Source organism: Salvelinus alpinus, chromosome 1, assembly GCF_045679555.1.
Source record: "Salvelinus alpinus chromosome 1, SLU_Salpinus.1, whole genome shotgun sequence".
Classification (NCBI taxonomy): domain Eukaryota; kingdom Metazoa; phylum Chordata; class Actinopteri; order Salmoniformes; family Salmonidae; genus Salvelinus; species Salvelinus alpinus.
The window spans coordinates 92,005,855-92,121,479 of NC_092086.1; the positions used below are offsets into that span (position 1 = coordinate 92,005,855).

A 115,625-nucleotide genomic window follows, 5' to 3' on the forward strand; every position below is an offset into this window, starting at 1 on the left:
ACGAGCGTCATGCGCACATTTTGCATTTTGAAATGGCCCTAATTACCCATATATGGTCAAAATCATCCCTTTTAAGCCTATGGGGAATATACAAGGCCGTATCATGAAATACAATGGTGCAACCAAAAAAAGCTATGAAAAAAACACTTTTCCAAGACTGAAATAGAGGTGCTAGTGTCAGATTGATTACAACCAAAAGGTTTTATTTGACTTGCTCAGTTGTGGTTTTACCAGTAAAAATTAAAACATGGCTACAAAGAGAGGACAATTCAAGTTGCTTTAGCAATGGCAAATATAATTCAAATGAGTAGGCAACATTCACCAATAAGCCATCCATCCTCAACAGCTCCCTCCTGTAGGCGTATAGGCCCACATTGCTGTTCTGCGGACGAACGAGTCATGAGTTTCACCTGGCAACCTTGTCACCACATTCAGTAGCGCTTTTTCACGCATTACATAATCACCTGCACATTAAGAGTGGAAGCCTTTTCTGTTAACATAGCCTAGTTGAACTCGTTTTGGAATGGTGCTTTTATGGCGACGTGGGGGCTGTTTTTTTTCTTTGGGAACCCATTGATGGCAAAGAAACCCCTCTTAACCTGTTGTGCGATGGTGTATGGTAATTGTATGTTTCAGCTTGTTTTTCTGATGATTGAATCCAAAACATTGTCTCATTGAAGGATGTGAAATGCCGGACGGCAAGCTCCCGCTGAAAAGTTCCCATACCCGAGGGTAGATAGCACTTTGATGTGCACCCGAATGGTATGTGTTTGCCTTTCAAAAGTAGGTCTTAAATCCTCGCAAAGATCCCATAACATTGGTTTTGGGAAATGATATCTGTTGAGCCAATATGTACTTTCTGCAAAAATTCCCACCTGTCTCAAACTCACTCTAAGCAAAATGCAGCTTGTTCCAAATCTTCCAACAGTGCAAGATCAGCCATCTCTCAATAGATTTCCCATTATCTCAGTCTTTTATAGTATTTGGTTTCACAATGGTTTCACTTTCACACTTGCCTCAAACTTAACAAGTTACTGCACTTTTATATTTGTTATTATTGTGACAAATGCACTGTGGTCGTCAAATGATGTATAGCCTGTCAATATATGTTGCATGAATTCACAATGAAAATAAAAATGTATTTCGTCATTACTTTCACAAATTTTCAGGATATATTTTCTCCATTCTACTCTTTGCAAGCAGTTCCCTTATTCAACCACTTGGCGCTGTGTGTATGCATGGTCATGGCTGTGCGATTTACGTACACAAGCATACGTTTATTGATATATCTCACACTTTGATCCCACGCATTGTTTACACATACATTTGTGCCTACGCATGATTGATGAGGCCCCAGGTTTTCCTCTAGGATTTTGCCTGTGCTTACCTCCATTCCGTTTATTTCTTTGTCCTGGAAAACTCCCCAGTCCTTAACGATTACAAACATACCCATAACATGATGCAGCCACCACTATGCTTTAAATTATAGAGTAGTACTCAGTAATGTATTGGATTTGTACCAAACATAACACTTTGAATTCAGGACAAAAAGTTAATTGCAGTATTACTTTAGTGCGTTGTTGCAAACAGGATGCATGTTTTGGAATATTTTTTATTCTGAACAGGCTTCCTTCTTTTCACTCTGTCATTTAGGTTAGTATTGTGGAGTAACTACAATGTTGTTGATCCATCCTCAGGATAAAACTATCACAGCCATTAAACTCGGTTTTAATTTCACCTTTGGCCTCATCCTCTCCGGCAACTGAGTTAGGAAGGACGCCTGTATCTTTGTAGTGACGGGGTGCCCTTTGCAAGGCATTGGAAAACCTCCCTGGTCTTTGTGGTTGAATCTATGTTTGAAATTCACTGCTCGACTGAAGGACCTTACAATTATCTGTATGTGTGAGGTACAGAGTTGAGGTAGTCTTTCAAAAATCATGTTAAACTCTATTATTGCACACAGAGTGAATTCATGCAACTTGTGTGACTTGTTACAATTCACTGTGCAGAAATCGCTCCACATTTTCCTTATTGCAAAAATTGTAGTTTGCTTAATTTCAGTTTGTGACAAGACAAGCAAATATAGTGTAGAGCAGGGTTCCCCAACTGGCGGCCCACGGGATGAATTTGGTCCGCGGTTGGTTTTATTTGGCCCCCCAAGTTTCCTGAGCAAAAATAATAATATATATTAAAAAAAATACATTTTCATTGTTGGATATAAAAGACTGTAAAAACACCAGGAAATCAGCTCCAAGGGAATTTCATTTAAGAAATCTATTCTCAAGTATTCTCACACATCGTATACAAATGTAAGCAAGGTTTGAAATTATTATGTTTCAGTCAAACATTATATATGTTTGGACTTTTTGCGGTTAATTTGCAGTCTACAAATGATTACTAATTATCTTCCGGCCCCCCGACCATCCGTTCAGGAAAAAATCGTCCCGCGGCTGAATCTAGTTTATGATCCCTAGTGTAGAGAATCATTGTACCATCTAAACCACTGTGAAATATGTTTTACATGACCAGAAATATTGTATTTTCAGCTGTTTGAAGCTGGTGTACAAAATGGAAAGTAAAAGACGCAAAAACAAAACTTAAGAACTGGAAGCATAGAAATAGCGCACATAGAACATATCTACTACCGCTTCTTAGACTTGCTTTCAATGAGAATAGCAGATCTATAACACACATTTCTATGATTTTAGGTCAGTCTCCCAAAAGGTTACATTATTGCAGCTTTAAGCAAATGTTTACTTCTGAACTCATTTAGGCTTGCCATAACAAAGGGGTTGATTCCTTATTGACTCTTAAGACATTCAAGCCTTTCATGCTTAATTAATTTGTAAACATTTCAAAAAACATAATTCCACTTTGACATTATGGGGTATTGTGTGTAGGCCAGTGACAAATAAAAATGAAATCCATTTCCAATTCAGGCTTTAACACAACAACATTTGGAAAAAGTCAAGGAGTGTGAATACTTTCTGAATGGGCACTGTAAGGTTGTATTGCGTGACTGTTGAAGATTATTATTATTTTTTTTATAATAATAATAATTTCCCCTTTATTTGACAAGGTAGGCCAGTTGAGAACAAGTTCTCATTTACAACTGAGACCTGGCCAAGATAAAGCAAAGCAGCGTGACACAAACAACACAGAGTTACACATGAGATAAACAAACGTACAGTCAATAACACAATAGAAAAATCTATATACAGTGTGTGCAAATGTAGTAAGATTAGGCAGGTAAGGCAATAAATAGGCCATACTGGTGAAAGAATTACAATTATACACTGGAGTGATAGATGTGCAGCAGATGAATGTGTAAGTAGAGATCATGGGGTGCAAAGAAGCAAAAAAACAAAACAATATGGGGATGAGGTAGTTGGGTGGGCTATTTACAGATGGGCTGTGTACAGGTGCAATGATCAGTAAGCTGCTCTGACAGCTGATGCTTAAAGTTAGTGAGGGAGATATAAGACTCCTGCTTCAATGATTCTTGCAATTCGTTCCAGTCATTGGCAGCAGAGAACTGGAAGGAAAGGCAGCCGAAGGAGCAGTTGGCTTTGGGGATGACCAGTGAAATATACCTGCTGGTGCGCGTGCTATGGGTGGGTGCTGCTGTCACGATCGTCTATAGGAGAGAGAGATGACCAAGGCGCAGCGTGTGCAAAATACATCTTCAAAATGAAACACGAAAACGAACACTATACACAAAACAAACCAAAACAACAAACGACCGTGAAGCTAAATGACGTAAGTGCATGGACAAGCAACAAACGTTCAACATAGACAATTACCCACAAACACATGATGCCCATGGCTGCCTTAAATATGGCTCCCAATTAGAGACAATAAACCACAGCTGTCTCTAATTGAGAACCAATCCAGGCAGCCATCGACATACAAACACCTAGAGAAGACATTCCCCATTAAACCTACAAAACCCCTAGACAACCCAAAACACATACTTCCCCATGTCACACCCTGACCTAACTAAAATAATAATGAAAACAAAGATAACTAAGGCCAGGGTGTGACAGCTGCTGTGGTGACCAGTGAGCTGAGATAAGGCGGGGCTTTACCTAGCAAAGACTTATAGATGACCTGGAGCCAGTGGGTTTGGCGACGTAAATGAAGCGAGGGCCAGTCAACGAGAGCATACAGGTCGCAGTGTTGTGTAGTATATGGGGCTTTGGTGAGAAAACGGGTGGCACTGTGATAGACTACATCCAATTTGCTGAGTAGAGTGTTGGAGGCTATTTTGTAAATAACATCGCCGAAGTCAAGGATCGGTAGGATAGTCAGTTTTACGAGGGTATGTTTGGCAGCATGAGTGAAGGAGGCTTTGTTGCGAAATAGGAAGCCGATTCTCGATTTAATTTTGGATTGGAGATGATTAATGTGAGTCTGGAGAGTTTACAGTCTAACCAGACACCTAGGTATTTGTAGTTGTCCACATATTCTCAGTCAGAACCATCCAGAGTAGTGATGTTAGACGGGTGGGCGGGTGCGGCCAGCGATCGGTTGAAGAGCATGTATTTACTTTTACTTGCATTTAAGAGCAGTTGGAGGCCACGGAAGGAGTGTTGTATGACATTGAAGCTCGTCTGGAGGTTAGTTAACACTGTGTCCAAAGAAGGGCCAGAAGTATATGGAGGCCAGAATGGTGTCGTCTGCATAGAGGTGGATCAGAGAATCACCAGCAGCAACAGCGACATCATTGATGTATACAGAGAAAAGGGTTGGCCCGAGAATTGCCAGAGGTACGGACAACATGCCCTCCGATTTGACACACTGAACTCTCTGAGAATTAGTTGGTGAACCATGCGAGGCAGTCATTTGAGAAACCAAGGCTGTTGAGTCTGCCGATAAGAATGCGGTGATTGACTGAGTCGAAAGCCTTGGCCAGGTCGATGAAGACGGCTGCACATTACTGTCTTTTATCGATGGAGGTTATGATATCGTTTAGGACCTTGAGCATGGCTGAGGTGCACCCATGACCAGCTCAGAAACCAGATTGCATAGCAGAGAAGGTACAGTGGGATTCGAAATGGTCGGTGATCTGTTTGTTAACTTGGCTTTCGATGACTTTTAGAAAGGCAGGGTAGGATAGATATAGGTCTGTAACAGTTTGGGTCTAGAGTGTCTCCCCCTTTGAAGAGGGGGATGACTGCGGCAGCTTTCCAATCTTTAGGCATCTCAGACGATGAGAGGTTGAACAGGCTAGTAATAGGGGTTGCAACAATTGCGGTGGATAATTTTAGAAAGAGAGGGTCCAGATTGTCTAGCCCAGCTGATTTATAGTTTTCTAGATTTTGCAGCTCATTCAGAACATCAGCTATCTGGATTTGGGTGAAGGAGAAATGGGGGAGGCTTGGGCAAGTTGCTGTGGGGGGTGCAGAGCTGTTGACCAGGGTAGGGATAGCCAGATGGAAAGCATGGCCAGCTGTAGAAAAATGCTTATTGAGATTCTCGATTATCGGTGGTGACAATGTTTCCTAGCCTCAGAGCAGTGGGCAGCTGGGAGGAGGTGCTCTTATTCTCCATGGACTTTACAGTGTCCCAGAACTTTTTGGAGTTTGTGCTACAGGATGCAAATTTCTGTTTGAAAAAGCTAGCCTTTGCTTTCCTAACTGCCTGTGTATATTCGTTCCTAACTTCCCTGAAAAGTTGCATATCGCAGGGGCTATTTGATGCTAATGCCGTACGCCACAGGATGTTTTTGTGATGGTCAAGGGCAGTCAGGTCTGGAATGAACCAAGGGCTATATCTGTTCTTAGTTCTACATTTTTTGAATGGGGCATGCTTATTTAAGATGGTGAGAAAAGCACTTTTAAAGAATCACCAGGCATCTTTTACTGACTGAATGAGGTCAATATCCTTCCAGGATACCCGGGCCAGGTCGATTAGAAAGGCCTGCTCGCTGAAGTGTTTTAGGGGAGCGTTTGACAGTGATGAGGGGTGGTCGTTTGACCGCGGCTCCATTACGGACGCAGGCAATGAGGCAGTGATCGCTGAGATCCTGGTTGAAGACAGCAAAGGTGTATTTAGAGGGCAGGTTGGTCAGGATGATATCTATGAGGGTGCCCGTGTTTATGGATTTAGGGTTGTACCTGGTAGGTTCCTTCATCATTTGTGTGAGATTGAGGGCATCTAGCTTAGATTATAGGATGGCCGGGGTGTTAAGCATATCCCAGTTTACATCACCTAATAGTACAAACTCTGAAGATAAAAGGGGGGCAATTAATTCACATATGGTGTCCAGGGCACAGCTGGGGGCTGAGGGGGGTCTATAATAACAATGAGAGACTTATTTCTGGAAAGGTGGATTTTTAAAAGTAGAAGCTCGAACTGTTTGTGCACAGACCTGGATAGCATGACAGAACTCTGCAGTAGATTGCAACTCCACCCCCTTTGGCAGTTTATCTTGGCGGAAAATGTTATACTTGGGGATGGAAATTTCAGGATTTTTGGTGGCCTTCCTAAACCAGGATTCACACAAGATGGAGCAGTATGTTTGTGAGCCTGCCTTATAATAACACAGACTGACACTGAATTCTGGCCAGAGTTAAGTTAACACAGAGTGGGTTTGTGTTTGCAGGCAGTGATATACAACAGAATTAACTGCCGGGTGGTGGCGATGGACCTCAGGGCCCATGGTGAGTGGCTAACTCTCCCTCATGAGAACACACATTCCTTCTGGTTACCTCATATTCATGGTCTCAATAGTATTATTATTTATTTTTTAACAATTTTCTTTCCCACAAAGGTGACACCAAAGTAAAGAATTCTGACGATCTCTCAGCGGAAACCATGGCCAAGTAAGTTGTCAGGAATGTTTTCTCTGTCATCATTCAGAGATGAGTGTTAAACAGGGTGTGTGATGGGGAAGGTATTGTGTTGTTGAGATTAGAGGTCGACCAATTATGATTTTTCAACGAAGATACCGATTATTGGAGGACCAAAAAAAGCCGATACCGATTAATCGGCCGATTTAAATAAAAAAAATATATATATAATAATAATTTAAAAATATATATTTTTAAATTTGTAATAATGACAATTACAACAATACTGAATGAACACTTATTTTAACTTAATATAATACATCAATAAAATCATTGTAGCCTCAAATAAATAATGAAACATGTTCAATATGGTTTAAATAATGCAAAAACAAAGTGTTGGAGAAGAAAGTAAAAGTGCAATATGTGCCATGTAAAAAAGCTAACCTTTAAGTTCCTTGCTCAGAACATGAGAACATATGAAAGCTGGTGGTTCCTTTTAACATGTCTTCAATATTCCCAGGTAAGAAGTTTTAGGTTGTAGTTATTATAGGACTATTTCTCTCTCTACGATTTGTATTTCATATACCTTTGACTATTGGATGTTCTTATAGGTATTTCAGTATTGCCAGTGTAACAGTATAGCTTCCGTCCCTCTCCTCGCCCCTACCTGGGCTCGAACCAGGAACACATCAACAACAGCCACCCTCGAAGCAGCGTTACCCATGCAGAGCATGGGGAACAACTACTCCAAGTCTCAGAGCGAGTGACGTTTGAAACGCTATTAGCGCGCACCCCGTTAACTAGCTAGGCATTTCACATCGGTTACACCAGCCTAATCTCGAGAGTTGATAGGCTTGAACAGCTCAATGCTTGAAGCATTGCGAAGAGCTGCTGGCAAAACGCACGAAAGTGCTGTTTGAATGAATGCTTACGAGCCTGCTGGTGCCTACCATCGCTCAGTCAGACTGCTCTATCAAATCATAGACTTAATTATAACATAATAACACACAGAAATACGAGCCTTTGGTCATTAAAATGGTCGAATCTGGAAACTATAATTTCGAAAACAAAACGTTTATTCTTTCAGTGAAATACGGAACCGTTCCGTATTTTATCTAACGAAAGGCGTCCCTAAGTCTAAATATTGCTGTTACATTGTACAACCTTCAATGTTATGTCATAATTATGTACAATTCTGGCAAATTAATTACGGCCTTTGTTAGGAATAAATGGACTTCACACAGTTCGCAATGAGCCAGGCGGCCTGAACTGCTGCATATACCCTGACTGCTTGCACGGAACGCAAGAGAAATTACACAATTTCTCTAGTTATAAGAAATTCATGTTAGTAGCAGGCAATATTAACTAAATATGCAGGTTTAAAAATATATACTTGTGTATTGATTTTAAAGAAAGGCATTGATGTTTATGGTTAGGTACATTGGTGTAACGACAGTGCTTTTTTCACAAATGCGCTTGTTAAATCATCACCCGTTTGTCGAAGTAGGCTGTGATTCAATGAGAAATGAACAGGCACCGCATCGATTATATGCAACGCAGGACACGCTAGATAAACTAGTAATATCATCAACCATGTGTAGTTAACTAGTGATTATGTTAAGATTGATTGTTTTTTATAAGATAAGTTTAATGCTAGCTGGCAACTTACCTTGGCTTCTTGCTGCCCTCGCGTAACAGGTAGTCAGCCTGCCACGCAGGCTCCTCGTGGAGTGCAATGTAAGGCAGGTGGTTAGAGCGTTGGACTAGTAACCGGAAGGTTGCAAAAACGAATCCCCGAGCTGACAAGGTAAAAATCTGTCGTTCTACCCCTTAACAAGGCAGTTAACCCACCGTTCCTAGGCCGTCATTGAAAATAAGAATGTGTTCTTAACTGACTTGCCTAGTTAAATAAAGGTGTAAAAAAAAAAAAAACGGCAAATCGGTGTCCAAAAATACAGATTTCCGATTGTTATGAAAACTTGAAATCGGCCCTAATTAATCGGCCATTCCGATTAATCGGTCGACCTCTAGTTGAGATGGGAGGGAACCGGACAGGACCTGAGGCAGTGGTGGAGGATTACTGTAAGGGGGTGGAGAGAACCTGTTGGAGATTGAGGAGAACTGAGTCAGATGAGCTATCGGCTGCTGCTGTCTCCCATTGAGACACTGATCTGCTGTTTGATGCAAGGAGAGAAAGCAGGCTTGCTGCAACCCCCAGAATAGTCTTGTTTACATTAACAAAGTGCCAGTGGGAAGAAACTGACATCTCTTTCTATATTGTCTATCTTCTGTTGGGTGTGATTGTTTGAGGAGCTGGATTAGGCTGGTTTGTATGGGTGAGATTGTTCTAGCAGTTGATTTATGCTGGTTTTGTCTTATCTCTCCACCAGGGACATTGGCAAAGTGGTAGAAGCACTCTATGGCGAAAACCCACCTCCGATCATGATGATTGGACACAGCATGGGTGGAGCTATAGCAGTTCATACCGCTGCAGCAAACCACGTGCCGTCTTTACTTGGCCTGTGTGTGATTGATGTCGTTGAAGGTGATTATGGTATTTGTGTTTGTCTCATGATCGGGACTTGTCATTTGATGATCAAACAAGCAGCAGTTGAGGAGCTGACAGAAGATTAATTGATGTATTGTTTTAAACTAGGATGTGACACACTGTGTCATTAATTCATTGATTGAGTGATTATTTCATAACATTTCCACGATTGTATTTTTTCAGGCACAGCAATGGATGCCTTAAACAGTATGCAGAATTTCCTCAGGAGTCGACCAAAGACCTTTAAGTCTGTGGAGAATGCCATTGAGTGGAGGTGAGATGCTGTCCGTACACACAAGTGTAAAAATACTCAGCAAATGCTTTACTAATAGAGCATATTCCAAGTCATGTGTTCTGATCTTGTCCCTCCCCCATCAGTGTGAAGAGTGGACAGATCCGAAACGTTGAGTCAGCCCGGGTGTCCATGGGAGGCCAGGTGAAAAAGTACGTCTGGACCTGAAGAAAATGGGCTCAGAGGACAAATACCTTTTAAATTGATCAACTTCAAGATGTTACTTTTCAGGACCTGTAACTAAACACAAGTTTTGACCACCTCCATAGATGTGAGGAACACCTCAACAGTCCAGGCGTCTCCAAGAGCATCAGTGACGGCATCATTGAAGAGGAAGAGGAGGAAGAAGAGGAAGGAGAATCCAACCACAAAAGAAAGAAGGAGGATGACCAAGAGGTTAGGGATGGGATGATTGGGGGGGAAATGTAATGTTTATTTTTTTACAATATATTTTATACCTATGTATTCGGGTGTGTTTGTATGCGTGGGTCTTCTTAGGCATTAGTAGTTGGTGTATACATCTGGGTGCATATGTCACCTTGGGGGAGGGTGTATGTCATTTCCCACCTTTACACAGTCTGTTGTAGTGTGTACATGAAGAGTAAATTTAAGGTTAACTGTCTCTTGGCTTTCTTCAGGTGAAGAAGGAGACCCTTTATACCTGGCAGATTGATCTGTCAAAGACAGAGAAGTACTGGGAGGGCTGGTTCAGTGGCCTGTCTGCCCTATTCCTTTCCTGTCCTGTGCCAAAACTGCTCCTGCTCGCTGGTGAGTCCCTCGATTCAGTACATTTTAATCCACATGATTTTTACACTTGTGTGTTTTCAATATAATTCAAATACATTTGTCTTTGACATTGGACTACAGCACACAATGTTGAGTATAACATTTTTACCTTTACAGGTGTGGACAGGCTTGACAAAGATCTCACAATTGGACAGATGCAAGGTGAGGACGGCCTCAGATTAATGTTTGTTATGTTGGTTGTTGTTGACAATTGTGGTTCTGATGGTGACTGTGACAATCCACTTAACATATTCCCCCACTCCCTGTGATTTTACTGTAACATCTTCTAAATCCAATGGAATCATGTTGCACATAAAGATTCGTGTTGCAATTGTGTTCAGGGAAGTTCCAGATGCAGGTGCTCCCTCAGTGTGGCCATGCTGTCCATGAGGATGCCCCTGAAAAAGTGAGTGGGTTTTAAACTTCTGGGTATGAGGCTGAACAACTGCTTGTTAAATGTGTCGTTGTTTCCCATTTTGTTGCGATAGTAGTTTCAGGCCAATTTGTAAGTAATATTGCACACAAAATACTATTCTCAATGTCTGGGAACTAAACCGACATTGCTCTTGTTTCCCCAGGTAGCAGACGCTTTGGCCTCGTTCATGGTCCGTCACAAGTTCACTGAATTTAAGGAGGGTTTCCTGTGGTAAGACTAATTTAACACGAATAGAAACACATTGTTTATTACCTTTAAGTTTGCTTCTCCAGTAATCATTGTAAAATCTCATTGTGAAGACCTACATAAGCATGTATCGCTTATCTGCACTGTTAAATGTTAAAACGACATTATTTGTGGACTAGCGGTTAGTGCTGCCGCCTATAAGCACACATGCTTACCGGTGTTGGCGAGGGTTCGAATCTGGCTCACTGCCCTTGTGACTCACTGTCTGTCTATCTTTCCCACTGTCTCTTCTCAGCCTAATAAAATAGAACACCCCCCCCTTAAAAATATACACTTAGTGTACAAAACATTAGGAACACTGTCCTAATATTGAGTTCCTTTTGCCCTCAGAACAGCCTCAATTTGTCGGGGCATAGACTACAAGGTGTCAAGCATTCCACAGGGATGCTGGCCCATGTTGAGTCATTTGACATTTTTACATTTTTGTAATTTAGAGTGGTTTACTGTTAGTGCATTCATCTTGAGATAGCTAGGTGGGACAACTACGTCATAGTAAGTACATCATCAGTAAAGTAGCTATCAGCAAAGTCAGCTAATAAGGGGAAGGGGGAAAAAAGTAAAGTGTGAGTGTTAGTTCACGAAAGGCATTTTTTAATTTTCTTTTTTGTGGGGGTCAGGGTGAGGGGGGGTGCGAGCAGGTGAGGAAGGGGTGCGAGCGGGTGCTGTGGGATGATTTAAGATACTCTTTGAAGAGGTAGGGTTTCAGATGTTTTCGGAAGATGGGCAGGGACTCTGCTGTCCTAGGTTCAGGGGCGTGCTAGGACAGAGAAGAGCTTGGCCTGGGCTGAGTGGGAGCTGCCCTCTCGTAGGGATGGGAAGGCCAAGAGACCAGAGGTGGCAGAATGGAGTGCTCGGGTTGAGATGTAGGGTTTGAGCAAAGCCTGAAGGTAGGGCGGGGCAGTTCCTCTTGCTATTCCGTAGGTAAGCGCCATGGTCTTGTAGTGGATGCAAGCTTCGACTGGAAGCCAGTGTAGTGTGTGGAAGAGCGGGATGAAATTAAAGAACTTGGGAAGGTTGAACAACAGGTGGGCTGCTGCATTCTGGATAAGTTTCAGGGGTTTGATGGCACAAGCGGGGAGCCCAGCCAACAGCAAGTTGCAGTAGTCCAGACGAGACATGACAAGTGCCTGGATTAGGGCCTCTGCCGCTTCCTGTGTGAGGTAGGGTTGTACTCTACGGATGATGTAGAGCATGAACCTGCAGGAGCGAGTCACTGCTTTGATGTTTGCATAGAACGACAGGGTGTTGTCCAGGGTCACACCAAGGTTCTTTGCACTCTGGGGAGGGAGACACTGGAGTTGTCAACCGTGATGGATAGGTCTTTGAGCGGGCAGGCCTTCCCTGGGAGGAAGATCAGCTCCGTCTTGTCGTGGTTGAGCTTGAGGTGGTGGGCTGACATCCAAGCTGAGATATCTGCCAGGCACGCAGAGATGCGTGTCGCTACCTGGGTGTCAGAAGGGGGAAGGAGAAAAGTAGGTGAGTGTCATCTACATAGCAATGATAGAGACCATGTGAGGATATGACAGAGCCGAGTGACTTGGTGTATAGCGTGAAGAGGAGAGGGCTTAGAACCGAGCCCCGGGGTACACCAGTTGTGAGTACGTACTGCAGTCACAGATCCTCTCTACATCATCTGGTAGGAGCGGCCTACCATGTAGGATACAGTCCAAGAGTGTGCAGAGCCTCAGCTGTGAGAGGGTGGACTCCAATGTTTCCCACAGTTGTGTCAAGTCGGCTGGATGTCATTTGGTGGTGGACCATTCTTGATACACACAGGAAACTGTTCAGCGTGGAAAAACCCAGCAGCGTTGCAGTTATTGACACACTCAAACCGGTGCGCCTGGCACCTACTACCATACCCTTTTCAAAGGCAATTAAATATTTTGTCTTGCCCATTCACCCTCTGAATGGTACACATTCACAACCCATGTCACAACGCTTAAAAATACTTATTTAACCTGTCTCCTCCCCTTCATCTACACTGTTTAAGTGGATTTAACAGGTGGCATCAGTAAGGGATCATAGCTTTCACCTGGATTCACCTGATCAGTCTGTCATGGAAAGAGCCAGTGTTCCTAATGTTTTGAACACTCAGTGTATGTGTATATATATTTTTAAATGAACATAAATTATGGACATCATACAATAATAAGGTTTTGTAACAATTGCTGCCACCAATATTCGTAGTTACTGTATAAGGTCTGTTCTGACACAAGTAATAGTTTTGTATGTCAAAATGGGATGCTAACTGGTACAGGAAAACCAAAAAGCGTTTGTTTGTGTTTGTTTTTTACATGTTTTTTTTTATTGTAACAGCTAATGGGACCCAAATAAACTACATAGACAAGTGCCCGTTTTTCCCTGGACCCATCCAGCAGTCATGGAGGAGTTGCCTGGAGCCTCATGAACACCATCTTCTGTCAATTACTCCCAACTACGATAAAATAATGTTCATGAGCACTATATAACACTATACAAAATTCTCAGCACTTAAATTGGTAAAAAATATAATTTAAATGTATTATTATTATTATTACTACTACTATTACTTTGACACTTATGGTTTTGCCTTTTTTTCTTTTCTTTGAAAGCAGGGATTTTGTTTCACCCATCCCACTCAATTTTTCCCCCCTTTTTTTCTGTGATGCCTTGCCTGTTTCTTGTTACATTTTGGCTAACTGCATCTTGTTGTGCTATGTGTTTAATGTTGTTGGATTTTAAGAATGATGAATAAAAATGGAAATGGAAAAGGAATATTTCTCCCGATTTTAATTTCTGTTCTGTTGTATGTCTGGTATATGCACTATTTATTTCCACGATAAACACAGCCACCCATTATGGAGTATTTTGCAAGTGTACAAAACGGGGTCTCCCCATTGTCTTAAAACCAAGCGGGCAGGTTCATCGGCTTGAAGGAACAACGCTTTCTTCAATTGTACCATCACAGCAGGCTTGACTTTTCTAGTCCTGCAAGTTAAGTAGTGTAGGAACAGGTTGTACAGCACCATCTCTCAGCCCATATTTGATGGGGCTCAAACGTCTTAGCAGGATAATGAGGAAGTTGACATACTGCAGGTCAGCAAAGAGAGCAGTACTGCCTGCACTGGCCAGTGCTCTTTCTAAAGGTGCATACAGTACAGGAAAGAGAGGGACAGGCCAGGTCTTGTGGGCCTTACTGGCTTTAGTTTTGTCAAAAGAGGCAGACCTGGCTGCTATAATGGTGATGTACAGTACCAGTCAAAAGTTTGGACATAAAAAAGTTTATTTTTCTACATTTTAGAATAATAGTGAAGACATCAAACTATGAAATAAAACACAGGAATCATGTAGTAACCAAAAAAGTGTTAAACAAATCAAAATATTTTATATTTCAGATTATTCAAAATAGCCACCCTTTGCCTTGATGACAGGTTTGCACACTCTTGGCAACAGCTTCATGAGGAATGCTTTTCCAACAGTCTTGAAGGAGTTCCCACATATTCTGAGCACTTGTTGGCTGATTTTCCTTCACTCTGTGGTCCAACTCATTCCAAACCATCTCAATTGGGTTTAGGTCAGGTGATTGTGGAGGCCAGGTCATCTGATGCAGCACTCCATCACTCTCCTTGGTCAAATAGCCCTTACACAGCAAGTCTGTTATTATTATTGATGTCCTTTAGTATGGGTTTCTTTGCAGCAATGTGAACATGAAGGCCTGATTCACACAGTCTCCTCTGAACAGTTGATGTTGAGATGTGTCTGTTACTTGACCTCTGTGAAGCATTTATTTGGGCTGTAATCTGAGGTGCAGTTAACTCTGTTGAACTTATCCTCTGCAGCAGAGGTAACTCTGGGTCTTCCTTTCCTGTGGCGGTCCTTATGAGAGCCAGTTTCGTCATAGCGTTTGATGGTTTTTGCGACTGCACTTGAAGAAACTTTAAAAGTTGTTGGAATTTTCTGTATTGACTGACCTTCATGTCTTAAGGTAATGATGGACTGTCATTTTTCTTTGCTTATTTGAGCTGTTCTTGCCATAATATGGACTTGGTCTTTTACCAAATAGGGCTATCTTCTGTATGCCACCCCTACCTTGTCGCAACACAACTGATTGGCTCAAACGCATTAAGAAGGAAAAAAAAATTAACTTTTAACAAGGCAAACCTGTTAATTGAAATGCATTCCAGGTGACAACCAGCTCATGAAGCTGGTTGAGAGAATGCAAAGAATGTGCAAAGCTGTCATCAAGGCAAAGGGTGGCTACTTTGAAGAATCTCAAATATAAAATATATTTTGATTTGTTTTATACTTTTTACTTCATCATTCCATATGTGTTATTTCATAGTTTTGATGTCTTCACTATTATTCTACAATGTAGAAAATAGTACAAAAATAAAGAAAAATGCAGGAATGAGTAGGTGTGTCCAAACTTTTGACTGGTACTGTATGTGTAAATGATGAGAGACCGCTTCAAAGCAAAAAGTTTTGAACCCTGAAACACTTGCATCTGCCACAACGCAATTAATAACTTCTGCTGTGTGCAAAATATTGGGGTAACAAAAAAAAAGGGTTAAAGGGTTCAGGTTACGATTAATGGAAGGGTTAGCTAACATGCTAAGTGCACTGAACAAAAATATAAATGCAACATGCAACAATTTCAAAGATTTAACTGAGTTACAGTTCATATAAGGAAATCACTCAATTTAAATAAATTCATTAGGCTATGGATTTCACATGACTGGGAATACGAATATACATCTGTCGGTCACAGATACCTTTAAAAAAAGGGCAGTGGATCAGAAAACCAGTCAATAACTGGTGTGACGACCATTTGCCTCATGCAGCGCAACATCTCCTTCGCATAGATTTGATTGTGGCCTGTGGAATGTTGTCCCGCTCTTCAATGGCTGTGTGAAGTTGCTGGATATTGGCAGGAACTAGAACACGCTGTCGTACATGTCGAACCAGAGCATCCCAAACATGCACAATGGCTGACATGTCTGATGATTATGCAGGCCATGGAAGAACTGGGACATTTTCAGCTTGAGGGAATTGTATACAGATCCTTGCAATATGTGGCTGTGCATTATCATGCTGAAATATCAGGTGATGGCGGCAGATGAATGGCATGACAATGGCCCTCAGGATCTCTGCATTCAAATTGCCATCGATAAAATACAATTGTGCTGGTTGTCCGTAGCTTATGCCTGCCCATACAATAGCCCCACCATCATCATGGGACACTCTGTTCACAAACTTGACATCAGCAAACCGCTCGCCCACACAACGCCATACAAACTGTCTGCCATCTACCCCTTACAGTTGAAACTGGGATTCATCTGTGAACAGCACACTTCTCCAGCATGACAGTGCCCATCGAAGGTGAGCATTTGCCCACTGAATTCAGTTATGATGCCAAACTGCAGTCAGGTCAAGACTCTGGTGAGGATGACGAGCACGCAGATTAACTTCCCTGAGACGGTTTCCGACAGTTTGTGCAGAATTTCTTCGATTGTGCAAATACACAGTTTCGTCAGCTGTCCGAGTGGCTGGTCTCAGACGATCCCACAGGGGAAGAAGCCGGATGTGGAGGTCCTGGGTTGGCGTGGTTGCACGTGGTCTGCGGTTGTGAGGCCAGTTAGACGTACTGCCAAATTCTCTAAAATTACTTTGGAGGTGGCTTATGGTAGGCAAATGAACATTCAATTCTCTGGCAACAGCTCTGGTGGACCTTCCTGCAGTCAGCATGCCAATTGCAGGCTCCCTCAAAACTTGAGACATCTATTTTTGTTTTTGGGCTCATCTAACTTGAGACATCTATCTATTGTGTGACAAAACTGCACAGTTTAGAGTGGCCGTTTATTGTCCCCAGCACAAGGTCACTTTAATAATGTCACTTTAATAATGTTTACATATCTTACATACTCATCTCATATGTATATACTGTATTTTATACCATCTATTGCATCTTGCCTATGCGGCTCGGTCATCGCTCATCCATATATTTATATGTACATATTCTTATTAGAGGTCGACCGATTAATCGGAATGGCCGATTAAATAGGGCCGATTTCAAGTTTTCATAACAATCGGAAATCGGTAATTTTGGACGCCGATTTTGCCAATATTTTTTATTAGTTTAATTTTTTTACACCTTTATTTAACTAGGCAAGTCAGTTAAGAACACATTCTTATTTTCAATGACGGCCTAGGACCGGGGGGTAAACTGCCATGTTCATGGGCAGAACGACAGATTTTTACCTTGTCAGCTCAGGGATTCAATCTTGCAACCTTACGGTTAACTAGTCCAACGCTCTAACCACCTGCCTCACAAGGAGCCCGCCTGTTACACGAATGCAGTAAGAAGCCAAGGTAAGTTGCTAGCTAGCATTAAACTTATCTTATAAAAAACAATCAATCAATCAATCATAATCACTAGTTATAACTACACATGGTTGATGATATTACTAGTTTATCTAGCGTGTCCTGTGTTGTATATAATCGATGCAGTGCGCATTCGCGAAAAAGGACTGTCGTTGCTCCAACGTGTACCTAACCATAAACATCAATGCCTTTCTTAAAATCAATACACAGAAGTATATATTTTTAAACCTGCATATTTAGCTAAAAGAAATACAGGTTAGCAGGCAATATTAACCAGATGAAATTGTGTCCCTTCTCTTCTCATTGCACGCAGTCGGGGTATATGCAACAGTTTGGGCCGCCTGGCTCATTGCAAACTAATTTGCCAGAATGTTACGTAATTATGACATAACATTGAAGGTTGTGCAATGTAACAGGAATATTTAGACTGATGGATACCACCCGTTAGATAAAATACGGAACGGTTCCGTATTTCACTGAAAGAATAAATGTTTTGTTTTCGAGATGATAGTTTCCGGATTCGACCATATTAATGACCCAAGGCTCGTATTTCTGTGTGTTATTATGTTATAATTAAGTCTATGATTTGATAGAGCAGTCTGACTGAGCGATGGTGGGCACCAGCAGGCTCGTTAGCATTCATTCAAACAGCACTTTCGTGCGTTTTGCCAGCAGCTCTGCTGTTTATGAATTCAAGCCTATCAACTCCCAAGATTAGGCTGGTGTAACCGATGTGAAATGGCTAGCTAGTTAGCGGGGTGTGCGCTAATAGCGTTTCAAACATCACTCGCTCTGAGACTTGGAGTAGTTGTTCCCCTTGCTCTGCATGGGTAACGCTGCTTCGAGGGTGGCTGTTGTCGATATGTTCCTGGTTCAAGCCCAGGTAGCGGCGAGGAGAGGGATGGAAGCTATACTGTTACACTGGCAATACTAAAGTGCCTATAAGAACATCCAATAGTCAAAGGTGTATGAAATACAAATCGTAGAGAGAGAAATAGTCCTATAATTCCTATAATAACTACAACCTAAAACTTCTTACCTGGGATTATTGAAGACTCATGTTAAAAGGAACCACCAGCTTTCATATGTTCTCATGTTCTGAGCAAGGAACTTACTTTCTTCTCCAACACTATGTTTTTGCATTATTTAAACCAAATTGAACATGTTTCATTATTTATTTGAGGCTAAATTGATTTTATTGATGTATTATATTAAGTTAAAATAAGTGTTCATTCAGTATTGTTGTAATTGTCATTATTACAAATAAATAAAAAAAATCTGCCAATTTATCGGTATCGGCTTTTTTGGGTCCTCCAATAATCGGTATTGGTATCGGCGTTGAAAAATCATAATCGGTCGACCTCTAATTCTTATCCCATCCCTTTAGATTTGTGTGTATTAGGTAGTTGTTGTGAAATGTCAGATTACTTATTAGATATTGCTGCACTGTCGGAACTAGAAGCACAAGCATTTCGCTACACTTGCATTAACATCTGCTAACCATGTGAATGTGACCAATAAAATTTGAATTTGAAGGTACACCTGCGTAATGATCATGCTGTTTAATCATCTTCTTGATATGCCACACCTGTTAAATGGATGGATTGTCATGGCAAAGGAGAAATGTTCACTAACAGGGATGTAAACAAATTTGTGCGCAACTTTTTAGAGAAAAAGCTTTTTGTGCATATGGAACATTTCTGTGTTCTTTTATTTCAGCTCATGAAACATGGGACCAACACTTTACATGTTGCGTTTATATTTTTGTTCAGTGTAGTTGCAAAGTAGCTAAAAAGTAGTAAGTAGTTGCAAAGTTGATAAAGTTGTACTTGTTGAGATTCGAACACGCTCTATACGTTTGTGTTATATGCACACCCACCCACCCCCTACTTTCATCTTAAGTAACCTGTATAATGTAACCATACCAAACGTAACGTATCATACTAATTTCAGTGTCCCGAATTTACGTTTACTATTACGTCTAGTCTATGAGACCAGGCTGAAAATAATGGGGTCCTTTGTGGAATAAAGAACATAAATTCTAAGATTTATGAATACGACAAACCAGACGACAGCAATGGCAATGCTATGCCGTAGAGGGAGGCAGATGGCTGCATAGCGTTCTAGCGACATCACAGCCAGGTTGAGTGGGGCAACACAGGACATGCCACTGCCAAACTTGACAAACTGACAACACTGACAACCTTAACCAATTGTAGATAAGCCAAGGCAAACACATACAGAAGGCAGCTGACCAGAAACTCCATGGAGTCATTAAAGAGTGTATGTGTGAAGAGAATGTAGCAGGAGTTTCCTTAAAAGTTGTCCTGCTACTCATAGCAAAAATCATCACGCAATTTATGTAGATCAAAAATACAGCCATTAGGATAGCCACCGTCACTTTAACCATAGTCCTCCCATTCATCTTGATTATTATCATCTGTTCATATACAAAAAAATTATCCTGAGGTTTCATTGGTTACTGCCATACACGGAGTGCCTTTGGATAGAAAAAAAATGATTCTTACAAGCAACTAAAAACATGAATGTTTATCTGATTAACATTATTCAAAATGTTAACACTTGGCTATTTATAGAAACATTTATTTGAGGCGGAATTAAGTTCTAATAAGTAATTCATAAAGCCGTACCCCCGAAATCTGAAATACAAACCTTTGTGATCGGTAAGACTGAGGGAGCCTGCCTCTGCTTCGGACTGTAGTTGTGCTGTTGAGCTCTGTATTTATAAATGGACAGAGGACAGCGACATCATAGTATCATTGACCCTAAGGTAAACACACACACACACACACAGTGAGATTGGTGCAAATAGTCCCCAAGAACAGAATGGTAACTTCTTGATCATTATCCCTGTCTACTGCAGTATCTCCGTATAGGGTCAGAAAAAGTATATATTGAAATATAAGGTGGTCAATTCCAATTGCATCTACATGTTCTGGACAAATAAATTGGTACCTTTACACTTTTCTTAATTAATTCCCTAGTTCTTCTTGTTGCCATCAATAAGCTTGTTGCACCTTTATACTGGTAATTTGGCCCACTTTTCAGTAGCAGCTGCTCTAATTATTCAATATTTGCGGGGTGCCCAGCACCAGCTGCTGTTTTCAGATCTCGCCATAGGTTTTGGATGTGATTCACATCTGCACTATCCAGAACATCCAGAACATAATATAAAATATATTTTCCTCCTTTATTATTTTCCCTAACCCTACCAACCCTCTGCTAATTGGAGTAAACTAATGGACAACAATACTTAGGCTTCTACTTTCAGCGTATACAGTGCACTCGGAAAGTATTCACCCACCTGACTTTTTCCACATTTTGTTAGGTTACAGCCTTCATTCTAAAATGGATTACATTTTTTTTTAAATGACTCACCAATCTATGAGAGGTTAGAAAAATGATCTAGATCCTCTATGAGGCTGTGCAGGGATCCAAATAGGATAATGTGTTCATTCAGCCACAACTCCGTGAAGCATAAGATATTACAGTTTTTAAATGTGTCACTGTCTGTATGTTTGTGTGTGGTCTGTTAGCTAACTAACTAATGTTTGCACTTTCTCTCTAGACTATACAGGCACTATGTTGCCTCATCCAGCAAGCTGACCCCTGCGGAGGAGGACTCTGTGTGGCAAGTGATCGTTCTCCAGCACCATGAGGTAGGTGCCATCAGAGTGGTTTAAAAGGTCAAAGGTCATGCACTACTCAGGTCTGCCTTAGAGACTCTGTATTCCTTATAACATTCACCCACAGTATTTGTTAACCTGTCTAGCCCCGGGGTTCCGCTAGCGGAACTCCTCCCACATTCCACTGAAAAGGCAGAGCGCGAAATTCAAAAAATATTTTTTTGAAATATTTAACTTTCACACATTAACAAGTCCAATACAGCAAATGAAAGATAAACATCTTGTGAATCCAGTCAACATGTCCGATTTTTAAAATGTTTTACAGCGAAAACACCACGTATATTTATGTTAGCTCACCACCAAATACAAAAAAGCACAGACATTTTTCACAGCACAGGTAGCTTGCACATAACCAACCAAACTAACCAAGAACCAACCAAACTAACCAAGAAACAACTTCATCAGATGACAGTCTTATAACATGTTATACAATAAATCTATGTTTTGTTCGAAAAATGCTCCTCCTCTTCGGATGAAGAGGAGGAGGAAATCCGTTACAGAACCACCCACCAAATCAGAACCAAGCAGCGTATGTTCGAGCAGTGGAATACACAGGACTACTGGACTTGGGAGGACGAGCTGGATGGAAAAGGACCTTGGGCTCAACCAGGAGAATATCGCCGCCCCAAAGCTGAGCTGGAGGCAGCGAAAGCAGAGAGGCGGCGATATGAGGAGGCAGCAAGGAAGCAAGGCTGGAAGCCGGAGAATCAAGCCCAAAACCGCAGATATGAAGGTACTCGGTTAGCAAGGAAGCCCGAGAAGAAACCCCAAAAATTTATTGGGGGGGGGCTAAGAGGTAGTGGGCCAAGGGCAGGTAGGAGACCTGCGCCCACTTCCCAGGCTAACCGTGGAGAGCGGGAGTACGGGCAGACACCGTGTTACGCAGTAGAGCGCACGGTGTCTCCTGTACATGTGCATAGCCCGGTGCGGGTTATTCCACCTCCCCGCACTGGTAGGGCTAGATTGAGCATTGAGCCAAGTGCCATGAAGCCGGCTCTACATATCTGGCCACCAGTAAGTCTCCTTGGGCCGGCTTACATGGCACCAGCCTTACGCATGGTGTCCCCGGTTCGCCTACATAGCCCGGTGCGGGTTATTCCACCTCCCCGCACTGGGCGGGCGACGGGGAGTATTCAACCAGGTAAGGTTGGGCAGGCTCAATGCTCAAGGGAGCCAGTACGCCTGCACGGTCCGGTATTTCCGGCGCCACCCTCCCGCCCCAGCCCAGTACCACCAGTGCCTACACCACGCACCAGGCTTCCAGTGCGTTTCCAGAGCCCTGTTCCTCCTCCACGCACTCTTCCTATGGTGCGTGTCTCCAGCTCAGTGCCTCCAGTTCCGGCACCACGCACTAAGCCTCCTGTGCGTCTCCAGAGCCCTGTACGCACTGTTCCTTCTCCCCATACTCGTCCTGATGTGCGTGCCCTCAGCCCGGTGCCACCAGTGCCGGTACCACGCACCAGGCCTATAGTGCGCTTCGAGAGGTCAGTGTGCCCTGTCCCTGCTCCCCGCACTAGCCTTGAAGTGCGTGTCTCCAGTCCGGTGCCTCCAGTTCCGGCACCACGCACCAGGCCTACAGTGCGCCTCAGTCGGCTAGAGTCTGTAGTCTGCCCAACGCCGTCTGAGCCATCCGTCTCCCCAGCGCCATCTGAGCCATCCGTCTCCCCAGCGCTATCTGAGCCATCCGTCTCCCCAGCGCCATCTGAGCCATCCGTCTCCCCAGCGCCATCTGAGCCATCCGTCTCCCCAGCGCCATCTGAGCCATCCGTCTGCCCAGTGCCGTCTGAGCCATCCGTCTGCCCAGTGCCGTCTGAGCCATCCGTCTGTCCCGAGCCATTAGAGCCGCCCGTCTGTCCCGAGCCGTCAGAGCCGTTCGTCAGTCAGGAGCCGCTAGAGCCATTCGTCAGTCAGGATCTGCCAGAGCCGCCAACCAGACAGGATCTGCCAGAGCCGCCAACCAGACAGGATCTGCCAGAGCCGCCAACCAGACAGGATCTGCCAGAGCCGCCAACCAGACAGGATCTGCCAGAGCCGCCAACCAGACAGGATCTGCCAGAGCCGCCAACCAGACAGGATCTGCCAGAGCCGCCAGTGAGCCAGGATCTGCCAGAGCCGTCAGCGAGCCATGAGCAGCCAGAGCCGTCAGCGAGCCAGGATCTGCCAGAGCCGTCAGCGAGCCATGAGCAGCCAGAGCCGTCAGCGAGCCATGAGCAGCCAGAGCCGTCAGCGAGCCATGAGCGTCCAGAGCCGTCAGCCAGCCATGAGCGTCCAGAGCCGTCAGCCAGCCATGAGCGTCCAGAGCCGCCAGCCAGCCATGAGCGTCCAGAGCCGTCAGCCAGCCATGAGCGTCCAGAGCCGTCAGCCAGCCATGAGCGTCCAGAGCCGTCAGCTAGCCATGAGCGTCCAGAGCCGCCAGCCAGCCATGAGCAGCCCCTCAGCCCAGAGCTGCCATTTATCCACAACTGCCCCTCAGTCCAGAGCTGTCACTCTGTCCGGAGCTGCCCTTCAGTCCGGAGTTGCCCCTCTATCCTGAGCTACCTCTCTATCCTGAGCTACCTCTCTATCCTGAGCTACCTCTCTATCCTGAGCTACCTCTCTATCCCGAGCTACCTCTCTGTCCCGAGTTACCTTGTCCCGGAGCTGTCCCTTATCTTGGTGTTGCCTCTTAAATTAGGTGGGTGGAATATGAGGGTGGTCATTCTAAGGGGGAGACGTAAGCTGGGATTGACTATGGTGGGGTGGGGACCTCGCCCAGAGCCTGAGCCACCACCGTGGTCAGACGCCCACCCAGACCCTCCCCTAGACTTTTGGTGGTGCGTTCGGAGTACGCACCTTGAGGGGGGGGTTATGTCACGTTCCTGACCGGTTTTCTGTTATTTTGTATGTGTTTGACGGTCAGGGCGTGAGTTTGGGTGGGTAGTCTATGTTATGTGTTTCTATGTTTGTTTATGGGTGACCTGATATGGTTCTCAATTAGAGGCAGGTGGTTTTCATTTCCTCTGATTGATTCCTCTGATTGAGAGGCAATGTTTTCACATTGATTGTTGTGGGTGGTTGTCTCCTGTGTCAGTGTCTGTGTATGTTACGCCACACGGGACTGTTTCGGTTTTGTTTGTTTGTTCGTTTTTATGTAGTCATTTTTCCTGTTCGTGCGTTCTTCGTGTTTCATGTAAGTTCTTACGTTCAGGTCAGTCTACGTCGTTTGTTGTTTGGTAATTATTCAAGTATATTTTCGTGTTCGTTTTTGTCTTGTTTAATAAATATTATGTCTACTAGCAACGCTGCGTTTTGGTTCAATCCCTGCTCCTCCTCTTCGGATGAAGAGGAAGAGGAATACCGTTACAGTTTGTGTATCTGTATCAGTTATGTTGTCACTTTAAATGTATACTGAACAAAAATATAAACACAACAATTTCAAAGATTTTACTGAGTTACATTTCATATAAGGAAATCAGACAATTGAAATAAATTCATTAGGCCCTGATCTATGGATTTCACATGACTGGGAATACAGATATGCATCTGTTGGTCACAGAAAACTAATTTAAAAAAGGTATGGGCGTGGATCAGAAAACCTGTCAGTATCTGGTGTGTCCACCATTTGCCTCATGTAGCGCGACACATCTCCTTTGCATAGAGTTGATCAGGCTGTTGATTGTGGCCCGTGGAATGTTGTCCCACTCCTCTTCAATGACTGTCCGAAGTTGCTGGATATTGGCAAGACAATGGGCTTCAGGATCTCGTCACAGTATCTCTGTGCATTCAAATTGCCATTGACAAAATGCAATTGTATTCGTTTTCCGTAGCTTATACCTGCCCACACCATAACCCCACCGCCACCATGGGGCATTCTGTTTACAATGTTGACATCAGCAAACGGCTCGCCGACACGATGCCATACACATCGTTTGCCATTTTCCCGTTACAGTTCAAACCGGGATTTATCCATGAAGAGCACACTTCTCCAGCGTGCTAGTTGCCATCGAAGGTGAGCATTTGCCCACTGAAGCCTGTTACAATGCCAAACTGCGTTCAGGTCAAGACCCTGGTGAGGTTTACAAGCATGCAGATGAGCTTCCCTGAGACGGCTAAATGCCAAATTCTCTAAAACAACAGCTCTGGTGGACATTCCTGCAGTTAAAACTTGAGACATCTATGGCATTGTGTTGTGTGGCAAAACTGCACATTTTAGAGTGGCCAAACGGTGTCCGAACAGTTTGATCTACTCTAGTTAATTTATTTATTGAACAGCATTGTTGGTTAACCTCTAACGAGTCACCCTCCCGGATCCGGGATCCTCCTCATCAAAAAAGCTGACTAGCATAGCCTAGCCTAGCGCCACAGGGATATCATATAATATAATTTCATGAAATCACAAGTCCAATACAGCAAATGAAAGATAAACATCTTGTGAATCCAGCCATCATTTCCGATTTTTAAAATGTTTTACAGCGAAAACACAATATATATTTATATTAGCTCACCACAATAGCCAAACACACAACGCCATGTTTTCACCATTTTTCACCGCCAACATAGCTTTCACAAAACCCACAAATAGAGATAAAATTAATCACTAACCTTTGAACAACTTCATCAGATGACAGTCTTATAACATCATGTTATACAATACATTTATGTTTTGTTCGAAAATGTGCATATTTAGAGGTATAAATCGTAGTTTTACATTGCAGCCACCGTCACAAATAGCACCAAAACAGCCAGAATAATTACAGAGAGCAACGTGAAATAAATAAATACTCATCATAAAACATTTATGAAAAATACATGTTGTACAGCAAATGAAAGATTAACATCTTGTGAATCCAGCCAATATTTCCGATTTTTTAAGTGTTTTACAGCGAAAACACAATATATATTTATATTAGCTCACCACAATAGCCAAACACACAATGCCATTTATTCACCGCCAACATAGCTTTCACAAAACCCACAAATAGAGATAGAATTAATCACTAACCTTTGAACAACTTCATCAGATGACAGTCTTATAACATCATGTTATACAATACATTTATGTTTTGTTCGAAAATGTGCATATTTAGAGGTACAAATCGTGGTTTTACATTGTGAATACGTAGCCATAATGCACCAAATTGTCCGGAGATATTTTGGACAGTCACGTAATCTAACCAAAAAACTCATCATAAACTTTACTAAAAAATACATGTTGTACAGCAAATGAAAGATACACTGGTTCTTAATGCAACCGCTGTGTTAGATTTAAAAAAATAACTTTAGTACAACGTACAGCATGCAATATTGTGAGACAGCGCCCAACAATTCTCTGCCTTGTTGGAGCCAACACAAACCACAAAAATACGAAATAACATCATAAATATTCTCTTACTTTTGATGATCTTCCATCATAATGTTGTGTAAGGAGTCCTAGTTCCAGAATAAATCGTTGTTTTGTTTTAGAATGTCAATTTTTTCTGTCGAATTAGCAACTTTGGCTAGCCATGTGGAGGGCACATGTTCAAGAACTCTTAGCGCATGGAACGAAAAATTCCAAAAGTCCCAATAAACGTCGAATAAACTGGTCAAACTCGGTTGAAAATCCAACTTTATGATGTTTTTCTCACATGTATCCAATAAAATCCGAGCCGGAGCATTTCGTTGTGTATACCTAACGCATTTCAGAAGACAATGTGAGGTTCCCTGGTGCGCAGTTGAATACTGCCAATAGAGCGGACCTGTCACTCCAAAAGCTCTCATTCGGTCTCACATCAAGCTAGACACCCCATTCAACATTCTACTGCCTGTTGACATCTAGTGGAAGGGGTATGAAGTGCATACAGATTCATAAATACACTGCTCAAAAAAATAAAGGGAACACTAAAATAACACATCCTAGATCTGAATGAATGAAATATTCTTATTAAATACTTTTTTCTTTACATAGTTGAATGTGCTGACAACAAAATCACACAAAAATGATCAATGTAAATCAAATTTATCAACCCATGGAGGTCTGGATTTGGAGTCACACTCAAAATTAAAGTGGAAAACCACACTACAGGCTGATCCAACTTTGATGTAATGTCCTTAAAACAAGTCAAAATGAGGCTCAGTAGTGTGTGTGGCCTCCACGTGCCTGTATGACCTCCCTACAACGCCTGGGCATGCTCCTGATGAGGTGGCGGATGGTCTCCTGAGGGATCTCCTCCCAGACCTGGACTAAAGCATCCGCCAACTCCTGGACAGTCTGTGGTGCAACGTGGCGTTGGTGGATGGAGCGAGACATGATGTCCCAGATGTGCTCAATTGGATTCAGCGAATTTGCCAATCTTGGTGTTCTCTGGCAAATGCCAAACGTCCTGCACGGTGTTGGGCTGTAAGCACAACCCCCACCTGTGGACGTCGGGCCCTCATACCACCCTCATGGAGTCTGTTTCTGACAGTTTGAGCAGACACATGCACATTTGTGGCCTGCTGGAGGTCATTTTGCAGGGGTCTGGCAGTGCTCCACCTGCTCCTCCTTGCACAAAGGCGGAGGTAGCGGTCCTGCTGTTGGGTTGTTGCCCTCCTACGGCCTCCTCCACGTCTCCTGATGTACTGGCCTGTCTCCTGTGGTCACCACCTGCAGAACCACTCCTTTATTGGGGGTGTCTTGCTAATTGCCTATAATTTCCACCTTTTGTCTATTCCATTTGCACAACAGCATGTGAAATTTATTGTCAATCAGTGTTGCTTCCTAAGTGGACAGTTTGATTTCACAGAAGTGTGATTGACTTGGAGTTACATTGTGTTGTTTAAGTGTTCCCTTTATTTTTTTGAGCAGTGTATAAGCCAGTTGAATAGGCAGGCCCTGACACAGAGCCCCATTTTCAGAATTTTCACTTCCTGTTTGGAAGTTTGCTGCCAAATGAGTTCTGTTTTACTCACAGATATAATTCAAACAGTTTTAGAAACTTCAGAGTGTTTTTTATCCAATAGCAATAATAATATGCATATTGTATGATCTAGAACAGAGTACGAGGCCGTTTAATTTGGGCACGATTTTTTCCCAAAGGGAAAATAGCGCCCCCTATTGATTATATTTGTTACTAGTACGTAACATGCCAATAGAATAGCATATGATTTGGTCTGGAGTGAAACTTGGTCTGGTATCAATTTCTTATGCAATCAGGGCTTTGAGATAAAATGGGTGAATATTTCCTTTAAGTCAACAAATGATGTCTTAAGTCCATGATTTATTGACTTAAGTCCATGTTAAGTATTATCTCAAGTTTGAATCTGGCCCCCAATAAAGAGCAGTATGCTAGATGTGTTACCAGTGTCATAGTTACCAGTGTGAATTCTCCATTATGGCCTGCAGATGTCGATGTAGGTTCAAAAATGGTCCTAGCTGTGCAGCTCTCGACTATGAATCTACTCATGCATGATGAGGTGTAATCTTGGGAGGAATAAAGCAGAAATCAGGTTGAAGGCTAGGCCCTAGTGAAGGAATGCACAACTTTATTGTGGTTTTATTAACATGCGCTCACCTTAAATAGTGGTCTTTTCCTCACTCAGTCAGAATGTATCTCTTTCAAATGGTGCCTATCTTTCCTACTTATTGAGGCATACAACTTGATGCTCTGGGATGTGAGCTCATCTTGATATTAGGGTGCTGGTGAGGTTTGAAAAGCTCTGACACTTTGAATCTGGGGTAAACTAAGGCCATGGTCTTTTCCCTGACTGTAATTGTGTGAGGCTTTAGCCACAATTAAAGTCCTAATTTAACACCTGATTTACATAACAAATGGCACATCTCAATAGGTGGTCCAGATATGACATGATATGGCATACATGTGGGGGGGGGGGGGGGGCAATGACATTACATCAGACCAACTGGCATACATGGAGGTCGTCTTTAAATTCTCTTTGGTTTAGCCTTCATGGAAAAAGCAGAATGAAATGGTCTAGAACTCCAAAAGTAACCTGGTCCGAACAGAGTACTGTACAGAGTATCCTTGTCCCTGGGAAAACATGTAGTCCATTGAAAAACCCTTAGCTATACAGACAGACTGCAGACAAACATGCATCCATCCATCCACTGACCGTGGCCTGGGAAACTGGACGCTTGAGAGTGTAGTTCCCTCTATTTCCATCATGACTTATTGTGCTCCATAGTCCCAGACCTGGCCACAACCCAGACAGACACTTGTGTATGAGACAGGACAGGAAAGAGAGAGAGATTTATGTGGGTAAACACAGAGGGGAGGAGGAGACCCACAGAATAAGAGGATAAAGAAGACAGAAAGAGGGGGACTTGCACTTATTTGATCTTCACTTCGCCAGCAGCATTCACCAGCCCCACTCCAATCCTCCCTGGCCCTCACTGAAGAGCACTTGAGGCTTACATAACATTCCTCAGAGAGACAAAGTGCTCTGTGAAAGAGAACAATGTGAACACGAAGAGATGTTTGTTGTCCATGCCACAGGACAGCACAACACATTTTTTAAACAGACTCCTCATATCCTACATCAAACATGTTGTCATCATGGCTATTGTTCAAAGTGAAAGTTCTATTACACAGCTCCTTTTCCTCCTCTGTTGCCCTCAGCTTCAATTAACTGCTTCATTTAATTCTAATGTATTATAACAGTTGTATTGTGGTTCCACAGGAGATTTAGTGAAAAAAAATGTGCCCTCTTGTCTGACAATGGAAGTGCTAATGGTTTTACTTCTCTACCTTTCTTTAAATAATTATGCTGCCTCTCTCAAAACAAACCATTAATTTCCTTGCTAAAGATATGCAGATGTATTTTAACGTGGAGCAGAGTGCAAAGCATTCATCTAAGATTAACAGGACAGGACCTTAACTGTGCAGGTTCTGTTGCCATTTGTGAGTGTGTATGTGTACAAGCGTGTGTGTGTGTATGCTGTATGACCTATTCAGGCTGTCCAGTGTAAAGTCTGTTGGGTGCGTGTGTTTGTGGTAATTAGGGGAAGCACTTGTGAAATGGGAAGATCAGGAGGAGAGGACTGCAGTCTGGTTCCAGATTATTCACAGGCCATAGCTTTCTATGTCTCTATAATGATATAGAGGGGCACATGCAAGCAGAAATATGACACCCTACGGATTTTCAGTCACACATAAACAAGTACTATAGACTTATAAATGGAGTTAATGTGGTAGATCATCTGAGATTGACAGGGACTGGCAAGGCCAGCTTCTCTTTGGATATTGTCAGTTGGTGAAGAAATAAACACACTGCACTGTAAACACACAATAATGAAATACATTTAATTTGAGATATAGTGTACTTGACTGCATTATGAAATCCTAATATCACATCATCACTGTGTGAATGAAGATATTGCATCAGTGGGAAAGGCTATGTAGGAAAAAGTGAAGACACCTGAGGGATGACAGAGTAAAAAAGGAGTTTGAGACAGCTAAGAGACTATTTATGCTTGATCCGAAAATGTGGTCGGAGGCGCGCCGTAAGATGGTGTGACGCAATTGCGAAGCCTCCGGAGGCACGCAGAGGCCAAACTGAGCTCTGTACCATATCGCCGTGCGCCTCTCAAATGTTCTAACAACGTGGAAGGCTACGTATACCTCTGCATTTACATGCTTGGTTGACGGTAGGTGAGAGCAGAAGGTAAATCACCATAAATGCTGCACGGCCAATGCAGACGTCGGAATGACCATGCAGCGCCTTTAAAAGATAAATAGATTGAAATACAATACAGTGTCGAGTTTCAGGTCTCAGTTGATCTAAACATTGGCAGATGACAAGGGCTTGTCCAGAGCTGAGTGAATGCCCCTGCTCTCAGGCACATCAAGGCGAGGACTCCCAGGGCTCTGATGCTGGGGCCACCGACAGGCAGGACGCTCATGTTATGACAGCCACTCACTGCCCCGTGGTGAGGCGTTGTGGGAGAGTTTTGGGAAACTTTGAAGTCATTTTATTTTGATGAGGTCATGAGTGTGGTGTAACCAATGATGTATATATAAATCATTGGGTGTAACCATAGATCATACAATGATCATAAAATGAAACAAATGAAGCATGTATAGTATTTGTTCCACTCTCTCTCACCACCAAAACTGTCCAAGACTCCCTAACAATAGGACTCTGTACCATCTGTAAGCCTGCATCCGTGCAAGGTGTAATGACTCTGGGTCTGGCTGACTGGTATATAGCCAAGTAGCCTGTTGCTAGATCATTGCTTGTTGTGGATGATCACATGCTCTCTTTTTTCACATACTAGGATATCAGTGTCTGAGCTCTTTGTAGCCCCATTATTAATGTAATTTCATCACTAATCTGACAAGGTATCTCTGAGATTCTAATACCCAGACATTGTGATTTCTTTAAAAAGTCTATCAATGTTGTGCTCAGAAAAGTATTCGTAGCATTCACAATGGCTAGGGCACTCTAAGATATATTTTTCCCCCATCTCATCAATCAGACGGAGAGACATGCAGAACACATCCCAACACGCACACACCCTGGGTTGCCTCACACTGTGCCAGGGTGTGGATGAATAGGGTGGCATGAGAGTAACTGTGTCCCTTGTGGCTCTTGAGAAGACATAATACGAGACTCAAAATAAAGCACTGACCTGGTTAGCTTCCAGCCAACAGGAGGGGCACCCCCCATAATTGCTGTTTGCAAGGATTAGCTAGTTAATTTGTGAACGCCCCAATTAGACTTGGGGTGGGATGGTGGGGGTGCTCTAGTTGTTGAATAGCGGCAGGGGGTCGGATACACAGATTGGGTTTTTGGAGATAAGATATGGTGGGGGATTACCAGTGGGGTACAGGGGGTTAAGGTTGATACTGGTCCTGTATTAACTTGCCTTCAGAGAGAGGTGAAACATGCATAGAAGAGGAATTAATTCGTACATGGGGAGCAGCGATAGGCCTACAGCAATGGATGATTGTGGACACAAACACACTGACACATGCGCTACACTCATTGTGCTGCATTCTCCATGCTGTACACAGCAATGTGTCTGAATAAAACCTCCACTTGGTGAGAATATGTGTCAAGGCCAGAGTGTTACTCAACACATGCCAATCATATTGATCTTCAGAAAAGCTTCATTCATTCTTCAGTGAATTTATTATAATCATGTGTTGTTTTTCACTTATCACGGGGAAATTAATCCCGGTTAAAAACACTGCACGCATGCTTTATTTCATACTCAGTAGCCTAAATATGTCCTGTAGCAACACAATTTAAATCAATATTTGCAATAAGGATGACGTAATCTAACAATGTCTTTCTGGAGTGGTGGAAGATTGCCTCTCATTTGACTGTATCGCTGGAATCAGGTGAGCTCCCCTTATCGCTGCTCTAGTGGTACAGTCCAATCGCAGTTAGGAGTTGTTGCTGAGGAGGTTTCATGGTCCGGCGGACAGACAAACGTGTTCGGTGAAAGACGGATCTACTTTCAAAATGTTCCTGCCTTGCCTCGGGAATTACCCGCTTCATAAGAGACAGCATGCTGTATTTATTTTTCTTCTGTACAGCTTGACAGGTATGCTATCCATTATGCCCGTTCGCTCGGTAACATTAGCTAATGTAAAATATTTGGAGAAGTTCTGAGTGCAGCCAACGAGAGCGAGTCAGAACGCCGAGTGTTTCGCGCGACTCTGACTACTTGTATGGGGCTCCTCTACAGTCTGAACAACATTTGTTTTAGTAGTTCATTTTAGATTTGGACTGTATTGTTTCTATAAGAAAGGTTGACTTTACCATTAAGGACTGTGCAAGGGTAAGGCAGGCGTCCTTTTGTTGAGAAGTTTAGTGTTGGAATGGTGCCGCTGCCGATGATTGTGTGATCCGCGGCTGCCATGGAAACATTATTCATGTGGGCATTATTCACAGGAAACCACTGAGGAGCAACAGTGAGGTACTCTTTAGTGGTGAGACAACTTTGAAGAGCAACACGGTCGCACAGCAACTGCACTCACCTTTAGCTAAACTGAAGACGTCTGATCCAAACAGCCAATACTTAGTTGTTCTATTTAATTGAAGTTATGATTCACAATTTTATTTACACCGCTTCAAACTAGGCCTCCTTTTGAGACTCGTTTTGGAGAGTGGGGAATGTGGGCGCTACAGCAAGGAGACCCCTGGCTGCTCCTACCATAAATGCCATAATAGAAGGTAGTCACTCACCTGTGGTGTTAGGTGCTTTTAGCAACACAGGTGTCTATACTGAACAAAAATATACGCAACAATTTCAGCAATTTTACTTAGTTTCATATAAGGAAATCAGTCAAATGAAATAAATAAATTATGGCCTAATCTATGGATTTCACATGGCAGGGGTGTAGGCATAGGCCCACCCACTTGGGAACCAGGACCACCCACTGGGGAGCCAGGCCCAGCCAATCAGAATGAGTTTTTCCCCATAAAAGGGCGTTTTTACAGACATAAATACTCCTTAGTTTCATTTGTTGTCTGGGTGGCTGGTCTCAATTCAATTCTCTGGCAACAGCTCTGGTGGACATTCCTGCAGTCAGCATGCCAATTGCATGCTTCCTCAACTTGAGACATCTGTGGCATTGTTTTGTGTGACAAAACTGCACATTTTAGAGTGGTCTTTTAGTGACCCCCAGCACAAGGATCATGCTGTTTAATCAGTTTCTTGATATGTAAACTAATTTGTGCACAAAATTTGAGAGAAAAGCTTTTTGTTCGTATGGAACATTTCTGGGATCTTTTATTTCAGCTCATGAAACAACATGGGACCAACACTTTACATGTTGCATTTATATTTTTGTTCAGTGTACATAGCTACAGTAACATTGCTTTCAATTGTGTTGGGTTGGACAAAAACAGTCCGTTGGAAGCCAGAAGTTAAATACAATTCCATTTCAACTTCTGTGCCGGTGGGTGGAACTGTTGGTCATTATTCCTCTCTGCTTACCTCATGGCAAAATAAGTCCCCCACAAGTTATTCCTTTTTTGTCCACATATGGCGCACGTGCAGGACTTTTGTTTTTACATGAGATAAGCGGAGAGGAAGTGTGTCTACAACAGACCCACGTTTGGGAAGTCTGTATTATTAAACAATCTTTTAGATATTTTGTCTGAATTGCCCACCCTGCTTAATGACCAACCATCCTGCACACCAGCACAGTAAGTTGAAATGGTAGATTCCACTAAATTGCATTGCCACGAGCAGCACAGGTGATATTGAAATGAGCTGGAGGCAACACTTAGCGCTCAGTCACAAATAGTATCTGCGTGGAAGCCACAGGCTTCAACGCTCTTAGTTGTTGCGGAAATTGACCCACTATGATGTTGTTTACCTTCTGCATCTACGTCATCTCGCTGAGTCTACCTTTAACTTCTGGTTTCCATGGAATGTTTTTGTGCAATCAAATACAATTGAAAGCAATGCTAGTGTATGTAAGTACACCCGCATTGATAAAAGCACCTTCTGTGGTGTCTGTCCTAGAAATAGGAACTAGGGACTATCATTGTTCATTTTGGCACTCTTTTTGATATTTAGTCTTTTGACAAAAATGTAATTGCCTTAGTAACGTTTTTGCCATTTTAATTATGATTTAGTCTATTTATTGTCAAAATGACAAACAGTGGGCCATTTTACTCAACTAAATGCCATTTTATTTTAGTCATATCCAGTGGCGTGCCGTGGGCCTGGGGCCTGGGCCTTCAGTGAGGTACTACACAGTCCCACCCGAATTAATCCACCTCTTATTACCATCATTATGATGCCATGGCTCTAGACACTATACATTTAGACAGAAACGCAGTATAACCAGGCGTTGCATCACCTTGAAATTGACAAATTGACATTTTTGGGTAAACGGTGTTTACCCAAAAACATGACACAATCAATGAGTCTTTTCAATATTTCCCTTCACCTTTTCATTGTGCAGCTCCGTTGCCCTGCGCGCTTGTTTTCTGAGCTGTAGATCCACTCCGGTGTCCCCAAAAGTTTTCAAAAGCACAATTGCTTGTAAGTGCCCAGCCGTACTTTGGAGTCTCGTTGCTGCCTTGGTTAGACAACTCAAGTTTGCAAAGCCAGTGTGGCTCCAAACACCAAATCGATCACTTGCAAATAATAGGCATTCCCAGCAGTACAGTTTGCAGTGCTTCTCGGAGCCTGTGAGCCATTGACAGCGCTCGTAGTTGAAACTTTGAAAGTGGCTTTCCCGCCTGTGACAGGCTTTGTGGCGTCGGGCGACCTCTCCTTACAATGTCTAACTTTTCTTGAAAAGTTCGTCTTGAGAATGGCGTTATAATTATATCCTCGACCAAATCGATATCTTCTCCTTCCGCCATTGTGGGTTGAAAAAACAGTTTAGTAGTACGCGAATTAATTCGTTTATCAAATTCAGTTAAATCTGCATAGACCTGCCCATAGGACCTGCCTCTCAATATTGGTAATCCAATAAAAAGACGTGCACGCACTACGCCTGCTAGCTGGCTCCTGTGTAACACTGGAGCCAGCCAGCAGGCGTACAATAGCCAACTCTAAAGCTGATTGGTTGACACAAAATTTTCATTTCCATTCACTATAAGCTACAAGCGCCCGCACTGTTGATTCGGAAGGCCTGAGGGCAGATTTTAGACCCCTGGCAACACATGATGGCTGAATATGATTGGATAAAAGATCTAACATAAAGACCAGCCCTCCAAATCTCAACCTGGGGCTGGAAGCAGTGCAACCAAGAGGAAAGCTATGAAATGAAGAGTATAACTCTTACTCTGGGGAATAATTTAATACATATTTGTGGGAAAATATATTTTAAATTTTTTTTATATTCTGATGATGTTTAGGCCAGCAGAGAAGGCCTTGCAGGCCCTGACGGCCCACCACTGGTCATATCACATTTTTATTGCCTCATTAACCTATAGTAAAAATAAATCACAGATTTTCATGTGCACAAACATACATAGCCATGTTCTACCAACACCTTTTTGAGTTGTCTCTGGTAGCTTACTTTTATTCCAGTAAAATACAATTTTCAACAGTGCATAGTTCACAATAACCTAGTAAATTACAAGTTTGTCACTCAGCTAATAAAGCCTAATATCGCGCAAGCCATTTTAGCATTTGAATGCTGAATGTGCCATGCAGATGTGCAAGATCAGGAAGAGGCCGCCTAGCTCGTGTTGGTCAGCGTGCGAAGCTGGGTACAGTGCGCAGTTTGACTAGGCTACTGATTTTCCCTCCGGTTGTTCGCCATGGAAAATGACTTGTAGATCAATGATTGTCAACAATGTTACATGCAGTTTGACACTGAAGGAAAGGACACATCATTTGTCACAAAATATGAGGAATTTTCAGGAAAGTAGAAAGAAAGTAATATATAATGTTAGTGAATTGGCAATTCGTACCGTTTGATTCGATTTTCTAACTGATGCATGTAACATTTTGGATCGGTTTGGGGTCCGCGGACCGATTCAGTTGTATGATACACATTTGAATCGGGATAGATGCGTAACGGTGAATCCTTACATCCCTAGTTGCTTCCAAAGCTACTGTATATATTTCCCGCAATTCGATTTTGAAATGTTATACAGGCAGAAGCCTTTTTACTCTATCCCAGAGCAGCAGGCTCCAGCGAAACAGCCCGGGCTGGGCTGACCCTTTCATTGCAGGAATCATGAGGATAATGCACTTTGACCAAATCATAGTTTTAGCTGCCAAAAAATAGGATGTTTTCTAACTTGTTAGTGAGGTGACCATGTAATAAACATTTATCTCACACTAATGTAACCAACAAAAAATGTAACTCGCACAGCCAAGTCAAAAGGTCGCAAAATGCAACTAAATGGTCGCATTCTGGAGCCCTGTCCCTTGACATACTGTGGCTATATTGTACTCAAAGTTCTGTCATCCAATAACAGCATTGCAACATTACAAAGAGGAAGCCTTACAATTCTGCTAATCTCATGCATGCTTTTGATTGGACTAAACAAATAACACTGAAGAGCTATCAATCTCTCCAAAAACTCTTGTCCAGTCCATTTACTAGTCAGATTTTAGTCACAGAGATAATTTAGTTTCATCTCGTTTATCGTCAAACAAAATGAAAAATAATTTTAATTTAGTTGCATCTAAATTTGTCAGTTATCGTCTTGTCAATTGACACTGAAAAATAGCTGTTTGACAAATATTCTCGTTGACTGGGGATTATCTGATATATGTAGTAGGAGGTGGTAGAATTTGAAGACCGGTCCAGAAGGCATCAACATGATGGTCACCTTTTGCTGGTTGCAGTCAATTGTGGGTAATACAGTGCTTGATATTGAGTTTGTTTGTGGACATCTGTCTCCATTTACTAGACTGACGACGATCAAACAATAGTCTAAAGGTGGTCTCGCTAGCTATGACAGTAGATGAAATAAACGCATGGCAAATTGGTCCAATTGGTGTGCCATACGCAGCACCTGTCGTTAGCATTGAAACATTTGCTGTCAGGCAAGTGAACGTTAGGTGATTGATTTGGGGTAGGTGTGTCTGTGCAGTTTAATCTGTTTTTCCTGTCCTGAAATGATTGAAATGGACTTCTTGTTGTGTCAGTTCTTTATTTTGGGTCATATTATTATGCTGTACAGCAGGTGCTATAAAGATGGCTGTCGACTTCCCAGGAATTGGTGAATCCTTAAAAGTCTCTTTAGGGAGATCAACGATGCTCCAATATAGACACGATGGTCGGTAGGCTAGTTCTGTGGTAATTTATCTCACGTCTCATACATTAGAAATGGTGGGCCATGTTGTTATTGTTGCCTGGTTTAGCAGGGGTTTTCATGAGACTCAAGCTGTTTCTGTTGTCTGTCTGGTTAAAAGTCAATTATTTATGTAGTGATGATTTAAAAAATAATGCAGTCGATCCTGTTGTTTAGAGATCAAAATTGCCTCTCTCTCTCTCTCTCTCTCTCTCTCTCTCTCTCTCTCTCTCTCTCTCACTCACTCACTCACCCACTCCCTCACTCACTCACTCACTCACTCACTCACTCACTCACTCACTCACTCACTCACTCACTCACTCACTCACTCACTCACTCACTCACTCACTCACTCACTCACTCACTCACTCACTCACTCACTCACTCACACACAGAGAGAGAGGCGTCTCCAGCCAGTGTGAGACCTTGGGTCCGGTAAGGTGGAACACAGCCCCCCAGGTGGCCCATGCATGGCCATTAGCTGCTGTGTTCAGACTGACTGATGGCAACAGGGGAAGAGGAGGAACAGTTAAAATACCACAGGGGAGCGGGGGATTACTGCCGGCATTCCTCCTCTAACATCACTGGTGACTGCTGTGTCTCTGTTCTCTCTGTTCTACACGCTTAGAAAAAAAGGAGCTATCTAGAATTCCCCCCCGCTGTCCCCATAGGATAACCATTTGAAGAACCCTTTTTGGTTCCATGTAGGACCCTTTCCACAGAGGGTTCTGCATGAACCCAAAAGGGTTCTATGTGGAACCAAAAAGGGTTATTTCTAAGAGTGTAGGAGGATCCTCTCCGTCTTCTCATTTCCTCCTCTACCCTTCATTCTGTAGTCAGCTTCTATCTATGTCTTGGCTCCTTCCTCTTCTGTCAGTATGTCTTCCTGCTTGTTGCCTTCGATCGATGAAGGCACTGATGTGACTTGGGAATTGAAAGTAGCTCAATGCTTTTACTGAACCCACACCCACCTTCTTAATGCATCACTGTTGTCTCTGCAAAATATGTGTATGTCTTTGACAGCACTGGCATAATAAGACAAACGGACACAATGTTAGATAGAATTGTATTGTTTGACCTGTAAGGTTGTTATGGAATTTTGGGTAATGATTCATTTTCATGCAAAGGGCCACGGTTATTGACATAATTGTAATTTTTGTTAAAATGTTTTGAGCTTGTAATGCATCTTTGAAATGAGCTTCAACATAGGCCTACCTAATGAATACAAAACAGCTTTAGTGACACCCCTGTCTCAAAAGAATGTTTTTTGACCACTTGGAACTTTTGGAAATGAAGCTTTTCCTCCCAACCGTGCCATTTTGCTCTTAAAATGATTATGTATTAAGACGATTTTGCAGATTACTCATTTTAGTCAACGGTTATTTTACATAATTGTCGGTTAGATGATTATTGTGCCAGCCCTATTGACCTGTAATAATGCTATGAGAGCATTGTGTTGATGTTAGGCTGTGTAGGGCAGGCCATGGGCTACAAAGGAGAAAGAAGGGATGCTGAATAAATCATGTTCTCTTCACATCAAAACAAACTTGTATTCAGCGCATGAGACAAACAGGTGTAGGTAGACCTTACCGGGAAATGCTTACTTACACTACATTGTTCGTTAAGGGCTTGTAAGAAAATATTTACCAAATAAACTAAAGTAATAAAAAAGTAACACAATAAAATAACAATATTGAGGCTATATACAGGGGATACCGGTACAGAGTCAATGTGTGGGGGTACAGGTTAGTCGAGGTCATTTGTACGTGTAGGTAAGGGTAAAGTGACTATGCATAGATAATAAACAGTGAGTAAAGCAGTGTCTTGGTGTGTTTGAACCATGTTAGTTTGTTGGTGATGTGGACACCAAGGAACTTAACTCTCGACCCGCTCCACTACAGCCCCGTCAATGTTAATGGTGGCCTGTTCGGGCCAACCTTTCCTGTAGTCCACGATCAGCTCCTTTTGTCTTGCTCCCGTTGAGTGAGAGGTTGTTGTCCTGGCACCACACTGCCAGGTCTCTGACCTCTTGTCTCATCGCTATCGGTAATCGGGCCTACCACTGTTGTGTCGTCAACAAAATTGATGATGGTGTTGGAGTCATGTTTGACCACGCAGTCATGGGTGAACAGGGAGTACAGGAGGGGACTAAGCACGCACCCCTGAGGGTCCCCATTGTTGAGGATCAGCGTGGCAGACATGTTGTTGCCTACCCTTACCACCTGGGGGTGGCCTGTCAAGAAGTCCAGGATCCAGTTGCAGAGGGAGGTGTTTAGTTCCAGGGTCCTTAGCTTAGTGATGAGCTTTGTGGGCACTACTGTGTTGAACGCTGAGCTGTAGTCAATGAACAGCATTCTCACATAGGTGTTCCTTTTCTCCAGGTGGGAAAGGGCAGTGTGGAGTGCAATAGAGTGCATCATCTGGGGATCTTTTAGGGTGGTATACAAATTGGAGTGGGCTATGACCAGCCTTTTTTTATTTTTACCCCCTTTTTCTCCCCAATATCGTGGTATCCAATTGCGGGTAGTTACTGTCTTGTCTCATCGCTACAACTCCCGCACGGACTCGGGAGAGGCGAAGGTCGAGAGCCACGCGTCCTCCAAAACACAACCCAACCAAGCCGCACTGCTTCTTAACACAGCGCGCATCCAACCCGGAAGTCAGCCGCACCAATGTGTCGGAGGAAACACCGTACACCTAGCGACCTGGTCAGCGTGCACTGCGCCCGGCCCACCACAGGAGCCCACCACAGGAGTCGCTAGTGCGCGATGAGACAAGGATATCCCTGCCGGCCAAACACTCCTTAACGCGGACGACGCTAGGCCAATTGTGCGCCGCCCCATGGGCCTCCCGGTCGTGGCCGGCTGCGAACCCAGAGTCTCTGGTGGCACAACTAGCACTGCGATGCAGTGCCTTAGACCACTGCGCCACCCGGGAGGACTTGACCAGCATTTCTAAGCACTTCATGGCCTCAGACGTGAGTGCTACGGGGCAGTAATCCTTTAGGCAGGTTACCTTTGCTTCCTTGGGCGCAGGGACTATGATGGTCTGCTTGAAACATGTAGGTATTACAGACTTGGTCAGGGAGAGATTGAAAATGTCAGTGAAGACACTTGCCAGTTGGTCCGCGCATGCTTTGAGTACACGCACTGGTAATCCTTCTGGCCCTGTGGCTTTGTGAATGTTGACCTGTTTAAGCTCTTGCTCACATTGGCTACCAAGAGCGTGATCACACAGTCGTCCGGAACAGCTGATGCTCTCATGCATGCTTCAGTGTTGCTTGCCTCGAAGCGAGCATAAAAGACATTTAGCTCACCTGGTAGGCTCGCGTCACTGGGCAGCTCGCGGCTGTGTGTCCCTTTTGTAGCCGTAATAGTTTTCAAGCCCTGCCACATCCGACGAGAGTCAGAGCTGGTGTAGTAGGATTCAATCTTAATCCTGTATTGACGCTTTGCCTGTTTGATGGTTCTTCTGAAGTCGTAACGGGATTTCTTATAAGCGTCAGGATTAGTGTCCTGCTCCTTGAAAGCGAGCTAAAGGCTAAAGCTGCTGATGCAGATGTTGCCTGTAATCCATGGCTTCTGGTTGGGATATGTACGTACAGCACTGTGGGGACGACGTCGTCGATGCAGCTATTGATGAAGCCGGTGGCTGAGGTGGTGTACTCTTCAATGCCATTGGATGAATCCCGGAACATATTCCAGTCTCATCTAGCACAACAGTCCTGTAGCGTAGCATCTGCATCATCTGAGAATTATGGTCAGATTTGCCAAATGGAGGGCGAGCGAGAGCTTTGTGTACGTCTCTGTGTGTGGAGTAAAGTTGGTCTAGAGTTTATTTTCCTCTGGCTGCACATGTGACATGCTGGTAGAAATGATGTAAAACAGATTTAAGTTTGCCTGCATGAAAGTCCCCGGCCACTAGGAGCGCCACTTCAAGGTCAGCATTTTCTTGTTTGCTTATGACCTTATACAGCTGGTTGAGTGCGGTCTTAGTGCCAGCATCGGTTTGTGGTGGTAAATAGACTGCTTCGAATAATATAGATGAGAACTTTTTTGGTAGCTCTATATTATCTGTGTTGTCGTTCAGCCACAGCTCGGTGAAACATAAAATATTACAGTTTTTAATGTCCCGTTGGTGGGATAGTCTTGATCGTATATCATCTATTTTTATTTTCCAATGATTGCATGTTGGCCAATAGAAGGGATGGTAGTGGAGGTTTACTCACTCGCCTACGAATGCTCAGAAGGCACCCCGACCTCCGCCCCCTTTTTCTCTCTTTTCTTCACGCAAATGACGGGGATTTGGGCCCGTTCCCGAGAAAGCAGCATATCCTTCGCGTTGGACTCGTTAAAGAAAAAAGCTTATTCCAGTTCGAGGTGAGTAATCGCTGTTCTGATGTCCAGAAGTCATTTTCGGTCATAAGAGACAGTAGCAGCAACATTGTGCACAAAATACGCGAAACAACTAACAAAATAGCACAGTTGGTTAGGAGCCCGTAAAACGTCAGCCATCCCCTCCGGCGCCATGGAGCCTGTCATCTTCTTACGTGTCAACGTTCCCACAAGCATGCCGCTCACACACACGCTTTGCTTGCATGCACACGCTTGCTTGTTTGTATTGCATTTTGGAACGATCACATTAGTGTAGTTTGGTGTTGTTCTTTCAGGTGTCCCTGCTATTGCTGGTTGGATAGTAATAGGCAGGTTGATCCCACTCTGAGCCATATGAGCCACATGCTGGCGTTGCTTCTTGACAGTACTCTAATGGTTGGGTCATGGGATCAGGGTGGTCTTCATGAAGAGGGTGGGATTGTATCAATCCAAAACCCAGAGCCTCACTTTGATCTGTTAAAGGCCCCCACATACCCACACACCCTCTCTCCCACCGCTCTACTCCTGCTGCTTCTCTACATCAAAGCCATCAAACATGGGACTGTGGTCGACTCTGACTGAAAGAGAGAGAGGGGCTGCCTGTGTTGCCTGTGTTGGGGGCTGCCTGTGTTGAACTCATTATGCTCCACTTCTTACCCCTGTTAAACCTATCCAACTCCCACTGTGCTGCTGCTGCCTCCACTGTGGTAAATCTGAACCTGACCAAGCTCAAATGGGACGATGCCAAATTTCTTCATTCGATAATGTGAAACTGGCCAGACATTCTGAGAGATTTGAGATTTGCGTCAGGCCTGACTTGTGCAGTTTGTTATAATCTGCTGCTTTTGTGTTATCCATTTGACACCCTATGTGTAGGCCTGCTATATGTGTCTGTGATTTCCTGTCTCATGTCAGATGTGTATTCAGAGCTCTTCTCGGGGGTTTATGTAAAGCACGTACACAAACACACAGGGACACCTGGCTAACACATTGGTATTCTCTGGTGATCCCCAGGTCTTCGCTCAATGCCACTACAATGTCATGTCAAGATTGACTAAAGTGTAAACTCAGCAAGCCTGCTTCTCCTCCTCCTCTTCAGCCTCCCTCACTCACCTCTGCTTTTTACTCTGCGCTGTTGCATCTGACCCGACCTTCACCCTGACAGAGAGGAGGAGAGGGGCAATGGGAGGGAGGGAAGCAGCTTAAGCATGCTCGTTCTCTCTTTGGGGAGGGCCGACCTTCACGACCGTTAAACACACACACACTCAACCTGGCTCAGTATAATAATATCTCAGGCGTGCGTGTCTGTGAGAGAGAGAGAGCGTGAAGTGTGGTAAGCATTTTTAGCTGGAATCAGAAGTTCCATTGTAGAAACATTGCAGGATTCGGGGAACATGAAGTACTTTCAGTATATTGATTGATCGTATTTAATTAAAAACGTGTTGTTCTTAATCATCTGAAGGGACTCTTTTTGTTAACAAGCTATTGTTGGATATGCTGAATGTGTGTGTGGTAATGACTGAGTGACTTTACATGCACACAATAATATGATTATTGCGGATTGTCAAATTAATATTATAGTTTGATTACATTTGTTACATGCTTTGCAAGAAGAACGATTTCCCGAATAATCCTTTTTACATGGACACCTCTGAAATCAGGCTACCTGATGGCACTCGCCAGTCAAAACGAAAATCGGCAGTCAAAATGAACGTTCTACCACAGTGAACATGTTCTTTTTAGGAAGAATATTTGATTCTGAGTTTGGACATATAACGTTTGTATGTGAACTACTTCTAAGACACATACATTGTTGTTACGAACTTACTTCACTCACACCAAAGAAGGAGACTCGCTTGGCTGGTGCTAGCACATGCGCCGATCAAATATACTGCTGGTACGCCAATTAAGGTGTTTACATGTCCTAATAATAATTCGAAAGATGGCTCAGAAAACCAGGTGTTTTAATCGGCGTATGCTTACTTTGATTTTGACCTTACGCCAATTAAGATAAGCAGAGTATGCAACAGTCATGTAAACACCGTAATCTGCCTACTGTCATAATCAGCTTAATATAGAATTATTAGCGTCCATGTAAACATACTCATTAAATAGGAATGCACAAAGCCATCGATCGGGTGATACCTTTTATTCCTAGGTGAAGATTCAGTCTGCAGTGTGGAAGTTCAGCTTTACAGCGTGATTGAAATTTAAAGGTAATGTTCCCGCTTTAGCGGAGACTGCATTCACGGTAAACGCTGCATATGCCGGCTCATTCAGAAATATCCTTTGAACTTATATTGCGGAATCTGTAACGCTTTAGTTTTACAGATTGAGTAGAGAGCCCTATATAGCGCATTTGAAGCCAAGGAAGTTGGTTAAGATGTTGTCTTATGGAGACATAACATGCACAGTTTGAGTTACTCCAGGAAGTCATGTTGCAGGCTACCTGAGTGCTGCCCCCTCTCATTGAGTATCACAAGTTGAATTCCGCCTTTGAAACTGCAGGCTGCCATTAGCAACTAAATTATCCTGATAACTTATTCTGTGTGCGATTTGTAAAATAATCAGTTCAAGGGCATACATCCGGTGTAATAGAAGCAATTATTGGTACCATGATTGTCTTCTATTAATTGTGTTTTTTACACGATGGGGGACCTGTTTTCTGAAAGCAATGCCTGCAGTACTGACGCGGTCGGCCTTGAACTTCTGTGGCTTCAATGAGAGGGGGCAGTCGTTCTTCCTGTGTGTGTGCTCGTGCATTAGGGAGGGGGTGTGGGGGTTCACTGGGCAGGCTGTCTAATGCAGTGACCCGGCACAAGCTTTGTAAGATCTGTCTTTTGTTAGCTCTTTAGAGGATTAGATTGATGCTAGGTTTAAATGCTTGTGTGTTGTGGCTGAATGAAGAGAATATGACGGGCCATGTTGATGGCTGTTTTTGTTTGTGTAGATTTGATATCAATCTAAGTGATGAGACCCTGACCTCCCAGCCAGACACAGCCTATCTTTTTCTAATGTGTCCCCTCCCCTCTTGAAAGGAGTTTAGTATCAGACTACAGAGTACTACCAGATGCAGTTGTTTTTAACAGTGTTGTTTTTAACTCAAAAGGAGACCAACTGAGAAATGTACCCCTCCTACTCTGTATTTGACCTTGTACAGTGGCATTATACAGTGCCTTCAGAAAGTATTTACACCACTTTACTTTTTCCACATTTTGTTGTTACAGCCTGAATTTAAAATTGATTAAATTGAGATGTCACTGGCCTACATACAATACCCCATAATGTGAAACTGTAATTATGTTTTTAGTCATTTTTACACATTTAATTAAAAATAAAACAAAAAATGTTGAATGCTGAGCTGTAGTCAATGAATAGCATTCTCATGTAGGTGTTCCTTTTGTCCAGGTGGGAAAGGGCAGTGGGGCAGTATGCAAATTGGAGTGGGTCCAGAGTTTCTGGGATAATGGTGTTGAGATGAGCCATGACCAGCCTTTCAAAGCACTTTATGGCTACAGACGTGAGTGCTACGGGTCGGTAGTCATTTAGGCAGGTTACCTTAGTCCCTCTGCCCAAGAACACTATGGTGGTCTGCTTGAAACATGTTGGTATTACAGACTCAGTCAGGGACAGGTTGAAAATGTCAGTGAAGACACTTGCCAGTTGGTCAGCGCATGCTCGGAATACACGTCCTGGTAATCCGTCTGGCCCTGCGTCCTTGTGAATGTTGACCTGTTTAAAGGTCTTACATCAGCTACGGAAAGCGTGATCACACAGTCGTCCGGAACAGCTGATGCTCTCATGCATGCTTCAGTGTTGCTTGCCTCAAAGCGATAGAAGTAATTTAGCCCGTCTGGTAGGCTCGTGTCACTGGGCAGCATGCGGCTGTGCTTCACTTTGTAGTCTAATAGTTTGCAAGCCCTGCCACATCCGACGAGCGTCGGAGCCTGTGTAGTACGATTCAATCTTAGTACTGTATTGACGCTTTTCCTGTTTGATGGTTCGTCAGAGGATTTCTTATAAGCGTCCGGTTTAGAGTCCCGCTCCTTGAAAGCGGCAGCTCTACCCTTTAGCTCAGTGTGGATGTTACATGTAATCCATGGCTTCTGGTTGGGGTATGTACGTACAGTCACTGTGGGGACGACGTCATTGATGAAGCCAATGACTGATGTGGTGTACTCCTCAATGTCATCGGAAGAATCCCGGAACATATTCCAGTCTGTGCTAGCAAAACAGTCCTGTAGCTTAGCATCTGCGTAATCTGACCACTTCTTCTTTATTGACCGAGTCACTGGTGGTTCCTGCTGTAATTTTAGCTTGTAAGCAGGAATCAGGAGGATGGAATTATGGTGAGATTTGACAAATGGAGGGAGAGGTTTGTATGTGTCTCTGTGTGTGGAGTAAAGGTGGTCTAGATTTTTTTTTCTCCTCTGTATGCACATTTAACATGCTGGTAGAAATTAGGTAAAACTGATTTAAGTTTCCTTGCATTAAAGTCCCCGGCCACTAGGAACGCCGTTTCTGGATGAACGTTTTCCTGTTTGCTTATGGCAGTATACAGCTCATTGAGTGCAGTCTGGGTGCCAGCATCGGTGTGTGGTGGTAAATGGACAGCTACAAAGAATATAGATGAGAACTCTCTTGATAAATAGTGTGGTCTACAGTTTATCATGAGATAATCTACCTCAGGTGAGGAAAACTTCAAGACTTCCTTACTATTAGATTTCGTGCACCAGCTATTATTTACAAATATACACAGACCACCACCCCTTGTCTTACCGGAGGCGGCTGTTCTATCTTGCCGATGCAGCGAAAACCCCGCTAGCTGTATGTTATTCATGTCGTCGTTCAGACACAACTCTGTGAAACATAAAATATTACAGTTTTTAATGTCCCGTTGGTAGGATATTCATGATCGTAGTTTGTAATTTTTGTTATCCAATGATTGTACGTTGGCTAATAGGACTGATGGTGGAGGCAGATTACCCACTCGCCGTCGGATCCTTACAAGGCACCCCGACCTACGTCCCCGATATCTGTCTCTTTCTCATGCGAATCACAGGGATTTGGGTCTTGTCTGGTGTCTGAAGTAAATCATTCACGTCTGACTCGTTAAAGAAAAAATCTTCTTCCATTATGAGGTGAGTAATTGCTGTCCTGATATCTAGAAGCTCTTTTCGGTCATAAGAGACGGTGGCAGAAACATTATGTACAAAATCATTTAAAATTAATGCGAAAAAAACACTAAAACGGCAGCCATCTCCTCCGGGGCCATTATCTCTTTAATACAGTTACAGATTTTATTGGCTGTGATAGGTGAAAACTGAGGATGGATCAACATTGTAGTTACTCCACAATACTAACCTAAATGACAGAGTGAAAAGAAGGAAGCCTGTACAGAATAAAAAATATTCCAAAACATGCGTCCTGTTTGAAATAAGGCACAAAAGTATAACTGTAAAAACTAGACCAAGAAATTAACTTTTTGTCCTGAATACAATGCATTATATTTGGGGCAAATACAACACATCACTTAGGACCGCTCTTCATATTTTCAAGCATGGTGGTGGCTGCATGGGTATGCTTGTCATCGGCAAGTACTATGGAGTTTTTTAGGATACAAATACATGGAATAGAGCTAAGCACAGGCAAAAATCTAGACAAACCTGGTTATCTGCTTGTCAACAGACACTGGGATACAAATTCACCTTCAGCAGGACAATAACCTACAACACATACAGTGGGGAGAACAAGTATTTGATACACTGCCGATTTTGCAGGTTTTCCTACTTACAAAGCATGTAGAGGTCTGTAATTTTTATCATAGGTACACTTCAACTGTGAGAGACGGAATCTAAAACAAAAATCCAGAAAATCACATTGTATGATTTTTAAGTAATTAATTTGCATTTTATTGTGACTCGTTTCAGGAAACTAGGCGTCACTACTTTACATGAAAGCCATTTTTAACTACAAAATGCGTTTTTTTTGTTGGCAGAAATGCCTTCTAGAACATGTGAACATGCATGCATGCCCCTTAATAACAAACATGTATGCCATCTGTAAATACGAATAAAATTGTTAAATTACAAGCCTAATTGGTTGAGCTGTTCAGTATGTGTAGTAGGTAATCCTTTCTAATGCTGTTTTTTTTAAAGATATCATGTAGTAACTGCATAACTGTTGTTCTCCACTTTCTGGAGGACAGAGTTTTGAAATCAGTGGAATTAGAGTGTTATAGCTAAGGAGATGAAGATTAGATCTTCAAACTAAGGGCAACCATGGCATCCGTGACAGACAGAGAAGCGTCCATTCATGTACACCTCCATTCAAAAGTTTGGGGTCACTTAGAAATAGTTTTCCTCTGTCCAGTGTCTGTGTTCTTTTTCCCATTTTAAAACTTCTTATGGCTGCAATCCCGTAACGGGATCGATATGACAACAGCCAGTGAAAGTGCAGGGCTCCAAATTCAAACAACAGAAATCTCATAATTAAAATTCCTCCAACATGCATGTATCTTATACCATTTTAAAGGTAATCTTGTTGTTAATCCCACCAAAGTGTCCGAATTCAAATGGGCTTTACAGCGAAAGCACCACAAACGATTGTGTTAGGTCACCTCAAAATCACAGAAAAACACAGCCATTTTTCCAGCCAAAGACAGGAGTCACAAAAAGCAGAAATAGAGATAAAATGAATCACTAACCTTTTATGATCTTCATCAGATGACACTCGCAGGACTTCATGTTACACAATACATATGTTTTGTTCGATAAAGTTCATATTTATATCCAAAAACCTCGCCATGTTCAGAAATGCCTCCAAAATATCCGGAGAAATTGCAGAGAGCCACGTCAAATAACATAAATACTCATCATAAACTTTGATGAAAGATACATGATTTACATAGAATTAAAGATACACTTGTTCTTAATGCAACCGCTGTGTCAGATTTCAAAAAGCTTTACGGCAAAAGCACAATATTCGATAATCTGAGAACAGCGTTCAGCCACAAAAGGAAGCCATACAGTTACTCGCCAAATTGTGCAGTCAACAAAACTCATAAATAGTATTGTAAATCTTCACTTTGCTGATCTTCGTCGGAATGCACTTCCAGGACTCCCACTTCCACAAGAAATGTTCGTTTTGTTCGGTAATGTCTATCATTTATGTCCAAATAGCTATTTCTGTTAGCTTGTTTGGTAAACAAATCCAAAGTCAGGAAGCGCGTTCACTAAAAGCAGACGAGATGTCAAAAAGTTCCGTAACAGTCAGTAGAAACATGTCAAACGATGTATTGAATCAATCTTTAGAATGATTTTAACATAAATCTTCAATAACATTCCAACCGGAGAATTCCATTGCCTTCAGATGTGCGATGGAACAGAGCTCCCTCATGTGAACGCGCATGGTCACCTCATGGCAGACCTGACTCATTCCTGTCTCCTTCGGCCCCACTTCACAGTAGAGGCATCAGACAAGGTTCTACAGACTGTTGACATCTAGTGGAAGCCGTAGGAAGTGCAAACAGATCCATATCCCACGGTGTATTCAATAGGGGCTGGGTTGAAAATCGACCAACCTCAGATTTCCCACTTCCTGTTTGGATTTCTTCAGGTTTTTGCCTGCTATATGAGTTCTGTTATACTCACAGACATCATTCAAACAGTTTTAGAAACTTCAGAGTTTTCTATCCAATACAAATAATAATATGCATATATTAGCGACTGAAGAGCAGGCAGTTTACTATGGGCACCTCTGGGCACCTTTCATCCAAGCTACTCAATACTGCCCCTGCAGCCATAATAAGTTAATCTTTTATTTTTATTGGCCAGTCTGAGATGGCTTTTTCTTTGCAACTGCTTAGAAGGCCTGCAACCCGGTGTCGACTCTTCACTGTTGACGTTGAGATTGGTGTTTTGCGGGTACTGTTTAATGAAGCTGCCAGTTGAGGACTTGTGAGGCATCTGTTTCTCAAACTAGACACTCTAATGTACTTGTCCTCTTGCTCAGTTGTGCACCGGGGCCTCCCACTCCTTATACTCTGGTTAGAGCCAGTTTGCGCTGTTCTGTGAAGCGAGTAGTGCACAGCGTTGTACGAGATCTTCAGTTTCTTGGCAATTTCTCGCATGGAATAGCCTTCATTTCTCAGAACAAGTATAGACTGACGAGTTTCAGAAGAAAGTACTTTGTTTCTGGACATTTTGAGCCTGTAATCGAACCCACAAATGCTGATGCTCCAGATACTCAACTAGTCTAAAGAAGGACAGTTTTATTGCTTCTTTAACCTGTCTCGCCCCCCGTTCCGCTAGCGGAACTCCTCCCACATTCCACTGAAAAGCCAGAGCGCGAAATTCAAAAAATATATTTTTAGAAATATTTAACTTTCACACATTAACAAGTCCAATACAGCTAATGAAAGATACACATCTTGTGAATCCAGCCAACATGTCCGATTTTTTAAAATGTTTTACAGGGAAAACACAATATATATTTGTTAGCTCACCAACAAATAGAAAAAAAGCACAGACATTTTTCACAGCACAGGTAGCATGCACAAAATCAACCAAACTAACCTAGAACAAACCAAAGAAACCAAGAAACAACTTAATCAGATGACAGTCTTATAACATGTTATACAATAAATCTATGTTTTGTTCCAAAAAATTGCATATTTCAGGTATAAATCATAGTTTACATTGCGGCTACAATCAGAAATTGCACCGAAAGCAGACAGAATAATTACAGACACCAACGTGACATACCGAAATACTCATCATAAAACATTTCTGAAAAAGACATGGTGTATAGCAAATGAAAGACAAAGATCTTGTGAATACAGCCAATATTTCAGATTTTCTAAGTGTTTTACAGCGAAAACACAATATAGCATTATATTAGCTTACTACAATAGCCTACCGCATTCATTCATCAAGGCACGTTAGCGATAGCAATAGGCACGTTAGCGTTAGCGAATAAACCAGCAAAAGATATTAAATTTCACTAACCTTCATAAACCTTCCTCAGATGACAGTCCTGTAACATCAGGTTATACATACACTTATGTTTTGTTCGAAAATGTGCATATTTAGAGCTGAAATCCGTGGTTATACAACGTAGCATAACGTAGCATAACGTGCTAACGTAGCATCTTTTTCCCAGAATGTGCAGATATTTCTATTAGACTCTCACCTATTCTGACCAAATAGCTATTCATAAACATTACAAAAAAACACATGTTGTATAGGAAACGATAGATCCATTAGTTCTTAATGCAATCGCAGTGTTAGAATTCTAAAAATATCTTCATTACGACATAAGACTTAGTTATGGTAAGGGAATAACCAAAACCTGAGCGCAAAGCTACTTGTACACAGTTCGACAGATATATGAAATAGCATCACAAAATGGTTCCTACTTTTGCTGATCTTCTATCAGAATGTTGTACAATGGGTCCTCTGTCCAGAACCGTCGTTGTTTTGGATTCAGAACGTTCTTTTTCCCTCTTGAATTAGCAAGCACACTGGCCATGCAGCGCTAAGCTCTCCAACGTCAACAAAGTCGAACAACGCAACACGCCGAACGTCCCGAATAAAGTTCAATAATCTAATGAAACTATATTGAAAAAACATACTTTAGGATGATATTGTAACGTATCAAATAAATTCAAAGCCGGAGCTCATATTCGCCCATAACAACATGTTTCCATTAGGCAATAACAGGTCCCCACACGCGCATTGCAGACAACAGAAAATGGGGGACACGTTGTTCCAAGAGGGCTCATTCAACGTCAGACAGAGATAATCAACTCCTTTTTCCTCTCACTTCCTCTTGACATCCAGGGGAAGGTGTATGACGTGCACGTATAGTCATACGTATCATGCCCATTTATAGGCAGCGAGTTGAACACAGCATCGATTTCAGACTTTCCACTTCCTGGTCACAAAGTGTGCTGCCAAATGAGTTGTGTTTGACCCACAGACAAAATTCAAACGGTTTTAGAAACTAGAGAGTGTTTTCTATCCAATAGTAATAATAATATGCATATTGTACGAGCAAGAATTGAGTACGAGGCCGTTTAAATTGGGAACGATTTTCCCCAAAAGTGAAAACAGCACCCCCTATCCTCAACAGGTTCAGCACAATAGTTTTCAGCTGTGGTAACATAATCGCAAAATGGTTTTCTAATGATCAATTAGCCTTTTAAAATGATAAGCTTGGATTAGCTAACACAGCGTGCCATTGGAACACAGGAGTGATGGTTGCTGATAATGGTCCTCTGTATGCCTATGTAGATATTCCATAAAAAATCTGCCGTTTCCAGCTACACTGTATCGCAAAATGGTTAATTGATCATTAGAAAACTAGATCAATTTGATGTTATTTTAATGGATAAAAAATTTGCTTTTCTTTCAAAAACAAGGACATTTCTGAGTGACCCCAAACTTTTGAACGGGAGCGAATATTGGTAAGGTAGTCTAGCTAGCTAAATTTCATATTTTACACGTTTCTAATTTTGTCAGTCGTTTTCATTTCAAGTTAAAGTGTACTGTTAGCTAGCTAACGTTAGCTGGCTCGCTAGCTAACAGTACGTGTATGATCTGTGTCATGACGTGGCCCTTTCTGGGTATAGAGCGTGGCATTCCCCTCTCTCTCTCTCCTACACCCAGGTTCTGTTACCTCAGGTCGTAAATTCCTGGAGGAGACTCTCCCCCTGACCATGCAGAAAGAGACACATAGAGAGGGGTTGTTGAATTCCTAACCATACCCGGTGGAGCATTGGCTACACGGGTGGCCTGCTGGAGGTCATTTTGCAGGGCTCTGGCAGTGCTCCTCCTTGCACAAAGGCGGAGGTAGCGGTCCTGCTGCTGGGTTGTTGCCCTCCTACGGTCTCCTCCACGTCTCCTGATGTACTGGCCTGTCTCCTGGTAGGGCCTCCATGCTCTGGACACTACGCTGACAGACACAGCAAACCTTCTTGCCACAGCTCGCATTGATGTGCCATCCTGGATGAGCTGCACTACCTGAGCCACTTGTGTGGGTTATAGACTCCGTCTAATGCTACCACTAGAGTGAAAGCACCGCCAGCATTCAAAAGTGACCAAAACATCAGCCAGGAAGCATAGGAACTGAGAAGTGGTCTGTGGTCACCACCTGCAGAACCACTCCTTTATTGGGGGTGTCTTGCTAATTGACTATAATTTCCACCTGTTGTCTATTCCATTTGCACAACAGCATGTGAAATTTATTGTCAATCAGTGTTGCTTCCTAAGTGGACAGTTTGATTTCACAGAAGTGTGATTGACTTGGAGTTACATTGTGTTGTTTAAGTGTTCCCTTTATTTTTTTGAGCAGTGTATATTGATTGCAATTATTCCCGAATGAGTGAGCATTCATGTGCAAAGGATTAGCATTTCAATTAATATAATTTTCAACTGTGTAGTGACTCTTGTAATTCCCGCCCTTCTCAGTCCACACCCACTTCCCTTTGTCCACCAAGCCGTCATATCGGCTTAGCCAACTAGAGAACCTCCCTTATCATTTCCTTGTAACCATATGTACTGTTTGTTTGTTTATGCATTTCTGTTATTATTTAGTTAGTTCGTAAATAAATGATTTTAGACAATTGGTGTATGGATGATTCATAGTAAAGGCTGGGTTCGTGCAGATAACCAACAATTTACGACGTTTGGAATGAGACTAACGTGAGGTAAAGAATAATTCATTAATTAGACTAAATGATCGGATATTAAAATATCTGAAGTTATATTAGGAAAATAAAATCTGAAGATTTTCCTTGGTGCCCCAACTTCCTAGTTAATTACATTTACATGTTTAGTTTAATAATACAGAGAATTGATTTGATAAAATAACAGTCTTCAGTTTATTGATGCCAAAGACACGACATCTGTGTTGTAATATTATTCGTATCTCTCAGAGCCATTTGCGTTGCTAGTTATAGCCTACCTGCAAATTTATGCGGGGTAGTAATGTCATGAGTTGGGATTATGGTTAATTGTTTAGCTACCTAGGTCAGAGTGAGCTGTCCTCTCATTTGTGTCTGGATGTAGCTAGCCAACGTTAGCCAGTTAGCTTGGGCGCTTGACTGCTGTTATGACAGAACGCTCCTTAACTTCTTTGATATAGGGGGCAGCATTTTCACTTTTGGATGAATTGCGTGCCCATAGTGAACTGCCTCCTACTCTGTCCCAGATACTAATACATGCATATCATTGTTATTACTATTGGATAGAAAACACTCTGACGTTTCTAAAACTGTTTGAATGATGTCTGTGAGTATAACAGAACTCATATGGCAGGCAAAAACCTGAGAAAAAATCCAAACAGGAAGTGAGAATTCTGAGACTGGTCGATGTTAAAGTCATCGCCTATTCAATTCCCTGTAATATATGGATCTGTTTGCACTTCCTACGCCTTCCACTAGATGTCAACAGTCTGTAGAACGCTGAATGAAGCCTCTAGTGTGATGTGGGCCCGGATGGGAGGTGTTTCAGTCATTGGTCTGGCAGATTGCCAGTTCTTGCTCACGTGCTTTCCTCATGATATCGCCTTGCGTTCCATAACTTATACAGACATGAAGGAATGCTCCGGTTGGAACGTTATTGGATATATATGATAACAACATCCTGAAGATTGATTCTCTACTAAGTTTGACCAGTTTATTCGACTTGTAATATAACTTTTTGAAGTTTTCGTCCGACGTTTGCCTGCATCTGTGCGAGCGTTTGGACACGTGTACTACACATGCTAGAAAAAGTAGCTAATTGGACATAAGTAATGGACATTATCGAACAAAACAACGATTTATTGTGGAACTAGGATTCCTGGCAGTGCATTCTGATGAACATAATCAAAAGGTAAGGGAATATTTATGATGTAATAAGGTATAAGGTAAGGGAATATTTATGATGTAATTTCGTATTTCTGTTAACTCCAACATGGCGGAGAAATTTTGTTAAATCTGAGCGCCGTCTCAGATTATTGCATGGTGTGCTTTTTCCGTAAAGTTTTTTTGAAATCTGACAGCGGTTGCATTAAGAACAAGTGTATCTTTAATTCTGTGTAAAACATGTATCTTTCATCAAAGTTTATGATGAGTTTTTCTGTTATTTGATGTGGCTCTCTGCAATTTCTCCGGATATTTTGGAGTCATTTCTGAACATGGCGCCAATGTAAACTGAGATTTGTGGATATAAATATGCACATTATCGAACAAAACATAAATGTATTGTGTAACATGATGTCCTATGAGTGTCATCTGATGAAGATCATCAAAGGTTAGTGATTAATTTAATCTCTTTCTGCTTTTTGTGACTACTATCTTTTGCTGGTAAAATGGCTGTGTTTTTCTGTGGCTATGTACTGAGCTAACATAATTGTTTGGTGTGCTTTCCCCGTAAATCTTTTTTGAAATCAGACATGTTGGCTGGATGCACAACATGTGTAGCTTTAATTTGGTGTCTTTCATGTGTGATTTTCATGAAAGATTGATTTTTATAGTAATATATTTGAATTTGGCGCGCTACATTTTTTTTCTGGATTTTGGCCAAGTGGGAAGCTACCGTCCCACCTATCCCAGAGAAGTTAAAGAGATGGGTGGGGCTAAAGCTTAAGAGGGTGTGAACGATGCTGAATGGGTGTAGACAAAGAAGAGCTCCTCAGTATGTGTGCCAAAACATTCAAGGGACATTTTCTCAAAAGTGAGGTTACAAGTTTATCAATTTTCAAAGCAGAATTATGTTCCCATTGTTCCTCTGCTGTAGTGTATGATATACCATTTTCTAGCTCTGAGTCTCTATTTTATCCAATGTAAACAACGCAATTTCTAATTGTGCTACATAAGACCAAATCAAGCCGGTCGGTCACATACACTGGAGTTGCTTTTTCAAAGACGACATTGAATGTTCCTGAGTGGCCTAGAAAATGGCTGTCTCGCAATGATCAACAACGAACTTGACAGAGCTTGAAGAATTTAAAAAAGAATCATGCCCAAATATTGTACAATCCAGGTGTGCAAAGCTCTTAGCGACTTACCCAGAAAGACTTACAGCTGTAATCACTGCCAAAGGTGCTTCTACAAATCATTGACTCGGGTGGGAATACTTGTGTAAATGAGATGGATATTTCTGTATTTAGTTTTCATTAAATTTGCAAAAACGTATAAAAAAAAAGAGTATTCACTTTGTTATTATGGGGTATTGTGTGTACATGGGTGAGATTTTTTTTTAATTTAACTTCTTTGGGCTGCAAGCCCGAAGCCGGGCACAATATGACAACAGCCACTTCAAGTGCAGGGCGCGAAATTCAAAAGACTCTGTAGAGACTCTGTATTCCTTATAACATTCACCCACAGTATTTGTTAACCTGTCTAGCCCCGGGGTTCCTAGCGGAACTCCTCCCACATTCCACTGAAAAGGCAGAGCGCGAAATTCAAAAATAATTTTTTTGAAATATTTAACTTTCACACATTAACAAGTCCAATACAGCAAATGAAAGATAAACATCTTGTGAATCCAGCCAACATGTCCGATTTAAAAAAATGTTTTACAGCGAAAACACCACGTATATTTATGTTAGCTCACCACCAAATACAAAAAAGGACAGACATTTTTCACAGCACAGGTAGCATGCACAAAACCAACCTAACTAACCAAGAACCAACCAAACTAACCAAGAAACAACTTCATCAGATGACAGTCTTATAACATGTTATACAATAAATCTATGTTTTGTTCGAAAAATTTGCATATTTGAGGTATAAATCAGTTTTACATTGCAGCTACCATCACAGCTACCGTCACAAATAGCACCGAAGCAGCCAGAGTAATTACAGACACCAACGTGAAATACCTAAATACTCATCATAAAACATTTCTGAAAAATACATGGTGTACAGCAAATGAAAGACAAGCATCTTGTGATTCCAGCCAATATTTCCGATTTCTTAAGTGTTTTACAGCGAAAACACAATATAGCATTATATTAGCTTACCACAATAGCCAGAAACACAAGCCATTTACCAGCAGCAAAAGTTAGCGATCGTAACAAACCAGCAAAAGATATATAATTTGACTAACCTTGATAAGCTTCATCAGATGACAGTCCTATAACATCAGGTTATACATACACTTATGTTTTGTTCTGAAATCAGTGGTTATACATTGTGCTAACGTAGCATCTTTTTCCCAGAATGTCCGGATATTTTTATGACACAACTATTCTGACCAAATAACTATTCATAAACGTTACTAAAAAATACATGTTGTATAGGAAATGATAGATACACTAGTTCTTAATGCAATCGCCGTGTTAGAATTCTAAAAATAACTTCATTACGACATCCAGCTTAGTTATAGCGAGAGAGTGCCCAAAATCTGGGCGTAAAGTACTAGTACACATGTTCGACAGATATATGAAATAGCATCATAAAATGGGTCCTACTTTTGATGATCTTCCATCAGAATGTTGTACAAGGGGTCCTTTGTCGGGAACAATCGTTGTTTGGTTTTAGAATGTCCTCTTCTCCAGTCAATTAGCACGGAAAGCTAGCAAAGTGGCGCGAAGCTCTCCTTCGTGAACAAACGCAGACAAAGCAACACGCCTAACGTCCCGAAAAAATTTAAATAATCTAATAAAACTATATTGAAAAAACATACTTTACGATGATATTGTCACATTTATCAAATAAAATCAAAGCCGGAGATATTAGTCGTCTATAACGACAGCTTTTCAGAAGGCAATACCAGGTCCCTTCTCGCGCGTTCCAGAAAACAGGAAATTGGTGTCACATCATGCCAAGAGCTTTTATTCGACCTCAGATCATGTTATACACTCCATTTCTTCTCTCACTGCCTGTTGACATCTAGTGGAAGGCGTATGAAGTGCATGTATACTAATAAATATCAAGCACATTTATAGGCAGGCCCTAGAACAGAGCATCGATTTCAGATTTTCCACTTCCTGAAGTTTGCTGCAAAATGAGTTCTGTTTTACTCACAGATATAATTCAAACGGTTTTAGAAACTAGAGAGTGTTTTCTATCCAATAGTAATAATAATATGCATATTGTACGAGCAAGAATTGAGTACGAGGCCGTTTGAAATGGGCACCTTTTATCCAGGCTACTCAATACTGCCCCTGCAGCCCAAACAGGTTAATCCATTTTGAATTTTGGCTGTAACACAACAAAATATGGAATAAGTCAAGGGGTATGAATTCTTTCTGAAGACTCTTTTATATGCTCTCATTTCCGCTCTTATACTATTTTGTAGTTATGGAAACTGAGATTTGCCAATGTGCTTTAAGATGAAGAGAGACAGCAGGAGCGGTAAAGATTCTCTGAATGATCGGCTATGAAAACTGACATTTACTCCTGAGGTGCTGACCTGTTGCACCCTCGACAACTACTGTGATTAATATTATTTGACCCTGCTGGTCATCTATGAACATTTGAACATCTTGGCCATGTTCTGTTATAATCTCCACCCGGCACAGCCAGAAGAGGACTTGCCACCCCTCATAGCCTGGTTCCTCTCTAGGTTTCTTCCTAGGTTCTGGCCTTTCTAGGGAGTTTTTCCTAGCCACCGTGCTTCTACACCTGCATTGTTTGGGGTTTTAGGCTGGGTTTCTGTATAGCACTTTGTGACATCAGGTGATGTAAGAAGGGCTTTATAAATAGATTTGATTGAGAGAGAAAAAGCAGCATTTAAGTGGGCCTAGACTATTCTCATCATCTCATATTCTCTATTCTCAACCCGCAAAGGCATTTTAATAGGAAAAGCAGCCTTGGAAAATGACATCTTTAACCTCAGCCAAAAAACTGTGCAGCCAGTTGAGGAAATCTAGGACTGGGAGATGTTTTAATGCAAATGTAATTATACCATACAGTCCTGAGTGAAAGAGCTCACTCCTAAGTCTCCTACCCCCTCTACTGACTCTTCTACTGTCCATCTCTAACCCGTTCCCTTCCTTCTCTCTTCCTCCCTCCTTTTCTTGTACATGACCTGAAATGCCGACAGCAGATAGCAGCACTTGTCATCTGTTATTCATCATTTGTGGTTGGTTAGGTCTGATGATGCAGAGCTGGAGGTAGTGACTTCTTCACCCTGGTCTCCAGCCACAGTCCTGCTAAGGAGGAGAGTTTACACTGACTCGTCTCTCCTCTTTATGCAACAAACTCCTAGTCAGCACAACAGGCCAGGAAGGAGGGTGGATAAACCTGACATCTAACTTCCTCTTCTCCTTTTATTCCACCCACCTACTCTCTGTCATTTCCTGAGATCTTATTTCATCCAGCTCACTGTAGACCTACATTAAATGATACTTTTTTTTGTTGAATTATTTATATTTCTGGAAACAGGAAAGGCATCGGTAGGGGTTAAAATACCACCAGCGTTTTCAGGTAGAGCTGAAGTTGACTGTATAAGATACGACTGTACTGTTCGTGGGTTTGTGGGCAGACTTGTGAATGACGTCGCCACATAATTATCTAACTGGTGCATCACTCTGGCTTGAGGTAGGTTACTTTTTCAGATCCCCCTTGTCTATGAGCTGTCTGTGTGTGGGCATGGATTTACACTGCTAAGGGAATGTGTGGGGATGGCAGGGAATTGGTAACCAGACGGTTGTGGAGTCCCTCTGGGAGATGTTGTAGGCCTATCCATTCTGCCCCAGAGCTGAATCACTTAACCTAAGCTAGTGAGACTGTTTTAAAGTTGCTCTAACTGTAACTCCCACCCACACGCAGTGCAGAAAAGAGAGTGGCGCAATGAGAAAGTAGGGCACTTCTCATTAATGTGTCCAAAGGGATGGGTGGGTTCATGCACAGCATGTGTGCCTGTGGAGCCATGTTTCCTCTTCCTCCCTGCAGTATGAGCCTGCGAAGGTGTGTTTTATTATTATAAGCCAGCCTATTTCTCAGTGCAACTAGAAGGCTAGAAGACATGTTGGATGACTAGTGTATTGCTGATGGGCTGAGCACAGTGTGCTGATGTGTGTAGCCTAGCTTGTGCAGAGTGGTGAACACACTGTTCCATAACAGCAGCCCTTCAATTATGAATGCACAGCACTTGGTAACATTTGTTACCCTTATACAAAGTGTTTTAATGCCATTATGACCCAGTGTAATCTCCCACTGCTCGGCTATTGTTTCCTGTTGGGGAACTCAGATTGGGACTGCATGGAGCTTCTCTGTGATGTCATATTCTGCCCAGTGCTAGTGGAGGTTGTTCCCGCCCAGTGTGGTTTCTCTGCAGTCAGTCAGTGACTGAGTCTCTGACAGGGAGTAGCCACTGTGCGGTGGGTCTGTGGCGTTCACTGTCAGCCCTCACCCTGTCTTTGTTTCTGCCCATGGCCCTGGAAGGCTTTAATGAAATCTTGGCACCGGAGGACCAGCCTAAAGCCTACTGTTTATCTGTGTACACAGCATGTTTGTGTGTTTTACCACTTAGCCTGAACAGAGTTCTAGACGGGTAGTCTGTCTCAAGTTAGTTAGTCTGTCTTTGCTAGAGAATTTGCAACCTCTACTTTGAGGTGGTTGAGCGAGGGCATTCCAGGCCGTGTGAGCGTGAGCACCTTAGCCTACATTGAGGGCTTATTGCAGATCATGGGGTACGTTCTATGAGCTCCATATACACTTTAACACAAGGCCTGTTGGTTGCCAGAGAGGGAAGGCTGCTGGAGATACTGTCTGACTCACAACGACCAGAGTAAACAACACTTTATAACAATTCAGTCTGTAGGCTGCAAGGACAGGAGGAGTCATACTGTGTTTGAGCCCTCTGTTTTCAAACTACTCAAACAATAACTTTGTTCAGAGACAAAACTGAAACTTAGAATGAGGAGGGAAAAGTTTATCATTGGGTGATATGTCTCAGGACTAACCACAGTTCAAAACAACTTGTTTTCACAAAACCGAGATGAACATCAGAGACCGTTAGGCTATTATTACTACTTCAATTTTTTTGCTTCGCCGATATTGACTCACTCTTGTCTTGTCACTTTGTGGCATTGCGAACAAAGCTTGTTTTAGTTAGGATTTGCTGTTAAGTAAAGGAGCCAGAAGAGCCAGAACGAGAGAGGGAGGGTTGTGGAAGTGGAAACCTCTGTGACTCACAATGCTGCCTGGTGTTGTGCCACATCCCTTCAAACTACATTTAGCTTTGGGACAGGATTCGCTCTCTCTCTTTCAGACACACACACACACACACACACACACACACACACACACACACACACACACTTGTAATTACTGTGGCTCTCCTGGCGACAGGCGTCTGTCCGCTGCTCAAAAACAAGCTCGAACCACAGCCAATCAGACCAGCTCATTCACCCCCAGACCCCCCAATCAACCACTCTCAAGTCCGGAGGGTCATAAAATAAATAATTGTTTCTTAGGGGGTAGATCAGCTTTAATATAGCAGATAGATTGTAGCTTCCATCAATGTAATTGTCACTTCTAATCCCCCATATATTTTTTTGGAAACATATACACTACTGTTCAAAAGTTTGGGGTCACTTATTTTTTAAACAAAAACAATTGCCCATTTTTAAAATCACATAAAATTTATCAGAAATACAGTGTAGACATTGTTAATGTTGTAAAATACTATTGTACCTGGAAACAGCAGATTCATTTTTTTAAATATATTTTTTTTATTCAATAAAAAATCTGCTGTTTCCAGCTACGATAGTCATTTACAACATTAACAATGTCTACACTGTATTTCTGATCAATTTGTTATTTTAATGGACAATTTTTTTTTGCTTTTCTTTCAAAAACAAGGAAATTCATAAGTGACCCCAAACCATTCATTCTTTCCTTTACACGGATCAGTCGTCCTGGTCCCTTTGCAGAAAAACAGCCCCAAAGCATGATGTTACCACCCCCATGCTTCACAGTAGGTATGGTGTTCTTTGGATGCAACTCAGCATTCTTTGTCCTCCAAAGATGACGAGTGGAATTTTAACCAAAAAGTTCTATTTTGGTTTCATCTGACCATATGACATTCTCCCAATCTTCTTCTGGATCATTCAAATGCTCTCTAGCAAACTTCAGACGGGCCTGGACATGTACTGGCTTCAGCAGGGGGACACGTCTGGCACTGCAGGATTTGAGTCCCTGGCGGCGTAGTGTGTTACTGATGGTAGGCTTTGTTACTTTGGTCCCAGCTCTCTGCAGGTCATTCACTAGGTCCCCCCCGTGTGGTTCTGGGATTTTTGCTCACCGTTCTTGTGATCATTTTGACCCCACGGGGTGAGATCTTGCGTGGAGCCCCAGATCGAGGGAGATTATCAGTGGTCTTGTATGTCTTCCATTTCCTAATAATTGCTCCCACAGTTGATTTCTTCAAACCAAGCTGCTTACCTATTGCAGATTCAGTCTTCCCAGCCTGGTGCAGGTCTACAATTTTGTTTCTGGTGTCCTTTGACAGCTCTTTGGTCTTGGCCATAGTGGAGTTTGGAGTGTGACTGTTTGAGGTTGTGGACAGGTGTCTTTTATACTGATAACAAGTTCAAACAGGTGCCATTAATACAGGTAACGAGTGGAGGACAGAGGAGCCTCTTAAAGAAGGAGTTACAGGTCTGTGAGAGCCAGAAATCTTGCTTGTTTGTAGGTGACCAAATACTTATTTTCCACCATAATTTGCTAAATAAATTCATTAAAGATCCTACAATGTGATTTTCTGGATTTTTTCCCCCTCATTTTGTCTGTCATAGTTGAAGTGTACCTATGATGAAAATTACAGGCCTCATCTTTTTAAGTGGGAGAACTTGCACAATTGGTGGCTGACTAAATACTTTTTTGCCCCACTGTATATCATTTAAAAAATATATATATTTTCCTTTCTAACCCTACCACCCCTCCCCTAATTGAAGTAAACTAGTGAACAACAACGCTTAGGCCTTTACTTCCAGCTTATACATACTATATACATTTTATGGACACAGTCTGTTTTGCAATAGTTCTGTTTTGTTTGTTTTTGCTCCTGTTCTTCCTCAACCTCTCCCATCTATTCCTGATGTCCATCTGGAATGTTTTCTATTTGCCATATCTTTCAAACTGTGCTCTTTCGCAAAAGTTCTTAACTTATACAACCCTCTTCCCTCTTGCCTTGCTGTTGCAGAAACAAAACTTAAGAACGGGAAGCATAAAAATAGCACACAGAACAGATCGACCGCTTCTTAGACTTGCTTTCAATGAGAAAGAAATGTAATTTATAGATCTTTCAATGTGAATTTGATCAGGTCGCCTAAAAAGTTACAAATTGCAGCTTTAAAACGCTACTCCTCTGGTGCTGAATGAGGAACTTGATTTGTGGTATCTATAGACAAAGGTCTCCCTACTCAATATTTTCCAAACTAGTGCCTAAAACAACATGACCGCTATTGACCAATACAAATTCATGTGGGCGTGGTCTGGCACATAAACCCTTTGCCTGGGATTGCGTCATCATCAAGTCCCTGTTTTCGTCCCCTACGGATAGACAGAGCCTCAGCGTCCCTCTTATTTCTCCATCTTTAAACCAGAGCTGTTCAATTCTGGTCCAGGAGGGCTGAAACACTTCTGGTTTTTATTTCCAACTGGTAGTTAATTGCACTCACCTGGTGTCCCAGGTCTGAATTAGTCCCTTATTAGAAGGAGAGGATAAAAACCAAGTGTTTCGGCCCAACAGGACCGACATTGAACAGCCATGCTTTAAACTCTTTACTGAGCAAGCATATGTCTCTGATCATTTGGCGCTAGATTTTTCCACATAAGTTCAATGTTCGTGTCTGAGAGGGAGTTTATGGGAACTGGGAATGGTGTTTTGAAGGGGATTTTCCCTCCATGCTAGACAGTTTTGTGTCCTTGGAGTCCATTGTCTTATAGGAGCTTAGCATTGTGTGTTTTTAGGCATGCAGGCCATGTTGGCTTAGTGCAGTCCTGACATTTCCTCAGTGAGAGAACTGTGTGCATTTTTCACTGCTTCACACGCTGGTTGTGTCCCCTACCTCCTTAGCATGGGACTGTTTACGTAGGCCTGTGCACTATCCACAACTGCTTTCCTGGCTGTCCTAGTGCTCCAAACCAGTAGTAGTGCATGTCTGTTTCTAGCTATCCTGCTGATGCTCTATCAACACGGATCCGTCCTCCTGTCTGCCCTGTGGTTTAGGACCCTTGTATTCTCTGTCACTCCAATGTCTGACGTGGAAGAGACGGGGGATGTGATAAATATTAGGACTATACTGAGTGACAGGAAACAACCTATTAGCAACAGCCTGCTCTTCAAGGTCCATTCATGCTCTACCACATGTCGTTCATTCAATACAGAATAAGGGTCTGAATGCCATGGCGGTATGCTTATGTGAATGATGGGGAGTGAATTGAAAGGGAGGAAAGAGATACATACTCTTCTTTATAGGTGTTAATTAGGGCGCGCTTCGATCTGTGGTTTGTGATGATGATAACTCCATGAGTCGTTCTCCCGAAGCCACTCTCCCTCCGTATGACCAACCTTTTATATAAACACTATGGAATGGTTTTCCTAGTGTTAACTCAACGTTATTACGGCATAAGAAAGGCATTATGACTCCATTAGCAGAGTGCTGGTTACCACAGCCTGAGCCCTGAGTTATCATGGCCATAGCATAACCTCAGCATTAGCAGGTCTGGTTTCTCCATCACCCAGCAGAGACAGACATACTCCCCTGTCTGGTACCGTAGACCTGTGGGGGATGACCCCTCATCCTCCCCCTCAACCAGACACAGTTAACCACCTCTGGAGAGTTAAGGGGTCTGCATACTAGATTCGGTTTGCTCCTAGTATAACTCAGCTAGGTTAAGTCAACATCTGTGCCTCGCATACTCCCTTAAGACTTTTGCTTGATAAAGGGCAAAAAAAATGTTGTCAATAGTACTGTTTGTCCCTGTTGAGATGCCTTAGCCAGTATACACTTCCTCAAAATAGTCAGACTTATTCTAAGATAACTCATTCATTTACTTTTTTTTCCCCGATGAGGTGTCAGTCACAGAATTTTACATCTAATAAAGATGCTCGGTACAGTATTTCTCAAGTGAAAATTTTGCATTAACATTTAGTCGTCAACAAACACTTCATTGAAGAATTCCTACTGTTGACCAATCATTGACGAAGGATGTAGACTTCGGCTACCGAACTTAAAATGCCTCAAGAAAAAAAATGGTGTGTACGAACAGCCCAAAGAAAAAACCTGCAGGAGACAAAAACAAAAACTTTACAAAATGTTGTCATAATATATGCACAAACTATTTCGAACTGTATCAGATGGAAAGCATGCCGACGCCTTTAGAGATCGCTGGAACATTTTAATTTTTTATTTTGGGGAAGACTTATTTTAAGTCCCATGTGCATTCCAGTGCTCAGAATTCAGGCAGCTGAGAGGTGTCTGTGTGAAAAGGGGGATTTGTGAAACCTGATGCCTTTGGAGCTGCTACTGTGCACAAAGTAATGATCTGACCTTGTGTGTTATTGTGTGTAAAATTACACGCGCACACAAACACATTAATGACTAAACCTTCTGTCTCTGTGTTCAATGCTTGTGTGTGTCTGTGTTTGACATGCACAGATGCAGTCAGTGTTAAAGCACCAGGCTTTTCACTCTGCCAAGAACACCTGCTCTCTGCACTAACTGAAGTGGCTCTCCAACCATGTCACCCATTAACTTCTAACTTTACACACACCACACGAAATAGTAGTTATTTTTAGGTTTTTAAACAACTAATTGACCAACATCCATTCAATTATTTTAATTCCATTTGATAATTTTTTTTTCTGTGGGTTCAATGAGCAATTTCTCTAGAGAAAAATCAGATCAATCCCGAACTGTGCGATGTAGTAGGGAATTGGAGTTTCCAATGTCCAATATTCTACATAGTTTAGCGCAAAAAACATGGTAATTAACTAAAATGACCATAATCCATTGTGCCCTACTTGTCCAATCTGTGCAGACATGAAGAGACAGAAGAACGCGCGATAGAGAGCAGCAGTTTCCTGTGTTCTCAACCTGGAAATACATAGTTGGTATTCAGCAATCTTAAAAGTAAATACTTTTACGAACTACTAAAATAGTGATTTTGTCAGACAGCATAGGCAGTAACTCTATATAGCTGATGCCTATATAGAGCTGCAAATAGGCCTTAAACAAATGTAATATTCACAACTGAAATATTTGATTAAAGTAATGTGAATAATGATAGATAATAAGTTATAAGAAGTAATGTGTAGTCACTACCATCGTGGGACTTTTATTAATTGTTTTATTCTGTGTTACAGCATTCAACCCATATAGTGCATTTAATCTAAAAAAAAACAATATCAATCGAAAACTGGGATTGTTTTTCATAATTGAACTGAAACCAAACCGACCTCAAAAAGCACTAATCGCTCAGCACTAACAAAGACAGCCACTCTGCTCAATCGCCCAATTTATCCACGATGGAGAGGGAGTTGAGTTAAATTATAACACTTATTAACATCCATTTTATACCTGTACTAATGATTCTGTCCTTATGTTCATCAATAATCAAATAATATTTACAGTTGAAGTCGGAAGTTTACATACACCTTAGCCAAATACATTTAAACTCCGTTTTTCACAATTCATGACATTTAATCCTAGTAACAATTCCCTGTCTCAGGTCAGTTAGGATCACCACTTTATTTTAAGAATGTGAAATGTCAGAATAATAGTAGAGAGAATGATTTATTTCAGCTTTTATTGCTTTCATCACATTCCCAGTGGGTCAGAAGTTTACATACACTCAATTAGTATTTGGTAGCATTGTCTTTTAAATCGTTTAACCTGGGTCAAACGTTTCGGATAGCCTTCCAATAGCTTCCCACAATAAGTTGGGTGAAATTTGGCCCTTTCCTCCTAACAGAGCTGCTGTAACTGAATCAGGTTTGTAGGCCTCCTTGCTTGCACACGCCTTTTCAGTTCTGCCCACTAATTTTCTAGAGGATTGAGGTCAGAGCTTTGTGATGGCCACTCCAATACCTTGACATTGTTGTCCTTTAGGCCATTTTGCCACAACTTTTGAAGTATGCTTGGGGTCATTGACCATTTGGAAGACCCATTTGCGAGCGACCAAGCTTTAACTTCCTGACTGATCTCTTCAGATGTTGCTTCAATATTATCCACAATTTTCCTGCCTCATGTCGCCATCTATTTTGTGAAGTGCACCAGTCTCTCCTGCAGCAAAGTACCCCCACAACATGCTGCTGCCACCCCCGTGCTTCACGGTTGGGATGGTGTTCTTCCGCTTGCAAGCCTCCCTTTTTCCTCCAAACATAACGATGGTCATTATGGCCAAACAGTTCTATTTTTGTTTCATCAGACCAGAGGACATTTCTCCAAAAATGATGATCTTTGTCCCCATGTGCAGTTGCGAACCATAGTCTGGCTTTTTTTATGGTGGTTTTGGAGCAGTGGCTTCTTCCTTGTTGAGCGGCCTTTCAGGTTATGTGGATATAGATCATTTGTTACCTGTTTCCTCCAGTATCTTCACAAGGTCCTTTGCTGTTCTGGGATTGATTTGTACTTTTCGCACCAAAGTACGTTCATCTCTTGGAGACAGAACGCGTCCTCTTCCTGAGCGGTATGACGGCTGCGTGGTCCCATGGTGTTTATACTTGCATACTATTGTTTGTACAGATGAACGTGGTAGCTTCAGGTGTTTGGAAATTGCTCCCAAGGATGAACCAGACTTGTGGAGGTTTACCATTTTTTTTCTGAGGTCTTGGCTGATTTCTTTTGATTTTCCCATGATGTCAAGCAAAGAGGCACTGAGTTTGAAGGTAGGCCTTGAAATCCATCCACAGGTACACCTCCAATTGACTCAGGCTAATTAACATAATTTATCAGAAGCTTCTAAAGCTATGACATTTTCTGGAATTTTCCAAGCTGTTTAAAGGCACAGTCAACTTAGTGCATGTAAAGTCACTGGAATTGTGATACAGTGAAATAATCTGTAAACATTTGTTGAAAAAATGACTTGTCATGCACAAAGTAGATGTCCTAACCAACTTGCCAAAACTATATTTTGTTTTAACAAGACATTTGGGGAGTGATTGAAAAACTAGTTTTAATGACTCAACTGTATTTGTCACATGCTTTGTAAACAACAGATGTAGACTAAGAGTGAAATGCTTACTTTCGGGCCCTTCCAAACAATGCAGAGAAAGAAAATAGAGAAATCATAGAAAAGTAATAACTTGCATATTACAGTATTCTCAATAAAATGTGCCTGGCTCATGTATTCTCCTCCAAGAGACCTTTCGGAATGTCTGAGTTCACCCAGGGTTTGTTGTAGTAACTCTGAGTCTCACCTCCTGTCTGCTGAGTGCTGACACACATCGGATAGCACAATCTAGAAGGACACCTAACAGTTGATGGCCCTAATATATATTTTTTTATGTTTTAAGTGGGCGATAGGCTTTGGTCTGAAGCCGAAAAGAAAGGAAATTCACATGAGCACCACAACGCCTACTCCACCCATGATCTACCAAGTTTTTTCAGTACACAGCTTTGACCAACTACATTAGCTATGTTGGTCTATTCAATAGCCAACTAGGGCTGTGGTGCAAATAGGGCTGTGGTGGTCATGACATTTTGTCACCCGGTTACTGTCATGCAAAAAACTGTCAGTCTCACGGTAATTGACGTGGCTAATATAAACACGTTTAGCATCTCCAGGCCTCCAAGGTGCTGATGCAAGCCTTTGGAACATATACATTTAAAGTTTAATACATCAATTTAACTTTAAATCAAGTGATCATATTTTCACCCATCAGATTATTCTCAATTTAAATCTTGTCTTTACTAATATGTCAAATTTGGTTTAGATTTAGAATGGCCCATTTATCAAAGGGGCAGGGGGGAAAATACATATCATCTGTATGCACTCAAATAGCGAATGGAGGCCATACTCTTTCCCGCCAGTCAGTTTTGTAGGCTAATTTGGTTTCATAGCGGAGCATGTGCTTAATATGATTAGCTGAAAAATAAATACAAGAACACTTTTTTTCACTCCACGCATCAACCACCGTTTGAGGAGCATTCTCTCGCTGCCCAACAGGTATATTCTACCCAAACTCTGTATGCCATGGGCTCTCAAACCTTGTTCATACAGCTACCCAGTGCCTAATTTGGGAACATCAAAAGTAACATGTTTTCACAATTAAATATTTCACTAAACTGTTGACAGCCAGTCTGCGCGTTCAAGAAATGAATAAATTAGAGAGGAGGAGATGGAACTGCATGGTGGTGAGATATTCTGTATAGCTGAAGGTAATGTCACACAATTAATTATGAAAATATTTTTTTCAAATCCCTATTACTAAGCTATTCAAAATCAAATACTAATTGTAGGCTAACTGTAAGCCACCCTGCGCAATCAATGAACCAACAGCATCGCCTACAACTATTCGTTCTTTCCCAAACTCATGGATAGAAATGTTGGAGCGTAGCATAAGGAAACCAGTCCATCCAGTATGCATAAGAATACAGTCCACACTAAAAGGCGATTACTCAAATTTGTTTAATTTTGGTGTATAGGCAAGACCAATTATGTACCAAAGACATCTTAAATCAGTCTAGTTTTTTGTGTTTTTCTGCCATGCATAATATGCGTTAGACTATGTATTGTATAACGGCACAGTCATCATTTTTATTCCGCTTTTTCTTTCGGGCTTGGGCCTCTTTCGGGCTTGGGCTCATAAATCTATGCATACGGTCTAATATGCATATGGGGGTTTTGAATGAATCATCACCATGGAAAGCACTGTCTGTGGCGATTATACGGTGACAACAGCCCTAGGTGCAACTCAATATTAGGAAGGTATTCCTAATGTTTGTTATACTCAATGTAGAACTGTAACTACTGTAAGTACTGTAATTGTATTTTTTTTGAGTAGCCTGCCCTACAATTCGCGGGCAGTCCGTTATATTTAGGTTGGGGGAAAAGTCGATATAAAACATTGTTGAATTCAAATGTTCTGCTGACACGTCCACGACAATTTGCCATTGTTTTCTCATTCAGAAACTGACCGTCCTTTTCCACATACAGCGTAAATTACTGCTAAAGATTTAAACATTCTGCCAAAGCCGTAAATAGAACAGTAGTTTATGTAAAATATTTGACAGTATGGGTAGGCCACAGAATTGCTGTGTGATAAGAGTGCCACATCATTCCCTAAGGCAGGACATATAAACCCAATAATCTTTTGATGAACAGAATATTGAACAATAATTTGTATTTTTCATGCTATGGCCTAGTTCTAAATTATACCGCAAATAAAGGGTGTTATTGTCACGAGTATGGGGTGCGCCAAGTATATAAATCTCAATATTTTTGTAAGTGCACAGACTTTTCAGAAATGGTGCACGCAGAAATATGTGAAATTTATGCAACGGTTATACATGAGACAACAGGTGATGTGCTTAACTACAAGGGTTGCTGGCTTTTTCCCTCTAATAGCTCAAATCAGTTTTGAACTATAAACATTTGTTTAGAATTTACCATGGATAGTCAAAAGTAGTTGTTTGCCGTTTTCAGAAGGTGAATAGCTCAATTGATTGCGACAGTCTTACATTGTAAAATAATACTAAATTCCCATTGAAAGCAAAGGAAAATGGTTTAAAGTCATTGACTTTTGAAGGTTGTATAACTCACCCATAGAGACTAAACAAAATATCCCCATGTACACTAGAGCCACGTATTTTTCTTGTGCCTTTTACAGCTTGTTTCTAGCCTAAAGCGTTGCAGAGTTATGCATCCTATACATTTATATAATCTGGGTATGGGGGGGGGGGGGGGGCATTAGCTCAAATGTAAAGAAGACAGGAGAAGGAGCGTACTAGAATCTATTCTGGATGTTCGAAACTGGTGTTTTTCTGATGCTAGCAAGCATGCATTTGCACACCGCACTGTTTACGTACATTTGTTTTCTCAGCTACAGTTTGAGTTGTGTCCTGACTGATAGTGATATGGCTAGCCCTTACCGTAACTTGGACTATGGAGTAGCTAGTTAGCTAGTGTTGCAAAAACCAATTGCATTGCAAGCATGACATTTTGCCCAAAGTTTGGTGTTGGTAGCAAGCTATGTTTTGTGGAAAGATGTAGGATTGGCATTTGGATATGAACTAGCTATCTGTAGCTAGCTTCTGTGTTGATGTCTGCAGTTGTTGTCTGGCTCTAGTTAGCATGTTGGGTGAGTCCCCTATCCTATGCAAAAAAACACAACTTGAGTTTTAATGCACTAACATGCAATGCTATGCGATCTATTTGAAGCAGGTATTTACTTTGCAACATGTATTGTCATTGACTAGAACAAAATATAATTGTATGAGCTATGCATCTGTGTACCAGCATTTTTGTACCCCTCTACTACTAGCTAACTAGCTAGATGGGGCAGTTCAGTCCTAGAGGCAGTCTGTTCAGCATGCCTTCTTGACTTGATACAATGTGTCGTCATGCATTTGTGCATGCACACTGGTAACTGTCATAGCTCAAATCAAATTGTATTAGTCACATTTGCCAAATACAACAGGTGTAGACCGTACAGTGAAATGCTTACTTATGAGCCCCTAACCAACAATGCAGTTAAAAAAATACCAATAAGAATAAAGTAACATGTAATTAAGAGCAGCAGTAAAATAACAATAGCGAGACTATATACAGGGGGTACCGGTACATAGTCAATGTGCGGGGGCACCGGTTAGTTGAGGTAGTATGTACATGTAGGTAGAGTTATTAAAGTGACTATGTATAGACGATATCAACCGGGGGGGGGGTTAAATGCAAATAGTCTGGATAGCTATTTGATTAGATGTTCAGCAGTCTTATGGCTTGGGGGTAGAAGCTGTTTAGAAGCCTCTTGGACCTAGACTTGGTGCTCTGGTACCGCTTGCCGTGCGGAAGGAGAGACAACAGTCTATGACTAGGGTGGCTAGAGTCTTTGACAATTTTTTGGGGCCTTCCTCTGACACCGCCTGGTATATAGGTCCTGGATGGCAGGAAGCTTGGCCCCAGTGATATACTGGGCCGTACGCACTACCCTCTGTAGTGCCTTGCGGGTCGGTCGGAGGCCGAGCAGTTGCCATACCAGGCAGTGATGCAACCAGTCAGGATGCTCTCGATGGTGCAGCTGTAGAACCTTTTGAGGATCTGAGGACCCATGCCAAATATTTTCAGTCTCCTGAGGGGGAATAGGTTTTGTCGTGTCCTCTTCACGGCAGTCCTGGTGTGCTTGGACCATGTTAGTTTGTTGGTGATGTGGACACTTGAAGCATGTGAACTTGAAGCTCTCAACCTGCTCCACTGCAACCCCATCGATGAGAATGGGGGTGTGCTCGGTCCTCTTTTTTCTGTAGTCCACAATCTTCTCCTTTATCTTTATCACAGGAAGAGGTTGTTGTCCTGGCACCACACGACCAGGTCTCCCTATAGTCGGTCTCGTCGTTGTCGGTGATAAGGCCTACCACTTATGTCATCTAAATGTAATGATGGTGTTGGAGTCGTGCCTGGCCGTGCAGTCATGAGAGGAGAGGACTGAGCACGCATCCCTGAGGGGCACCTGTGTTGAGGATCAGCATGGCAGATGTGTTGTTATCTACCCTTACCACCTGGGGGCGGCCCGTCAGGAAGTCCAGGATCCAGTTGCAGAGGGAGGTGTTTAGTCTCAGGGTCCTTAACTTATTGATTAGCTTTGACGGCACAATGGTGTTGAACGCTGAGCTGTAGTCAATGAATAGCATTCTCACATAGGTGTTCCTTTTGTCCAGGTGGGAAAGGGCAATGTGGAGAGCAATAGAGATTCCATCATCAGTGGATCTGTTGGGGCAGTATGCAAACTGGAGTGTGTCTAGGGTGTCTGGGATAAGGGTGTTGATGTGAACCTTAACCAGTCTTTCAAAGCACTTCATGGCTACAGATGTGAGTGCTATGGGTTAGTAGTCATTTAGGCAGATTACCTTAGTGCCCAAGAACACTAAGGTAATCTAAAACATGTTGGTATTACAGACTCGGACAGGGAGAGGTTGAAAATGTCAGTGAAGACACTTGCCAGTTGGTCAGCGCATGCTTGTAGTACACGTCTTGGTAATCCGTCTGGCCCTTGGGCCTTGTGAATGTTGACCTGTTTAAAGGTCTTACTCACATCGGCTGCGGAGAGCGTGATCACACAGTCTCCCGGAACAGCTGGTGCTCCCATGCATGTTTGTGTTATTTGCCTCGAAGCGAGCAAAGAGGTAGTTTAGCTCGTCTGGTAGGCTCGTGTCACTGGGCAACTTGTGTCTGTGCTTCCCTTTGTAGTCTGTAATGGTTTGCAAGCCCTGCCACATCCGACGAACGTCAGAGCCGTTGTAGTACGATTCGATCTTAGTCCTGTATTGACGCTTTGCCTGTTTGATGGTTCGTCGGAGGGCATAGCAGGATTTCTTGTAAGCTTCTGGGTTAGAGTCCCACTCCTTGAAAGCGGCAGTTCTAGCCTTTAGCTCAGTGCGGATGCTGCCTGTAATCAATGGCTTCTGGTTGGGGTATGTACGCATGGTCACTGTGGGGCAACGTCATCGATGCGCTTATTGATTAAGCCAAGGACTGATGTGGTGTACTCCTCAATGCCATCGGAGGAATCCCGAAGCGTATTCCAGTCTGTGTTAGCAAAACAGTCCTGTAACTTAGCATCTTCTTCATCTGACCACAGCAAATACTACTGAACTCATGACAAAATCATGTTTAGACATTGTAGTGGCTATTGATTTTTGGTTTTTGCTTCGTGATATTGCTAATATCATCTTTTGGGCATTTAACTACTGGTATGTATCTAATCCGGTTTTGGCATGAAAAATTACTGAAGTCCCAAATTCCCATGAGTTACTGTGAGATTTTGCTCGCTCACAGATATGGAGCCTCAGAAATAAAGATCCGTTCACAGATTAGGAGCCACTCCCTTAATAAAAACTGTTGCATCTACAAACTTAGTCAATCCTAAAATTAAGTCCAATGGTCACTTTATGGATGCTAAAGTCTAATTTTTATCCTATATCTAGAATTTGAACTATGTCGTTGCAGAAATTACTCTGAATACTCAAATGCTAAAGGCGCTGTCAAAAATCCGGTATGTGGTTCTCTGTAACGTTTGGACTGCTCATGACAAGAGGTGGCATGTGTGTTGTGTACCTACATTCAAGTTGATTTGTGAATTTATCGATATTAGCATTGAACTTCAACCAATCCCATACTATAGTTGCGCTGACTGAGGGAGAATGATCACCTGAGTCTCCTCTGGGAACGATGTCTCCTTGCAGCCAGGACAGCCAGACTCGCTCTGTGTGTGTGTGTGTGTGTGTTTGTGTGTGTGTGTGTGTGTGAGACAGAGGCGCTACAGTAGGTTCTTCTCTGTAATGCGTATGTACAGTTGAAGTCAGAAGTTTACATACACTTAGGATGGAGTCATTAAAACTCGTTTTTCAAGGACTCCACAAATTTCTTGTTCAAACTATAGTTTTGGCAAGTCGGTTAGGACATCTACTTTGTGCATGACACAAGTAATTTTTCCAACAATTGTTTACAGACAGATTATTTCACTTATTATTCGCTGTATCACAATTCCAGTGGGTCAGAAATGTACATACACTAAGTTGACTGTGCCTTTAAACAGCTTGGAAAATTCCAGAAAATTATGTCATGGCTTTAGAAGCTTATGATAGGCTAATTGATGTCAATTGGAGGTGTCCCTGTGGATGTATTTCAAGGCTTAAGTGGGAAAATCAAAAGAAATCAGCCAAGACCTCCCAAAAAATTGTAGACCTCCACAAGTCTGGTTTATCCTTGGGAGCAATTTCCAAACGTCTGAAGCTACCACGTTCATCTGTACAAACAATAGTACGCAAGTATAAACACCATGGGACCACGCAGCCGTCATACTACTCAGGAAGGAGACACGTTCTGTCTCCTAGATATGAACGTACTTTGGTACAAAAAGTTCAAATCAATCCCAGAACAACAGCAAAGGACCTTGTGAAGATGCTGGAGGAAAAGGGTACAAAAGTATCTATATCCACATTAAAACAAGTCCCTAAACGACATAACCTGAAAGGCCGCTCAGCAAGGAAGAAGCCACTGCTCCAAAACCGCCATTAAAAAAGCCAGACTACGGTTTGCAACTGCACATGGGGACAAAGATTGAACTTTTTGGAGAAATGTCCTCTGGTCTGATGAAACAAAAATAGAACTGTTTGGCCATAATGACCATCGTTATGTTTGGAGGAAAAAGGGTGAGGCTTGCAAGCCGAAGAACACCATCCCACGGGGGTGGCAGCATCATGTTGTGGGGGTGCTTTGCTGCAGGAGGGACTGGTGCACTTCACAAAATAGATGGCATCATGAGGCAGGAAAATTATGTGGATATATTGAAGCAACATCTCAAGGGATCAGTCAGGAAGTTAAAGCTTGGACGCAAATGGGTCTTCCAAATGGACAATGACCCCAAGCATACTTCAAAAGTTGTTGCAAAATGGCTTAAGACAAAGTCAAGGTGTTGGAGTGGCCATCACAATGCCCTGACCTCAATCCCATAGAAAATGTGTGGGCAGAACTGAAAAAGTGTGTGCAAGCAAGGAGGCCTACAAACCTGACTCAGTTTACCAGCTCTGTCAGGAGGAATGGCCCAAAATTCACCCAACTTATTGTGGGAAGCTATTGGAAGGCTACCCGAAACGTTTGACCCAGGTTAAATGATTTAACGGCAATGCTACCAAATACTAATTGAGTGACGTAAACTTCTGACCCACTGGGAATGTGATGAAAGCAATAAAAGCTGAAATAAATCATTCTCTCTACTATTATTCTGACATTTTACATTCTTAAAATAGTGGTGATCCTAACTGACCTGAGACAGGGAATTTTTACTAGGATTAAATGTCATGAATTGTGAATAACTGAGTTTAAATGTATTTGGCTAAGGTGTATGTAAACTTCCGACTTCAACTGTATGCTTGTCGCTAATCTTATAGGCTGATTACTTTTGATACAATAGAAGGAGTAGCTTTCACAAACGGTTATGTTAAGCATTTCTTTGCCTTCCTCTTTCCCCTGATGGTTAGGTGATTACATTAGAGGTCTGATTTCACTGTGATCTGTCTTTTCTTTGTGTATAGCTCTCTCTGCTTTTGAGGGGAGCCTAAAAATAACAACAGATCTCTAGTGGTCGAGCAGATCTCTAGTGGTCTGGTTATTAACATCTACCAATATATGGCTATTTAAATCCCCTGCTTCCCATTTAGAAAAATCTCCATCTTAAAGTTCCAGTTCCAGTAGTGAGCGCCCATACAGCCACTCTCTCCTCCTGGACAATAGGCTCATCAGAACACACATCATTCTCCCTCAGAGATTGGTCTCAGTGGATGAAACTCTGTATCTGCTGGGTTGCACTGTGATCTTTCAAGCATCACCTGTTTGGAGTGAGTGAATGCCCTTTTGTGGAATTCCTGGCTGGGAATGCAGTCGCTATGTGTAACTAGCTAATTAACTCCATCACTGTCAGCTCACTAACTAGCCTTATTGAGCCACCAGGAAATGACACAGCTGCCACTGATATTTGACATGCCTAACAAGAGTCAACAGCTGTCCAACAGTAAACGCAATGCTGTGGTTCCACCCTGTAGACCTAGGAGCCAAGGTTGCAAAGTCAACTGTGGTCAATGCAGGGCACTTCAGCAATGGGAAAATTCACATACCTAGTCGTTGCGTTACGTGCTAGTCAAACATCAGAGAATTCAGGGAAGGATTACAAAGAGTTTCTGAGTGTTTCCCGTCCTTTATTTGCTTGAGATCCCACCCCTATAAAATGGCACAACTCAACTGTTAATCTCTAGGGCACGACAGGGCGGTCAGAAAATATATTTTTGTCCTCTGTTTTTTCGACCAATTGATTGGTTGAAATTTTCAAGCGTATATTTTTCAATATAAAGACATACCCTATGTTTGAATACAATCAATGTAGGATACTGAGCTTGTCTGATGCTTTAAGCACTGCAATTTAAAAATGAAAACATACTTATTACTAAAGAGGGAGCCAGAGATCAATAGACTAACCAGAAGAAAAAACCTCTTCTGGTCGGTCGGAACCTTTTCCTTTTGGAGTGCCAAATTATCCTACCATTTCTACTGATCTGGGTGCCAGTTATCATTTTCATATGCACATTTTTGTGGAACAGTTTAATTTCATTTAAAGTAGTCTTCATATCTCAAAATCAATGTCATGTGGTTAATCAAAATTATAAAGGAAAATTATGCAAATCTAAAAGTAACTTCTATTGCCATTTGTCAATATGTAAAAATAGCCTACATAAAGCCAACAAATAAAAATATTGCAGCCTGCAGGTAAATATCCTGACGAAAAATAAATATCCTATAAATCACATTGTCTAAGCATGACCTGACTGCAAGGAACTTGAAACATTGTATCAACTATTGTATTAACTTGGTCTGGCCCAAAGCTTGTGCTAGCAAACTTGCAACATTTATATAAAATATTCTGGGTCCTCAGAGTTTCCAGCACCAGTGAGCTCCGGACAGACACAAGAGATAAGAAGTAATCAGGTAGGCCTATTTTATGACGTTTCTACCGGATCAGAGCATGACATTTTTTCCTTTTCACACCGAGTGGTTATCGGAAGGTAGCTGGAAATATTTTTCAAATGGGCTATGTTGAGGAACTATTGTCATTCTCAATGGATGTTAAAGCAGACTTTGTTAATTGCTGTTTGAGGCGAATAATAAAATATTTGAGAAACTCCACAGTGATGAAGACAATCAGAAATAGTATCAGATCCCCAAATGGGCACACTTACTGTACAGTATAGGCCTACATTTGCACGCAGGCCAGGTTGACGAGTCCTACTTCTATATGTGTAATCGGGTGCGTGTCCTTACTAAAGATTGGCAGGAGTGCTCCAAACAAAAGACAATTAATACATTGACGACTCATAAATGGAATGAAATAAACCAAAACCTTTTTCTCACAAGTGTAGCCTAGGTTGTGCGCTCTTCAATCAATGTGTCCGCTCCTACAATGACAACGGTAAGACTATTTATAATAATAATAATACAATTGTATGCATTAACAGAAATTAAGGGAAAGGAGGATACCTAGTCAGTGGTACAACTGAATGCCTTCAACTGAAATGTGTCTTCCACATTTAACCCAACCCCTCTGAATCAGAGGTGCGGGGGGATGCCTTAATCGACATCCACGTCTTCAGCGTCCGAGGAACTGCCTTGCTCGGGGGCAGAACGACAGATTTTTACCATGTCAACTCGGGGATTCAATCCAGCAACCTTTCGGTTACTGCTCCATCGCTCAAACCACTAGGCTACCTGCCGCCCTTAACCAAACAAGCATTGTAGCTAATTTCCCCCCAACATCAGACGTCCCCTAAGGTCGGACATTCTCTAGCGGTTAGAGGATTAAATCACCTCAAACTCAACATTTAAATGGAAGAAAATAACTTTACGTTTTGCGACTAAAGACACTCTTCTAGCTAGCTGACCACCGATTTTCATTAAGTTGGGTTTTGAGATTTTTCAAAAAAGTAATATATGCACATTTTGTGGGACACGCTGTATATTGTAAAATTCGACTGCGTGACTGACCACACGTCATTTAATATCCAACTTTTTACTTCTGAAATATAGTTTTTTTTTTTTTATTTTACCGAATGGTTAGCCAACTTCGGATACAAGGTTGTTGTCTCTTTTTTTTTTTTTTACAAAATGAAATGGATAAATCTTGTAATTGAACAAAATAGTAAGGTGGCCAATAACTAGGGACCGTATGCCGATTTTATTATTTTTTTTATTTTTTATGGGACGTATTTTTTTTTGCTAACCCGCTTATCAAAAAGAAATGTCAAACATGCTAATTGCTAAACCGTTAGCTAACATTTTTACGACACCAATAATCACAAAACATGGATGTCTTGATCACAAGAACACTTTTGAAGGTAATATGTTTCTTAAACTCTTTTGAATATGCTGATAATACGTGGTGCTACGCTAGATGAGAAATTATGGGAATTAACAGTAAATCTACTACTGGTGTGCCAACCCTGCCACGTCCGCAATTGATTAGTCCACTCAGACAGGCGTGTATCAGATGTCTTGTGTGCCATATTTTGAAAGAAAAAAAAAGGATTTGCCACTGCTCTACTAAAAAATATTGATTGACCAAACAATCGACAAGTCGACTAAATGGGGTCAGCCCTCAAACTCTGTCTTTTAACGAATGGTCCTCTTGTTGATTTCCTCCTCTCCTCCCTCCTTATGGCATTCTAATGTCATTGTCACCCTCTCTGTGCTCAGGTCTCAGGCTTCCAGGTTAGGAGGTTGGAGGGACACTCAGGAAAATACTTCTGTTGGGTTGGCTGAGAGATTGGGCTGGGGTTGTTGGCTCGACAACAACAGGCAGAATGTTTTGAGTCCGTTGCCAAGCAATGCAGCGGGTTTTGATTTACAATGACGTCTTCCCACTGGCAGCTTGTTGCAATTAGTGATGTGGTTGTGTGGTGAGTGCAGCATGGTGGTATTATTATGATGTTTGGGTTTATTTATCTTTCTGGGACTCGTTCCTTCCACAGTTTTTTTTTTCTCTTGGACAGCAGAATCTCTTAGTGATAGATTTGTTTCCTCTCATCTGTTTCATATGACCCTTTACTTACTTTAGACGGTTCCTTCTCCCACTAACACTTTCATCATATTGCCATATCTTCTCCCTGTCTTCCTTTCTCTTCCTCCCACCTTTCTCTCTACCTCGCCCTTTCCCGTAACTCTCTCCCTCTGTCTGTGTCTGTGGAGTACTGCGGGTTATGTCTCTGTCTGCCTGTCTCCATCTCTCCTCCCCCTCTGCCTGTGTCTCTGGAGTACTGCTGATCTTAATGCTGTGAGTGTGGACAGGCCATGTTAATAACTAGAGGGGATGACAGAGCTTTAGGGGCTAGTTCTGATTGGATACAGGGACAGAGCGAGTGGTTTGTTTCATAAAGGGCTGCTTTTAATTCCTGGATTCAGGTCAGGAGTAGGGCAGGCAGGCAGCTATTGTACAAGAATACACTGATCTGTGGAACAAACACACAAACACTGGACTGTGTATTATGTCGATGGAAAACCAAATGTTGGTTGCTGTGGATTCATGATCAGATCAGCACAGATGTCTGTGAATGCTTACTTTGATGGAACCTACTAAGCTTGTGTTTTGGTTTGGAAATGTCTTAGCGAAGCTGACGTCAGTGCTCTTTCAAGTAAATGTTGTTCACAAAACCATCTCGCTCTCCCGACCACACACACACACACACACACACACACACACACTATTACACCCAACATGATGAATGTTTATTGATAGTGCCTCGAGAGGAGACTATGATCATCTTCAGATGACACACGCATGAAACGAAGAGATCTAGTTGGTGAGGTCACCCTTGAATACTGGTTTATGTCACAGGCTTATATATGGTTTGAGGACTTTATAAAAGAGTCCAGCTGTAATGAATGGTGCTTGAGTGTCATCCATGATTATATGACTAGGTGTATCCGTGGCGCCGCGTGTGTGTGTGTGTGTCGTGCACTCCTGTGTGTTTGTAAGAGATACTGCACCTGCTGCTGTTGTTGTAGTACTAGCAGGTTGTCCTCACATGTCCTCCTTACCTATTCACAAACCTTAACACACACACATTCACAAGCTGTGTATGTGTTTGACAGTTTCATGGTTATTATGGTAAATGATGTGATTCTGCGAGACCGATGGAGGTACTTTATTGCCATCATCAGTGGGCATATTGAATGTACAGCCATACACATTACACACACCCACTTACAGGCTTATGTTTCACTGCCCAAGTACAACTGTTAGGATTATACTTAATAACTTAACATATTCCCCACTGCTTTTCTCTCAATGTTACTACTAACAGTAGTTCTTTAGAAATAATTGGAATGAACTGATCGTTGATGGTGAAACTATTCATTCTTTGTTTCTCTCCCTGGCTCCAGGTGTGGGGGGCAGTCAGGTGTTGGTGCCCCAGAAGGTGAGTGCTGTATTGGGGAAGAACGTGACGTTGGGCTGTAGCGTGGAGGTGGAGGCCAACCTGAGTCTTACCCAGAGTTCCTGGGAGCGCCGGCTGCCCACAGGCTCGGTGACGGTGGCGGTGTACAACCCCGTGTTCGGTATCTCCATCCCCCCGGACTACGTTCGCCGCCTGTCCTTCCGCTCACCCTCCTCCCATGACGCCACCATCGTACTGGAGGACGTGGGCTTCGCCGACATTGGAGTGTACACCTGCAAGGTGGCCACCTTCCCCCTGGGCAACACACAGGCCTCCACCACTGTCAGCGTGCTCGGTAAGAATGTGTTTGCAGGTGTGTCTGTGTGCAACACACCTTTTGTAAATGTATGTGTGTGTTTGTCTGGCTAATAGTGTGCTTGTAAGATTCTGAAATGTAATTCTGTATCTTAGTAAAGTGCCTCTTGTAAATTGAATGAATAATGCATACCAATATTCTGGGGGAGAGACATCCTGCTCACATCACTGACCCGGAGGGAAAGTGGTAAGACAAAGTGGAAGGGGGAGAGCGAGAAAGGAAAGTGGTGAGAATGAGTGATTGGAATAAGGGTTGGCCGATGAAGTGGCGTTGCAGTGAGAAGAGTCATGGAGATTTGCTGTGGGGTAAACAGTATGACAGTTGGGTACAGTTGAGAGAATGAGAGGAGGGGTGAAGGAATGGGAACGAGGGGGAAAGGGAGGGGTGTAGAAGAACAGGGTGCTATAATTAGAGCTAGAGAAATGCGGTGGGCAATAAGGCGTGCGGTATGTGTGTTGCACAGTTGAAACGTCCCTCTATTTTAAGGGATCTCCTGGGAGGGGCTGGGGTTGGATGGATGGATAGATCTATCATTCCAGGCAAAGCCATGACTTATATATGTGTCATATATGTATACATACATATATATATATGTGTGTGTGTGTACATATATGTATACATATGTATACATTCATATACATATGTATATATACAAACAAAAATGTTTATTTTTTATTTCACCTTTATTTAACCAGGTAGGCTAGTTGAGAACAAGTTCTCATTTACAACTGCGACCTGGCCAAGATAAAGCATAGCAGTGTGAACAGACAACAACACAGAGTTACACATGGAGTAAACAATAAACAAGTCAATAGCACAGTAGGGGGGAAAAATGAGGCTATATACATTGTGTGCAAAAGGCATGAGGAGGTAGGCAATAAATAGGCCATAGGAGCGAATAATTACAATTTAGCAGATTAACATTGGAGTGATAAATCATCAGATGATCATGTGCAAGTAGAGATACTGGTGTGCAAAAGAGCAGAAAAGTAAATAAATAAAAACAGTAAGGGGATGAGGTAGGTAAATTGGGTGGGCTGTTTACAGATGGACTATGTACAGCTGCAGCGATCGGTTAGCTGCTCAGATAGCAGATGTTTAAAGTTGGTGAGGGAAATAAAAGTCTCCAACTTCAGCGATTTTCTTTCTTTCTTTTATTTTTTTTGCAATTCGTTCCAGTCACAGGCAGCAGAGAACTGGAAGGAAAGGCGGCCAAATGAGGTGTTGGCTTTTGGGATGATCAGTGAGATATACCTGCTGGAGCGCGTGCTACGGGTGGGTGTTATCGTGACCAGTGAACTGAGATAAGGCGGAGCTTTACCTAGCATGGACTTATAGATGACCTGGAGCCAGTGGGTCTGGCGACGAATATGTAGCGAGGGCCAGCTGACTAGAGCATACAGGTCGCAGTGGTAGGTGGTATAAGGTGTTTTAGTAACAAAACGGATGGCACTATGATAAACTGCATCTAGTTTGCTGAGTAGAGTCTTGGAAGCTATTTTGTAGATGACATCGCCGAAGTCGAGGATCTGCAGGATAGTCAGTTTTACTAGGGTAAGTTTGGCGGCGTGAGTGAAGGAGGCTTTGTTGCGAAATAGAAAGCCAATTCTTGATTTGATTTTGGATTGGAGATGTTTAATATGAGTCTGGAAGGAGAGTTTACAGTCTAGCCAGACACCTAGGTATTTATAGATGTCCACACATTCTAGGTCGGAACCGTCCAGGGTGGTGATGCTAGTCAGGCGGGTGGGTGCAGGCAGCGAACGGTTGAAAAGCATGCATTTGGTTATACTAGCGTTTAAGAGCAGTTGGAGGCCACGGAAGGAGTGTTGTATGGCATTGAAGCTCGTTTGGAGGTTAGATATCACAGTGTCCAAGGAAGGGCCAGAAGTATACAGAATGGTGTCGTCTGTGTAGAGATGGATCAGGGAATCACCCGCAGCAAGAGCGACATCATTGATATATACAGAGAAAAGAGTCGGCACGAGAATTGAACCCTGTGGTACCCCCATAGAGACTGCCAGAGGACCGGACAACATGCCCTCCGATTTGACACACTGAACACTGTCTGCAAAGTAGTTGGTGAACCAGGCAAGGCAGTCATCAGAAAAACCGAGGCTACTGAGTCTGCCGATAAGAATATGGTGATTGCCAGAGTCGAAAGCCTTGGCCAGGTCGATGAAGACGGCTGCACAGTAATGTCTTTTATCGATGGCGGTTATGATATCATTTAGTACCTTGAGGTGCACCCGTGACTGGCGTGAGTGTGTGTATATTTATATATATGTGTATATATATATATATACATACATACATACATATACATACATGCATACATACGTATGTATGTATGTATGTATGTATGTATGTATGTATGTATGTATGTATGTATGTATGTATGTATGTATGTATATGGAGAACAGGAGGGTTTCTTAAAGAAAAACTAACAGGTCTGTGAGATCCGGAATTCTTACTGGTTGGTAGGTGATCAAATACTTATGTCATGCAATAAAATGCAAATTAATTACATTAAAATCATACAATGTGATTTTCTGGATTTACAGACCTCTACATGCTTTGTAAGTAGGAAAACCTGCAAAATCGGCAGTGTATCAAATACTTGTTCTCCCCACTGTGTATATGTATGTATGTGTGTATATATACATACATACATACATACATACATACATACATACACACACACACACACACACACACACACACACACACACACACACACACACACACACACACACACACACTCTTTCTTTTGGAAAGGTTACAGGATGTCCCTGAGCTGCTACTGCATAGAAGTAAAGGGGGGAAACTAGGGAGATGGAGTGGCAGATGTGGACCGAAAGAAACAAGAGCTTGGTGAATGACTGAAAGAGGGTGTGTGTTTGGAAGCTCTCCCAGACTCAGGAACTCAACTCTACTTCCCTAGAGGCTACTGGAACTCTGACTAAACAGTACAGCTCTTTCTCTCCATTTCTCTCTCGCCTCTCTCTCTCTCTCAGTGGAGCCCAAGGTGTATGTGTCGGCTGGCTCGGTGGCTCTGATCGATGAGGGCAATGAGACGGTGGTGGCTACCTGCATCGCTGAGCGGGCCCTCCCCCCTGCCGAAGTCTCCTGGGAGACGGACCTGTTTGGCCATTCAGAGGTGACGCTGCAGGACGAGGCCAACGGCACCACCAGCACCCAGGTGCACTACCTGTGGCAGCCCACCCGCCACGTCCAGGGTCACGCCCTCACCTGTGTGGTGCGCCATCCTGCCCTGCACACAGACTTTAGGATCCCCTACCAGCTCAACGTGGAGTGTGAGTCTCTCTGTCTGTCTGTGTGCGTGCGTGATTGAACACGAGTACCCACAAGACTTCCTTTTTTGTTCACAATCATTCACAGATTAGTCATGTCTATCATGATGGAATTTAGACAGAATTGATTGATTTGACTGATTCACATGTCATTTCACACCATTTTTTTTTTGGGGGGGGGGGGTTATTATGCTTTTCCAGTTGCTATATATGTTAATCCTCCTCTGTGTCTTGTCTCTGCAGATGCCCCAGACATTGTGGTGGTAGGTTATGATGGTGACTGGCACGTGGGCCGCGAGAGCGTCCAGCTGACCTGCAAAGCCAAGGCAAACCCACCAGCCCACCACTTCAGATGGATCAGGTTTGTGAGCGTGTGCGATCGTGTTTTTATGTGTGCACAAATTTGTTCACACTGCAGATTGAACATTGAACCAGTGTTTGTGTATAATTGTGTCCGTCTTTCATTTTGTGTTCTTGTATGTGTGTGTGCATCCCAGACTGGATGGGGACATGCCAGAGGGGGTGGAGACACTGAACAGCACATTGCTGTTTCTGAGGCCCCTCCAAAGGAATGACTCTGGAGTCTACAGGTGTGAGGTTGCCAATGCCATCAACCTACGCAGCAGGGACCTGCGGATACGCATACAAGGTGAGAGGGGAAACGCTGCTGAATATGCACACAGCTTGCTATTGCACACATTCTCCCTGTTTCTCTTGGGGAGAACTTGAAGCGTTCAGCATAGAGATAATACCATGGAGATGAGTCTTGATTTATCTCTACGGATAATACTATCTCTGTGTCTCTATGGTTCTCACTACTAAACACTTCACTTATAACTTTTTTTTAATGGTTTTGAAACAATGGTATACTTTTCTGAGGATGAATCACATTTAAACACACACAGAAACACACATGGTCCATCCAGCATTTCGTCATTCTAAACCCTAATCCATCTAAGCTTGAGGGTGTGTCAGTGTTTGAATTGAAGCGAGCTGCCACGCTGTATTAGTGCAGATTATTTCTGGTCCTCAGATGTAAGAGTCTTAATTGGGGCCTGATTAGTCTTGATTAGGTCTCCAGATGTTCAACAGGAGAGGAGAGCTCCCTAGTTCTCTGGCCAAACCCATCTGTCTGTCTGCTCATCCCTAATCATCATCTCATACCACTAACTCACTCCTCCTCTGCTTTGTCACCTGTCCCCTGTTGTTCCCCTGTCCTGGCATGTGTCTCTCTCTTCTGTGCAATATGAGCATCATGTCCCTGAGGTTTTGTTAACCCCCTCACCTCCCTCGGCTCATAAACCTTTCTTCTCTTCGAGAATTAAGCTTTCAGTATGACTACTGTACATCTCTCTCTCCATCCCTCTTTTTTGCTACTCTTTTGCGCTTTCTCTCTCTATACTCTCTCTCGCCGTGTGTGTGTGTGTGTGTGTGTGTGTGTGTGTGTGTGTGTGTGTGTGTGTGTGTGTGTGTGTGTGTGTGTGTGTGTGTGTGTGTGTGTGTGTGTGTGTGTGTGTGTGTGTGTGTGTGTGTGTGTGTGTGTGTGTGTGTGTGTGTGTGTGTGTGTGTGTGTGTGTGTGTGTGTGTGACGCAGTGAAAGGCAGAGGCGTGCAGCCTTGACTGAGATGATGATGATGTCCCAGATTCATAAAATATTCACCAGCTCTTTTCAACTCTTATTCATTATTTATTAAACATATATTTTTTTGCTTTTCCCTTTGAGGGGATCTCTGTGGTTTTGTGCGTGGTGTGTTCTCTGTGTGCGCACTTCTGGGTAATGTGTTTCACTCTTGTGTGTGCTCGCCCACACGTTTGTGCAGTTTCTCCGCATGGAGTCAGGATGACGTCATCCTGTTGGATCTGAGAGTCTGATATCTCTACAGACATCTGACCTGGAACTAGGACTGGAGTGTTATTTTATGTCGCTGTTTTAAGAACTTCACAACATCACTGAACACTTTTAGGGGAAACCTTTCACACATGTGCAGTCCTAATCCAATCACAACCACAGCTAGGGTTGCAAAGGGAGGGTATATATCACTGGAACATTTCTAAGTTTAACAGGAAACTACCAGAATTTTGGTATCTTTCATGGATTTTATGTAATCTCTCACAAGACATCTAGTGGCCCTTTTGGGTACTTCAGATTATCACAGGCATCTAATTATCTCTGGCCTTCTGCATGGCCTTATCACATGTAAAATATATTAAATAATTGAATAAGATTATTACAAAATACATAAATGAATGACAAAGCTGTAAAACATTATGCTAAATAAAAACCATCAACTTAGTGAATACATTTGATGTTTTAATATGAGGGTTTCAGCATTAAGTATGTATTCGTTTTACTATGTAAGTATGTATTTGTTTTACTATGTAAGTATGTATTTGGGGGCAGTTGTGAAAAAGTAAATAGTTCAAAGTAATGCCAATGTTGATTAGATGCTTTTTTTCATTAATTAGGCTATTTTCTCTTGAACCATATGGTTTATCTACTAGAAACTCATGGACAATATGGACACAGATATAATAAATGACTACTATACATGTTTAATAAAGTTATTCAAGTATAAATTACCAAAGTTATGATAGAGTGCCAGATATTTTCTGTTAATTGCCCAAATTACTGAAGATTCTGGTAACTTTGGTAAATTACCGGTAGCTTTGCAACCCTGACCTCAACAGTTAAATACAGACTCAGCAAGTCCGGACAGAAATACCAGCGGATGGAATAAGGAGAGCAGCATGTCTCATCTGTTGATGAAAGGTGCTTGATCGTGGTTCATCTGGCCTAAAGAACATTATATGGAGCATGTGAAGCTCTGGATCAAGTCATCTACACAGGGAGTGTCAAACACTTTTTCGAACTGACTGAATTGTAAAGGAGTGATTTGCCATTTTGCCCATCTCTTTTCCCTGAACCACTCCCTGACATTTTAGTAGTCCTTCCCATCTCTCCAAGTCCCCTAACGTCTTGGTAGTCCTTCCCATCTCTCCAAGTCCCCTAACATCTTGGTAGTCCTTCCCATCTCTCCAAGTCCCCTAACATCTTGGTAGTCCTTCCATCTCCAAGTCCCCTAACATTAGTGCTGACTCTATTCTAGATATCCCTTCCCTCCTACGTATCAGTGCCTTACGACATTCTCAATGACAAAGACATGTTTCTCTTTATTTGAAATGCTCAGCATAAGTTCTCCATAAAGTCTTTATAAGCACCCATAACAGGCACATAATAATCATAAAAGTGTTCATCAGTTCATTCGACCTGATTTTAATGGCGGTAGCTACAGAATGTTGTGATTGATTGTCCCTCTAAAGCAGATCTGTGCAATACGGAACAAATCTTCTCTTCCTTGCAAAGATTTACTGGGCAAGGAAAATAGTGTTGAGTGTCCATGACTAACAGTTGACAGTGTGTATGTCATGCAGTGCCTAAAGTTGTCCGCAAACGTTATATGTGGGCATTATGAACAGCTTATACCACTTCAAATAAGATGTTACTGACAAGCTAGTCAGCATTGAGTTCGATTCATGATTGTTTTAAGAATTTGTTTTTGCTTTGTAGAGGACTTAGTTCCTAATCACTCATCTCTGGTTCCTAAACTAGTAACATCTACATCCCTCTGCCTTACCTTGCCTTTCCATTCTTTTGTGATTAGTGTAATGCTCACTCTCACAGTCTCTGGTTTTTTACCGATCAGGCTACTGCCCATTTGGCTGCTATAAGCTGCATGTTTTTTTAGTCTTTATTGTCATTTTGTATGCATTACCTCAATCCCGAAATATCAAAACTTAATTTACCACATCTATACGTTTTAAAGGTAACTTCTATCCTCAAGTGGTCTGTCAAGAGATCTAACAACAACATACTTTGTTCAGATAACATGTCAATGCAAACCTGAGGCTGTTATGAGCATGTTGTTTTAGATGTAGAAATGTTTGTAGTTTTCTCATGTCTACCTATCCCCTTTCAGTAATATGCTGATGTAGTTGGCATTGACATTCTCTACTTTTCTGTCTGTCCATCCCTCCCTCCCTGACTCTCTACTTCCCTCCTCCCTCCCTGATTCTCTACTTTCCTCCTCCCTGCCTCCCTCATTAGATCCTCCCACCACCTCCATGCCCTCCACCACCCCTGCGCCTGTCCTAACTGGCTCTGCCTCCTCCTCCACCTCTGTGGGAGACAAGCAACGGGTCCTCTTCACCTCCCCCACCCTGGCAGCCCTGCCCCCTGCCAACCAACTGGGCACCATTGTGGGTGGAGCTGTGGGCGGCGCCTTGTTCCTCCTGCTGCTGCTAGTGCTGGGCGGGGTCTGTTACCTCCGACAACGACAGACCTTCCACGGGGACTACTACACTAAGCAGTACCTAGGGCCTTCAGACATGCAGAAGGCTCCTCCACAGCATGAGCTCCACCCCTCCAAGCCTGCCAATAATGTTTTTGTAGACAAGGACCGTGAGGAGTGGGGCGACCGCGAACGCAACCACGAGCGGGACCGCGAGCGCCTCCACCTGCATCCAACATCAACAACCATCATGAACAGCCACAACCACAGAGAGCCAGAGCGCCAGCCTAATGGCCGCACGAGGGCGATGGGAAATGGAGAACACCATGACCACGACCACCTGCGTAGCTACCCCAGCCCCCACCAGACTAGCCATGCCAGATACGCTGCCCCACCACACCCGCTGAGCAACGGCTCCCCCTACTTGTCGGATGACTGCTATGACAGTGGGGCCGAGGGGGACTATGTCTCTCATATGGACGGCTCAGTGATCTCACGCAGGGAGTGGTACGTCTGACCCCACCACCACCACCAGGCACGCTACCCTACCAACAGACTCTGCCACCAGAGAGAAGAGACAACGCTGCAGAAATCACAGGAGGATTTCATACATTATTCAACAAAAGAGAATACTCACACGTTCTGCCTCTCTCTCAAGATGTCATACATTTTGGCATCATCTCCTTAGTTCCCTCTCTTTTTCAACATGGTTTGTCATTTCTCAGTTATTTTCCCTTGATTTTGATCGTCATCATGGAAGGTGTGGATTGCCTAGCCACACTGTGGACATGCCTTCATTCTGCACTAGAGGGCAAATCTGTGTTTACTAGCTAATGTGGGGGGGGGGGGCTTTCCCCAAAGAAAGATTAAGTAGGAAGGGAAGAGAGAAATCAAAAAGTGGAGAGTATTTCTGGCACATACAATATTATTTGGTACAGTACAAGGATAGCTTGGCTACAAATCACACAACATTATACTCATTATGTGCTGTCCCACACGCGTGTGAGTGTATTATGAGTAACAGTGCCAACTTTGTCAGTAGATGCTGTCATTGCAGCAGGATGTCATAGGCTAGAACTAAGTCTGCAATGTTATGTATCAGTGTGGTGGTCTGTCTCACTGTCTCAGATAGCAGTACCGTAATGATAACTAATGAGTTAGAACTGGGTTTTAGTTAACCTTTATCACCTTTTCATATAGCGATTTTCAGCCCTATATAGAATATAAAAAAATATGAAACAATGACAGATGAGGGGCGGCTGTATAATGCATTCTCTAAGCACCCTCTCCTTCTCTTTAATTATTTGTCCTTTAGTCTTCATTTTATATATAATCCCAAATGCCCGTAGTAATAAAGTACGATTAGTAGACTGCAGGGTCCCGTGTGGCTCAGTTGGTAGAGCATGGTGCTTACAACGCCAGTGTTGTGGGTTCTATTCCCACTGGGGACCAGTACGAAAATATATGCACTCACTACTGTAAGTCGCTCTGTATAAGAGCGTCTGCTAAATTACAAACATTTTAAATGTAGACTTTATATTTAGGGCCGTCTAGAAAACAGTGAATGGGGCATAATAATTTTTGCTTCAGTTTTGTTATTTCATCTGTAATACAGTGAAGTAAATAGAGATTATTCATGGTTCTCTATCATCTAGTGAAATTTCCTCTGTTACGCACTGCTCTGGGTTCAGTTATGTGACCAGTGCCTTATCCCAGAAGAGCAGTAAAGTGAGTAGTAAAGTAACTTAAAAAACTATGATAGTGTTATTTTTGCAGACAGAAGTGCAAGGTCTGTTTGGTCCTCTGTTGAGAGAGATTTGTTTGTTGCCTTTTCTACTTTTTTCCCACTGTGTTTTGATTGAGGGATTCTTTTTGTGCCATATCCTCTTTTCTCTCTCTAAGCCATGAAGTTTGACGATAGCATTATTTTTGCTCACACAATGAATGACATTTGCAATGTCTTCAAGTTGCAAAACACCTGAACAAAGCTGATCTAAGCTAAAAGGGTGATTTAATTTAATTATTGCACAGTTCCTGTATGTCCGTTTTCTGTTAGGGCAGCAGAGTTAAGTGTGCATGGTATATAAGAAAATGACGGTGGGGATTTCCAGATTCCAGAATGTTTTGTTTAGTTTTTGTACAAAGTGAGAGAATGGAGAGTGAAGCGCACTAGTGCACCTCACCAGGGTTGATCTCCAACCGTATTTCACATTCTCCTTGCAAGCACCTTCATGTTATTCATGTTTGTTTTGTATACAAGAGAAGAGCTAATGTAAGAAAAAATAAAGAAAAATGAATGCAAGAAAAAATAATTGAAAATAATCACATGCTGTATCATCTACAACCACAAGCATTATTTTGTAAATCTTTTTTGAGATACTTTTGTTTTCAATAAAGCACCTTTTTTTTCTGTGTCGCATTTCCTGATTGATCTGATCTCCTAGACTGAAGCCGCCCGCATCACAAGCTCCCTCAGGCTGCTACTTTACTCTCAAACTGATAATTCTCCCTGTGCTCTTCAAAGTGACGTCATCTCTAGCTCAGTCACTCATTTTACAGCCTGAGCTCCTGTGAATCACTGGCCGCTTTCGCCATTTCAGCCGACTTTAAAGGCTTGTAGAGACTGACGGATCTACAAATCACCTTTCATTATAGATAACTACTCAATCTTTTTTTCCAGATCAGTCAGTCACAGTACAGCTATGATCCAGCATGGTGTTGATGCTTTCGAACACAGTCATTGTGCGCACACACTCCATATCATGTCACTGTCGCTAGCCAGCGTTTCAATATGAGATTTCATTAGATTTTGTTTTTGCTCAATTTGACTGCTGCCCATCTCTCTCCTCCCCTGTCTTCCTCAGCCTCTCTCCAACTGCTTTTTGTAGAAGTTAGCAGAGATCAAGAAGCCCTCTCTTGTCTTTTGTCTCTCTCCCCTCTGGTTCTCTTGACCTCGCTCATCTGACTTTGTGACAGAACAGAAATTGCCCCCTGCTCCCTCTTCAGCTTGTCTCCTTTGTGAATTCCCCCCCCCCCCCCCCCCCGTGCATCTCTCACAGCTGGTGAAATCAAGCAGTGTTTATGTCTGCCCCCGAGTCTCCCCTCTCTGGGCCATTGACTCTGTCCCCATGGCAACAGTCTTATCTGGAGCTGGTGACAGAGGCGGGCTCCCTCGGCTCCACCGCCAATACGTGCACACCGAGAGAAAAAGAGTGGAGGGGAGAGCAAGGTTAAAGGGGCTGTTGAAGAACATTAGAGAATTGGCCATCAGACATGAAATTGCCAATTATGATAAGCTGCCTGTTGTATAGAAGGGTGGAGAAATCACGTCATTGTGACCTTGGCATTGTGTACAGTGCCTTCAGAAAGTATTCATACCACTTGACTTATTCCACATTTTGTTGTGTTACGGCCTGAATTATAAATGGACAAAATAAAATGCATTCTCACCAACCTACACACAATACTCCATAATGACAAAGTGAAAACTTTTGCAAATGTATTGAAAATTAAATAAAGAAATACCTCATTAATATAAGTATTCACACCCCTGAGTCAATAGATGTTAGAATCACCTTTGGCAGTGATTACATCTGTGAGTCTTTCTGGGTAAGTCTCTAAGGGACAGATCGAAATGTACAGTGTTGATCCAACTCAAGGTGTCCTAAAAGAAAAATGCACCCCCCCTCCCCAAAGTTGCAAATATTTTCACATGACCCTCTTGTACTGTTAAATACATTGCACACCGTCCCCCCTCATATAATTAACTAAAAATAATGTTTACAACCACAAATGACAATTGTAGGGACCCTGTGCTTGTAAACGTGGATATCAACTTTGCCACTTCAGCATGCTTTTGTGGCACAGTCGATGCCACGCAGGACTATGGGCCAGAATGTTGAAGGTTCTCTGACCACCACAGAAGAGCTCACTTTCCCTGCCTGTTTCATTACACTACGATCAGAGCTGGTTGCAGATAATGATCAGCTAGGGGGAAATCAGGTTTTCAACATTTTAATGCCATATTTATAATTACATAACATATGCAACAAATTGTCCACCAATGTGTTTCTGTGCCAGTGCACCACACAACCAATAAACAAAGCATAACGACTTCGGTCACTTCAATATCATGGTTGAGTTTTCAACACCACAATATGTAAATCTCGAGAAACAGAAAATACATCCCTCCCTACCTTGTAGGCTTACCCAGTATCGAAGGCTTGGCTTGACAATCTCCGAATGACATTCAACTTTTTAGTGTTTTGCAACAGATGCCTACAGTGGGGAGAACAAGTATTTGATACACTGCTGATTTTGCAGGTTTTCTACTTACAAAGCATGTAGAGGTCTGTAATTTTTATCATAGGTACACTTCAACTGTGAGAGACGGAATCTAAAACAAAAATCCAGAAAATCACATTGTATGATTTTTAAGTAATTAATTTGCATTTTATTGCATGACATAAGTATTTGATACATCAGAAAAGCAGAACTTAATATTTGGTACAGAAACCTTTGTTTGCAATTACAGAGATCATACGTTTCCTGTAGTTCTTGACCAGGTTTGCACACACTGCAGCATTGATTTTGGCCCACTCCTCCATACAGACCTTCTCCAGATCCTTCAGGTTTCGGGGCTGTCGCTGGGCAATACGGACTTTTAGCTCCCTCCAAAGATTTTCTATTGGGTTCAGGTCTGGAGACTGGCTAGGCCACTCCAGGACCTTGAGATGCTTCTTACGAAGCCAATCCTTAGTTGCTCTGGCTGTGTGTTTCAGGTCGTTGACATGCTGGAAGACCCAGCCACGACCCATCTTCAATGCTCTTACTGAGGGAAAGAGGTTGTTGGCCAAGATCTCGCGATACATGGCCCCATCCATCCTCCCCTCAATACGGTGCAGTAGTCCTGTCCCGGTTGCAGAAAAGCATCCCCAAAGAATGATGTTTCCACCTCCATGCTTCACGGTTGGGATGGTGTTCTTGGGGTTGTACTCATCCTTCTTCTTCCTCCAAACACGGCGAGTGGAGTTTAGACCAAAAAGCTCTATTTTTGTCTCATCAGACCACATGACCTTCTTCCATTCCTCCTCTGGATCATCCAGATGGTCATTGACAAACTTCAGACGGGCCTGGACATGCGCTGGCTTGAGCAGGGGGACCATGCGTGCTCTGCAGGATTTTAATCCATGACGGCGTAGTGTGTTACTAATGGTTTTCTTTGAGACTGTGGTCCCAGCTCTCTTCAGGTCATTGACCAAGTCCTGCCGTGTAGTTCTGGGCTGATCCCTCACCTTCCTCATGATCATTGATGCCCCACGAGGTGAGATCTTGCATGGAGCCCCAGACCAAGGGTGATTGACCGTCATCTTGAACTTCTTCCATTTTCTAATATCTGCGCCAACAGTTGTTGCCTTCTCACCAAGCTGCTTGCCTATTGTCCTGTAGCCCATCCCAGCCTTGTGCAGGTCTACAATTTTATCCCTGATGTCCTTACACAGCTCTCTGGTCTTGGCCATTGTGGAGAGGTTGGAGTCTGTTTGATTGAGTGTGTGGACAGGTGTCTTTTATACAGGTAACGAGTTCAAACAGGTGCAGTTAATACAGGTAATGAGTGGAGAACAGGAGGACTTCTTAAAGAAAAACTAACAGGTCTGTGAGAGCTGGAATTCTTACTGGTTGGTAGGTGATCAAATACTTATGTCATGCAATAAAATGCAAATTAATTACTTAAAAATCATACACTGTGATTTTCTGGATTTTTGTTTTAGATTCCGTCTCTCACAGTTGAAGTGTACCTATGATAAAAATTACAGACCTGTACATGCTTTGTAAGTAGGAAAACCTGCAAAATCGGCAGTGTATCAAATACTTGTTCTCCCCACTGTATTTCCATTCATCAATTGGGCGCTGCACAGTTTGGATTGATTCATTGATTGGTTCGACTTGTCAGTAAATTAACAAATATATATACACAAAGATTTTTTTAGGTGACCAGGATTGCACAATAAATTCAGGGACTTATTTCCATTGTGGTCCCTTTAAAAAATAAATGTAAATACATATACAATTACATAGATACAGACGCATTACAGAGATAGAGATGAAAAAATGCTCAACCTCCAGATGAGTATGAGGGGGGAGTTAAAGTACAATTCTTACAAGCTTGTTTGGCTGGTAGCTTATTCTTTAGATGTTTGGGGCTGATGGTGAACCATGATGTGCAGGCATAATCAAAGTGACACTGGAATAGCGCACTTGCCAGAGTCTTTAGGGTGTCTATAGCAAGGTTTTCATCCAATTGAAGATGTCTTTTCATGTGAATATTCTAAAATCTTCAAAAACAAAGTTTTCTTTAGGAAAATTTGACACCGGAAAACACAAATTTAAATTTACCGGACATTCGAGAAATGTAATGGACATCCATATGCATTCAGATCCAACCTAGCGAAGCCAGCGGCATCAATAAACGAGGGATGTTGGCCAAATGAGCCACATTTACGTGTCCTTAAAAAGAGCCTAGAAACAAATGACAAAAACACTATTCATAGTTTTGATGTGTAGCATATGCAAAACTTTATAGCCTATTTGTTTTGGGGGGGGGGGGGTTGTATTTGTATATACACTGCTCAAAAAACTAAAGGGAACACTAAAATAACACATCCTAGATCTGAATGAATGAAATATTCTTATTAAATACTTTTTTCTTTACATAGCTGAATGTGCTGACAACAAAATCACACAAAAATTATCAATGGAAATCAAATTTATCAACCCATGGAGGTCTGGATTTGGAGTCACACTCAAAATTAAAGTGGAAAACCACACTACAGGCTGATCCAACTTTGATGTAATGTCCTTAGAACAAGTCAAAATGAGGCTCAGTAGTGTGTATGGCCTCCACGTGCCTGTATGACCTCCCTACAATGCCTGGGCATGCTCCTGATGAGGTGGCGGATGGTCTCCTGAGGGATCTCCTCCCAGACCTGGACTAAAGCATCCGCCAACTCCTGGACAGTCTGTGGTGCAACGTGGCGTTGGTGGATGGAGCGAGACATGATGTCCCAGATGTACTCAATTGGATTCAGGTCTGGGGAACGGGCGGGCCAGTCCATAGCATCAATGCCTTCCTCTTGCAGGAACTGCTGACACACTCCAGCCACATGAGGTCTAGCATTATCTTGCATTAGTAGGAACCCAGGGCCAACCGCACCAGCATATGGTCTCACAAGGGGTCTGAGGATCTCATCTCGGTACCTAATGGCAGTCAGGCTACCTCTGGCGAGCACATGGAGGGCTGTGCGGCCCCCCAAAGAAATGCCACCCCACACCATGACTGACCCACCGCCTAACCGGTCATGCTGGAGGATGTTGCAGGCAGCAGAACGTTCTCCACGGCGTCTCCAGACTCTGTCACGTCTGTCACATGTGCTCATGTGCTCAGTGTGAACCTGCTTTCATCTGTGAAGAGCACAGGGCGCCAGTGGCGAATTTGCCAATCTTGGTGTTCTCTGGCAAATGCCAAACGTCCTGCACGGTGTCGGTGTAAGCACAACCCCCACCTGTGGACGTCGGGCCCTCATACCACCCTCATGGAGTCTGTTTCTGACCGTTTGAGCAGACACATGCACATTTGTGGCCTGCTGGAGGTCATTTTGCAGGGCTCTGGCAGTGCTCCTCCTGCTCCTCCTTGCACAAAGGCGGAGGTAGCGGTCCTGCTGCTGGGTTGTTGCCCTCCTACGGCCTCCTCCACGTCTCCTGATGTACTGGCCTGTCTCCTGGTAGCGCCTCCATGCTCTGGACACTACGCTGACAGACACAGCAAACCTTCTTGCCACAGCTCGCATTGATGTGCCATCCTGGATGAGCTGCACTACCTGAGCCACTTGTGTGGGTTGTAGACTCCGTCTCATGCTACCACTAGAGTGAAAGCACCGCCAGCATTCAAAAGTGACCAAAACATCAGCCAGGAAGCATAGGAACTGAGAAGTGGTCTGTGGTCACCACCTGCAGAACCACTCCTTTATTGGGGGTGTCTTGCTAATTGCCTATAATTTCCACCTGTTGTCTATTCCATTTGCACAACAGCATGTGAAATTTATTGTCAATCAGTGTTGCTTCCTAAGTGGACAGTTTGATTTCATAGAAGTGTGATTGACTTGGAGTTACATTGTGTTGTTTAAGTGTTCCCTTTATTTTTTTGAGCAGTGTATTATGGATCCCCATTAGCTGCTGCCAAAGCAGCAGCTACTCTTTCTGGGGTCCAGCTCAATTAAGGCAGTTTATACAATTTTAAAACATTACAACACATTCACAGATTTCACAACACACTGTGTGCTCTGAGGCCCCTACTCCACCACTACCACATATCTACATTACTAAATCCATAGTGCGTATGTTATCGTATGTGTGTGTGTGTGTGTATGCATGTGTCTGTGCCAATGTTTGTGTTGCTTCAAAGTCCCCGCTGTTCCATAAGGTGTTTTTTAATCTGTTTTTTAAATGTAATTTTACAGTTACTTGATGTGGAATAGATTTCCATGTAGTCATGGCTCTATGTAGTACTGTGTGCCTCCCATAGTCTGTTCTGGACTTGGGGACTGTGAAGAGACCTCTTTTGGCATGTCTTGTGGGGTATGCATGGGTGTCCGAGCTGTGTGCCAGTAGTTTAGACAGACAGCTCGGTGAATTCAACATGCCAATACCTCTCATAAGTAAAAGTAGTGATGAAGTCAATCTCTCCTCCACTTTCAGCCAGGAGAGATTGACATGCATATTATTAATATTAGCTCTCTGTGTACATCCAAGGGCCAGCCGTGCTGCCCTGTTCTGAGCCAAATGCAATTTTCCTAAGCCCTTTTTTGTGGCACCTGACCACACGACTGAACAGTAGTCAAGGTGCGACAAAACTTGGGCCTGTAGGACCTGCCTTGTTTTTTAAATTTTATTTCACCTTTATTTAACCAGGTAGGCAAGTTGAGAACAAGTTCTCATTTACAATTGCGACCTGGCCAAGATAAAGCAAAGCAGTTCGACACATACAACAACACAGAGTTACACATGGAGTAAAACAAACATACAGTCAATAATACAGTAGAAAAATAAGTCTATATACAATGTGAGCAAATGAGGTGAGATAAGGGAGGTAGGTAAAGGCAAAAAAAAGGCCATGGTGGCGAAGTAAATACAATATAGCAAGTAAAACACTGGAATGGTAGATTTGCAGTGGAAGAATGTGCAAAGTAGAAATAGAAATAATGGGGTGCAAAGGAGCAAAATAAATAAATCAATACAGTAGGGGATGAGGTAGTTGTTTGGGCTAAATTATAGATGTGCTATGTACAGGTGCAGTAATCTGTGAGCTGCTCTAACAGCTGGTGCTTAAAGCTAATGAGGGAGATAAGTGTTTCCAGTTTCAGAGATCTTTGTAGTTCGTTCCAATCATTGGCAGCAGAGAACTGGAAAGAGAGGCGGCCAAAGGAATTGGCTTTGGGGGTGACCAGAGAGATATACCTGCTGGAGCGCGTGCTACAGGTGGGTGCTGCTATGGTGACCAGCGAGCTGAGATAAGGGGTGACTTTACCTAGCAGGGTCTTGTAGATGACCTGGAGCCAGTGGGTTTGGCGACGAGTATGAAGCGAGGGCCAGCCAACGAGAGCGTACAGGTCGCAGTGGTGGGTAGTATATGGGGCTTTGGTGACAAAACGGATGGCACTGTGATAGACTGCATCCAATTTATTGAGTAGGGTATTGGAGGCTATTTTGTAAATGACATCGCCGAAGTCGAGGATCGGTAGGATGGTCAGTTTTACAAGGGTATGTTTGGCAGCATGAGTAAAGGATGCTTTGTTGCGGAATAGGAAGCCAATTCTAGATTTAACTTTGGATTGGAGATGGAGATGTTTGATGTGAGTCTGGAAGGAGAGTTTACAGTCTAACCAGACACCTAGGTATTTGTTGTTGTCCACATATTCTAAGTCAGAACCGTCCAGAGTAGTGATGCTGGACGGGCGGGCAGGTGCGGGCAGCGATCGGGTGAAGAGCATGCATTTAGTTTTACTAGGATCACCACTTTGTTTTAAGAACGTGAAATGGCAGAATAATAGCAGAGAGAATGATTTATTTCAGCTTTTATTGCTTTCATCACATTCCCAGTGGGACAGAAGTTTACATACACTCAATTAGTATTTGGTAGCATTGCCTTTAAATCGTTTAACTTGGGTCAAACGTTTCGGGTAGCCTTCCACAAGCTTCCCACAATGAGTTGGGTGAATTTTGGCCCATTCCTCCTGACAGAGCTGGTGTCACTGAGTCAGTTTTGTAGGACTCCTTGTTCGCACACACTTTTTCAGTTCTGCCCACAAAATTTCTATAGGATTGATCACAAAGCCAGGAAAAGCAGCCAACAACTCCTTCAAGACTGTTAGAAAAGTATTCCAGGTGAAGCTGGTTGAGAGAATGCCAAGAGTATGCAAAGCTGTCATAAAGGCAAAGGGTGGCTACTTTGAAGAATCTCAAATATAAAATATATTTTGATTTGTTTAACACTTTTTTGGTTACTACATGATTCCATATGTGTTATTTCATAGTTTTGATGTCTTCACTATTATTGTACAATGTAAAAAATAGTAAAAATAAAGAAAAACCCTTGAACGAGTTGGTGTGTCCAAACTTTTGACTGGTACTGTAAATATATAACCTATATAAAGGAAGAGAAGCTTCAGCCTAGCCCCAGAGAGATAGAGATATGCCGGTGGCATGCTACAACACCAACATGCATTTTCATTACTACTGCATCTGCTATAGAGATATAGACGTACAGAAGGAGGGTAATTCGTACATTTTCGATCCAAATATTTTGTATAAAGATGAGCATTATATTGTTTGACCATAGTAGTAACTGGTAGGCCAGGGAGCCTCCCGAGTGGCGCAGTATTCTAAGGCACTGCATCGCAGTTGCTAGCTGTGCCACTAGAGATCCTGGTTCAAGTCCAGGCTCTGTTGCAGCAGGCCGCGACTGGGAGACCCCGAGGAGGGTTTGGCTGGCAAGGATGTCCTTGTCCCATCGGGCTCTAGTGACTTCTGTGGCGGGCCGGGCGCATGCTCGCTGACACGGTTGCCAGGTGTACGTTGTTTCCTCTGACACATTGGTGCAGCTGGCTTCTGGGTTAAGTGGGCAGTGCGGCTTGGTTGGGTTGTATTTTGGACGCATGGCTCTCGACGTTCACCTCTCCCGAGTCCGTTCGGGAGTTGCAGCGATGAGACAAGACTCTAACTACCAATTGGATACCACGAAATTGAGGAGAAAAAAGGAGTAAAAGTACAAAATAATTCAACTCTGGTAGACCTGAAACAGTCTTCGCCTCTACTTCAACTGTCGGAATCAGTTGGAACGCCAGGGCGCACTGCCTTCATTTCATAGGCCTGCGGTAGCTAAAGCTTAATAATAGCCACACCATACCAAACTTTCAGAAACGTTTCTTAACTTTAATAGGCTAGTATCAAAAGTAATTCAAGCCATTTTTTATAGGGAAAATAAGAGCTGAAGAGCACATGTAAACCAGGGGGCAGTTGCCTTGGGGGGCAGAGCCTTGTACCCCCCCAAAAAACACACGACCCTCCCCAAAGCAAAAAAAGTTTGACAAGTCTCCTCTATTTTGGACTACCCCTCCCCCCAGTCAATTTCGATCTGTCCTTAATAGCTTTGCACTGGATTGTACAATATTTGCATATCATTCTTTTTACCGTTCTTCAAGTTCTGTCAAGTTGGTTGTTGATCATTGCTAAACAGTCATTTTCAAGTCTTGCCATAGATTTTCAAGCCAATGTAAGTCAAAACCACCGTGGTAACTAATTCCAGTGTATATTTGGCCTTGTGTTTTAGGTTATTGTCCTGCTGAAAGGTGAATTTATCTCTCAGTGTCTGTTGGAAAGGAGACTGAACCAGGTTTTCCTATAGGATTTTGCCTGTGCTTAGCTCTATTCTGTTTATTTTTATCCTGAAAAAACTCCCTAGTCCTTTCCGATAACAAGCATACCCATAACATGATGTAGCCATCACCATGCTTGAAAATATGAAGACTGGTACTCAGTGATGTATTGTGCTGGATTTGCCACAAACATAACGCTTTGTATTCAGAACATGAAGTTAATTACTTTGCCACATTTGTTGCAGTTTTACTTTAGTGCCTTATTGCAAACAAGAATATTTTTATTCTGTGCAGTCTTCCTTCTTTTCACTCTGTCAATTAGGTTAGTATTGTGGAGTAACTACAATGTTGTTGATCCACCCTCAGTTTTCTCCTGTCACAGCCATTCAACTCTGTAACTGTTTTAAAGTCACCTTTGGCCTCATGGTGAAATCCCTGAGCAGTTTCCTTCCTCTCCGGCAGCTGAGTTAGGAAGGACGCCTTTGTCTTTGTAGTGACTGGGTGTATTGATACACCATCCAAAGTGTAATTAATAACTTCACCATGCTCAAAGGGATATTCAATGTCTTCAATAGGTGCCCTTCTTTGTGAGGCGTTGGAAAAACTCCCTGGTCTTTGTGGTTGAATCTGTGTTTGAAATTCACTGTTTGACTGAGGGACCTTAGAGATAATTGTATGTGTGGGGTACAGAGATGAGATAGTCATTCAAAAATCATGCTAACCACTATTATTGCACACAGAGTTTATGCAGCTTATTACAGTATGTGACTTGTTAAGCACATGTATACTTCTGAACTTATGTAGGCTTGCCATAACAAAGGGGTTGAATACTTACTTATTGACTAAAGACATTTCAGCTTTTTGGTTTTATTAATTAGTCAAAAATTCTAAAAGTATAATTCCACTTTGTCATTATGGGGTATTGTGTATAGGCCAGTGACAAAAAAATCTAAATTGAAATTCAAGCTGTAACCCAACTAAATGTAGAAAAAGTCAAGGGGTGTGAATACTTTCTGAAGGCACTGTATGTCATCACGACACAGCTTTTCCAGAAACTCTTATTCTTTTTTATCTTGTCATGTGTGCTCCCTCTCCGGCCTCTAGGTCACCAGGCTGCTCGTTATGGCGCACACCTGTCACCATCGTTACGCGCATTATAACACTCACCTGGACTCCATCACCTCCTTGATTACCTGCCTTATATATGTCACTCCCTTTGGTTCCTTCCCCAGGTGTTATTGTTTCTGTTTCATGTCTGTGCGTTGTACGTGTTTCTTATTTTGTATTATGTTGTGTTTATTTATTAATACAGTCAATCCCTGAACTTGATTCCCGACTCTCAGCGTGCAACGTTATAGATCTGCTCTTCTTTCAGTAGTTAGTCTATGAAAGTTGGTCTCATTCACCTTGGCCTAATACTATAGTCCTGACCGGAATGTTAATTTAACACCAGCTCTCCAACAGTAATGAGTTTCAGTCTGTTATGCTTGAATTGCATTGAAACCCACAATTAACACATATATTCAATGATTTGTCTTATCTACCACTTTCAGCAGACATGAAGAGATTCTAGGGATACTTTACAAACCAGATTCGACAACCCACAGTGCAGACAGCAGGGTAGGGCACATTCTAAATTAATGTGAAAATATTTAATTTAGGAATCAGTTCTTAAATAAAGATTGAGCTCGACTGTAACAAACAGAGTAGTGGGGACCACCAGGACTGTGCCCCACTGTGCTGCTAGCTGGTATCTGATAGGGACAGATGCTTGAGAGGGTGACAGACCATGACCACCCACACTCTTCCTGTCCCGCCTCCTCGTTCCATCTGACCCGCCCTCTATATGAGTATCTGCTCCCTTGTGGCTAGCTGTTGTCCCAGTAACCACGTGACCATTGACCTTACTTGTGGTGATTTTAGGGTGGGTGACTGTCTCAGGGGGCATCCTCTGACCCCTCCCACCCTCAGTTTGACCTCTATAGGTCAGTGAGGTGTGTTCAGTCACCTCTGAGGTTTAGAGTCGCCCTGACCTAAACTGGGTTAGGAGCGGGATTCGGTCGTAAACTTCTGCTTCCTTCTGACCTTTCCGGGTCAGTTTGTAGTTTTGGAATGCATTGCCAGGATGGAGTTTTATAACCATGGCGGTTCTTGTCTCTTTCACTATCTGATCCTCCTAAAGGTGTTGGTCATGGAAAAGTTAAACATGGACATCCACACACCCTACAACACACTCCTCTCACCTACAGACCTCACACCTGTCTCCGGCACCACCACCCCACTAAGCTCATAGGAGCTCTCTCTCTCTCTCCCTCCTCTCAGCCCTATCAGCCCTCTTTCATGCCACTAACTAATAAGCAACCACACTGTTATGTGGGCCCCATAAAAGTTGTGTGTATGCCACTAGGTTGTATAAGTGCCCTCCCCACCTCACTGGCCACAGGCCAGGGTTCTGTGAATTTAATTAATCTTAATTAATCATAATTATTGCTAATCCCCTCTCTGGACCCCCAACATGGATAACTAGCATTTAATCTAACAGAGTTAACAGAGAGAGGTTGCCAAGCCACCTTACATGCACAGGATCAGGGAGAAAGACTGATAGAGAAAGATGGAGGTTGAAGTGAAATGTGAATGAGGCCAAGAGAAGTATTGGAGACCTGCAGGGGAGCCTTCAGCAGGAGCAGCATAGAGCTCCTAATTACACTGTTACTGTAGTTAGTACTGCTGGGAGACAGAGCAAGTAACGTGCCTGCAGCACACAACACACTCTCTCGCTCTCACACACACACACACACATCACACATAGCCTCTTAAACCTACATTTACACTCTTAGAATGTTCCTGGATTTGTATATTCTGACTTATTTCTGCATGATATCCACACTGCTCTATTACGTGGTGTTGTGTCTGTGCTGTTTCATATCATCCGTCTGTGTTCTTTTCCAGACCAGTCTCAGGAACAGAGGTACACCTCCATTGCCGTGGCGGGGGCAGTGATGGGGGCGGTCCTCGCCCTCTTCCTCATTGCCGTCTTCACCATCATCATCCTCACCGCACGGAAGACCTCGCCCCCAGCGTACATAGACAAAGTGTGAGTTAAAGTCACCGTATACTACGGCAGTAGCTAATCAATTAAGCCATGAGTTATATCATCAACTGATATGTTTTGTGACTGTATAATATCAGCGTACAGTCCAACTCAAATCCAAAGGGCTTTCCTACACATACTGCGTTTTGTGTCATTCCACTGCAGTGTACCATAAAATGGAGTCTGGTGCAGGGAAGTAAAGAGGTGGTGGTATAAAGTTGAGGGGTGACAGGTAATTGCAGTCTTGGCAGGAGTTCCTTGTCTTGTTTAGCTGAGTAAGTTTCTATTGCTAGACCTGTGCTCATGTTAACGTTGGGGCAAGGAGAAGGAAGGAACTTTTAGATTAAATTATTTACAGTACATGAGAGTTGGGTCACTCCCTGCACAAGAGTTCTGTGACTGGCATCAGACCACGTGTGTGTAGGTGGATTCTAGTGATTAAGTTGATTCTAGTGATTAAGTGGATTCTAGTGATTAAATTGATTCTAGTGATTAAGTGGATTCTAGTGATTAAGTTGATTCTAGTGATTAAGTGGATTCTAGTGATTTGGAAGCCACAAAAGTAGTGGCTGGTATAATATTTCAACTCATATCTGTGTATCCTCCTGTCCTCCTTTTAGGATGAGGTTTTATGTCAGACACACACAAATACACACATTTCCCAATACAGGATGTGAAGCAAAACAATAGCATGTTTTTCTCATTGGTATATCCTCCTATTACAGCATAGATATGGAGATCTATCCGGCATCTCTATCCCCACAGGGATTACATAATCTATGTTTCCCTTTTGTTCATGAAAGGCCTCCTCAATCCCACACATCCCCTGTCTGTCTGCATTTCCTCACCATCCATTCACAGATTCAGTTTCTGACACCCGGGACGAGCTGGCCAATCAGCCGCTCCCATTCCATAGAAGTGGGCGGCCCCTAGCGGAGCATCACTCCCAGATGATGTTCTTCATGAGGGAGACAGAGAGAAACACAGTGAGCTGAGGAGGATGTGTCTGATGTGGGAACAATCAGTCTGTGGTGCTACAGCCTTTATTAACGTACATTGCACACTGTTAAACACTGCATGCAGGGGAGGGTTCAACTACAATACAGAGTAATGTACATTAATTAATACATTAATGTACAATACAGTACATTAATGTACATGACATTAGAGAGAATGGGAGTTGTTGGGCAGTTCTGCTAAAAGGCTCTCATTCATCTGCCATGGTAGCAGTTTAGGATAAAGCCTATGGAGACTCTCCCAGCTAGCGGGAGGTGGGGTTGTTTGGATCTTTCAGGTTGAAAGCATTTGTGTGTGTGTGTGTGTGTGTGTGTGTGTGTGTGTGTGTGTGTGTGTGTGTGTGTGTGTGTGTGTGTGTGTGTGTGTGTGTGTGTGTGTGTGTGTGTGTGTGTGTGTGTGTGTGTGTGTGCTCTCACACTCATACACCTTAGCACATACACCTTATACACACTTAAACTCAGTTTTTCACAATACCTGACATTTAATCCGAGTAAAAATTCCCTGTTTTAGGTCAGTTAGGATCACCACTTTATTTTAAGAATGTGAAATGTCAGAATAATAGTAGAGAGAATGATTTATTTCAGCTTTTATTTCTTTCATCACATTCCCAGTGTGTCAGAAGTTTACATACACTCAATTAGTATTTGGTAGCATTGCCTTTAAATTGCTTAACTTGGGTCAAACGTTTTGGGTAGCTTTCCACAAGCTTCCCACAATAAGTTGGGTGAATGTTGGCCCATTCCTCCTGACAGAGCTGGTGTAACTGAATCAGGTTTGTAGGCCTCCTTTTTCAGTTCTGCCCACAAATTTTCTATAGGATTGAGGTCAGGGCTTTGTGATGGCCACTCCAATACCTTGACTTTGTTGTCCTTAAGCCATTTTGCCACAACTTTGGAAGTATGCTTGGGGTCATTGTCCATTTGGAAAACCCATTTGCGACCAAGCTTTAACTTCCTGACTGATGTCTTGAGATGTTGCTTCAATATATCCACATACTTTTCCTGCCTCATGATGCCATCTATTTTGTGAAGTGCACCAGTCCCTCCGGCAGCAAAGCACACCCACAACATGATGCTGCAATCCCCGTGCTTCACGGTTGGGATGGTGTTCTTTGGCTTGCAAGCCTCCCCCTTTTTCCTCCAAACATAACAATGGTCATTACGGCCAAACAGTTCTATTTTTGTTTCATCAGACCAGAGGACATTTCTCCAAAAAGTACGATCTTTGTCCCCATGTGCAGTTGCAAACCGTAGTCTGGCTTTTTTATGGCGGTTTTGGAGCAGTGACTACTTCCTTGCTGAGTGGCCTTTCAGGTTATGTCGATATAGGACTCGTTGTACTGTGGATATAGATACTTTTGTACCTGTTCCTCCAGCATCTTCACAAGGTCCATTGGTGTTGTTCTGGGATTGATTTGCACTTTTCACACCAAAGTACGTTCATCTCTAGGAGACAGAACGCGTCTCCTTCCTGAGCGGTATGATGGCTGCGTGGTCCCATGGTGTTTATACTTGCGTACTATTGTTTGACAGATGAACGTGGTACCTACAGGCGTTTGGAAATTGCTCCCAAGGATGAACCAGACTTGTGGAGGTCTACAATTTCTGATTGTACAATTTCTTGGCTGATTTCTTTTGATTTGACCATTTTCCCACTGTGTTTGAAGGTAGGCCTTGAAATACATCCACAGGTACACCTCCAATTGACTCAAATTATGTCAATTAGCCTATCATAAGCTTGCAAAATTTTCTGGAATTTTGCAAGCTGTTTAAAGGCACAGTCAACTTAGTTTATGTAAACTTCTGACCCACTGGAATTGTGATACAATTAATTATAAGTGAAATAATCTGTCTGTAAACAATTGTTGGAAAAATTACTTGTGTCATGCACAAAGTAGATGTCCTAACCGACTTGCCAAAACTATAGTTTGTTAACAAGAAATTTGTGGAGTGGTTGAAAAATGAGTTTTAATGACTCTAACCTAAGTGTATGTAAACTTCAGACTTCAACTGTATGTATGCTTGACTCTTACTCACCCAAACCCTATCCCTACATTCTAGCAGTTTCTGATTAAGAGCACTAGTTTAATCCTGGTAATAATGGTGATAATAAGCCTAGATTGTTTCATTAGTTTCGCCATTGATCCAAGGTGTTATTTAACCATTATGATAGTAGTCTGATCGCTTTGTTAAATCTCAACTCTGGCTCTTTCTCTGGAGTTTCACATTTGGATTCTACAGCCGTTTGTCCCCACGGCCTTGGAGCTGGTGAGTGTGAGAGCAGATTCTCAGTCTGACTGTTGGAGAAGACTCTAATACATCCAGTCTGGCCAAAAGAAACATGACCCTGATCTGAAACCCAGTATTGAACAGCTGTGTGCGAATGGAAAAAAATTATTTCCGTCCCTGCATGCGTGTGTGTGTGCCACATAGCTCTACTACTCAAATACACGCACGCACGCACGCACGCACGCACGCACGCACGCACGCACGCACACACACACACACACACACACACACACACACACACACACACACACACACACACACACACACACACACACACACACACACACACACACACACACACACACACACACACACACACACACACACACACACACACACACACACACAAACAGAGACACAGACACAGACACAGACACAGACACAGACACAGACACAGACACAGACACACACACACACACACAGACTCAGGTCCAGACGGGTGTGTCTACTCTACTCTGGGCCTTCATGGTGTGTGTCTGATGCAAAAAAAAAAGGCGGTCGTCCTGAGTGTAACCCTGGCTGTGTCCCCCTGAGGGCGTTCCTATTGACCCTGTGGGCCCGGCTGAATGGTTCCAGGCCTCATCCCTCTCTGTCATCACACACACATTAAAGCCCAGGTCTTCTTCTAATGGATCCGGTGCAGTCTACTGTCACACAGGCTACTGTGGGAAACACACGCAAGTTCATTAACTATACATCAACCATGTCTTCTCTCTAGGTCTCATCCAAGTAGCAGAGAAGGAGCTGGAGTCCTAGGAGCAAGGCAGTGATAAGGGATGCACTTTAGGGTGATCAATCTTTTTAGAAATCAATGATTATGACGAGAGGTAATAAATGACCACAGGTCCAAGTGTATATGTTTTTGATCAGTGGGGGAAGGTTGCAAAAATGAACTATGAACTCAAGCTGCTTTCCAATTCTCTGGAGTGTGAGCGTCATCACTACAATAATAGGAAGTACATCCACAGCCTAATATTACATGTCCCTGTTTGTATGACCTGGGTGAAGGACAACAATTTGGAGTTAGAGCAAGAGAGATGATACTACAGCTCTCCAAAACAGGAGGAAAGTGTAGAGGAAAGAGCTGACAGTGTAGTGGAGTGGTAGATGCTGTGATGGTTGTGTGAGGCGAAGTAGGAGGATGGTTTTTACAACTAGTGTTTAGAATAGGATCCATTGGAGGGGAGTTGGTCAGTGTTTTGCTGGTGGAGGGGGATTGATGTTGAGGGGAACTTGAGTGGGGTTTGAAGGATGTGGGAGGAGATTAGGTTGATTGGCAAGCCAAGCGTGAGGTGAGCCTTGATTAGGGATGGATGTTAACCTAATCCTTCTATTTAACCCGGCTTAGTGCCTGTCAATTCTAGCCTGGAATTGATTTAATTCACAGTGGAAACCGTTCCTAACAATTTAATTAATCTGGTCCAACCACTTTGCAATTACCTGGTTTGCCATCTCACAATAATATGTCTTACGGTGTGAGTTTTAGTCACTGTCTGCTTACATTTTAAGAGTGACAACAAATGTTTTTTATTTTCTCCTGTCTCCCTGCAGGATTGATCTACCTCCAACACACAAGCCGCCTCCTCCATACACAGAGAGACCCCCAGCCATCCCTCTGGCTGTCCATGCACCACAGGTGGCCTCCCTGTCACAGGTAAACACTGCACTGTACTATTATTGAACACCGCCCTCTGCAACTAGATCCTGGATTTCCTGAAGGGCCAACCCCAGGTGGTGAGGGTAGGCAACATCACCTCCGCCACGCTGACCCTCAACATGGGGGCCCCACAGGGGTGTGTACTTAATCCCCTCCTGTACTCCCTGTTCACCCACAACTGCGTGGCCAAACACGACTCCAACACCATCATCAAGATTGCTGACGACGGTATTAGGCCTGATCACTGGCAACGATGAGACAGCCTACAGGGAGGAGGTCAGTGGTCTGGCAGCGTGGTGCCGAGACAACAACCCATCCCTCAACGTCAGTAAGACCAAGGAGCTGATCGTGGACTACAGGAAACGGAGTGGCGAGCATACCCCCATCCACATCGACAGGGCTGCAATGCAGAGGGTCGAGAGCTTCATGTTCCTCAGGGTCTAAATCAATAAGGACTTAAATTGGTCCACTCACACGCGCACAGTCGTGTAGAAGGCGTGACAGCGCCTCTTCCCCCCAGGAAGTGATAAAGGTTTGGTATGGGCCCTCAAATACTTAAAAAGTTATGCAGCTGCACCATTAAGAGCATCTTGACTGGCTGCATCACTGCTTGGAATGACAACTGCACCGCCCTCAATTGCATGGCGCTACAGAGGGTGGTGCAGACAGCCCAGTACATCACTGGGGTCGAGCTCCCTGCCATCAAGGACCTCTATATCAGGCGGTGTGAAAGGAAGGCCCGTACAATTGTTAAATACTCCAGCCACCCAAGCCATAGACTGTTTTCTCTGCTTCTGCTCGACAAGCGGTACCGGTGCATTAAGTCTGACACCAACAGGCTTCTAAACAGTTTCTATCCCCAAACCATAAGACTGCTAAATAGCTAAAATAATGGCTACACAGACTATCTGAGTTGACCCTTGTATTTTATTTGTTATTTTTGCACTGTCTCTATGCACACTCACAGGACTCTACACACTCACGCACACTAACACTCCAACACACACATAACATGCACACACATTTATACTGACTCTACACACATACACACATGCTCACATACAATCATAATTTATGCTGCTGCTTCTCTGTTTATCATATATCCTGATGCGTAGTCACTTTACCCTATACATGCAGTATTTATCTCTATCACTCCAATATTCCTGCACATTGTAAATTATGGTATTGGAACTGACCCTGTATATAGCTTGTTAATAAATCTTTATTTCTTGTGTGTTTTTGCTCTTATGTTATTTTTAGTACTACATTGATATTGATTACTGCATTGTTTGGTTTGGAACTTGCAAGAAAGGCATTTCACTGTACTTGTGCCCGTGACATTAAAACTATACACTTTATTATGTGTAGGGTTGCAGGTGGTGCTAGGGTTAGGGCTACATCTGGGGTTAGGGTTGTGGTTAAGGGTTAAGGTTGAGCAGTGATGTAGACATGAAGCTAGGGTTAGGTTAGGGTTGTTGCACTACACCACACTGCTCCTAACAGCCCTCATGAAAAAATACTACAGTTTACTATAGAATATTATAGTACTTAGAATTCTGTAGTAAACTGTAGTGAAATGTAGTATACTGGAAAATACTATACTCCACACTATAGTATCCCTTGATCATGTGTAGTACTTACAGAACTATATCATTTTGTAGTATACTGTAGAATACTAGCTATACTACTCGTAAAGAATGATCAACGATGGGCTATGTATTCTATAGAAAATAATGAACAACGCGGAAGGTGTGTTCCAAGAACACACGCAAGCGCTGAAATGTGTTCAACATCCACTGAAGTAGCTAGCAAGTTTACTAGATAGCTACAGTAGTTGCCATGGTAACCAAGCAAACATACTTGCTAGTTTAGCCTACCAAACCATCATTCCTAGCTTGCTATTATGAAAATCGAATTCAACAATACCAATACTGTTTTCAATTCGACTTTTGCTTTCAAAAGCAGGTCAAACAAAACTTGTAAAAATGTTCTGTAGCCATTGAATTCTACCGTGCACATATACTGTGTGTTATTGGGAAATAATGCACACTCTAGAATTCCCTTCAAGCCAATCAGAAAGGAGTATTCAACAATGCCATGGTATAAACTGTATTATAAACTGGGTGGTTCGAGTCCTGAATGCTGATTGGCTGACAGCCGTATACCACGGGTATGACAAAACATGTCTTTTTACTGCTCTAATTACATTGGTAACCAGTTTATAATAGCAATAAGGCACCTTGGGGGTTTGTGGTATAAGGTCAATATACCATGGCTAAGGGCTGTATCCAGGCACTCCCCTTTGCGTCGTGCTTAAGAACAGCAGTTAGCCGTGGTATATTGGCCATATACCACACCCCATCATGCCTTATTGCTTAAGTATCCCCCTCGATCGTGTAATGCTTACATAGAATGTTGTAGTATACTGTAGAATAGCATTGTAAATACTACAGTAATGTCCGCAAAAACACTACATTGTTGGCAAAAGACTACAGTCTTTTTACTATAGTAATACTACATTATTTAATTTTCATATACCCCACCCATTCCCATCCCCCATATCCCAATTTGTGCCACCCATGACTGAGAATAGACCATATGTATAGACCATATGCTGTATTGTGTTCCATACATGTTATAGAAAACAGCAGTAGCTCTGAACTATCCAGACTCCAGTCCTTCCTACCTACAGGTTATGGAAAATTTGCTCTTTTAGTATTAAGTTTCCTCAAGCCCACACTTCTATGCCAATTTTTTTTATGAGTAATTACTACAATATACTACTATCATGTCTGCAAAACACTACAGTAAATACTACAGTATACTACAGTTATGTCTGAAAATAACACTACAAGAATATTTACATGTTAGTAATTTGTCAGATGCACACAGACAAGAATACTATTGAAACCACACACTAGTAAGGTTTCTTTTCTCCCTGTTTTTAAATGAATATCTGTGTATGTAGAGCTTGGGTCTAGTATTTCCAACAATGGCTGCTGTCTGTTTGGACTACTGGGAGAACAGTCATTTCCATCCAATTAGCATCTCTCGTTTGTGAGCCCCTCTCTACTGATTCAGTGCCAACCTAAACAACATCCTTTTCAACTCACACATCTTTGATATTATTTTTTAGCTGCATATATTTAGGATTGAAATGGAAAGTTTTTTTAATTTCTGGAATATGATATGTTTATTGTATATCAACAGCGAGTGAGAGTGTCATCCCGTCCTCTTTGTTGTGTGTTGCAGGCTCGCAGGGCTGATCGACGGTTTGAGATGGCAGAGAGAACACCCACCACGCTCGCGCACCAGGAACCCCGAAGCCCCTCCCACCAGCCACTGTCTTATCAGGAATGGGTGTGTCACCAGCATGGGACGGACCGCATCTACATCAACCACCGGGAAAACTATGTGTGACAGACACATCTTGAGCCCTTCTATGGACCTGTCAATCAATCACTCAACCCGTCCCCACCCAACGCCATGCATGGTCACAGAGGCCATCCTTTACAATGTGAAGAACACAGGCAAAGAAACAGCTCATGATTTGACCAAGCCTTCACAGATGTGTCTTCTCCACATTTAAACCCATTTGAGAGCAGCAGTTATCAGCTGTAAGAAACAAGACTAATGAGGCCGAAGCATAAACTGCTGAGTTTCTCGAAGGAACACATCCATACACCCCCTCCACTCCACTACCATAAACCACCACACACCTTTTCTGTTCCCAACCACATTAATAAATAGAGCATAACAGTAGGGGGAATGGGAGGAAACCGACTTGGTACAGTACGACAAAATAGCTATTTAAAACAACGCACTAATCTCTGTTGTGTACTATATATGAGTGGAATAATATGAAAACACCATACTAATCTTTAACATGTATAGGAGTGAAATAAGTTACTATGTCACTGTAGCTATAGTGATATTGTAATTATGTGATAATCCTGTACTGTACTGACTATGACTGAGATATGTGGTAGCTATCTTAAGATGAATGCACTAACTGTAAGTCACTCTTGATAAGAGCGTCTGCTAAACTACTAAAATAAATGTAATAATTATTTATATAATTGTGGTATTAAATATCAGACATATCTCAAATTGGTTCTGGTAAACACGCAGCCAATTTAGTAGGATTCTAACTTTCTGGTTTTACATTTACATTTAAGTCATTTAGCAGACGCTCTTATCCAGAGCGACTTACAAATTGGAAAGTTCATACATATTCATCCTGGTCCCCCCGTGGGGAATGAACCCACAACCCTGGTGTTGCAAGCGCCATGCTCTACCAACTGAGCCACAGAACAAAGATAAGAACAAAGATGGCAACATTGTCTGAAGCAGGTTTTCCCAAACTCGGTCCTGGGACGCCCCCTGGGTGCACGTTTCGTTTTCTGCCCTAGCGCTACACAGGTGATTTAGATAATCAACTTGTCATCAAGCTCTGATGATTTTAATTAGCTGTATAGTGCTAGGGGAAAATAACTAAAAGTGCACCCAGGGCGGGCCCCAGTACTGAGTTTGGAAAATCCTGGTCTGAAGGACCAGGCACCAGTGTTACATCAGGATCAAGTATTTCATTGAGTAGGCTATATCAGATAGTAACATATAATGTAAATTCGCTGTATTCAAATGTTCAAAACTAAAATGTTCAGAAAATATAAATGTGGTGTAGTTCTAGTGTTTTGAGAAGTCAACTGAATCATAGAAAATATTTACTTCCGCACATGAAATTTAAACATGAATCGTTCTTTGGTCAGTGAGAAAATCATATTTAGTTTTTTTCATTGCAAGTTTGTAGTTTTTGAAATTTTCTTGTGCCATGTTAATATTTGAAGGGGGATTCTTTCCACTATAGATATGATCAGTTTTTTTTATTGTAATTCTTCCATTGTGACTAGTTAAATATATGCAGTGTTTTCTTATATTTTTTTATATTAAACATTATGTTTATTACAGAGTGGTATTTTTTATTTTTTTTTACCATCATATTTATACAATATAAGTAGTCTGTTTGTATGACATCGTCATATGGTCAAATGATAGGAAGGGCAGTATCAGCCCTAGACAGGATTCTGCTAAGAACATGAGCCCCACATAACAGACTGCTGATGAGCTAGGCCTCTGTGCTTCTCCTCTCCTGACAAGGCTGGTAGGGACCAGGGCTCTAGCTGAGCTCCAACCCACAATAAGGCCATTGTTTGTTTCCCTGTCACTGGTGAATAAGCGCTCAGGAATGCAATAACTATTAAAATATACAAATGTGTCAATTCCCGTGCAAACCTCGCTCAGTTTCCATCAGCTAACAAACTGCCCTGCTGATGCACGAGTAGAACGGCATAAGTGTGTGAGGGGCTAGTTTTACCAGACCATCCTGAGGGGCTAAAGATTAGATACTGTCTGGACCAATGATTTATATATACACTATATGACTGATAGGGGGCGCTGTTTTGAAGCCACCGCACCTCCATCTTGGCAATCCCCCACCATTGTAAAAAAAATATTTTGGAAGCTATGGAAATGCATTTATTAATGTCTACATTTGTTTTTGCCACCTTTATTCTAGTATTGACACATTAATGCATATTTTAAAATTATATTATGTTAGCTAAACATAAAAAAATAAAAAATAAAAATAAAAAAATGTAACTTTGAGAAAGTTTTAATGTTACTGTCTACAACAAAAAATACTTAAATACATGTAATTTCATCCTTTAAATATTTAATCGAAATATTGTAGAATTGCATTCATTCTTATGGAGGACTGCTCCATATGGCCACTGAGGAGTGCCGATACGGCCGACCGGTGGCTGCAAAGCCTCCCATTGACCAATACATAGCATCAGCAATCCAGTTTTTATATACATCATTGGTTTGAACTCTGTTTTAGACTGTGATGTCACGTAGCCTAATGGTGGGTGGTTTGGAATTGGACTGCAAAAATAAATTGAGGGAGTAGAGGAGTTCACTTTTGTAGTTCTCCTGTACAACTTAAGTATTGTTATGATGGTATGTGTAGGATAGCATTGGTGGTTTGGGAACTGATCTCAGCACATTCCTAAAGAGGCTACCTCATCCTGCATAAGGCTGTCAGCTCATAAATAGTTAAATGTAATGTTTAATTTAGACTGGTCTTAAAGGGCAACAAGACATTTTAGAAATGAAATATGAGTTTATGAATGGATTTTCAGTTTGTTCACATGTTCACAGAGGATTTTTTTCTTTTGGCCAGTAGCTGTCCTGCATACTGGCCTCTTCCAGACATACAGCCTCCCTGTTAGTTTAATGAATAGTGCTCCCCTGTTAATGTGCTGGTGTACAGGCCAGATAGAGAATGAGTAACGT

At 42.5% G+C, this 115,625-nt stretch overlaps 2 protein-coding genes across 5 annotated transcripts in view; both read left to right on the top strand.

Annotated features, from left to right (window-relative positions):
- The window catches only part of LOC139534409 (protein phosphatase methylesterase 1-like), an 18,693-nt gene extending 4,837 nt beyond the window's left edge, over positions 1-13,856 (top strand). The window contains exons 4-14 of the mRNA XM_071333545.1: positions 6,608-6,665; positions 6,776-6,827; positions 9,185-9,339; positions 9,526-9,616; positions 9,721-9,786; positions 9,904-10,030; positions 10,273-10,402; positions 10,538-10,582; positions 10,762-10,826; positions 10,999-11,066; positions 13,419-13,856. Of these exons, the coding sequence (XP_071189646.1) occupies positions 6,608-6,665; positions 6,776-6,827; positions 9,185-9,339; positions 9,526-9,616; positions 9,721-9,786; positions 9,904-10,030; positions 10,273-10,402; positions 10,538-10,582; positions 10,762-10,826; positions 10,999-11,066; positions 13,419-13,422 (861 nt within the window). The 3' untranslated portion in view covers positions 13,423-13,856. The remainder of the gene's footprint in view (positions 1-6,607; positions 6,666-6,775; positions 6,828-9,184; positions 9,340-9,525; positions 9,617-9,720; positions 9,787-9,903; positions 10,031-10,272; positions 10,403-10,537; positions 10,583-10,761; positions 10,827-10,998; positions 11,067-13,418) is intronic.
- Positions 13,857-32,456: 18,600 nt separating this feature from the next.
- LOC139534417 (nectin-3-like protein) lies at positions 32,457-114,238 on the top strand. Of its 4 annotated transcripts, XM_071333583.1 has the most exons (8): positions 32,457-32,675; positions 81,317-81,664; positions 84,703-85,002; positions 85,243-85,360; positions 85,497-85,648; positions 104,168-104,312; positions 109,166-109,268; positions 112,524-114,238. In XM_071333583.1, the coding sequence occupies exons 1-8, from the start codon at positions 32,594-32,596 to the stop codon at positions 112,689-112,691; spliced, it is 1,416 nt and encodes a 471-aa protein (XP_071189684.1). In that variant the 5' UTR covers positions 32,457-32,593; the 3' UTR covers positions 112,692-114,238. The 4 variants fall into 4 exon arrangements, with proteins under 4 accessions (XP_071189684.1, XP_071189659.1, XP_071189667.1 ...); XM_071333558.1 differs by lacking the exons at positions 104,168-104,312; positions 109,166-109,268; positions 112,524-114,238 and adding an exon at positions 89,105-91,700 and having other exon boundaries at positions 32,462-32,675; XM_071333566.1 differs by lacking the exons at positions 32,457-32,675; positions 104,168-104,312; positions 109,166-109,268; positions 112,524-114,238 and adding exons at positions 34,155-34,285; positions 89,105-91,700.
- The last annotated feature ends 1,387 nt before the right edge of the window (positions 114,239-115,625 follow it).

Bases quoted from the DNA above. Each gene is read 5' to 3' on its own strand.
- LOC139534417 (XM_071333558.1), top strand. From the start codon at position 32,594: ATGTTCCTGCCTTGCCTCGGGAATTACCCGCTTCATAAGAGACAGCAT. The intron at 32,676-81,316 runs GTATGCTATCCA...CCCTGGCTCCAG, and splicing joins TCTTCTGTACAGCTTGACAG to GTGTGGGGGGCAGTCAGGTG. The intron at 85,361-85,496 runs GTTTGTGAGCGT...TGTGCATCCCAG, and splicing joins CACCACTTCAGATGGATCAG to ACTGGATGGGGACATGCCAG.